This window comes from Argentina anserina, chromosome 5 (genome assembly GCF_933775445.1).
Source record: "Argentina anserina chromosome 5, drPotAnse1.1, whole genome shotgun sequence".
Classification (NCBI taxonomy): domain Eukaryota; kingdom Viridiplantae; phylum Streptophyta; class Magnoliopsida; order Rosales; family Rosaceae; genus Argentina; species Argentina anserina.
The window spans coordinates 3,020,245-3,139,355 of record NC_065876.1 but is presented as its reverse complement, the minus strand read 5'-3'; the positions used below and the strand labels follow the sequence as shown (position 1 = coordinate 3,139,355).

Here is a 119,111-nt window from a genome sequence, read left to right as displayed (position 1 = left end):
CCGTCCACCCATGGTCGTCGAACCATTGCCAACATCGACGCACCATTGTGACCGCTCCTAGGATGATTGTTGCCTCTTGCAGACCAAAATGTAGTCAATCTCATCCAAAACCACATCCCTAAATCAAAACTCGTCTGACCCAAGGCATGACTTTAGATTTGCAACCATCCGACCACCACCGCGCACACATAATCGCTCCCCTCTGACGACAAATACAGCGAGCTGAGAGACAAAACCAATTAGTGATCCAATCTCCTTGTTCTCGACACCACAACTAACCCCGATATGACCTCTAATGAGGAGACCGACACACAACCCACAACCCACAAAGGGTTGATCAGACATGTGTAATATCCTGAAAATTTATAATTATTTTCTAATTATTGTTCGGTGATATTTAAATTGGTGGTGATCTGATTATATAATACGAGGGAGAAAACGAAAGTGTTCGAGCGATTTATACTCAGAAACGTTACCGTGAGGGTCAAGAGTTGAATTTTTTATCCGTTAGGAATCTCAGAAAACTTCATTCATGAAAGTCGTAGAGTTTTTCAATACGAATTCGTGGACACGCGATAGGCCAAAATCGGAGTTCGTATGAAGAAGTTAAGAATCAAAAAGTATTTGGACATTTTTGAAAAATAGTATAAATAAGGGAATTAAAGAGAAAAAGGGGAAGAAACACGGGGAAACTGTTCACCCGAAAACCCATATTTTTTCCTCCCGAGCGGCCGACTTTGGGCCGCCGAATCTCCGACTTCCGGCCACCATAGACCACGCACTAGTCCCGTTTGAAAGGTTGTTGTGTCCCCTGTTGATTGGTGGCAGCGCCACCCACCATCTCGTCGCCATTTGGGAGTGGTGAAGCCCGGAAGTTCCCCCGAAAGTGAACAGTTTGCCGAACTTCACCTCGCCGGATATCCCTCATCTGGCCACCAATCAGTGAAATTCTTGTCTCATTTTAAAGGTCTCATTCCATACTACAAACCCTCCAGAAGATTTAACCTAAATCGTTTTGTACTAGGAGAATCGAAGAAAAGAAATCATAGGGTTTAATTTGGTGCTTTTTAGTTTTTTATTAAATTGAAGTGTTTAGGCTCGGATTTAGACTTTGTGGTGAACTAGAAAATTGTTAGGAATGTCATTTAGATTGTGGTGGTGAAATTTGGTGGTCATTGATGGCGGAAAATGGCGGCGGCGCATGAACAGTGATTTGTGACCAATGTCTCACGAACATTATTTTATGAACAATGTTCTGCTGTAATGAATCGTCACCTGAGATTTTACGTATCATTTTCTAAGAATTTTATCATGATATTAGGTGACTGACAAAATGAGTGAGGGAATCGATTTTGGTGTCGTGGAAGTTGCAGGCAAGAAATAAGGTGAGTAAACCTCACAATGATCATCATGATCAAAATAGTGTTATAATTATTGAATTTAGTTTGAGTTGTTAACATAGTCATTGCATCACTAGCTTATAAAAATTGTTCTAAATATATGTTTTGGTTTAAATTACGTGAACTTGATCATCTACAGGTCATGGGTAAGTGAAACAGTATTTTAATACATTATTTTAAAAGGTTTTAGTGATTATGGACTATGGTGAATGTGAGTAAATCTCACTATGACAAGTTTACCATTTGCGGTTACTTATATGTTTGAATTATTAAAAAGAGTGAACTGTGATATTTATATAATATAATGGACTGTGTATGTGTACGAAATGGTAAATACGATACATATATATGGGTTGTTGTATTATATAATGTTACGGTTTCTATTTAAATTATGAGATGGTAATGTTCTTGATTAATTGTGGCGATGAGACCGGAAGGGAGATAACGTACCTTCAAGTATAATGGATTATTGGGGTGACTATATAAATATTATTGTGCAAGATTCGTTTGGTTGTAGTACAATAACATGTGTGGATTGTTATATTGTACGTGGTTTAAACATTGAGTCTTGTTAAAATGTTTTCTGGTCTTCGGACGTTGTTGGCAGTAATCGGAACCACGCCTTGGCCGGGTGTCGGTTACGATTCAGTTAGAGCTCTAGTCTGTCTACCGGTATACTACATGAGGGGTAACACTGTAACATATGAGTTGCCTGAGTCTCATGAGTACCCATGTTTTTTAGTGATATTGGGTAACAAATGGGTTGCCTAGTGTATGTCGGTGTACTGCATGAGGGGTAACAGATGGGTACATGGGTCTCATGAGTACCCATATTTTAAATGATTTTGGGTAACCAGATGGGTTGCCCAGTGCTTGTCGGTGTATTGCATGAGGGGTAACATATGGGTTGCCTGAGTCTCATGAGTACCCATGTTTTTGAGTGATATTGGGTAACAGATGGGTTGCCCAGTGTCTGTCGTTGTACTGCATGATGCGTAACCGATGAGTACCTAGGTCTCATGAGTATCCATGTTTTTAAATAATTTTGGGTAACAAATGGGTTGCCTAGTGTTTCATGATTACACATTTTTAAATGATATTGGATAACATATGGGTTGCCCAGTGTCACATGAGTACATTTGTCTTTAAATGTTATCTGTCATATTTCCTTGGTATGCGATGTATGTTATACTGTTGGTTTACTCATACGGGTTGAAAAGCTTACTGGGTTTGTGTTTACAATCCCGGTGCACCAATGCGATGATGTAGAGGATAGTTTTTCAGGAGAGGATTAGCAGATTCATAGGGCTTATTCTGAAGATTTATTTCTTCTGTTTGTGGTGAGTATTGAGTGAATTTTACATTTTCATTAGTGATAATACTGAGGTATAAACTGGTTATGTATTATTCAAGTCGACTGAGTCGTGTTCTGGACTTAGTTTCAATACACTGTTATTATAAAATGATTTCAATATATTTGAGATTGTTTTAGAGTTTTCATAGCTTCGAATTTGAATTTTTATCATTTGAAATTTCGAGCCTATGACAGCCTGTCCAACGATGGCGATGGGCTCACTGTCGGCCAGGAGACGCAAACACTTTTTCCCCTCAAGCGCGTGAGGCGCGTTCTCTCTCTCTCTCTCTCTCTCTCTCTCTCTCTCTCTCTCTCTCTCTCTCTCTCTCTCTCTCTCTCTCTCTCTCTCTCTCTCTCTCTCTCTCTCTCTCTCTCTCTCTCTCTCTCTCTCTCTCTCTCTCTCTCTCTCTCTCTCTCTCTCTCTCTCTCTCTCGTAAGGAAAATGGTTCTCTTTTGTCAGCCAATTTTTGGTTTGTTTACCCGTTTTTACTTTTTTCAATAGGATTATTTTTTTTCGGGTAAATAAATAGAAGTTGTAATTTGAGGGAAATGAAAGTTAAAATCGGAAGAAAATGAAGTGATGAAAATGTCTATGAGGGAAATAAAGCCACTAATTATGTTAATTGACGGAATGAACTACAATTAAGTTAAGAGAGAGACTTGAGGTACTAATGCGATAGTTTCGAAATATGAGGTACTAAAATTTATGATGGTCAGTAATTAGGGTACTGTTTGATTAAATCTCCCACACAAAAATGTAATGGAATTTTGAGAGATGCTGCATACAAACATTTCTTATAAGAATCCCAATGGTATATGGAGACATAGTCAACAAAAAACAGCTATTATTATTTTTGATTGAAAAAAAAGTAAAATATTTATAGAACAGAAAAACAAAGAAACTCATGTGGAGAACAATTGTGTGGACTACCCTAATTGCCTCCTAGTATGCTACACACATGCACATCTGCAAATCTGTAATACACAGCAAAATCTTACCGTTCAGACTCAGATATGGGGACCTTAATTCATCCTCCCCTCCTGTCTCTATCAAGCAATCATTAAGATTATTTACAAAGTGATTAGATCATCAACTTTGTTCAATAGGTGTGAGGGTTTAGTTCACAGCTTCATATAATACAATACAACATCATTTGTATTAGTACAATACATCTTTTGGCTATTACTATCTGTTGTCTAAAAGTTGATATGTGACGAAGTTTTGTTTTATGAATTTTTCTACTTCTCGAGTCCAATACGCGCCTACGCGGATGTGTCCTTCTTAACTGGTTTGAGTTTTTATGAGCTCGACTTATACGACACATCATGGAGAAATTTACTTGCAAAACTCATTTTGGATATGATCTAACAGTAATACATGATCGCAGATCATCCTCTTCCATATTTGCAATTTTCATCATAAAGCTCCATAGATTTAGCTCGCGTCTAAAGCAGCCACAACATTAGTTTGGTATTATGGTAACTGTTAAAATTAAGGAGTACTTGTTTAATCAAGCAATCCCATGAATGAAAATAAACAAACACATGAAACTTAGTAATTAACAAAGCAAAGATTCCTTCTAATGACATATTTGAAACATTAAGTCATGTTAGTACTATAAGATTGGTCAAGCCTGATTATATGTGAATAATCAAGTCCTGTAGTTTCATGTTACCCTTCTCTAATTGCTCACTCCAAAACCTATTAAGGATGAATTAAGTGCTTTAATTAGGTCCCATGGACACCTACATTACAGAATATCATAATAGAGTCATATTGATAAGCTTCATGGCATTTTCCAATCCCAGATGAAAAAAAAGCCTTTATCTATAACATTGAAAAATCAGAAAGAAGAAAACCCATTTGGAATCACAAAGGAGGAAAATTTATGGATGTTCATAATCTAAAACCCAATCGTATAAAAAGCATATAAAACTTAAGCACTAGGTTACTACAAGGCCTACCATAATTAATATCCTAAATTTTGGAATATACAATTGTATTCTCCCACTTAGTTCTGCAAACAGAACAAAATGTTTAGTTCATAAAATTTTCATTATCCCCAAATGAAGACTATGACAATTTTGGTTTAAATCCAAAGTTGAGATCACCGGCAAATCTGTACCACTACTGATGTTTGTGCAGAAGATCTCACAAGCATGCCCAGGAAAGATGAATTTAATTCTTCAGCTTAATTATGCTTTTTCTGAAAATGAGATTTCAAATCAAAGCACTTTGAGTGTAATCCAAATTAGTTGCGATTTATATTAGTACCTAAAAATGCCCATTTCATGGTTTGTTTGTTTATTGAAGGAGGTGGAAGAGTTTAAGTGTTAGCTAGCTAGCTTACCTACCAACAGTGTGAAGATGAAACATAATTAGTTGTTGAACCATGTTAATTCTCAATATTCTGGTCAAATGAAGATTCATGACATAAACAGAACAAGAACAATTGCTCAACTCTAATTTCAAAAGATAAAATCAAACTAAGAAATTCTGCTCACTTTCTTTTCTGCTGTACGTCCTTAAATTCTTGATTGTCCATATCCTCTAGTTTAGTTTGCATGTCATTTTCTTCTCTCTTCGTTGTTTTAATAAAGTGAAATAAACCTTGGTTCCTGTTTGTGTATGGTTTTGATTTTGAAAGTGAGTTTGGAAGTACTTGCAGAGGTGGGAAATGACTAATGGGCAAATTTTTAGATCTGATATCAATATTAACCCTAATTTCCGTGGCTGATGAGCTGATATCAATATCAATATCTGTAGCTATGGTGGTCGATTCACTCTCTTGTTTCCTTATTGTCATGCTCAGTAGCAAAAGCAAAAGCTTTCAGGACCTTTGTTTTTTTTTGTTCTGTATACAGTGTTTAAGAGACCAAGTAGTGTATATATATATATATGGAGCAATGGCCATCATGAGGATTTCTTTGCATACATATATACATAATCTTCAGCTGGTCAATTTCTTATCTAACAAAATTAACTATAGCTAAGCTGAAAGGAGTATTATGGTTCATTTTCTGAGGTTTATTCTTGTTATAACATCCATGGAGGAAATTAACGGAATCCATAATAATATAGTTTTGCTCGCTTATGATGAAGGCATGAGGGCCCTTTCAAAATGGTTGAAGAACACTTGGAATCTGGAATATTTTCTTATCTTCAACAGATAAGATAATCTCCAAATCGTATACTAATTGCGTTGTATATGCAAAGAACGTACAGATGACCTAAACAAATTTATGCAAAAAGATATTGAAATTTAGATGAAACATGACAGCTTAGAAATCTTGAAGTAAACTGAGCATCTATTATGAATCATATTCCTAACCTCTTAAAACAAAGGCATTATGCGCATTATACTAAAGCTTATGATGCTTCAACTTCAAGGACACTAGGACTGAAAATAAGGGTTAATTAATTATCTACCTATTTACAACTAACAAGACTAGCTAGATAATTAGACCTAATGGGCAACCATTCTTAATACTAATATATACAGAGACGAAGAGAGGGTCAACATCTAGTCCATGTGCTTATAGGTGGTGTTCATCACATTCACTGATTCACCAGCCACAACAGTAATCAGCACCAAGCTAGTGGGAAAATAGCTAATTAGCTTTCAATGTCGGTATAAAGATCTCGATCAATTTATTTATCTGGAGGCTAATACGATCCACAGATTCGACTTCACCTAGCAACAACTTTAGTTTAGAGTGAAATCAATTGGTGTCTAGCAAGTTGCTGTTTTCTGCGTTCTGTATCATTAAACTATAAGCTTGGAGAGTGACATTCCATCTGTGAGAAAAGTAAAACGTAACAAACCCATATGATGGTTGTAAACTAGAGCCATGCGGTTGTTTTTTGGTAGAAAGGAATAATAATAGTTAATTTAGAGTTCATAATCTGGTCAAAGTAAATGGTATTTCTTCCAGAAAACTTGAAGTCCATTTTAGGCTGTGTTTAGTTTCCAAATCACTTTCACGATTTTTGCTTTCTTTCTTAAACCCTTTTGATAACAGTAGAAAACTACTTATTCTATAAGAAAACAATCATCTAATTGTATGTACATTATAGATTTCTTATTGTTAATCTAAATTCATTGATTGAGTTAGTAGTAGTATATATATAGACCGTTGTAGATAACATATATATGAAACAACTAGTTCTAGAGATACATTAGATGTCTTCAAACTAGTTATAGAAGTCAGTTGTGGAAGTTTCAATCTATATATTTAAAGAGTGTAACGTATAGCTTCAGCTGTGTTGTTCATTTCATGGACTGCAGAATAAAAAAGGATTGCAGAATATTGAAATGTATAATAAGAAAAACATTTGCTGTTATAGGAATAAACTTCAACCAAGTTATATTGTTTTCAACAAATAGTGAAGGAAAAGTGCTGCTGGTCTTTCAACCTGAGTGGTATGACACATTGGTTTTAATGAAATATCATAGGCAAAGTACGAAAATATCAAATAGTGATGAAATTTACATTAAATTTTTAAGTAAAACCTGCTAAAAGAAGTTCCAGACTTCCAGAAACATGTATCTAAACAAAAAAGTGACAGTATGAAGGAAAGATCGAGAATGTTTAGTCATTAGACAATTTAAAATTTATTTAAGCTCACAATTTTTTCTACAATTAGCCCATGATGTTTCAAACTGTTTATTACAAAATTTAGCTGCATTACAAACAGAAAATAAAAAAAACATGCTCGATGTTGAACCTAAACAGAAAGAAAATGGATGTTATGTATTATTCAGTGAAAAAAGGAAAAAATCCGTTCTCATCAAAGATCATCATGATGAGATAAAATGCACATGGTGGAAAGGGCTACATGGGCTTTGAGGACTCAATACATCGCACTTCATTTGCATACTGACATAGCCTCTTACATGCTTTTGAGAAAATGGAACATCCCAGAAATCAATGAGCTGGGTTCTAACTAGAGGAAGGGTGATGGAAAATGACTGCTTTAGTACTTTTTGGTTTGGATGTTGTTTAGGGGTTGTAAGCGGCAAAGACCACCACAGAATTGTGTCCTCCAAAGCCAAATGAGTTTGAGATAGCTGCAAGTTATCTATCTCGGTTAGTCAAGAAAAAAAATGGATATCGTAATCAATGCTAAGAGATTTTCATTTACATGTTCTTATGTAAATATATCTTGACGAGTGTTTAAAATTACTTACCAACATTAACCTCATGCTTCTTCTTCACGTTTGGGACTGTGTCGATTGTAACAGCAGGCTCCAAGTCCTGTAAATCGAAAGCATTAGAAAAAATTAAATAGAATACAATTATGAAAAAATGAAATGAACTATAGTGGTTCAATACATCTTGATTAATTGTTGGGTGAAGCCAGCCAGTGTTGATTGCTTTAATGGTTGCAATGGCTTCCAATCCACCAGCAGCCCCAAGACCATGTCCAATCATGGACTGCAACAAGTGAAAGAAGATCACTATAATGCACTAGTTTTGCATGATAAGTTTAAAGTTAAATGTAGATCAGTTTTGAAGTGTAAATTGTAACGACCCCAAAATTTCGAGCTTAAAAACTCAAAATCTTAAAATCGTTAAACACAAAATAATCTCAATGAAATCGAAATCATTTTAATGTCGCAGCGGATCACATCTGAGTTTAAAATATAACTCAGTCAAGCCGATTATTACAAACCCAAATGATAATTCAACATATAACAAATGGAATTGTATAATCCTCACAACAACCTCACAAATAAAATCACACCAAATCTCACACAAAATCCACGCTGGAACCTCACCACGACTGGATGCGATCGACTTCGAGTCTTCGGAGTCGTCACTCAATCACCACTACTCAGCACCTGCGGAAGTATCCCCTACACCATTGAAATTGGTGCACCGGGATTGCAACACAAACCCGGTAAGCTTTACAGCTCGTATGAGTAAAATATGAAAATAACTCTCGTCTCATAAAAGGCACAACTCCACATCAACACAGTATAATGAAAATCATGAGAAAACGAGCAACCCATCTGGTTACTCTAATACGTGCACAAAATGGTAACTAATGAGCGCTGGTACACATCTGTTACCCCTCACTTAGTATACCGCTGATGTTGGGTAACCACCCGCCACCCAACATCCAAAACAAGCTGAGTACCCATGATCAGATAACCACCCGTTACCTCATGCAGTACTATGGCAGACAGACTAGAGCTCTAACTGTATCGTAACTTTCGCCCGGCCAAAGGCTAGGTTCCGACTTGCCTCACATGTACAATAATCTCACATCATATTGTACCACACATCACGTCCGAAGACAAATCACAATATTTCACATTTTCCGTGATAAAATCATGTACAATAATCACTCATCATATTGTACGTTTTAAAACTTTCACAATATATCATATAAAAATCATAACAGTATATTATATAGCAAACTATATATATTTGTATTTATTTACCATTTATACAATATATACATAGTCCACTATATCATATACATGTCATATTTCATAAACACCTGAAAAATTACGTACGATAATCTCACATCATATCGTACCATTAAAATCACACATGCACCATTTTTCTGTCACCGAAATGACTATTTTTAATGAATTAATAACAGTATGTAATTTAATGAACTATATATATATATGTATTTATTACCATTATACTATATATATACGTAGTCCACTAAGTTATATACATGTTGTAATTCATTAAATAAACACACTTGCAAAAATGTTGAATCACCGCGAGGGTAGATTCGTAATTCAGTGAGATTTTACTCACCTTATTGACTTGAGCGTAAATCCTCAATTTCCGATGATACTCCCTTTCCTCGATTTAGCGATCACCTTAAAAAGATAAAAACCAGCATTTAGAATCGTTTCGTAAACCTTTAAATGCCGAAACAGTAATAATCGGTTACTGTTCAGCAATTTTGGTTTATACGAAGTTACTGTTCACTGTTCACTATTCACGGTTACTGTACAATACTCAATTAATACGTATTTCTGTACGTATAAATATTAAATACGTATTTCTGTACGTATAAATATTAAATACGTATTTCTGTACGTATAAATATTAATACGTATTTCTGTACGTATAAATATTAATACGTATTTCTGTACGTATAAATATTAATACGTATTTCTGTACGTATAAATATTAAATACGTATTACTGTACGTATAAATATTAAATACGTATTTCTGTACGTATAAATATTAATACGTATTTCTGTACGTATAAATATTAAATACGTATTTCTGTACGTATACGTACGATTTAATGTAAATACAAATTCAGTAAATAAAAATTTACTAAATTACCCTTTTTACAATTTACTTTTTACATTTACTGAAAGTAAATTATAATTACATTTACCGTAGGTAAAACTTAATTACATTTACCATACGTAAATAAAATTTACATTTACATTTACCGTTACACAGTAAATTACCAAAATACCCTTTCAGTCGAAACTATTTACACCGCCTCACACGGCGGCGCGTGTGGCACACGCGCCACCTCCGGCCGGCCGCGCGTGGGGCCCACGCGCCGAGGCTAACCACGGAGCGTGTGACGCCACCGCCGCCTCCAAAACCACCCTCTCTTCCTCCTCTACTTCCCCACGGTCTCCGACCACCCATGGCTTGCCCCCTACTCTCTCACGCGCCGCCTCTAGGCGGCGGTATCCTTCTCCTCCATCTACCTCCGATTCACAACAAAAACCTCCCAAAATCAACACAACAACATCACAACCCATTCAATTTCACAACCCTTACCTCTATCACGCCGTGGAAGCACCGGGGAATCGCCGATGAGCTTGAAACAGTCGGTCTTGGCTCGGTGACGTGCAACGCGACTCCACGACGGCGAGAGGCAGTGCGTCGACCTCGGGGTCGACTGCTGGAGGTCGTGCGACGCTTGTAGTGCCGGCGGTGTGGCTCACGGACGCGGGGTGGCGGCGATCGGGGAGAGAGATCGACGGTTTCGTGAGGGAGTATCGTGAGGGGGAGAGAGAGAGAGAGAGAAAGAGAGAGGGAGGCGGGCTGAATGGGAGAGAGAGGGTTTCCAATTATGGAAACCCTAATCTCATAAATGTTCTATTTATACTAGTTTCCAAATCGGAAACTAACTTCCGACGTTAATAACTTTCACGTACGTCGTCCGATTTGGACGCGTCACATGTCCACGCACTCGTATCGACGAGCTCTACAACTTTCGTGAAGGAAGTTTTCGCAACCGATCGACGAAATAAAAGTCGATATAAACGTTACGGAAATGTAACGTTTTTCAATTTAAACGTTCCGAGAACGTTTCCGTTTCTCGTTTACTAACGTTGCAACCAAATACGTTCATTCTAATAACATTCGAAATTTTATAGAATTCCAAATCAAACTAACATTGTTTAAAATTTAGGGTTATTACAATCTACCCCCCTTAAAGGAATTTCGTCCCGAAATTCAAACTCACTCAACAAACAACTGTGGATATCTGGTCATCATGTCTGACTCTAGCTCCCAAGATGCATCACCCTCATCATGGTGACTCCACAACACCTTGACTAGCCCAACTTCTCTCCTCCGTAGCTTCTTTGTAGATCTATCCAAAATACGAACCGGTTCGACAACAAATGTAGCATTTTCCTTCACCTCAATGGTGCTATGATCAATCACATGTGACTCATCTGGTACATACTTCCTCAACATGGAAATGTGGAAGACATTGTGAACACCCGACATACTAGTAGGCAAGGCTAGTCGATAAGCTAGTTCGCCCACCTTCTCAAGTATCTCAAAGGGCCCAACGTACCTCGGTGCCAACTTTCCTTTCTTGCCGAATCTCACTACACCTCTCATAGGTGAAACTTTCAAGAACACATGATCACCGACCTCAAATTCCACATGTCTCCTCTTCAAGTCTGCATAGCTCTTCTGTCTACTCTGAGCGGTCCGGATTCTATCTCGAATGATCGAGATCTTCTCCGTGGTTTCCTGAACCACCTCTGGACCCATCAGTGCCTCATCACCAACTTCGGCCCAACAGATCGGAGATCGACATGGCCTACCATAAAGTGCCTCATACGGTGCCATGCCAATACTAGAATGGTAGCTGTTGTTGTAGGCAAACTCAATCAATCTCAAATGATCTTCCCAGCTACCCTTGAAGTCCAACACACATGCTCTCAACATGTCTTCCATCACCTGATTCACCCTCTCTGTCTGTCCATCCGTCTGAGGGTGAAAAGCCGTACTCATATCCAAGGTAGTGCCCATCGCCTTCTGCAAACCACCCCAGAACTTCGAAGTGAAACGTGCATCTCTATCGGAAACAATAGAAACTGGAGCACCATGAAGTCTCACTACCTCATCCACATATAGTTTCCCAAGCACGTCCACTGAGTACTTCATCGACACTGGGAGAAAATGAGCCGACTTCGTCAATCGATCGACAATCACCCATATGGCATCGTGACCCTTCTTCGATCTAGGCAACCCGGTCACAAAATCCATAGATATCTGCTCCCACTTCCAAAGAGGAATAGTCAGTGGTTTTAACATGCCAGCTGGTCGTTGATGTTCTGCTTTCACTTGCTGACATGTAAGGCACTTCGATACAAACTCTGCTACATCTTTCTTCATACCGTTCCACCAGAATTGTCTGCATAGGTCCTTGTACATCTTGGTGTTCCCTGGATGGACGGTATAGCGTGAACGATGTGCCGTACGAAGAACCTCCTCCCGAAGATCATCACAATCTGGAACACACAACCTTGCCCCAAACCTCAACCCTCCATCGGGTCCAACTCTCCACTCAGAAGGACACTCATCAAGCGTATCAACTACTAGATCCGCCAACTTAGCTCGTGAGTGTCTGTCCTGCGCCTGACCCTGTATGATCCTCGTGATCAATGTGGGTTGTACTGTGACACTACCAAGAAAGACCCTTGGTTCTCCTCCCGATGGCACCAAATCAAACTCTGATGCAGCTTCTAGCATGAACCATTCCTGGACCATAAGTGAAGCTACCACGCCTCTCGGTTTTCTGCTCAAGGCATCAGCCACCACATTTGCCTTCCCCGGGTGGTACTCTAATGTGAAGTCATAGTCCTTGAGGAGTTCCATCCATCTCCTCTGCCTCATATTCAGCTCCTTCTGTGAGAACAAGTACTTCAAACTCTTATGATCTGAAAAGAGTTGAAATTTCTCACCATACAAGTAATGTCTCCAAATCTTCAGGGCAAATACCACTGCTGCAAGCTCTAGGTCGTGTGTCGGATAATTCTTCTCATGAATCTTCAACTGTCTCGAGCCATATGCAACAACTCCTCCATGCTGCATCAGCACACAACCCAAACCTTGGAGCGAAGCATCACTGTAAATGACATAACCACCACCACTAGAAGGAATCGTCAACACTGGAGCTGTGGTCAGTCTAGTCTTTAGTTTGCTGAATGCTTCCTCACATGCATCCGTCCACACGAACGGAGTATCTTTCTTGGTCAACTTGGTCAATGAAGATGCAATACTAGAAAACCCTTCAATAAACCTCCTGTAGTATCCTGCCAAACCGAGAAAACTACGTATCTCTGTAGGGTTCTTTGGACGACTCCAATTCTTTACTGCCTCCACCTTTGACGGGTCCACTAGTACTCCATCTTTTGAGACAACATGACCAAGGAATTTGACCTCTTCTTTCCAGAACTCACACTTCTCTAGCTTGGCATACAGTCTCGCCTCCTTCAAAGTCTGCAACACTGTTCTCAGGTGCACCACATGTTCTTCTCGTGTCTTGGAGTATATCAGAATATCATCCACAAACACCACTACAAACTCATCCAAGTACGGACTAAATACTTGGTTCATCAAACTCATGAAGACAGCTGGTGCATTCGTTAGACCAAATGGCATGACGACAAACTCATAATGTCCATACCGGGTCCTGAAGGCTGTCTTCGATATATCTTCTTCCTTCACTCTGAGTTGATGATAACCGGATCTCAAATCAATCTTAGAGAACACTGTAGCACCTTTGAGCTGATCGAACAAGTCATCAATCCTAGGTAAGGGATACCTATTCTTGATGGTCACCTTGTTCAGTTCTCTGTAGTCCACACATAACCGCAGAGAACCATCTTTCTTCTTCACGAACAAAACAGGTGCTCCCCAAGGTGAAACACTAGGTCTAATGAACCCTTGGTCTAATAGCTCATCGATCTGCACCTTCAGCTCCTTAAGTTCATTCTGCCCCATTCTATATGGCGCCTTGACACAGGTGCTGTACCGGGTACTACATCAATGCAGAAATCTACCACTCTTCGAGGAGGTAGCCCCGGTATCTCTTGGAATACTTCACCAAACTCAGATACTACCACAATGTCTGCAATAGATACCTTCTGATCCACTGACTCCACATGTGCCAAAACTCCTGATCTCATGGCGTTGTCGGACTTGAGGCAACGATAACGAAACACTGGCTCTCCAGGTCTATGAAAGGACACTACCATGTCGAAACAATCAATCACAGCATGCTGTGGTCTCAACCAATCAATCCCCAAGATCACATCATAAGTGTGGTCCGGAATCACAATCAACGAAACAGAGAACTCTCTACTCCCAATCAATATAGGACAAGCTTTGCAGATTGTCTCTAACTCAAGTGACACTCCAAGGGGTGAAGTGACACATAAGGCGTCCCCGAGAGGTGTAGGAATCAATCCTAGCATCTCCACTACCGAACTAGCAACGAATGAATGCGATGCTCCCGTATCAAACAACACTCTAGCAAGGTAGTCAAAAAGTGATAATGTACCTTCCACTCCCGTGTCTCGCTGACCCACTGCGAACACTCTAGCTTGGCCTGCTGGTAGCTGTCTCTGCGGCCGTTCCTGTCTACCCGGAAGTGGTCGGGTACAATCTCGAGCTATGTGCCCCACCTGCCCGCACCGGTGGCACCCTCCTCTCCTCGGTTTCGGACATGCTGAGGCGTAATGTCCCATCTCATTGCAGCCATAACACCTCACTGCTGCTAATGGTCTGACTGGTGCTGCCCTGATAGCTAGGGGTGGTGCCCTTGTCGGGGCCTGATAGTGGGGTCTTGGCCTCTTCCATGACCTATCCCTCTGCCCTGAGTGCTCGCTGCCTGTATAGACTGCCTTGCCTTTCCCCTTCGCATCTCTGTTCCCCACATCACCCGCTCGAGTCTTCTCTGCTTGCTCCAAACTCATAGCACTCTCAAATATCTGCTCCCGTGAAGTCAGGCAAAGGACTGATATCATGGTCTTGTACTCTTGCTTCAGCCCACGTAGATACTTCTGAGCTAAAGCAGTCGCACCCATAGGCCTGACATACCGATACAGTTGCGAGAATCGAGCATCATACTCTCTAATGGTCATGTCTCCCTGTACCAATGCCAGAAACTCCAACTCTAAGTCCTCCTGTACTGAGGCTGGGAAATACTTCTCCTGGAATATGGTGGTGAAATCTCCCCATGTGAATGTAGACACATCCACAATCTGTCTCATGCTCTTCCACCAATCTAGAGCCTCACCCTTGAGAAAGAATGTAGCTATCTTTCTCTTCTCAATCTCTGTGCACTCTATCATCTCAAAATACGTCTCCATACCCTCGATCCAATGGTCAGCTACCATATGATCTAGTCCCCCATGAAATGTCGGAGCTGACAGTGCACTAATATCCTTGATCAGCTTCAACACTCGGCCGTCATCTCTAACCGCAGGAGCTGGCTCATCCTGCTCCTCCTGCGGCGCAGCCTCCTCGTAGAGGTTCTCCACGTTGCGGACTCGACCTGTGGCCCTACCTCGACCTCGGCCTACCCGCTCTACCTGTGGAGCAGCCTCCTCGTAAAGGTTCTCCACGTTGCGGACTCGGCCCGCGGTCCTGCCTCGACCACGTCCTCTCGCCCGTCCTCGGCCCTGTCCTCGGCCCTTGTCACCGTTCATCACCTTCAAACAACGAAACACTTAGTCAACACTTGTGAAATCTCGAATTCAACTAAAACAGATTCAATAGGTATTAACATGAAATTTCAGGATATGATGAATCATCGAAGTATCATCACGATACATCTCGGAGGACCAAACCATTAGGTATGGCTCCTAAAACACTCTCGCGTACCCGACGACATATCAATACCGAGGAGCATGTGATGGGGGCCCGCCTGCAGTCGGATCATCGCTCCCGGATGATATTGATAATCGCCAAATACGCACTTAGGCTCTGATACCAACTGTAACGACCCCAAAATTTCGAGCTTAAAAACTCAAAATCTTAAAATCGTTAAACACAAAATAATCTCAATGAAATCGAAATCATTTTAATGTCGCAGCGGATCACATCTGAGTTTAAAATATAACTCAGTCAAGCCGATTATTACAAACCCAAATGATAATTCAACATATAACAAATGGAATTGTATAATCCTCACAACAACCTCACAAATAAAATCACACCAAATCTCACACAAAATCCACGCTGGAACCTCACCACGACTGGATGCGATCGACTTCGAGTCTTCGGAGTCGTCACTCAATCACCACTACTCAGCACCTGCGGAAGTATCCCCTACACCATTGAAATTGGTGCACCGGGATTGCAACACAAACCCGGTAAGCTTTACAGCTCGTATGAGTAAAATATGAAAATAACTCTCGTCTCATAAAAGGCACAACTCCACATCAACACAGTATAATGAAAATCATGAGAAAACGAGCAACCCATCTGGTTACTCTAATACTTTCACAAAATGGTAACTAATGAGCGCTGGTACACATCTGTTACCCCTCACTTAGTATACCGCTGATGTTGGGTAACCACCCGCCACCCAACATCCAAAACAAGCTGAGTACCCATGATCAGATAACCACCCGTTACCTCATGCAGTACTATGGCAGACAGACTAGAGCTCTAACTGTATCGTAACTTTCGCCCGGCCAAAGGCTAGGTTCCGACTTGCCTCACATGTACAATAATCTCACATCATATTGTACCACACATCACGTCCGAAGACAAATCACAATATTTCACATTTTCCGTGATAAAATCATGTACAATAATCACTCATCATATTGTACGTTTTAAAACTTTCACAATATATCATATAAAAATCATAACAGTATATTATATAGCAAACTATATATATTTGTATTTATTTACCATTTATACAATATATACATAGTCCACTATATCATATACATGTCATATTTCATAAACACCTGAAAAATTACGTACGATAATCTCACATCATATCGTACCATTAAAATCACACATGCACCATTTTTCTGTCACCGAAATGACTATTTTTAATGAATTAATAACAGTATGTAATTTAATGAACTATATATATATATGTATTTATTACCATTATACTATATATATACGTAGTCCACTAAGTTATATACATGTTGTAATTCATTAAATAAACACACTTGCAAAAATGTTGAATCACCGCGAGGGTAGATTCGTAATTCAGTGAGATTTTACTCACCTTATTGACTTGAGCGTAAATCCTCAATTTCCGATGATACTCCCTTTCCTCGATTTAGCGATCACCTTAAAAAGATAAAAACCAGCATTTAGAATCGTTTCGTAAACCTTTAAATGCCGAAACAGTAATAATCGGTTACTGTTCAGCAATTTTGGTTTATACGAAGTTACTGTTCACTGTTCACTATTCACGGTTACTGTACAATACTCAATTAATACGTATTTCTGTACGTATAAATATTAAATACGTATTTCTGTACGTATAAATATTAAATACGTATTTCTGTACGTATAAATATTAATACGTATTTCTGTACGTATAAATATTAATACGTATTTCTGTACGTATAAATATTAATACGTATTTCTGTACGTATAAATATTAAATACGTATTACTGTACGTATAAATATTAAATACGTATTTCTGTACGTATAAATATTAATACGTATTTCTGTACGTATAAATATTAAATACGTATTTCTGTACGTATACGTACGATTTAATGTAAATACAAATTCAGTAAATAAAAATTTACTAAATTACCCTTTTTACAATTTACTTTTTACATTTACTGAAAGTAAATTATAATTACATTTACCGTAGGTAAAACTTAATTACATTTACCATACGTAAATAAAATTTACATTTACATTTACCGTTACACAGTAAATTACCAAAATACCCTTTCAGTCGAAACTATTTACACCGCCTCACACGGCGGCGCGTGTGGCACACGCGCCACCTCCGGCCGGCCGCGCGTGGGGCCCACGCGCCGAGGCTAACCACGGAGCGTGTGACGCCACCGCCGCCTCCAAAACCACCCTCTCTTCCTCCTCTACTTCCCCACGGTCTCCGACCACCCATGGCTTGCCCCCTACTCTCTCACGCGCCGCCTCTAGGCGGCGGTATCCTTCTCCTCCATCTACCTCCGATTCACAACAAAAACCTCCCAAAATCAACACAACAACATCACAACCCATTCAATTTCACAACCCTTACCTCTATCACGCCGTGGAAGCACCGGGGAATCGCCGATGAGCTTGAAACAGTCGGTCTTGGCTCGGTGACGTGCAACGCGACTCCACGACGGCGAGAGGCAGTGCGTCGACCTCGGGGTCGACTGCTGGAGGTCGTGCGACGCTTGTAGTGCCGGCGGTGTGGCTCACGGACGCGGGGTGGCGGCGATCGGGGAGAGAGATCGACGGTTTCGTGAGGGAGTATCGTGAGGGGGAGAGAGAGAGAGAGAGAAAGAGAGAGGGAGGCGGGCTGAATGGGAGAGAGAGGGTTTCCAATTATGGAAACCCTAATCTCATAAATGTTCTATTTATACTAGTTTCCAAATCGGAAACTAACTTCCGACGTTAATAACTTTCACGTACGTCGTCCGATTTGGACGCGTCACATGTCCACGCACTCGTATCGACGAGCTCTACAACTTTCGTGAAGGAAGTTTTCGCAACCGATCGACGAAATAAAAGTCGATATAAACGTTACGGAAATGTAACGTTTTTCAATTTAAACGTTCCGAGAACGTTTCCGTTTCTCGTTTACTAACGTTGCAACCAAATACGTTCATTCTAATAACATTCGAAATTTTATAGAATTCCAAATCAAACTAACATTGTTTAAAATTTAGGGTTATTACATAAATATCAGCGTTCAAGTATGCTACTATGTTCAAACAGAAACAATTTCATTAAGATTATATATGTGAATGAAATTTGGGTGCCTTGCCTTGGTTCCGTTGATCTTCATCTCGGATGTGTTCTTCCCAAAGACCTTTTTGATGGCATTAAACTCAGCCAAATCTCCTGCTAGTGTGGATGTTGCATGAGCATTCACATAGTTCACCTGTGAATTATAATCACCACATTAGATCAGAATCTAGAATAGCCATAGATGACATGCTTCTTTAGCTTCACATAGATGCGGTTACCTCTTCCGGAGAAACACCAGCATCATCTAAACTCTTGGTTATGCAAGATGACACTCCAAGTCCATCTGATCTAGGATCTGTCATGTGATGAGCATCACATGTTACAGCGCCTCCCAAGTACTCAGCAATTATAGGTGCTCCTCTTTTCAATGCACTCTCCAAGCTCTCCATAACCTAGTGCAACATACGAAAGACAGCCGAGGTATAATGCATATCAGAAACAAAGATACACTCTTTCACTTTTTTAGAGTTAGGACTAAATACATTATTTTACAATTACCAGAACACCAGCGCCTTCTCCCATAACAAAACCATCACGATTTTTGTCCCATGGTCTTGAAGCTCTGTGGGGTTCATCATTTCTCTGAGACAAGGCCCGGCAAGCAATGAAACCTCCAACACCAACAGGCATGACTGCTGCCTCAGTCCCTCCAACTACCATGATATCTGCTTCACCCCTTCTAATGTGGTTTGCAGCTGCATAGAAGCAGTAATTTGCAGTGGCACAAGCTGTAGAGATGGAGTAATTTGGTCCCATCAACCCGGTATCTATTGCTAACAATGCTGATCCCATGTTGGTAATGGAGTAAGGAATGAAAAATGGACTAATCTTCTTGTAACCCTTTTGAACAAGGGACTCCACTCCGGCACTGAAAGCTGTTAAACCTCCCATACCTGTCCCAACTATGCAACCAATCCTTGTTTTGTCCATCTGTTAAGCATATATATCACAAGTCATTTAGATTAAGTGCACTATGTTACAATGTGTGAGAAGTAGAAAAGTGATATAAATGTGACTGACAGATTCAAGGGCTTCAGGTCCAAGGTTGGCATCCTCAAGGGCCCTTTTGCCGGCAACTATACCATATCTCCAGCAATCATCAAGACGTCGATCATTCTTCCCATCAATGTAGCCTTTAGAAGAGAAATCACGAATCTGTCCCGCAAATCTAACCGAGAAGCTGGAAGCATCAAATCTATCTATAAGAGTGATCCCACTCTCTCCTTCCAGAAGTCTGTTGTAGAAAGTATCAATGTCACTTCCAAAAACTGAGACTAGACCCTGCCCTGTTATTACAGTTCTTTTCTTGGGGTCAGTTTCTCTTTTGGGAGCAGAAACAGCAGGAGATACCATGGCCTTGATTGTTCTACATCTTGGTGCTGAGAATGCAAATATCAGTTAGAACTGGAGAACCATGCCCGTTGAGTCAAAATCAGTTAGACTGTAAGGCCCCAAGAAATCACAAAGATGACAAATTTGAACCCAAAGTTTTCAATGTAAAACAATCATAGAAGTAAGCATCCAACACAAATCCGATTCACATTATATGTTGTAACAGAAGGCCTATCCCTCTGTTAGGTAAAAGTCTCAACCTTCATTATATGAAGAAATGCCCCTCTGTCTAGCTACTAAGTACTAACATGTTATAGTTTAACACTGATGAAGGGTTTCTTATTTGAATATCCAGAATTCCAGATTCACAGTTGAGAACACATTATGCTTCATAGCAAAACCATAAAAGACATAGGGGTATGCATTCAAATAGTATAGCGAGTAGCATATATCACAGTTTGCTGCTTTCCTACATCAAAAACGAATTTAGGAGAATGACTTTGGTGTACTAAAAGTATCTGAATTTATAAACTGCTAGACCATATACGCCATTTTGATCAGTCTCTTTAAAGAACTAAAGGTAAATTGAATTAACAATTCTAATGGATCATCACAGTTACCTGAAGTAGAAACAAGTCCGTGAGGCTTGGTGGAAGCTAAAGGCATATGCATTTTCTCCACTTGCCTAAGGCCATCAAACTGTCCCAGAAAAGCTCCATTCTCTCTTGCTCCAAACAGAACACCAGAAGAACAAGAAGTAACAGCAGCCATGATCAACCTGTCTTGAATTCCCCTGCTTCCTCTCCCACAGTTTCTATATTTGTCTAAAATGTTAGGAGGAGGGTTAATACATATACAAGAAAAGTGAGAGAGGGTGGGGCTTGTTAGAAGAGAAGGAGGTAACAAAGAAAGGGTTTTGTTTTGATTGTTGGGTTTTGATCAAATGGGGTTGGGAAGTCCGCCATGAATCTCATTAGTCAGTTTTGGGGAACAAAGTTGTGGTTTGGGCGATGAAAGCAAAAGAGGCTGTGTTTCATTTTCTTTCTAGCCGCTTAACTACCCCAAACAACTACTTTGAATTCCGACATATCTAATGGGGCATGTTCCTTTGGATGCCCCTGCCTTTCAATGCTTACCTGTTCTTCAGTCACCTAGTTAATCACAATGCAACACTCTGTGTTTGGTGCCACAATGCTGCCTCCTAAACTTGATTATCATTACATGGAGAAAACTTTGACAGAAATTTAAACCTTCCCTAAACCATAAAACCCCTAAACTTCATCATAACATTTTCCGAGTAAAACCCTATTGGGAAATGCTGGGAGTTGGAGGAAAAATGCGCAACATTCTATAATCTTTGTTGCAAAATTCAACAATTTAGCTTCAACTAGATCCAGCAACCATTGTTGCTTGCTTGTCAATTTTCTCTTCCTTCGTTCAAGACTCTTTGTCGATTTTTTCACTCTTAAAAACCTAAAACACATAAATAAGTCAAATGAAAAAAAATAAGGGAAATAACATGCCAAAATATAAAGTAATATAAAAGAGAAAATAAAACACAAACTAATATGTAATATGTAGATGTGATCAACCAATTAATACATAAGAAGTCCTGACTGTAGTCATATTTGTCTAGCTATATATGCCAATAAACGTCACCAAATGGTTTCGTGGTGTAGTTGGTTATCACGTCAGTCTAACACACTAAAGGTCTCCGGTTCGAACCCGGGCGAAGCCAACCTTCTTTTTTTCCTTTACCTCTACTGTTCTAATGTCCTCTCAGATAAGAGGGCAAACGAAAAAAGAAAAAGAAAAAAAGAAAAAAAGAACGAGAGATTCAAGAACTTGCGATGTATTTAGAGACATCAAAACAGTGAGACTGATGTTAAGAAATGAATCAATTCTTTATTGAGATTTGAAAATTACAAGAGCTAATTCCAAATCATCACCATGCACTGTGTGATCAGTGAGTCACAACACCAACAATGATGGAGAGGACTTTGTAAGAAAACTCGAAAATCAATTTACATATGCAGCAATCTAAAGAATGTGAAGTACTCTACAAGTTTAGAAGGTTTGAAATTGGGTTCCATCCCATAATCCATGGCCTCCTATCAGATGGAAGTGCGAAATTAAGCTCAAACATCTCCTTTGGCATGTTGCCACTTTCGCCGAAACCAACCAGCTTTGCAACTATTTCAGCACTCTCCTGTATATGCTTGGCATCACGAGGATCGATCCATAGCTTATTCACAAACTGCATTCTCCTATGCTTCCCTTCAAGTGGAACATCCCATTTGATGTACAATGCATCTCTCTCCTCTGGGCTCAAACGCGAGGTTACTCTCTTGGCAAGGAACTCCCTTTCACGCTTCAGTGCTCGGATACTGGATAAATGAAAAAAAAAACAGCAATTTTATAATCTTGAACTACAGGTTAATAGATGTAAAAGAGAACAGAAAGATATCAAACCTTGATGACAAAGAGACTGCTGGCTCATCACCAACATGAGGAGGAGCAGGGCTAGCATTCCCAAGTTCTGCCAGATGCTCTTGTAACCATGTCAATCGCCTGAGCTCCACTTCCACATAGATTTGATCAGCTGGATCTCCCTTGAATAACAAATAAAACTGTGTCCTATGAATGATGGAGACATAGCATAAATCCCATAGCTCAATGATTTGCTGCCTTTGATCCTTGAAAGTTATTTGCCATGGGACCTGGGGCTCCTCTGGTTCGCATGTGATTTGATCATTCTCCACATCATACCCAGCTGCTTCATTTGCTTCCAGCTCCAATACCTAACACAATAATATGAAATATATGCATTGAGAATTCTTCAGAAGTTTACCATAAAAATATGCATGTCTGGAGGGAAGGGATATGTATTGACATACCTGGCAGACTAGAAGCTGCTTTTGGTACTGCAGTTTGGCCACCCGTTCTTTCAGTTCTGTTACATATGTTCTTATGCTTCTCACATTCTCTTCTGCTGCATTTTGGAACATCTTCTGCATTTTCTTCATGTTTACAGAGCTAGAATGCCTATATGGAGTGTTTTCCTTTGATGAAACATCTCCACAATCTTCACTCTTTGTGGGTGTCCCCCTTTCAGACTCTGGTTGAATCTCACTGAAAGAAGTACCATCATGTTCAGGAACTCTATTTTCAATTTCATCAGACTCTACAACTTGACGAGAAGCTGATAGAGGTGAGCAAGGTGATCTGATAAAATTTGGCCGGTTGGTATTGCTTGAGGCCAAAGGTGATAACTTTTTCTTCTTGGACTCCTTCTTAGACTTGGTGGTTGCTTCACTATTGCATTGTTCAAAATTGCTAGGGAGAGACATCACCAATTTGTCTATAGACTTCTGAACACTTTCAAGCTGTTCCTCAAGATTTGCAATAGTGCTGCCCTGAGAATGAAGTCTCGTGATCTCCTCTTTTAGATTAGCACTGACACTTTTGTTGGTAGCAACCGCGCTTCCAACATCAATATCTTTTGGCACTGATCTTACTGAACGCATCTCTCTTATTTCTGCTTGCAGGTTAGCAATTGTTTCGGCTGCATCTTGGTTGCCCAGTCTATGACAAGCTACCTCCTTCTGTAATACTTCAAGGGCTCGATTTGCTTCATTTCCGAGCTGCTCTTGCAGGTGCTCAAGTTTGCGGATTTCATGCACGAGTGTAAAAGGAGCAGCAGATGATTGCCTCATAGACTGCCTCAACTTCATATTTCTTGCTTTATCACCACGGCCTACGTCCTTGGCATCAAGTTTTGTTGATAGGACATCAGTGTAGGAGAGACACTTCTTCACTGAAGTCACTGAAGTATGGGGTAATGCCAATAGATTTGAAACCTGGAGTAACAAATTAAGTATCCGGAAATTTCGTTTCTAATTATATTTTGGGGGAGGAAGGGGAGTAGGATAACAAAAAAAAAGGAAGAATGGAATATAGACCTGTGGATCCTCCTTGAGCTTTTGACATAGTTCAATTACTTGAGACTGAGCGAGATCTCTCTGACGTTTCAATTCTTCAATTTCCATTTCCATCTGGCGATAACCATACATGTTATTATATACATAAAAATGAAAAGAAAAAAGAAGGAAAGAACCTTTACGGGCAGTTTATTACCTGCTGAATTTTCACATCTTTTTCACACAATGGATCTGGGGTGGCAGGGGCACGCAGCTCGGCTTCCAGCCTAGCTACTTCCTTCTGCAAATGTTTCACTAGTTGCTTGTCCGAAACAACCTAGCAGAAAATAGGTATATATTTAGCTTTTAAGTTCTCAGCTTAAAATTGAAAACCGGAAGATTTGGATGAGCAATAATAAATAATTACCATGTTCACGCGTGCATTATTCGTGACTTCCTTTGCCCTGGTAGCAAAGAAAAGAGTATTCCGAGATTGTTCAAGATGACTCATTGCTGGACTCAAGGTACATATGATAGCAGTGCGTGCGTTCCCACCAAGAGAATGCTGCAATATGCGAGTGAGCTTTGAGTCTCTGTAGGGTATATGACCACTTTTTTTTCCAACACTGCAAAACCGATACAATTAACATAGGTTAGGGAGAAACTACTATATGGTATATGTCTCAATAATTTAGCTACTTAGGATAAGCCAATGAGTGCTGCAATTTCCTGTTCAGCTTATGGAATGACAAAATAGGAAAATGTATAGAACTATGGATTCTGACCTGAGCTTTCTGATAACAGTTGTAAGTGTCATCAAGCTAAGGTTGATATGGCAACCTTCCCTTAGCCTAGCACCATCTGCATGTGTCTGTGAAGCTCGTTCACTTCCAGCCAGATCTACAAAGTTCTGCAAAACATTATTGTTCACAGTTAATAACAAAAAAAGCAATAAAGCAATAACCAAATCAACTTGGTTAGTTGCAGAAAAAGTTTTGGTTTATCTTTACCAGGCTTGCAACAAAAGATCTCACGCAATCTGAATTTTCACGGAGAGTACTTTCAATTGTCTGGGGGAGAAACCTCTTGTCAGAGCAAAAATAAATATGTAATCAAATCACAAACATCATAGATAATATGATCAATGAACTAACCAGCCTTATTATCTGATGTGAGCGTGAGCTATTATCATTTAAAGCTGTCTCACCAACTTGTCTTTGAGCTAAACAAAAACAAGGAATGCGTTAATATAGGAATGCCCTAATTCCAATATTTTGATTGGAACATGAAACAAATTGACCGAAGACAGATTTAGGAATACCTTCACAAATGCTGATTAAATGTCTCAAGTGCTGATCATCGCTTGCAGTTTCCTCCACCAGCTTCTCAACCACAGTACCTTTCTGAATTCAGGAAAATACTTGAATATAAGTGAAGGTCAAAGAAAGAAAACACTGGGTCAAAACATGAATTTGTTAAGTTGGTACCTCTGGATCATCTAGAAGCTTTAGATTACGACCAGATTCCGAATTCAACAGGTCCTTGACATTCTCATTGTATATTTCAAGTCCGGAAATTTTGATTGTAAAATCTCTCTCTGGAGTCTGCAGTAACACCATAACATCACCAGAGCAGTTTTCAAGCTAAGCTACAATCTCTTCAATAACTTCCAAAGGTTCTTAAGCACACATGTCTTTTATCAAGCATCACAGCAAAACATCCTTTTGCAAATAAATATAGTTTTGAGTAGCTTACATTCATGATATGGTTGTAGATATCAATGACAGCTTTCTCTGTAATTCCTCGCATTGTGTATGTCTTCCCACTGCTAGTTTGTCCATAAGCAAATATAGTAGCTGCATTGCCACAAAAGACATATTTCAATTCATGAACAAGAGAACACACATAATATATCTGTCAAAGGATCACTGCGACGTACCATTGATTCCCATCAAAGAAGACAAGGCTACGTTCTTCACTCCTTCCTCATATACAGTGTCGGTTATACTATTAGGACCAAAAACTTTATCTGCAGGAAAAAACAAACCAATGAAACTCATAACAAAACGAATGTGAACCATCACCAATAACGAAATCATCAACAAAAGACACAGTCAAGTGCTTTTGATGTACCAAATGTAAATGAGGCCGGTTGAGCTGAGCGGTCCTGAGGTCTGGATACAATGGTGTTATCGTCGACGCATTCCCAAGCAACTTGGTCCTTTGCCAGTTGCTCCCTTTTGCTCAGAGGCCTCAAACGCACCGTTACAACAATCTTCTCCTCCTTTGCTTTCGGCCCTCCTGGAGTCGACACTGGCGTCCTGTCGATCTTCGAAGCTGGTGTTGTCACTGGTGTCTTGTCGATTCTCGAAGCTGGTGTTCCAGGAGCACTTCTCACTGTCATCTTGTTATTCTTGATTTCCTAGATCAGCAATTGAGCATCAAAATATCGGGCCTGTCAATCCAACAAAATCTCCGTTAAAAGCACTCATAATTAACTGAATTCAGAGACATACAGAGATTTACCAGATTCCGTAATGTAGCATTTACCAATTTCAACCGAACCCCAAACACTAATTTTTTAAAACATTTGAAATGTGATAAAGAAAAGTTGAGATATGCCTAGTATCATTTGGTCTAGCGCACCAGTTCCACTCACAACAGACTCGTTGTAGTATTAGATCAAAAAGAGAAATTTCACATGGCCACTATGTATATGGAATGATTTTAACTTTCCAATTCTGTAATCCTAATCGTTAGGATTAGAACCAACAATCGAGAACTTACCGGAGTAAGAAGCTGCCGACCTAGAGGAAAGAAACAAAATTGGAACCAATATGCAGAAATGGAGAGAGAGAGAGAGAGAGAGAGGAGCGTTTTGGGTCTGGGGTTTGAATTTGAAGAGCTCGATGGAGAAGAAGGGGGGAGAGAGAGAAAGAGAGAGAGAGTTGAAGAGGATTGATGGAAAAGCTAACCCGGCCTGGATCTCTATGAAGGAAGCCTTATTATTATCGATTTTGAAATTAAGGGCTTCTTGACCCAACGGCTAGTTTTTCCTTTTATTTTTTTCTTACTGCGTTTTTGCTGAGTCGACTCGAGCGAGTTTTAGGGTCTTAACGGTTTGTTCCAGCAAGCACAAAAGGACAAAAAGTGACAAAAGACTCAATTATTGAGACAACCTGGCCACTTCAAATCTGGGTTTGGGTTCCTTTCCAGATTAACAGAGCGCCTAAATTCAAGTAAATCGGACGTTACTATGTAAATGGGAAGTTCACTAAGATGCAAAACACATGAGAACAAGTAGATGGAATATGATACTGTTTGGTCATAGGTAACAAAAGATTGATGCAATAATGCAAAATGATAAGTTCATTAAGAAATAGCACCCCATATAATAAAGTGATTTCCTTTGTTCCCTCTTTTATCATGATTTAAACATGTTGTATGTGGAAATATTAATGTCTGACAAATAAGGTATTACAAACCTTTGAGGATAATTTTTGTTGCACTGTCATACACCGCTTACATCAGATTCTCATCTATATTGGACTCTTTAAATACCTTATTCTGCTCCCTCCCAGCCTTGGATTTTTTCCACTGTTTCTTTTTCTTCTGTTCTTGTTACCCTTCTCTTTTGCTCATTTTCATCTTCTATTTCTGTAAGTTGACATTTGAAATTCCCCTCTCAAGGGAATTCCATTGTAATTTACCAGTAACTTCAGCATTGTCGTTGATGAAGGTGAGCTGAAGCTGAGATCATTGATGCCAATGAAACAACTGTTGAATTGATTTCACCTGCAGTACATGCCATGTGAAGCAAAGAACTGGAAATCAGGATGATTGACCTGAAGCAGGCTTAGCCAGTTGACCGCATCTTGCATCAGGGAATCGGCCAGTTGACACTCTGTTCCATTTTGAGCCCACAAGGATCCTTTGAGCTTATATGAAGCCAATCCAAAAGTACGCAATGAAATCTTAGGTACATCATCCATCTCACTGGGATACACCATTACTGGAGCTTGCACACTTCCGCTACCTGCACAGAAAGAAAATCTACCTTAGGAATGCCATGACAAGATAAATGACATCAATGTCTCATATGAATATGTGTCAAAACTGGCCACTAATAATATATAATGTGAGAGATGAGGCATCTACATTTAAGGAGCAATGCTTCAATTCAAATAAGTACCCCCACCCCCTATCACATATATTTGCTATGTTAGGCATCTCAGAAATGATTACTACGGCTGGAACTTTTTCAGAAGCATTACAAAACATGAATGAACATGGAAGGCTAACTCGGTCAGAGCATTCTAGAACTTTTTCCCATCCCCAGCTAGGCGGTCTCACCAACTGGCCAAGTGGTTGGTAATGCAATGCTTCAATTGTAGTACACAGAAGTACCATAACTGACAGTAAATAATACTAAACAGACATACATCCACTGGTTATTTAGCAAGCAGTTGCTGGTGTGCCAAACAAAAGCAATGCTCGTATATCTGGTAAAGGTATACCGGATGCTATATGCTTAGAATCTTAATTTCAGTTATACTCATTTTGTTGAAGTAGTAGTTTCCAAGGGTGAGATACTTAAGAAAGTTTCTATCCTGGCAAATAGCCAGTACGGAATGATGTTTGCATTAACAATGTGTTGTAGAAAAGAATATGACATAGGCATGATCTCATTAAGGAACAGTGTTTAGGAGGGTCAAGATTATCAACTGAATTGAAAGTGACTAATCCAATAAGAAAAAAAAAATTGTTGGCCAAACAACATAAATACTGACAATTGAATAAGAACAATTACCTCCTGTCATGGATGTTGAAAGAGAATGATATGTCAGAAAGCAAGCATCCAAATCTTTCAACGTTGGACCCGTAGGTATTCGATATATGGGATACCTACAAATTCAACCCGCGCGGATGAATTTCGGTCCAAATGTGGCAATAAGTATTACAGATCAAGTTTTCCTTACCAAGCTACTGACATCCAACTGCCTTGCAGTAGATCACAACTTCTTAAGGATTTCAACCTAGGGTACTTGCGTGCCAGATCTGATATCTGTCAAAATGGCAACAACAGAACAAAGTAAGGTATCTGATGCAGAGTTCAGACCAAAACAATATAATATTAAGAAAAAAAACTAGCCTTGTCAGCCAATGGTTCACGGCCATATGGAGCATCCCGCTCAAGATACTCAAAAAGCAAGCCTGGAGAATTCACAGCTTCTCCATCATCACTAGAAAAGCCTTCTTGTGATACAAGGTGTTCATCATCACATACAGACAATCTGCCTAATCTACTCGAAACCTCACTATTTAATTGGTGAAGAAAATGCTTCTGCTCCCTAGTAATCTTCATGTGTTTTTCAATTTCATAGTCACTGCTTGCATCACTACTTGAATCCAAATAGTAGTCAACATCATTGTCCTCACCAACTTGCCTTCCCAAATGACAAAATCAAAATCAAATTACATGGCAATATACCATAACACACTGGAATCTAGATTCTACAGAACTGTAGAGGCTTATGTGCGACAAAAGTTCACAGAAATGATCCGCTAAAAACAGGGATATACTCATATACATAGAAACATACAATAAAGAGAATGGGACATGCAGTTGAAGGAAGACAGGCTGAAATTCTAGACAATGAGACGCTGTAAAAATGAAGCAGACCACAATCAACATGAAGCAGCAAAGTTTTAAATGACTCTGTAGAACCATAAGTTTGTATGAATGGAAAAATGCATTTTATCTCAGACATAGTTAGTTTGTGGGTGTTGTTGGTATTGCCAAAGTAGCTACACATCACAGAATTCTGGCATTCCAATGTATAAATCTACAAAAGACAGGTTCAGGTTTTGATACCGTTGCTTTGCACTTGACTTCACTTCAGTTTCGCCATATAATTGGATACCAGATAAATAAGGAACATAATATTGCATAACAGAATCACATTTGTTGAGGACTAAAGGTACTCCTGCCCCGTAAGCACTCCATTCCCTGAACGATTCCCAAAGATCATTCAAAGCGAAAAAAGGCTGAAACTCCACATCACAAGTTCTCATGCCCCTCATTGTCTTCTGCAACCAGAAACACAATGTTTAAACAAACAGTCATTCAACGGTACCACAAGTCAGTAACCCTTCATTCAAATAGCAAAACATCCAACCAAAAAGTAGCAAAATTTTGGTCATATTCTTCCACATGACAGAACATTTATATTAGCAAGTGTATATCATCATTTTCGCAAGCCATAAGTCATCGAAACTCCAATAGTTCACTACAAAAAGAAAACTCTCACTCTACACCATAGTCATACATCTTATCATTTTGAACAAGGCTTTAGTAATTGCATCCTAATCTTTTCTCAAATTTCCAACAACCCAACAAAATCCAGTTCCCACAACATACACACACATAATTATCATCCAAACATAAAGCAATACAAATAAGCATACAGTGAAGATCGACCTCAGAGAAATACTGGGCCGGAACCGAAGGCGTGGTAGACTCCAAAAACCTGTCAAGATTACTCCTTGGAGTTAAAGTGGGATCAGAACAAGGCTTTGTCAATGCACCATGAGTCTCTTTGTTCTCAAAAACCGCAACTTTACTCTCTTTGGGGCTCTGGTTTGCATCATTCTTTGCCTTCCTGGCCTGCTTTTGCTGCTGATTGTTTCTCCTCCTTCCTTTCCCAGCAATGTAAAACCTGTCCTCTCCTCTAACATTCCCAAACTGTAATCTTGTACCCAACATTTCCCAATAAAGCTCAAAACTTTAAGCTCCAGAAACTCACAACCAACACACCCGTTTTTGTAATCACAAAAACAGAGGAAACCACAACCTCTAAACACCCTTTACTTTACTTCTCTGATTTCTCAACTGAGAGAAATGGACACAAAACCCAACTCAGAAGACAAATGAAAAGGTACTGGGAGCTCAGTGAGGTTGAGGCTTTTAAGCTTTGTCAAAGTTCTATAAAAGGAATGAAATTTACAATCCAGATATTTCTTTCCCTTTCTGGGTAGTCAAAACCAGCAGAGCAAAACCCAAACTCAATCTCCAAAACACAAATTGAATCAGGGACAAACTCCAAAGTGATCAGATCAAACAAAACCAGAGAAAAGACTGAAACTTTGGATCGGAAATTTACAAGGGTGATGAACAAAGTTACAGAGCAGAGGGGTATTAAATAAAGAGCCGAATGGAATTTGTGTGAAGGAAGAAACAAAGCGTCAATGAAATTAGGGAGCTTGAGCCAGAGTGGAGTATTATAAATGAAGAAGAAGAAGAAGAAATAAAATAATATTAATTGTGAGTGAATATGTTTTTTGTGGGTGGCAAAGGAAAATGTTAATGGATTTTTGGGTGATATGAATTGTGAAGTAGTTGCTAGCCTGGTTGGTGATTTGTGATTGGTGGATTAGCTGTGAAGGTGGATTATTTTACAAAATTAACAGTGAGGTATATATGGTAAATGTAACTAGCACATGCATGGCACGAGACACATAAGGATTGGGTGGCCAGACGTGAGACGTGCACTGGTGCACAATTCTAATCAAGGTGAAATGTATATGCCAACACATTTCTTATTCATAATTAATCAAATTTTACTACTGTAATTATGTAAACTTTGGCACAGGGGTCTAAAGCATTATAGTAATTCCAATTTTAGTTTTGAGTAGTCACTAATTAGCCCCTTTTGATTGAAGAATTTGAAGTTGGTCATGAAGTTTTCTTCTCAAGTTTGGTAAGAAGTTGAAAGAATACATAATGGTAATGACATTTTTGTTTATGACATTTTTCTACCCTCATAATGATGGATTAACTACTTGGTATATGTCAAAACTCCAATAACCTTTTTGAATGAGATTTTGAGCCGGATGAGATGTATGGACACATTTCTTATTCACTTGAAAACTGTTGCCCTACTCCATTAATCTCTTGATATCCCAGCATCTCGTCATGGCATCTAATATTTAGTGATACTATCTTTTATAGTTTATGATAGGAAACACAACATCTTTGTGTTTGTGTAACTCTCAAAAGATTGATCCTACAGTAGCCTCTGACACCACTTAAATGTTAGTACATTCCCAATTGGAATAGGAATAGAGGATATAATCTTCCTCCTTGCCCCTATGAACAAATCCGTCGTATCACAACTCACAAGTCCTCAACCCACAGGGAAAATTGATGAAGTCCTACTAAGTACAGGGAATACTACTTTCATTATGTAAAAGCTTTGATGCTTTACTTTACCAAATATCTTGCTATGAGAATATGATCAAGATATAAAGAAGCCCTTCCATTCAATCAAATACTTGGTCGGCCGGCAATCTCGACCACTCAATTTACATGGGTGTTTATTTAGACTCTGTCCACTTTGAGCAACATGAGCTTTTGGCAAAGTGAAATGGAAAAGTTCATTTTGTAGTGTGGATATAAATTGAACCATATAATTAGTAGATATACATTTGTATGATGACCTCTTTTAGACCCAGAAAAATAAAAGATTAGAGCTGGCAAAACAATACCTTATTCAATCTGGTGCAACTGCTTTTCTGGAAAATTGTTTGGTATATCAGGTATTATTAAGATATGCAACAATATACCATAGCAACATCACCAACCTCATTGTAAAACCGCGTGGACCTTACGCCTAGAAAACTACGTAAAACCCTCGCAGACCAATTTGTATTTGCTAATTCCTGCTACACACAAAACCTACCCTAGAAAAATAATTCGAAAGAAAAAGGAAATGGTTATCTAAATAATCTAATTACTTTATCAATTTCAGATTTTCCTTCTCAATCCTCAAAGTTTTTATACCATTTGCTTGTGATGAAGAGATAAAAAGTGTTTTAAACATGAGCTTTCCATTTCATTCGGTTTCATACTTGTTATAGTTTTCGGTGATACATCGCAGTTAATCATTGTTTGTCCATGTACATGAAACTAAATGGTGTTTGTGGTGTTAGTTACGTTAACTAAATTAAAATCCGAATGCAAACAACAGTCTTCGTTTTTTATTTATTTTTGATGAAACAATAACCATCTTCGTTAATCTCCTAGTTTTACTCAATCACATTCACATGAAACCAACATAAATAGAATGTCACCATTCTTTTCATTTGCTTGTTATGCCAACATTTCTCCACTACGGTTTTTGTCCTTGCCTTGTGATCTGTTTGGCCTGTTAAAAAAGAGAGAAAATAATATGTGAAATGTCCCAAATCTCAATCAATCAAGGTGGAGGGCCAAGCGATAGGATTGATGAGTCCCACAGGACAATGAAGTAGACTCATGTCCAACTCTTATCTACTTTCAAGTTTGAACACAAAATGAAGACAAGACATTAGACATGTGTAGTGTAGATATATGTAGTATTATACGTCTCATATAGTATAAGTTTCTATATTTTTGGTTGAGTCAGTGTCAACCACAAGGGGACTAAGTACTAAACCACCCCCTTCTTGGTTTGGTGTCGATGGAGTTCTGAGTCTTATCCTAATGAATACCCCATTCCAAAAGCATCCATGGATGGCATTTGCATCACCAGTGAGGCATTCAACGGATCAAAAGGGGCCAATCTAATCATAACAGTCATAGCATGAGTATTTAGCAGTGTTCTAAAAAATGGCCGCCTAACTGACACCTAGGGGTCAGGTCATCGTTATATTTTTAGGTTATTTGGTTGTTAATGGCAGTCCGGTGATTAGGCGACCACCTAGACGGGTCTAGGAGGTCCTAGGTGATTTGACTTTTTTTTAATCTCATTTTTTTTGGATTTGGGATTAGGTTATTTGTGATTTAAAAAAAATATTTACCTTTTGTTCTAAATTTATGATATTATGATATAAACTTTAGATGAGTTGAGACTATTTTGATTTTGAATATTAATATTGAGCACTTTTTTACTCATTATATATTTTTAATTATATAAATAATATTAAATACATGTATAAAAAAAATTCAAAACCGCCTAGCCATTTAGGCTGTAGGCGGTCCGTCCGGCTACCGCCTAGCGTTTTTTTTTTAACTTTAGTATTTAGATGTTCAATGGAGAATTAAACATAATTAGAAATCACCAATAACAAAATAAAATGATACATCAAGTAATGTCATTTACTACACAACTTTTTTTAATCAAATGTCATTAGTCATTACGACTTTCTAGTTAATAAGGTCATTTACTACACAACTTAATATTGAAATAGATAAAAAAATGAAAATGATAAGAAAATCGATACATATACTAGAATGAATGATTCAGGTTGCATAGAAAAACCATACATGATCCCCAAGTCATTGTTTATGTTTTCTAAGAAGTTCAGCAAAGCATTTCTTATCAATCTTACGGACTGAAATACTAATTGTCATTAGTGAATCTTATCAAAAATACCCATCTGGTCTATGCCTAATTTGGTGGGATCAGAATCTCCTTTCTTCTTCTTCTTCTTCCTAGTATGAGGAGGATCATGAAGTGCAATAAGAGCTGCAACCAAACCAGCATTGCTTGCGATTCTAGGCTCAGTGAACTCTTGTTTGTCCCTCTCATCTATAAATTTGTCAAACTCGTCTGGCCCTCCTACCATGGCTCCCAACAGCACATTCGGATTTGGATCCCTAGAGTCTCCCCATTTATATCCTTCTTTACACGAGTAATGCTGACCATCCCAAGGGATTGATGAGCTTCTATGGTGTACTTGGCCTGGGAACTTAACTCCGAACCCCACCATGTAGCTCAAATTCATTGGATTATCTCCTAGAATGTAATTCACCTGAAACAGAATAAACAAGGCAAAAATAAGCCTCATTCTCAATTCAATGTACTAAAAATTTGAAGCTGCATTATCTGCCTTTCTAAGTAATACTTGCCTGAGACAAGGAGAAACTCCGCAGCATGTCTACGGTAAATTCACCAGTGCTGCAACTCCCACCAGAACTAAGCAGAAGATCAAGGTAGTCGCTGTACAATTTACTAAGGAAAGATGCTGTTGCAGCAAACTGAAGAGGTGCCCCATAATTAGGCCTTTGAATGACCAGCCCACCTATTGCAAGTAGAAAAATTATAAGGTGTGCAAATAGTCTTGTATTGCATCAATACATGCACCAAAATCATTGATTGGTACTTGATTTGGTACAACATACCTGGTGTCATTTTGAAGATTAGATTAGAAACATAAGAACACATAAGGGAGCCAGTCATGTTGGCCGATGTCATCAAAGAACCTTCATACGGGTAGCCAAGATCATGAAAGAATTGAAGACGCGTTAGCAAGACCTACAATATGTACCAACTAGTTATTGTATCTAAATACAACTGATCAGAGTAGAATAGAACATAAATTATATATACATGAAAACTCAAAAATTATTAATTGCAATTAGTAGAGTGTACCATGTTAGCAGTAAGCTTGTTGTTCCAATCGAAAATCCATTTATCAGAACTTGTCTCACTATCAACTGCAGCCTGAAACTGGTCCGTGGCATATTGCAAATATGTAATGTCACCAGTAGCGAAAAACAACCAAGTTCCACCCCAAACTAGTTCATCTTTATAACCAGATGAGTTATAAAAGTCCCTAGATTGTCCTCCACAAGTTTCATCCCTGGTGTAAGTTCCTTGATTATCAGGGTCTTTAGTCACACTTTCAAATAGCTCCACGGCCGCTTTCACTAGTTCTCCCGAATAAATACCGTCAACACCTTTAAATACTAATGAAGCAGCAGATAATGCTGCAACAATCTCCCCTGCTAAATCGGAAGCTGAGCTATCACAAACTGAAACAGGTCTCTGATAATCCATGTCTTCAGGTCTTTCCCAGCAGTTTATATCACTAGGAGTCGTGCCATCACTGTTTGCATTTCCAATCTGACAAAAAAAAAAAAGAGAGAAAATAGTAGTGTCCCATATTATCTTTTTTACGAGAAACAATTGTGGTACAAAATTGATGGTCATGAATCATAAGGCTTGCCTGAGAATACAATATGGTATCTGAAGTTGCATTTGGAGGAACAAAGACTTTGAGCAGATAATCACTGCCCCATTTTATTATGTCCTTGACATGGTCAAGTTCACCAATATCAGCATACTTCTGGTGGTATTCAATCACAGTCCAACTCAACAAGGTCATGGTATAAGCTGTAGAAAAACTGAACTTTATGTTGTTGCCAGAATCATAGAAACCGCCCACAAGATTTGCATAGTTACTAGTCAAATTCCCATCTTGCAATCCTGAGTCACCTCGAAATTTTACTGGACTATTTTGGGGGTAAGTCCCAGCTGAAACAATGAAGAATAGAATGAGTTAATCAGGTAAAAAAGAGTTAAAGACAATTTTCTTACATGTATAATGACAGAACATTCTTACATTTTTGAGCATCATAGAAGGTTAAAGCTTGGTTTAATGCAAGTGTTAAATTCTTTGAAGGACCATGGTAATGATGCTTGGGAGGCAAAAATCGTAGCAGCAAGATTAGAGCTAGGATAAGAATAACTATTGAGACAGAAATGTAAAGGCAACGTTTGAAGAGCTTTCTATCTCTAATAAAAATATTGTGATCATAGGACTTGGAGTAACTAGAAGGCAGTGATTCATAGGCCATGCCAGATTGAGGAGCAAGATTGAAGTCGATTTCTATGGAGTTCCATCGACTTGCTGAAGGAAGCAGACGACCTGCTTCTGAAAGTGTATGGACATATGTCACGGGTTCTTGATCTGTTGCAGGTGACTGGTAACCTAGAGAAGATGTCATTATTGTGAAGATGATACTGCCCAAGTTGTTCTTCCTCAGTCTGTATAAGATTTGTGTACAAGGTCTTCTTCATCAAATGTATGGAACGTAAGAGACACATAAGGTTCCAATCACAGTATACATTTACCTTTTGTTTTTATCTACAATGGAATCATTTTCCAGGAGTAGGACAACTATAGTTAATTACCATTACTTGAGAGTTTATATCCTTGATAAAACAGAACATGCTGGCTAAGAACAAATACTTTCGATGTTATCAAGATTCAAGAGCACAAGGAAAACTTATATCATTGTTATAGTCTGACGATAATATTGCCAACTTTGAGAACCCCTCCCCTTTGTAAGTCTTAACTACATATTTTCAACTGATGGATGAAGTGGGGGAACAAGCTCCAGTCTAGTTACACCAGACATCAAACTTCTAGCTGTTTCTTTCTTCAGGTTTTTGTCACTCTATCTACCCGCAAGCCCAATACAATAGCTCTTGAGCATAGTGGAATTCAGCACACACTGTTTATTTATGTTATGTACTTATGTGAATAAAACAGCGTATTCATAAATGAAACCAAACATATATGTGTCTATTTCTTTGGGCTTACAGTGTATGAACTAATGAAAGATTAATCAGTTTCCACAAGAAATGTACAAGTCTTGTCAAGTCCTGCATTTAGTTTTCTCGGTCAATTTTTGAGCTAATAAAGTTTCCCCAAGACTGAGCAATAACAGTACAGAAGTATAGAACTCCTCCTCAGCAGAAGTATAGAAGTGTTAACTCCACCTCATCGGGGAGACTTTCCCGGCGAATTTCTCCGACTTCCGGCCACCTTCCACGGAGGACCGGAGGTGGAATACACTCCCACCATTGCCACCTCCAGGAATCGGTAGTCGGCAACCCCCAGTTCAACCACCAACGCAAGCAGCCATGCCACAAAGTGGGTTTCTCACGGCAGTCAAGCCACTGTTCACAGCCACGAACACATCGATATGTGAAAAAAAGAGGCCCACTTCCCAAGCCTATAAAAGGGTTCAAAACCTTCTAAAATAAGTAACGAACTTCTATCTAAATTCTTAACCTTTTGCTTAAGAGTTTAATACTTACTAACTTAAGTATCGGAGAGTCATATACCGGCACCGGCACTCTACCGGTCTTGATTTCTAATCCGGTTTTATCTTGTAGGCTCCGGGCGGAATCAGGATTGAGACGGAAGAACATAGTGTGACCAGACATCCATCACCCGGATCCGCCTCATAACAAGAAGTTAAGGTAGTTTCACACCTCCAAACCATGAACTGTCAGATTCAATGGGATTTGAGTCGGTCTCTACTCGGAGCTCATCAAACGCGTTGATCACGAGTTCGGCTTATTTGATACGTCTGCACATAATTCCTTTAATCAACGCTCTAACTCGTATTAAAGGGGAAATCAGGACTTCAGTAAACTAATCAAGTGAACATAATGCCACACGAATTTAATATAATTAGGCAACTTAGGCTGACAAATGTAGCCTAACCTCCAATGACATATGAGTTATGACTCAAAGTCTCCTATCCTTTCAGCTGAATTAGTCATTCATAAAAATTTCTGAGCCTTAACCTTTACTTGGAGTCAGGGTCTCATTAGTCCTAAAAATCCAAGATGACAAAACCCATAAGCATCATAGAATTCTCTTCATACACAAAATTCCAACACTCAAATCTCATCTCCAGTCAAGTCTGTGTATAAACTAAGCATACACCATAGCCAAACATAACAGCACAATATTCTAAATCATGTCATCACCTATCTCTTACCTCCTTGCAGCTCTTCTGTTACTCTTCTTCTCCAACTTCCATGGAAGCCAAGCCAAATTTTTAGCCTCACCAATTGCTCCTTAACAGGTTGCGGTAATGGCATTGAAATTCATTACCCTTTTTGGAAAATGGAAGACTCCACCGCCTATCAGTATTGTGGCTACCCTGGTTTTGGTCTAAGATGCTCACATTCTGGAGAGCCAATACTTGATCTCCCAAATAATGACTCTTGCTATGTCAGAGACATAAACTATACTCCATCCACCATCACCCTTGTTGACATCGATCTTGCCGATCAAGAATGCCCTAGAGCCAAACACAATATTAGTCTAGGCACGCTCCCATTTGATTATTCCCCATTGGATGTTAATATGAGCTTCTACTTCAACTGCATTTCCTTTCCTGATCCTCTTCGTGTGCCTCCTATACCGTGCTTGGGATCATATGATACCAATTCCAATAGGTCTTACGTTTTCAAAGAGGGAGACGAACCAAAAGGGTATGATTGGTCGGAAAATTGTGAGGAAAAAGTGGTGGTGACTGTGAAAGAAACAGAGGAGATTCCCAGAACTATTGGTGGGTGGATTGGTGCATTTGGAGTGGCCATGAAGGGAGGGTTCGTGTGAGGCTAATGATGGACGCTGTGGCTACAACAGAACTGCGAGAGAGGCTCTGTGCTTTGGCAAAGTGGTACCAATCTCAAGCAAGAAAGCTATGATTTCTTTTAGCTTGATCAATTTTTAACCATGGAGATTAGACTGATTAGCGGCTTGTTTGGGCCATAGAAAATATAGTCCAGTTTTGGTATGGGCTTGTGTTTGGTTTCTGCTTTCGTTTGGGTTAAATTATGGGCTTGCGTGTTTTAATTGGGCTCGATGCAATAGGTTTTGATTGGGTTCATCCTCTCTCTTTTTTTCTTTTTAATACAGCGAGTCTTTTTGTTTTCGGACATAGTTTTGACATTTGATTGACTTCACTTTGTTCTTTTACGCGGGTTTTAAAGCGAAGTACATTTCCAAACTCAAGAGGTTATACTCAACATTGTAGTCTTGTAGATTCTTCCTACGTTAATTTGAAGTGTGAAGTATACTTCTAAGAAATTGAATTTCATACTAGGATTTGCAGTTTATATTGTAGATTCGTTATTAATTTATCTTTTATAAATCATAAATGAACGATTCTCATTTTATGTAACATAATAACATAGTTATTATGATAAAATGTATCAAATATCATAAAAAATGTTCGAACTTGAAATGAAATTTACCATTTCTCCTCTCTTTGGAAACAACTTGTTACTATCAAGTTTGAGGTTCTTCTATAGACTGTAGCGTGCATATATTGTTTCATTTCTACTCACTTATTGACTTTGAACAAACTCAAGTACTTAAATATCTACTGTCTAGGAACTTGTTATTGTTATTTGATCCATTATCTCATAATACTTTAATAGATCACAATCTCAGTCATACAAAACTATGCTACTTTTTTATTAAAAAACTATAGTATTAGTATTTACATATACGTACCATGGCAAAGACTAAGAAGATCGAGATGGATCAACTATATTATATCATTAAAAAATAAATAAACATCAAGAGAGTTGATTGATATAATAGAAGATACTATCAGAAAAGTATTAGTTGGGTTGTCTAGGCAAGATTTTGTTCATTTGAAATGTTCTTCTTTATAATATGGCATGCCTCTTGCCTAGTTGCCTGGCACATTTGTTGAACATGATTAGCCTTAAGCAGACTCCTTTTAGAGCATCCGCACCGGCAAGTAAATATGCCGGCGTGCTCGAGCAGGAGGAGGGACCAGCCGGAGGAGCTCGAGCAGGAGAAGGGGAGGCTCGCACCGGCGAGCAGGAGGAGGCGAGCTGCTCGCCCAGTTAACCCAGCCGCGGTGCTCGTTCGATCGCTCGAGCAAATTTTGCTCTGGCGTTTGCTCGTTCGCCTGGCGGAGCCCACCGCCCGTGGGTGACGTCAGGCACGGGCGAATTTTTTTCACGCGCCAAAAAAACAGCGAGCCAATGAATGGCTGCCACGTGTCACACTGATTGGCCAACTGTCCAATTGATTTGGGCCTTCCATTTTGAATCAGAAATTTCGATCCAACGGTCAGAATTAATTGGCAACGGCTACTATTTGATCATAACGGAAATAAACCCAAAAAATTGTAAAAAAATCCCCAAAATTTCAATACTACTTCAATTTGTTATGAACTCACACCAATTTGTGCACAACAAATTTCACATCTTCCTCCATCTCCTCTCTCTTTTCGTTTAGCATTTTTTTCCAAAGCAATGGGCACCCATTGGCTTCCTTCCGAATATTTACAAATATGCATTTCTTTTGTTCGCCATAGCATTGATGAATATGACGATAACAAACAAAAGAGGGACAAATTGTGGGAGACAATTCATGGCGATTATATGCAAAACTGGGTGCTAGCACCGGGTGAGAAACCTCCGAAGGAGCCAAGGACCCGAATCGCGCTCGCTTCTCACTACAACAAGTTCAAGCTACTCTTGCAAAAATGGGGCGAATGTTTGGCGGCATCACGACAACGTATAGCTAGCGGCACTTCGCTAATGGACGAAGTAAGTACATTGTTTTATCATATATTATAATTTTTATTTGATTATATGAATTAAATTATGTAATTTATATCTAATTTGTTTAAATATGTAGCATTGTTTACATATTTAATTATTTTAATATATCTAATTTTGTTTACATTATTTGTTTTATTTAATTTGTTTAAATATGTAGCATTGTTTACATTATTTGTTTTAATAAATCTAATTTGTTACATTATTTGTTTTATCTAATTTATTTAAATTATGTAATTAAATAAATACCTAATATACGTTTTTTACATCAGGAACGACAAGCTCAATCATGTTACTATAATGCTAAGAATAAAAAGTTTACACACTTTGAATGTTGGGAAGTGGTTAAAGATCATCCATCTTTTCGTTGCGGTGCTACCTAGGGGTGAGCACGGGACGGGATGGGACGGGACGGGGCTCATCCCACGTCCCGTCCCACTCTTTTGAATCGGGACGGGATCGGGACGGGACGAGAGTTTTTAAGAATGCATCCCACTCGGGATTAATCCCGGCTGGGACGGGACAGGACGGGACAAATCCCACCTTCCTATAAAGTTAAATAAAAACCTATATTTTTACTTTTTCATTAACAAAATAACATTTAATAATGAAATTTTAATCAAAAAAATACATATTATGTTCAAAATATTATAATTTACTATTATTATTTGAATTGATATAATTTTGGAGTTATTAAGAATATAAATTAGTTTTATTTTGATATAAATATATAAGAATTTTTAAGTTTTCATTAAAGGTGGGACGAGACGGGACGAAGCGGGATAAAAATTATTCGTCCCACGTCCCATCCCACTATTATGAAACGGGACGGGATCGGGACGGGACGAACGTTTTTAGACCTCCGTCCCGTCCCGTCCCGTCCCTACGAATTTCGGGACGGGATCGGGATTTCCGTTTTTTATGCCCACCCCTAGTGCTACCTACTACTCCATCTCCATATGTAAGTAGTTACCACGGTACTCCTTCCGCAACTGAATCATCTCCAACCATCAATTTGGATGACGACCAATTGAATGAGACACCTCAAAGCAACACGGCAGCTCCATCGAGTCCACCTAGACCAATGGGAACCAAGGCGGCAAAGGAAGCTAGGCGCCAAAAGAAACAGGGTAAGACTCCTATTGAGCAACGGGTGGAGGTTTTGCATACCATTGCAAGTGACCAAACATCATGGCATACCAAGAGGCTAGCCCATAATGAAAGTGAGCTTAATTATTATGCGGAGTACATAGACATTCAAAAGCGAAAAGAAGCAAGGGCGGAAGAAGAGTTACGATTGAAGAAACAAGAGAATGACACAAGGATCATGACAATGGATTTGGAGGCTATGACCCCAATCTCGAAAAGGTATTTTACCAAGAGGAAACTAGCAATCCTTAATAAAGAAGAAGCTAGTCAAGATTAACCTACCGATGAAACATATTCGGATTGTTATCACCCAAATCGCGTGCTTTTTCCATAGTAGTTATAGTATTGTACTAAGAATAAATCTGGGCTTGGCTCGTCATTTTATGTAATTTAAATTTTTCGAGAAATAAAATGCAATTTATTTATTAAGCTGAAATTGAAATACACATTAAATTAAAACACATACTGAAATTAAACACAAGCTTAATAATTAAACACAAACATCATGAAAACACACAATAAAACATATTTAAAGCATTTCACCGGTTTCCACTCTCCAAATGTGTTTCACCAAGTCTTTCTGGAGCTCTCGATGGATGTAAGCGGATTCGAGATCGGCAACACGGTTGTGAAACCGTTGTATATTAGCTCCATCTCTACTGATTGGCTTAAAAAGAACTCGATTCCCTTGTGCATTCACCGGCCCATCATAAACCCGGAAAGCCCTCGATGAGTTTTGCAAGTCTTCTTCTTCTTCCTCATCATCATCCTCATCATCCACATACTCTTCCTCAACAATCATGTTATGCAATATAATGCAAGCTAACATGATGGTAGTCATTACCGATTTGTGGTGCAATGTACAACTATGACGTATAATTGCCCATCGAGATTGCAAGATGCCAAATGCCCTCTCCACATCTTTCCGGTATGCCTCTTGTTTCTTTGCGAAGAGCTTATCTTGCGGCGTCTGGGGATTGGAAATTGTTTTGACAAATGTAGAGTACCTTGGATATATTCCGTCAGCCAGATAATAAGCTGTGGTGTACCTCTGTCCGTGGACTTCGTAGACGACAGTTGGGCCTCTTCCGGCAAGGATCTCTGAGAACACATTCGATAGGTGGAGCACATTAATGTCATTTTTAGCTCCAGGACAGCCAAAAAAACTGTGCCATATCCACGTATCATACGAGGCCACTGCCTCTAGGATAACCGGTGGGCGACCCTTTTCGGCCCGAGTATGCCCCTTGATAGGCGGTTGGGCAGTTCTTCCACTCCCAATGCATGCAGTCGATGCTTCCAATCATACCTAGAAAACCTCGGCGTTCTGCTTTAGCTAGTAGTCGCGTGAGGTCTGCCGATGTTGGACTGCGGAGGTATCTTGGACCATAGAGATGAACAACTTGGCTGCAAAACTCTTTCATACATTTCAGGGTAGTCGATTCCCCCATCCTTATAATTTCAGTACATTGATCTGCGGCTGACCCGTACGCTAGCATTCGTAGAGCCCCGGTCATCTTTTGTTGGGGAAGTAGCCCTAGCAAACCAGTGGCGTCTTCTCTTTGATGCCAAGACATGTCGTGGTTGCAGAGGTCCGTCATGATAATGTTGAATCGGTCTCTGCTCATCCTGTACCTCCGACAAAAGTCTTGAGCGTCGAAAATTGGACGTTCGATGAAGTAATCTTCCATGAGATTGTGTCCCCTAGATAGCCTTTGACGTGGCTTATTCGGTTTTTTACCGCGACGTGAACCGCTTGGTCGTGTTGATTCATCATCGTGTTGTGCTTCCGCCATGACCACTTGATTCACGAATGATTGCTCCATATCGTCATCCTCTTCTTGTTGACGTTGTCTCCGCCTGAAAAAATTGTGGAAGCTGAAAGGATTCATCAGAGTGATGAACAAGGAAATGTTGCTAAGTGTTTAGATTGAAGGATGAGTTATAATGAGTGATATTAGATGTTTTTATAACAAATTGGTCGAAAATCTTATCAGAAATTTGGTCCAATTATTTTGCTGACAGTGACACGTGACAGTGATACCTGTCAATTATCTATTAGTCGAAAATCTTATCGGAAATTTTGGATAATATCGAGTCGATAATGACACGTGGCACATTATTATTGGTTGTAAATATATCTGGTAAAAAAATTTAATTATTTCACAACAAGACAAAATTGAATTGCTCAAGCAAATTGTAAATGGGTGTGTGAAAAAATCGATTTGCTTGAGCAACATATGAAATCGATTTGCTTGAAGCAAAATTTGCTTCTGGCCCTACCATTTGTTTGAGCAAATGCAATTTATGGGTACGGATGATCTTAAATTGCAAATGGAACCCTTGACCAGTCATAGGCTCATAGCCCTACTCCTCCATACAGAATAAGGGACTCCCATGCCTATCAATGAGGTCAGTAAAGTGTGTAGCACGCAATATGATACAAATAGCATATGCATAATTATGTGAAATTTCTGCGACAAAATGCATGTAGAAGTCAAAATTATACCTCTCCTCCCTCCTGAAAAATCCAACTACCTTTGTTGGACTTGAAACCAGACATTAGTCCCTGCCTGCATGTTTGACCTTTCGAATTACGACTATATATCACATCTCAGTTGCTCTCCATACGTCTCTTTGAACCAATATTATAGAGAGAAATCATCCAAATTAAATATCAAACAGAAGCTCGATCATCTCTATCTTAGCTAATTAAGCTACTCATGGTCTCGCCCTTTTCTTTCTTTTCTCCATGATCTCCCACACATGACCATGCCTAATAATCATCATCTCTTCCTAAGATCACCACCCATCGTCTTGTTCATCCTCTATTTCTTCTTCATCTTCTTCTTGTCTCGCTGCGAAGACGATCCCCTATACACACAGTGCAGGCAACCATTCAGCTGTGGTACCCTCAGGAACATATCCTACCCTTTCTGGGGAGGTGCGAATCGCCCCCAAGAGTGCGGACGCTCAGGCTTCGAGCTCATCAACTGCGTAGACGAATACCAACGCCCTCAAATAAAAATAAAGGAATTTTATTTCTATGTCTCCAACATCAACAGCCAAGAGCTTCTTCACACCATGAACATATCTCGTTCCGACCTTTGGGATAGTCCTTGTACTGATTACCTCTTCAACACCACTCTCGACTACAATCGTTTCTCTTATGTCCAAACTGTTCGTAACCTCACCTTGTACTACGGCTGCCCCCCGGCACTCCATCCATCCATCCCCAACAATTTCACTTGCAAAATAAACGGCACATCCAATGATCTTGCATACTACCTGGACGATTCTCTTTCAAGGATTAATGTTCCGGAAAAACCTTCATGTTTTATCGAAATCCGTGTCCCAATGTTTTGGGAGGGTTTTGATGTCATGCCTGAGAATGGAACGGCAGGAGTGGAAAGGGTTTTGAGACAAGGGTTTCAGGTTGAGTATAGCGCGCAATGGGATCTCTGTAGACTGTGCTCGAATTCCAACGGCATCTGTGTATCCAACGCAACGGATGATTTGTTTCTCTGCCTTTGTCGGGATGGAGTCTTCAAACCGATATATTGTCCAATTGATGATGGTAAGCGTATCTGTTTATTTTGGATTTTTCATTTGGTTATGTTTGATAACTTGAAAGATCACTATACATTAATTATAAAAAATTCATGTTCGTAATTAGTGAAGGAGTTGGTAGGATTTAGATTAGAAATGGTGCGTAATTGTTGAATCCACATTGTTTGATCAAGGGACCCCTGATTAATTAGTCAAAGTTAGACTTCTTCAAGTATGAAACCACATCCCTCGTTAGAAGAAATGATTATAAGAAGCCAGAGAACCGAAATATCTGAATTTCCTAAGCATATGATCGATCTTCCTCGGCTGCAACTTGGATCATTAGGTAAGTTCTAATTGCTCTTTCACTGTCTCATAAGTTGTCATTAGAAAAGCAAATAGGAGTTTTGTAGCTTTTGGCTTGTGGCTTTACTCTAGTGATTTCAGGGGGTTTTAGCTTTGCTACGGGTCTTTTAGGGTTTATACAGTTATGTTACCAAAACTATGACGTTAGTTAGCTTTGTCTTAGGATGCACAATTTAACTGTTTAAGTATAATAAATAACTTTATTTAATTAGGCTTTCTAAGATATCTAACAAGTAACAAACATGGACATTTCGTTGAACTGTTTAAGAGTACAAAGACACGAGAAAAGTGTGTGACTGGTAATCACCTTAATTTTTCTAGTCAACGGTCAACGGAGGAGAAGCTTTCAAATGGTCTCTTGAACCTTAGTGAAGAGTTCACACTTGATTGGGACCTTTAACTTGGGCCCTTGTATACAGTACATTTAACCCACCCAACCCCGGCCCAACTTGTCGTTCTGTGTTCTTGAACATTTACGATAACAATTCTAGCACAAGCATTCGATTTTGTGCCTCAATCATCCATTCTTGGATTACCAATTTTCCTCAGGGTATTCCCTTACTCCCTTTTCTACACTTTCGGTTTAACCAACCACAACTCACAACGCCAAGTCGTCCACCCAATACACATCTCACCGTCACTCGATTGTATACCTCAAAATAAGATGAACTGATTGCCATACTTTGGTCCTCTTTTGGCCTGGTTCCTTCTAATCATTATCGGCCTCGTTGCTCATCCTTTGTCATACCAAACGTCACTTAAATCTTTGCTGTTGCTTAATCCTTTGTTCTTCGTTTTCAAACTCTAAATAGACAAAAGCTAGATATATCATACCTACTACCAAGAAAATTTTGCCACTATATGCTAACTTGCTCACCTTCCCTTCCACAAATTCACTACGTGCTTTCTTTCCTCTTTGTTTTCTCTGTTTCTGGATCATGCACCCCAAAATGAATCACTTCCAGTTATGTGTTTTTTGTATCATCTTCACAACCTTGGTCAGTCGAGCCTTTTCTGTAGACTCGAGCTACTATGAAGCTTGCAAGCCTCAGACATGTGGGAATGGTCCGAATATAAGCTACCCTTTTTGGCTTTCGGATCAACAAGAATCCTACTGTGGCTATCCTAGTTTCAAGCTAGTCTGCAAGGACAAAAATCCAGTACTTACTATTTCCGACTTTGATTATATCATCAAAGAAATCTTTTACTCAAACCATTCGTTTCTCGTAGCTAACTCTGTTGTCTATGAAGATGAATGTCCTCTCCCTCTACATAACATCAGCCTTGATAGAACACCTTTCAATTATAGTTCCAATAGTCTTGATTTTTCCTTGTTCTACAACTGCTCACAAGAACCAGCTGCAGACTATTACATGCTTATATACCCTATTAGCTGTGCTAGCAGTTCCACCTCTCATTATTTTGCTACTATTCACAAAGAGGTGCTGAAGAACATGAACCGTACATTATTAGACTCCTGTGAGTCATCTGTTGATGCACCGGTGGATTATATTGAGGCTGCTGGTGTGCATACCATGTTGAAGATGAGCTATATTGATATCTTGAAGATGGGGTTCCTTTTGAATTGGACTGCAAAAAATTGCAGCAATTGTGAGAGGAGTGGTGGGCGCTGTGGATTCGATCACAATGAGTTTATCTGTTTTTGCAGCGATAGGTCTCATGACAAAACCTGTGATGATGGTATTTTGTGTAGTAATTAATTACATTTTCATTATTGAGAGATTCTTCTAATATTCAGAAAACAGTAGTAATGTGGTATATTGTTTCTAGATATTTCAGTCCTAGTTATTTAGCATACATGAGTGTATATTTCAAGCCTTATGCTAGCTGCTGTAACTTTTATTCAACTGTATAACTTATATTATAAATTCTAATAATGCTGCTTCTTTGATTGCTTTTGCAGACTCTAAATTCAACTTGAAACGGAAGATTGTCATAGGTAATATCCGGAATCCCTTCATTCTTCATCTCTTAATTGTTCTTCAAGCTTATGTCATTCTCAATTGAAAGTTTGCTACTTCTTATAGTGAGCTTATTGACATCTTCTGTTCAGGTGTTTGCTCGGTTATTGGAACTATTGCTATAATGTCCTCCATTTTCTTTATATGGCAACGCCGCAACAAAAATCTAATTGGTCCATCCTCCTATGCATCTCGAAGCATATTTTCTAAAAGCTATTCCAGAAGTGATGCTGAGAAGGGAAGTGCGTACCTTGGCGTTCATGTCTTCACCTACAAGGAACTTGCACAAGCAACAAACAATTTCGATTCATCAAAAGAACTTGGTGATGGAGGGTTTTGCACAGTGTACTATGGTAAACTAAATATCATCAACATCCTTTATCTTTGAATCAATATGTTGTGTTTTCACCATTATATACATATTAACCTCCTTGTTCATTGCGGTTGACTTAAACAGGAAAAGTCCGTGATGGGCGATCAGTTGCTGTCAAGCGTCTATATGAAACCAATGACAAAAGAGTTGAGCAGTTCATGAATGAAATTGAAATTTTAGCTCGCCTTCGCCACCAAAACCTTGTCTTACTATATGGATGCACATCTCATCACAGCCGTGAACTCCTCCTTGTATATGAATATGTTCCTAATGGAACTCTTGCTGACCATCTTCATGGTGGAAAAGCAAAACCTGGTGCACTGCCATGGCGTACTCGAATCAACATTGCTGTAGAAACTGCAACTGCATTGTCCTATCTTCATGCGTCTGAGATTATCCACCGAGATGTGAAAACCACTAACATTCTCCTTGACAACAATTTTTGTGTCAAAGTAGCAGATTTTGGACTATCTCGTCTCTTCCCAACAGATGTCACTCATATCTCTACTGCTCCCCAAGGAACTCCAGGTTATGTCGATCCGGATTATAACCAATGCTACCAGCTTACTACCAAGAGTGATGTCTATAGCTTCGGAGTAGTCTTGGTTGAACTCATATCATCCTTGCCTGCTGTTGATATCACAAGGTGTCGGCATGAGATCAATTTGTCGAATATGGCCATTAACAAGATTCAGAAACATGCATTGCATGAGCTTGTGGATCCATCCCTGGGGTATGAATCAGACTTTAGAGTACGAAAAATGATCAATGCAGTGGCAGAATTAGCATTTCAGTGCCTGCAAATTGAGACCGAGATGCGACCTTCTATGGTTGATGTGGAAAACGAACTGAAGAGGATACAGAGTGATGATTTTAGCAAAGAAAAGGCAGAGGAAATTGATATTTCAGCTGACGAAGTTCTGCTGCTAAAAAGTGGTCATCTGCTACCTTCACCAGATTCTGTAACATTAAAATTGGGTTAGCACGTTTCAACACCAAATGATACCACTGGTTAAATGTTTCCTTCTAGTTCTCTATGAAATCATTATCATTCTCCTTTCATCTATTAAACATGTGATTTGATGAATGAGATGTAAATATTTGTTTGAATTTTCGACTGGCTAATGTGTGCAAGATCTGAAGAGGTGTGCTAAGGTCAATGTATAGCGGAGTTAGGCTACATGACTAATCTGTATTGTTTGAACTTTCGACCGGCTAATATTTGTAAAATATTCGTTGCTTTATTTGTTATACAAGTTGTCCAGTAACTATTCATCTAGTGAAGAAAAGAGAACGCAAAAGGCTTTTCTAAAAAATATGCAGTAACTTATAAACCTGTCACCTGCTATCAAAAAAGAAGGCTGATAGAAAATCTTCCTTTGTTTTCAGTTAAAGAATCAGAACAGAACACACGATTAGCATAGTAGTTTAAATATTTGATAATCTGCATACATAAAAAAAAACATTGTACAATGAAAATAAAAGGGAACACCAGAACAAAAATTGCAAGACAACATATAATTTTCAATTAGTAATATCAGAGCAGACACTTGTATGTTCTATAGGGCCTTGTACAGTAGATGATTTGTGATTATGCAAGTACATTACTTCACTTCCCATATGAACCACACAAGTGCAAGCCAACATAAGAGCTCTGAAAAGAATATACAGAGAAAAGACTAGTACTCAAATGCTCTTAAGAGTAACAAGGTAGTGACTTTCAATTCGTATACATGAAGCAATTAATGTTCAAAAAGAGTCAACCTAAGGTTGATAAAGTGGAAGAGTCTGGTGGTAATGATCTTACAGGAGAATATAGGACAGGCTTTGGTGGTATTTGCAAGGCTTCAATGCTTCCTTCCAACATTTCAATCACTTTACTCATGGATGGCCTATCAGATGGCCTTGTCTGTATGCTCCATAGTCCCACTAAGACCATCCTCCTTGCCATTTCCTTTTCCTCATCGCTCACTGCATTGACCAACCCCAAATCGCTGTCCTGCTCAAGTTGCTCATGAACCCAATCTGGAAAATAAATTTCACTCGTGTGGCTCACACGAGCATCAATGTTCTTTCTTCCACCAACCATCTCCAGAATCATCATCCCATAACTATAGACATCTGACTTGGCAGACACTCTTCCAAAGTTTCTGGAGAATACTTCAGGAGCAATATACCCTATTGTCCCTCTAGCATCCAACATTGATATAATACTCTCCTTCCTTGTACAAAGTTTGGAAAGACCAAAGTCAGAAATCTTTGGGCAAAAATTTTCATCCAAAAGAATATTATGTGGTTTAATGTCAAAGTGCAAGATTCGTGTGTTGCAGCCACGGTGCAAGTACTCAAGCCCTCGAGCTATGCCGATAGCAATTTGGAAGAGCTTTTCCAATTCCAAATGTGGAGTGGTCAGTTGATTACTGTCTATGTAGACGAACTTCTCAAGTGATCCATTGGGCATGAATTCATATATGAGCGCCTTTTTCTTACCTTCAAAGCAATACCCCAAAAGAGTGACAACATTAACATGGGAAGTTCTACTAATGCTTGCAACCTCATTAACAAAGTCCTCAAATCCTTTGGATTCTTTAAGAACCTTCACTGCTACAGGAAAACCATCAAGTAGGTGACCTTTATAAACATCACCATAACCACCTTGGCCCAATTTATCTTTAAATGAGTTGGTGATTTTTATTACAGCCGAAAACTTGTATCTTTTTACTGCAAGAGGTCCAATATTTTGAATGAAGGCCTCGACATCTTCATTCTTTGATTCCTCATTCACTGAAGCACGATGAGATGACCAAAGATAGAAGACAGTAGACATTGATAAGATTGTAAATACCACAGAAAGTACACCTGGCAGCAGAACAATGAGATGATTCAGGCATTAAAATTATTTGCTTAATGTATTCCCAACTTCCTCATACCATCATGCCAGACAGAATGACAGAAGCATCAAGATATAAAGAATGACAGAAGCATATTGTTTCCTGTTGTAGACTAATGCTACAGTACAACTACCAACAGCTGTGCAAACACCTCAAGAGGAGAAGACAGATTATTAGAGGTTGCAATTAACATTAGATTTTTCGACCAAAAAAAAAATTTAGTGAATTCTCTAATTTAGGAATATTATACATCTTGAAATAATTACAGAAATTAATCATGGATTGTTGGAGAATTACCTACTATAATCTTCCACTTCATGTTAAACTTGGAGTCTGCAAAAACAAAAGAGCTTGATTCTTAGGATAGGAGAGAAACAAAGCTTTTGGGGTGAATTGAAGGTAACACAATCCAACTGATAACAACTTTTAGAGCACTTATTACTTAAATTTTGTAAACTACTGAAGAACATCAACAAGAATAAAACAGATGAATGGAAAAGGAACCCCATATTTCCAAAGGAATCAACACCAGATTTCTTTGATGTTATAGTCATCAATGGAAATAGCAAATAAATAATTTCTTTGATTGCAGCATATCCTGAAGTTATGGTAACCCAAAAGGGTGGCTCTTTACAAAAAGCCAGAAACAATGAGCTTATATTTGAACCATTTCCACGAGCCTCATACTCTGAGTTTACAAGACAGGTTTGATTGGCTGCAGTTTACATACAAGACAGATACATGCCAGTTCCCATTTCAAGTAGCTTTTGATGAGATTCAGTTGGGATGGAGAAACGGAGAACGGTGAAAATTCCGTCCTGCCATTAACAAGGGCCTGAACTTGTTGGCCAAATAAGAGATTAAAATAGAACATATAAGCCTGTCTTCGCGGAACGACTCATGTACACAATTACACATTAAGAGACTGATAAATTTCGCAAGGACTCGATCAGATTTCTGAAATTAATCAAATGACTTGAAATTGGAACTTCATAAAATGAGCATACTCTGGGAAGATAAGGAATAGACAGATACGCGTACCATGATCAATTGGACAATATTTAGGATTGAAGACTCCATCCCGACAAAGGCAGAGAAACGAATCATCCGTTGCGTTGGATACACAGCTGCCGTTGGAATTTGAGCATAGCCTACAGAGATCCCATTGCGCACTATACTCGACCTGAAACCCTTGTCTCAAAACCCTTTCCACTTTTGCCGTTCCATTCCCAGGCATTACATCAAAACCCTCCCAAAACATTGGGACACGGATTTCGATAAAACATGAAGGTTTTTCCGGAACATTAATCCTTGAAAGAGAATCGTCCAGGTAGTATGCAAGATCATTGGATGTGCCGTTTATTTTGCAAGTGAAATTGTTGGGGATGGATGGATGGAGTGCCGGGGGGCAGTCGTAGTACAAGGTGAGGTTACGAACAGTTTGGACATAAGAGAAACGATCGTAGTCGAGAGTGGTGTTGTGGAGGTAATCAGTACAAGGACTATCCCAAAGGTCGGAACGAGCTATGTTCATGGTGTGCAGAAGCTCTTGGCTGTTGATGTTGGAGACATGGAAATCTAGGTCCTCGATTTTTATGCGAGGGAGTTGAGTTTCGTCTTCGCAGTGGGTGAGCTCGAAGCCTAAGCGACCACACTCTTGGGGACGATTGGGTCCTCCCCAAAAAGGGTAGGATATGTTTGTGAGGTTACCACATTTGAAAGGTTGGTTGCACAGCTTGTATTTGGGATCATATTTGCAGTGCAGAGATGGGAGCATGAGTAAGTAAAAGATGAACAGGAAGGGTGCTCTTAGGAAGACGTGATTGGGCTTAAGCAGAGTCATTGCTAGGTGATAATGGAGAAATGATAACATCATACATGTATGAAGAGGACCAAGTAATTAGACTTGAGGTAGGAGTAGGACCAAGTAATTAGACTCAGTTCTGGGAAATTTCCTCGATCGAGGATATTTTGAAGAGCATTAATTAAGTTTTTTTTTTTTTTTGTAAAACGACCTATAGTCACAGAAAGACTTCAAAGACTTGACTGATCCAGATCAGGCCAGAGAACCACCTGAATGTCAGCTTCAGTTGCCGTATCAAAAATGAGAGAATGGTTTAATCTTTACTTTGTAAGTTAGTAGCAACTAGCAAGTATCTATATTTTCCTGAAGGTTCTTATGTTCTGACTTCTGATCGATGAATGAACAAATCGACTTCGAAACTGAATTATTATCACACCAAAACGGAAACGGAGTGCACATCCGTAGGTTTTTACAGCTCTAAGGTTGTTACTGAGTTTGCATAAGCCTAAAGTCCTTGGCACTTTCATACATGAGACAAACATATGCACATAAGCACATTACAGGTAGAGGAATGACCAGAAAATTTAATAATCGTCTGATTTAATTCATATTACTCTAATCTGTCAAATCCAAGGAAAAAAAAGGGCGTGATTTATAATTTTATATGGCGCTGCCGACTTGGGATTTGCTCTGTTTTGCTCAGTTAGGCTCTTTGTTATTTCGTTTTTTTTTTCTGGCCCTAATCTAGACTGGAATGAGAATTTTGAAAATTATGGTAGGCACATAACATAGAATTTCTACAAATGGCCCATTATATATATATATATATATAAACACACAATTTATGTTCAGAGTGAATGTTCACTTTGAAATTACAGAGTGAACTTCGTTATTTAACTCACTTTTTGGTTAAATTTGTATATCTCTACCGTATATATCTTAGAATACAATATATACATCACTCGTGCAAAGTTTCATACATTTTGATTATTATTGGACATTCCGTAATATTTATTTACACGAGTGGTTAAGTTTGAATATATTCAGTTCATTTAGTGATTTAATAATATTTTCAACGCCTTAATGATCTTCAAACCGGATGAAACTTTACGGGATTGATCTATGCATTATATTCTAAGATATATGCGGTGAAGATGTGGAAATTCGACCAAAAAGTGAGTTAAATAACGGAGTTCACTCTGTAATTTCAAAGTAAATGTAACGACCCCAAAATTTCGAGCTTAAAAACTCAAAATTCTAAAGTCGTGAAACACCAAATAATCTCAAATAAATCGAAATCATTAAAGTGTAACAGCGGATCAATTCTGAGTTCTCAATACAACTCAGTCAACCAATTATTACAACCCAAATTTATAATCCATACATAAAATGGAAATGTAATAATCCTCACAAATCAATCACAAATCTCACAAATGAAATTACACAAATCCTCACACACAAATCCATGCTAAACCTCACCACAAGTAGGATCCGAACGACTTCGAGCCTCTGTAGTCGACACTCAACCTCCACTAAACAGCACCTGCGGAATTATCCCCTACACCATCGAATTGGTGCACCGAGATTGTAAACACAAACCCGGTAAGCTTATAGCTCGTATGAGTAAAATCAAAATACAATTCGCATATCAAAATATATGAAAGATCACAAAACAACAAATATAAATGCCCTCATGAGTCAATGGTCAGCCCATCTGGTTGATCCAAAAAAATATGAAAGAAAACGCTCATGAGGAAATTAAGTAACCCTTCTGGTTACCCAATGCATTTATAATACGGGTACCAAGAACGCTGGTACACATCTGTTACCCCTCTCGTAATACACCGTTGACATTGGATAGCCACCCGCTACCCAACATCCAAAATAAACTGAGTACCCATGAGCAGATAACCACCTGTTACCTCACATGCAGTACTAAGGCAGACAGACTAGAGCTCTAACTGTATCGTAACTTTCGCCCGGCCAAAGGCTAGGTTTCGACTTGCCAAACACGTACAATAATCTCACATCATATTGTACCAAAAATCAGGTCCGAAGACAATTCACATGTTAACAATCTCAATGTTAAAAATCACGTACAATAATCTCACATCATATTGTACATTTCATTTCACACGCTCAATATAATCACAATAAAATCATAACAGTATAATATATAGCAAACTATATATATTCGTACTTATTTACCATTTATACAATATATATATATATATAGTCCACTATATCTTATACATGTCATATTTCACCGCACATGCCCAATTCACAAACTTCCGTCATCGAAATGACTATTTTTAATGAATTAATAACAGTACGTAATTTAATGAACTATATATATATATGTACTTATTACCATTATACCGTATATATGTAGTCCACTAAATTATATACATGTTGTAATTCATTTGATAAACACACTTGCAAAAATGTTGAATCACCACGAGGGTAGATTCGTAATTCAGTGAGATTTTACTCACCTTATCGACTCAAGCGTAATTCCACAATTCCCGATGATAATTCCTTTCCTTGATTTAACGATCACCTTGAAAAGATAAGAAAAGAATTTAGATTCGTTTCGTAAACCTTTAAATGCCAAAACAGTAATAATCGGTTACTGTTCAGCAAATTTTCGGTTTTACGAAGTTACTGTTCAGGGTTACTGTTCACTGTTACTGTACAAATACACCATTAATACGTATTCCTGTACGTATAAATATTAAGTACGTATTTATGTACGTATAAATATTATATACGTATTTCTGTACGTATAAATATTATATACGTATTTCTGTACGTATAAATATTATATATGTATTTCTGTACGTATAATTTTTTTATACGTATTTCTGTACGTATAAATATTATATACGTATTTCTGTACGTATAAATATTTTATACGTATTTCTGTACGTATACGTACTGTTTAAAAGTAAATACAATCTCAGTAAATAAAATTTACTAAATTACCCTTTTACAAATTACTTTTTACATTTACTGAAAGTAATTTATAATTACATTTACCGAAGGTAAAATTTAATTACATTTACCGTAGTAAATAAAAATTACATTTACATTTACCGTTACACAGTAAATTACCAAAATACCCTTCTTGTCGAAACTATTCACACCGCCGCAGGTGGCGGCGCGTGGGGCACACGCACCACCCGCCGGCAGGCGGCGCGTGGGGCTCACTCGCCGACGCCACCACGGCGCGTGTTGCGCCACCGCCGTGCCCAAACTCTCCCCCTCCTCCTCCTCTACCTTCCTACGGCCTCCGACTACCCCTAGGCCATCCCTAGCCTCCTCACGCGCCGCCTCTAGGCGGCGGTATCTCCCACCCTCCTTCACTCGATTTCTTCCCCAATCTCTCCAAATCGAATCCCTAATCTCCCAATCCATCCAAAAACACCACAAAAACATCACAACCATGAATCAAATGCCTCCTTACCTAGATCGGAGTCCAAAACCGTCGGGAACTCTTGGATCGGTGAAGAGCTTCGTGCTCCCTCTTCGTCGTGGCTCCTTGGCGGCGGACAGAGGCACGGCGTGCTTGAGGTGGTAGCAGGGGATGGCGGAGAGCACAGCTGTCGTCGGTGAGGAGAGGGAGGGTGCGAGGGAGTGCGAGGGAGAGAGAGAGAGAGAGTGAGTTCGGATCGAGAGGGAGATGGAGTGAGCTCGGGGTCGAGAGGGTGAGAGAGCTGAGGGAGGCGGGGTGAGAGAGAAATGAAAGGGTTTCCAATTATGGGAACCCTAACTGATATCATTTCCTTTTATACCCCCTCCCAAAATCGGAAACTAACTTCCGTCGTTAATAACTTTTACGTACGTCGTCCGATTAGAACGCGTCACATATCCACGAACTCGTATCGACGAGCTCTACAACTTTCGTGAAGAAAGTTTTCGCAACCGAGCGACGGAATAAAAGTCGATAAATTCGTTCGGAAACGTAACGTTTTCTTATTAAACGTTCTCGGAACGCTTCCGTTTCCGTTTCGTAACGTTTGCAAACAAATCAAATTCAATTTAAATGAATTTCAAAACTTTATAGAATTTACTTCAAATCAAATATCGTTTTGAAAAATTGGGGTTATTACAGTAAACATTCACTCTTGATAGAGACCGATACGTATACAAATTCGTTTAAGAGCGGACTTCCGTAAAACCAAAAAAGTGCCAACGGATCATTGTCTAGCTTGAAATCATCCCATGCCTTGTGGTTAATCCACTTACTCATTCTCAAATCACCTTCTCTCTCATGTTGCAAGAACGTCAAACAAAAAAAACCCAAAATTCTACTCTCTGATAACTATGAGCTGCAATGGTTGGAAAAAATGAGATTTGAAGGAATCAAAAGTCATTTTAAGATAATTTGTGATGTTAAGGTTATTCAAACTCTTCTAAAGTAAGAGAGAAGATAATTTAACAATAGATTATGGAGGTTGAAAACTTGAATCACGATGCATCTGCACTTTTCAATTTGCGGACATCCGCTTCAAAACCCGCCTATAGATATATGCATCACCATGGTGACTATATGACACTATATAAGCCGTTCCATTACTTCCTATCCATAATTCCATATATGTATTTACATATACAGCGTACAAACACTATATATATGCAGATAGGGAGGAATTTTTCCCTAATTTAGATAGTATATATATATATATATATATATATATATATTAGAGACCCGGAGATCCTAAATCCCCATCTGAAGATGATGAGGCTGCTGATGAGTTGCTACACTTGATGCCACCAGTATCCATCAATGGACTAAACGACGAGTATGGTGAACTGATCTGCCAATTATCACTGCACTCAAACGCCATCATCATGTTGTTCTGTAGATAACCAGCTCCTCCAACATTATTGATACGCTTGTGATCAGCTAGCTGCTGCTCCTGTTGCTGCTGCCCATCATTGATTACTTGATGATCCAATGTTCTTACCATCATTGCCTGAGGATATTGCTCATCCTCTACATGACCTAATATCCAACATATTCCCGATGTTAATTTACCAGAATCGAGTAACTAGGAGGTAGCGATATGAGTCATATGACTACAAACTGTAAGATACCTTGTGTAAGTAAGGGAGTCTCATTCATCACTGTATCAACAGTCTCTAAGGAACTCCAGTTTGCATGCGCTTGCCTTACCAAGTTCTCAATGTAGTTCTGCATGCATACACAGCACCACAATTAATATAGATTAAGACGTACATAACATTAATTAGAAGATAACATTAGATCGAAAAGTATAAACGTACTTGGAAACATCTAAATGATATTAGGCATATATATAATTATTAGTTTTAGATAATAAACATAATCAACGTCTCGTATGCTTAAAGTATCGGTATTCTGATATATTAATAATATAATATTCGTTGACTGTTATTAAAAATTCAAATCTAACGACTTAAATTAATGTAAATATAATCTAAGTATTATGAGCGTGAAAGAACGTTTGGATGAACGTAATATGCATGAATACGTACGTACCCTATTATTATAGTTGTTTAGGTCCCGAGCATGGAAAGTCTGACCGTTGATCACTGCCTTCATCACTTGACATATCGGAGATAAGAAAAGCTCGAAATGAGGACCCCGGAAAATGTACATTTTGTTACCCATCACGCATGTTCTTGCATGCTTCACTGATACTTCCCACATCTTTTCTGACATTACAATCCCTAATATCTGCGGTCAGAGTAATTAGGAGAAGTAGCTTTATTAACATGCATGTGAAATTGTAAAGCTAGCTATCTGGAACATGTATATATGTATACATGTATGTACCTTTTTAAGCTTCAATCGGTCGACGACAAGCATCTTCAAAAATTCTTGAACTGTATGAATGTTCTCCGCAGCTAGTTTCCTGTGAAAAGCTCCATCTTTCCCAATCTTCTCTAGCCGCCAAACTTCGTCTTCCAGCATCGGTGGATGATGCTTCTTGTACACTGCATGAGCTCAAAATATTTAAACTTTTCAAGATAATACGATTAATCTAGTATAATTAGTAGAGAATTTCTAATATAAGCATTTTCAATCATTTAAATGGAGAGTTTCAATCTTCTTCTTTTTTCTTTTTCTTTTTTTCTGATACAAGAGTTTCGATCCTATTAATCAACACGTATACCGGTATACGTAGTATTTTTATGTCATCTTACAACAAAATAATTACCAGCAACAAAGAACAACTTGAATCCATTTGAACGAAGATTTGACTTGACTAAAGGGGTACGTAATTAGAAGCAACAATATATGAGATGGGGAAAAGGCAATAGCTTCCATAGGGTTTACTAAATGAGATTTGTTCGCGTGTATATATATATATATATATATATATATATATATATATATATTCATCATGTGATTGTTCCCAATACCATTGACTCCTGAAAATCCAAGGACCCTAGTCATGATGAAATAATGTGTACAAACAAGTTTTTTTTTTGGTCGAATGTGTACAAACAAGTTACTTTAAATTAATTTGGATTTCTGGACCATATAGCTGGGCCATTACTCATGAAGAGAACATTCATAGGCTCTTTAAAATTTATTTTATTGGATTATATATTTTTGGGCAATTTATTATAGTCTAGGCTGATTCGTTGACTGGAATAGAAATGAATAATTGATTCACTTGTACGTCGTCTACCTATGAAATGAGGACAATTCTAGGTGCGATGTTGTATAACATACAATACCTATATCCACTGTAAGTGTATCAATATTTTCCCCCTCTATCTACCATCTGATCTTGTCGTATGATATACAACAGACGAACCCATAAAATGAGGCATGAAAGTTATTAAATACTTCATTTACTCTATTATGCATAATTGGGAAGTTCGATGCCCTATTGATTAGTCTACTTCACTTCTAACTTCTAAGCTAGCTAGCTTTAAGCCAGGCTGCGTACTTTGCTCATTGTGTGATCAAAATCTTTGTTTCTGGTTTCTGATTAATCTTAATCCTATATATATATATATATATGTCACCAACAAATGTGTGTGTGGTATGCATGTTGACATCAGTAAACTATAATGCAGGTAGGTTTATAATTATCAAATAAGATTTTATAAATAAGTATCGTTTTAGTTAATTAGCAGGAAACAATTAGGTTTGCGAGGAAACCTAGCCAGTAGAAATTGATCGATCGACCAGTGTCGATCACATGTAGACTGCTTACACGTTACACACGTACAATTAATTTTGATTCTTAATTGATTGAAGAAGGAAAGAATTCGATCCAGAGATTGTTAAACTTCTACGAATATGTTAATTGTTTTTTTTTCAGTAATTTATAAACAGAGATTTTGAAGAGATGCGTATATTAACTTCTAATTGAAGGGGTCAAGCCTCATGCATGTTGATTTAACACTTGAGGTCAACTAATCTGGAGGACATCTCCATGATAATTGCTCATACGTATACATATATAGCAGCTATAATATTATTGCTCTTATATATGTGTGTGTTAAGCATCTGTAGCAATGAAGTTAATAGCCTTAGATAGCCTTAATAGACATGCATGATATATCAATTCATCAAACTTAAGGCATTAAATTAAGACATGCAGTCACGAGCCCTAGTTCAAGTGAGATGACATTTTATGCACCACAATGCATGACAAAGATATGCAACACTTACACTCTCCGCGATGATCTTTGACAACGAATGAATCAGTCATGGCTTCCCGAATCCTCGGACCCTGATAGCCCGTTCCCGGAGCCACCCTTGCACCAAGCCTGAACTTTCTGCTCCGAATCCAACTCGAGTTGTCAGTAAACTCAATGTCCCCGATCGTTGCGAATCCATCTCTCACCGTTACATTCACGTCTCCAGTGAGCAACGGCCTCTTGCCGGTTCTCTCCTTCAGAACATTGCGGTTGAATTCCTGACTCGTCCAATCCTCCCGATTCTCACTGGGGAAGTCACCGTCAAGAACAACGATTTCTACTTTGACCGAATGTGGAAGAGAGATCGGAGCCATTTGGTGGCTGCCACTAATCATGTTCTTGTCCAAAATAAGGATTTGAATTTGGTTGTTGTCTTCGTCTGATATCTTGCTTGCAGTAAAAATTTGGGGGCAGGGGCTCTTGGCAAAGGTTAGACATAGGCTCGATGGATCGAGTGCTTGGATTCTCAGTGAAGGCGACCTTGTTAAATTGAGAGCGCATCGCTTCAGAACTTGATCAACCTCTTCACCCACCTGAAATAGAACGAACGTAAAGTTAGCCAAATGGCTAGGGTTTCAAGTAATTAACTATTAAGCAGATATAGTAGTTGAACATTTCTAGCTAGCATATGATTAAGTACGTACCACTCTTCTGAGCAAAGGCTCCAAGGATGAGAAAAGGTTTTGCATGGAGTTGACCATAACCACTTCTCCAATCACACTGTAATATATAGAGAAATATTTCAAAACAAATCAGAATATAAATCTAGGTTTTTGCTGGGAAATGAGTCAAAAGAGAGGATCAGAAGAACTTATGAAAGAACGTAGTTTGATTGGGGAGTAAGATTGATATATTGTTAGAGATCTAATTAAGATTTTAAGAATACTCACGAAGCGAAGGAAGGTCGTGGTCTCTTCCGGTTGTCATCATTGGGCTGATCTTGATCGGATTCTGAATCAGTTAATGACCGTTTGTCGGCCATGTTTAATCTCAGAATCAGATCTGATCGAGAGAAAAAGAGATTATCAGGGTTCTAAGCTTTATCCACACACAGGATAGGTAGAGTTCGACTCAATTTTCACAATGGAAAATAGACAGGGTAATTATACTAATAGAAGGAGAAGTTTCTTGGAATGGAAAGCGAAGCGGCTAGGTGAGAGCTAGAGAGAGACACCAACCTTAGCTACCGATGACTTAAACACGACACCGGACTTTTTTGATGTCAACTTAACTTGTATTTTCTCTTTCTTTTCGCTAAACGCTAGACCTATCAGAACGTATATACCTCTCTGGACCTAAAATACGGTCCCACTGATGGTTTTGATTAACGAAATTTAATTTGACTCTACTATGTTGTAGCCTTTTCGGTCAATAGATGCATTTCCCGGAAGGAACTTATGATTGATATGAATAGGGTCTACAGTGGGTTAAATTATGCAAAATTGTGGTTGGGAGGCTTACAATTAATTCTTGCTCCATGGTAAGTTAAGACCATGCCACAAGAAGTGATCAATTATATTAGCTCTTCTTCATGGGAAATTTACTAGCTAGAAGCCTAGAACAGTTATATTTAAAAATTTTGGTGACCATATTTTATCTCTTAAAAGCATATTAATTGATCATCTCATACTGTGGTCACTATGTTGACGAAGTTTGGTGGTATTTTCACTTGTGGAGAGTACAATCACAAAATATGGGTCACTCTCCATGCATGTCGATCTCCATAACTGCAATATAATTAGTATGAAAAAGACGATCAAGTTCGCAGAAACATCCAGGTTAATTCATTCACCTGAATATTCAATAGTTTGTTTGATATTTTTTTTTCGACAAGATAGTTTGTTTGATGTTGATGTACGTTAAATAATCAATAGGTTCCAACTCACCAATTGGTTTTGTAAATTCTTGATGAATTACAAATTGGAATAGCGAATAGTACGCCCGGACTTTCCTAGAATAAATATAAAATGGGCCTCATCAGCCCAACCCTACGCCTGAAATTAGTTGTCCCAAGGTATACGTGTGTATGTTGTTATGTGACCATGAATTTCTTCTTTGAAGAGCCCTAAGGAAAGCTCAAGTTCATTTAGGGCAATCATTTGACATCATGTGGACAAGAAGGTTATGTTTTGGGTCATGATGGTTCGCTACACAACATAATCACACACCCTATCGTGCTTCTCACGTGATGACCCCATAATCTATTGCACAATATATGAAGATGATATTATTCAATTCGAAAATCAACTTATACCTTCAAAAACAATAAATTTATACACCCTCCAATTTAGTCCAAGAGAATACTAATTAAAGAATTTCTAGGTCGACGCTTCTAATTAACTTGAACCATTTCAAATCTACAATGCTCAAGAGGCTTCCTCAAAACCAATGGTGAACCAGCCATCAACTTAAACACATCGATTGGTTTACAGAAAAATGAATAGTCACAGCCAATAGGTAAAATAATGTTTCTCCGATCCGGCCACAAAAATCAAATGAATTGCATGAGCTTGGGAGCAAACCTCAATAGCCTATCCAATGTGTTAGGCATGAACTTCCTGGCAAACATATGACAGATGTTGGTGTTCTTCCCATTGTACTCGCATGTTGTTCCAAATCTCATCTTGTTCAAGAACTCATGAGTCACATCCGTCCTTTGGTACCTCGACGGATGTGGCCCGCCTCTCGACCAATCGACCCAATGCAAAGTCCGGTTCGAGTTTTTCTTCCAAAACTTGATGCTCACGTAAGTAGGCAAATAGTGCTCGTCGGAGTAGCAGGAGGGCATGCAATACTTCTCAAACAACGGGAAGTACCTTCTGTCGGAAACCACTTCCAGTGCGAGATGGCGGTCCACCTCGAACCACTGCGAGCCCTTCCGCCACTGATCGAGCTTGATTGTTGGGTTCATTTGTCTCCTGTACCGGTCGCGGCCAACTGCACCAGGCAAGTCGTAGGCCTCCACAAATGTCTCGTTTGAGCTAATAACGTAATCATACACCGTTTGGAAGTTGAATAGTGGTATGCACGACTCCGAGAGCAGAATGAAACGTTGGTTGGTTAAGTCCAGTAGTGCATTGGCTAATAGGCGGCGCTCTGCTTGCACCATGTTTGGCTCACCCCACGTCACATTCTGCAACATCAGTTCAACACATTAAGCACAAAAGAATCTCTAACAAATCCATGTTCATATGTTTAGAGATCTAACAAGAACATGTTCATTATTCATTTCCGACTACGTACGCTAGTATGCTCATATGACAAAAAAAATTAAGGCCAGGTCAATGAACACCCGGCCCCCATCATACCTTGATGTCCAAAAAGGAAAGATTACACGTTAATGCGGATATCCGGAATATGGTTATGTATATTAAGAGAGCAGAATCGTGTAGGAATTGAAATTTGAGAGGTTTAATAGGTTTATGAGACTTGGCAGTTCCCATATTGATGTGTTAGAGATAAACTTGTGCAAAATAACAACTTGTTGTAAGTGTAACTTCCTTACTACTTCAAGAAGGAGATTAAAGGGGACTTTTGCTTCCTTTCTTGACCAACATATTTGGCACATGCCTCAGAAACAGCAGCACCAAGAAAGGAATTCGAATGTACAAATTAAGGTGATGGGTTTTTTTTGTAGGAACAAAAAGAGTAGAATCCAAGTAATGCATTGCTGAAACAAATTGTATCCACCACTCAATGCATATATATCTTCAATTTAATATAGGCTAGCTTGCACCTGAATTCTTGTTGAGTCTAATAATATTAGTTGTGAAAATGTAAAGCAAACTTCAGATAATTGAAAATCCTTATAGCTACACCGAGCATGCATGATATTAGAAAAGAAAAATGCACCAAAACACCGTTATAATCTTGCAGCAAGAGAAAGATGGGGATCTTAAAGACATGACAAGAGACTCGCGGTTTAGACTTCTACCCGAAATAACTCATGTTATGTTCTAGCCTATGTTTAATTTGGGATTGATTTTTCCACCCCAGTGATATATAATATCACTAAATTAATTAATTTTATTTAAAAATAATGAGTAGAAGTAGAATTGATACCAACCTCGATCTATACTGGGTTCCTTAATTTTTCACTCTTTCAATCTTTGTTAACACAAGCAATCAAGTTGTCTTACTTGTCTACATACATTTCGTACACGTAAAGCTCCTCACGACTGCTTCATAATTGTATAGTTGTCCTAGTTCACAACCTCAAGATTCATATAAACAGATATTTCCCATGTTCTTCTGTCCAATTTCATTTGCTGGACATGTCTAAATAATAAGTTGTGATCGAAATTAAAATAAAATCTAGGGAATATTTATTATTCTCTGAAGGATGTAACTTGGGAAGAACTAAGAATGCCAAAGTTTATAATATATTTCACTCAAAAGTAGGATGTTGCTTCATATACACAATGCTGATAAAGAAATGATGATTTGGTCTATTATATATACAATAAGGCATGCATATAATACTTATATATGAAGGATATATGAGGCGTATTATAAGGCAAAACTAACGAACTTCCCTATAAGTATAACCTCACATGAAAGCAAAATCAATTGCATCTGCATTCTGTTAAGGGTGTAGGCTATCTCATTAACCAACCAAGGTAATTGATATTTTCTTTTATATATGCAAAATATATGATTGCAAAAAATTAAAACTAGCTGGCGGATTCTGAATGAATGAATGAATGAATGAACAAAAATTATTTGCCCCTAACTAGGACAGTTGTAAATCTTAACCGAAACGGTAAAAGACACAAAGAATATCTGTTTTCAATTAAAAAGAAGTAACATAGAGAAAAACTAAATCAAAGCAATGTTTCATTTGTGAACTCAAAAGCTAATTGAGGTGCAGTAAACTAACACTAATATAATCAATTTAAAACGCATTCCTCCCGTCAGTTTTAGAGCCCATGAATCGTTCACTTTTAGAGTTGGAATATGATTTGATTGCTGAACTAATTACTATATACCAAAAATAAAAATAAAATCTCGTACCATTAAAAACAAAATTCTATTAGCATAAATATGCTTATGCAATAGCGTGAATGCTTCTAATCAGAATCCTATTGGAATGCAAATTGTAAATATAAGCAATAACTCTGACCTTACTTGGGACTCTTCTGCCGTGAAAGACAGAATCTTCCGGCATTGTCTCGCCGGAATCTCGATTGGCATGGACGTAGATTGAGAACAGCCCTTCATGTCCCTTAAAGAAACGTTCCCATAAAGGAGCCAAAGCCAAATCTCCTCTGGTTAAAAACATGAAGGCGACTTTTGGCTTGGTGTTCTTGAATGTATAAGCTCCACCTCTTTTTGGGACCATCGAAGCTCTCCACAATAACTCAGAATCTTCCATTTCATGCATGGCACTTGGTTCCCTTACGTAAAAATTCAACCCGACTGGCGGTGGTGAAGGACACGGCGGAGGAGGTGGCGGTGAAGCGAGGGGTTCGATGCTGATTTTGGATTGATTAACAGGTGAAGGTGGTGGGGGAGAATCTACAGGGACTAATTTGTATATGGTAGAATCCAAATTGGTGGCTTTCGCTAACGCGGTGTAGATTTGAAGAGGGGTGTCTTTGATGTAAAAGCCTAGGGTGATGCCAAGGGCAAGGCCAGAGACGAAGATGAAGAAAACAGCGATGATCTTGTTAATTTGCATTTGAGCATTCACAAAGTGTTTGAGAAAACAGGGTGGAGGGTTTTGGTGCTGCTTGTTCTTCATGATATATCAACTCCGGTCAGAGAAGGAAGACTACGACGACGACGACGACGAAGAAGACGAAGAAAAAAAGAGGTAAGCTGATTGGCAGTACTGGCCGGAAGCTTCACCAACTTGGGGCTCTTCTTCTCCTCCTCAAAAGAATCTTCAATTTGGTTTCATCACTCAAAGACTCAACCACAAACTAGTATTCTTTTTTCTTTTGAATTTCAGTGAAAACATGAAAGGTCATGGGGGCATTCAGATAAACCCAAATCTTAAATATTTGTGGTGTTAAGTAGAATTCCAGAAAAACATGAGTTGGGCTGTAATTAATCAACTTAATGAGTCAAATATGGATACACGGAATTATGTAAGGACATTTTGAATTATGATCCAAGTAATTAAGGAAAATCATCCAAATTGGTTTTCAAAATATTAACCACGAGATTGGTATTATTTCCGATTCGGTAGAGAAATAAAATCTTTTCTCACAATTTTTTTTCTAATTTGTAGTTCGCATTGAAGCAAACAAGGAAAATTAGAGCATGGTAAACATCTTATTTGGTGCATTTCAGAAAAGCAATTGTGGGGGGGGGGGACTCTTCATGGATTCAATGTTTTACTATCAGAAGAAAAACTCTATTTAATATAATTTCTTATATTACAAGTTTACAACGAACATTATTAAAACTCTATACACAATGGGAAATGAATAGAAATAAAATCAATCGGGCCAAACCTTAATTAGGAGGTGAGTCATGAATATCGCAACGCAGTCCAAGTTGGCAGATCAAATTTGATGGTTTCAATAGGTTGGGCTGTTACATGAAAGAAAGATTCTAACACGGTTTGGGCTGGCAACGCATGAATAAAAAACCTGGCACACGATACTAATCTGGTAGTGATTTAGTGTTTTTCATTCAAATCTAGATTTTAACTGTAATCTCATCACTTCTAGTGAGACGCGCGCAGGTACAAATGCACAAGTTATTACGCAATATTATCACTAAAGTGGTATTACCATTTGCCATTCATACACATGGTCGGCGCAACCTATCAAAGTCGAAAATTGAAGCAAATTAGAAAATTGAAGACTGCTCTAAAGGAAGAGAACCAATTAAGTAGGATCAGTTCTTTTTACCCGTTTATTTATTTATTTATTTTTAGGGGAGTTCTTTGAGTTTTGAAGAATGTTAAAATTCAAAAGGATACCGTTAAATGTACCTAATAAATTTCTAAATATACTCAACTTTTAAATATTGTGTCTGATATTCCAACTTTACCCTTGGAAAAAAATTTGAACCCACCAAATCACTCGATTGTGCCAGATTGCTGTAATTTCTTCGTTCTCCAGAAAAACTTGTTTCTCTGCCGTAGAGAGAGGTATAGATCCCAAAACCCAATTAACCTTACTTTTGCGGTATAAACTATATATTGATATCTATGGAAATAGTTATCAATTTGTTTAATCAATCTCTACCTCCACTTTGAGAGAGAGAGAGAGAGAGAGAGAGAGAGAGTTGATCAATGATTTGGACAATAAGGAAAAATGGTGGCAATCTCGGCACAACTTCCTCCATCTCAATTGGGTCTGACCTCAAAGGTTTGATCTTGAAGCACAAGTTTATTGAATCTACAACCAATATAATTGGTGAGCATCTTCTCTTTGCATTGGATCCTCGACTCACAAACCTTCAAGCTTTTTTGTTCACTTCAGTTACAGAAAAGGAGAACGGGTGTTTGGATACTGCTGGGTTTGATTTAGAAAGAGGGCATATTCGGAAGAAATCTAGGAGTTAAAATTTTGTTGGGTCTACTTAGATTTTTACTGGGTACATTTAACACCACTCAATTAAAAAATATGGGTGTTTAATGCCATCAATAGTTACAATACCATAATAGTGATGTATTAGGTGGCGTTCAGTAAGATTTGCATACCCATATCTTCATTTTTTAAAATGAAAATAGGATGAAAACACATTCATTAGAATATTTCTCAAAGCATAAAAAATAGAAATTGAAAATGTTTTCAATTTTTACAAAGGAAATATGAAAACTTCAATTTGAGGTTTTCACTTTTTCATTTTCTTATTTTCATATTTTTTAAACTGTTTTCAAAAACGTTACCATTACTATCTATTTTTCGAAAAATGTTATAATATCCAGCCATAACGTGTAACATTGCACCTTAAACAAGCTCTCACTTGATGGAAGCTCCCAACTAATTGGAGCTCTTCCATTCCTTAAAAAAAACATATCCTTCATGCAAATGTACCAAACATGAAATGAATCATACTAGTAAATATTATCATGTAATATGAATCTCATTTTCCTTTCTCACTGGGCGATCGATGTACCATGGACTTCTTCGCATAAAGTATAATTCTAACCCTTCAAGAAGCTCATTCATGTTAAATTTTACTTTCGTTTAATTAGTGAAATGTAAATTGAATGAATAATGATATAAATTGTCAAAATTAATGAAAAATAAATAAGAAAGAAGACTGTTGAGAAATGGAACCTAGCAACATGGGTGCAATTTGCAACAGAGGTTGCAGAGTGTCCGGCATGAACTTCCTAGCAAACAAGAAGCACATAGAACTGGTTGCATTACTGGTTCCATTTGTGCCAAACGTTATTCGATTCAGTAATTCAGATGAAACACCACTCCTCCCAAATCTTCCAGGGTGCGGACCACTCTTGGACCAATCAACCCAAGTAACGGTCCGGTTCGAGTTGTGACCCGGGCCGATAATGTTCACTAGGGTAGGGATGTAATGCTCATCCATATAGCAAGGAGGACTGCAGTACTCTTTGAATACGGGATAGTACTTGGTATCTGAAATGATCTCTATAGCAAGCCTGCGGTTTACCTCGAACCATTGTGACCCTTTTCGCCAGTCCGATATTGTAATCACAGGATCCATCTGGGGATTGTATCTGCCACGACCAACCTTCCTTGGATCATCATAGGAAGCTATAAAGCTCTCATTGGAATTCATAAGGTAGTTGTATATTGTAGTGAAGTTAAACAGTGGGATGCAAGTCTCGGACAACAACACGAATCGTTCATTAGAGAAGTCGAGGAGGGCACTTGCTAGTAGGCGTATCTCGGCGTCAATCATGGTTGGTTTTCCCCATTCAACTTGCTGTAATAAGGTGAAAAATTGAAGAAGATACAGAAAACAAGTTACAAAATGGAGAATTAACGCTTCTTGTAGTCAAATATATATGTTGCTAAAAAACGAACCTTGCTTGGAATTCTTGTTCGAAAGAAAATTGAATTTTCGGGCCATGAGTCTACATATTATGAATGAGAGTGAACGTATATGGTGTAAAGTCCTTGGTGGTCTTTGAAGAACATTTCCCACAATGGAGCTAGAGGTATAGGACCCTTTGTCAGGAACATGAAAGCGACTTTAGGAACACGGTTATAGGGAAACTCTGCAATCCTTGGAACAAATGATGCCCGCCAGAACAACTCAAGATCATCATCCATATTGTGCACCAGAAGTGTCTGCGCCTCAACCTTGGAAGTAACAACGTTAGCAGAATCCAGTAAAGGGAGCGGCGGCGTTGGTGAGGGTGAGGGTGGCGGGCCTGGTGGTGGAAGAAGCAACAGCGGTGCTGGCAGTGTGAAAGAAGAGACCGAATTGAAGTTATTTGCAATTTGAATATGAAGTTTTTGCATAAGAAGCTGATTATGACGCCAATCGACAAACCGATCACGAAGAAGACGAGATGAAAGGCATGAAAAGACTGTACATATGAACCCAGAAGCTTTCGAATTGGTTGAGATTTTCGAACTTCATTACCCATTGTTGTTGAGCAGTATTGGAGGAGTCGAGAGGTTATATGTTAGCTAGGCAGAATAAGACCTTAGCTAAGCTAAGATAAACTTCTTAATTAGACTACAATTAGGCACCTGGAGGAGACTAACTTGAAGCGAAAGTTAAGTTGCAATGCATGTGCATGTACGTTTTAGTCCATTCCTAGGTTTCTTGAGTGCTGTTTGGGTGTACGTTGACGAATAGGCCACCACATTTTAGGGGTCCTGGTCATAAGCTATGATCTAGGCACTATCTAATTAACCGGAACTATATGTACCTTAAAGATCAAGTTGACACTACTGGCTTGTATTCCACTAGTTTGAGAATATGGACTTGGACTTCAAGTTGGTCTTAAGAAATTGGTATAACATCACAAAGTTTTAACGTACTAGAGGGTTTCCTCGCAAATGCCATGCCAACAAGTTGGTATAAGCTAAGCTCCAAGCTAGATTTAACAATGCCGCCTCCCTACTTGTTTGCTTAGACAAACATAGATGGAAATTCTTTTAGGCGAGGAAGAAGAAGAAGAAGAAACGAAACCCAATGTGAATGTTCAATATATGTATGAAAACACATGCAATTGCCTTTAGACGACGAACTCTACAAGCCATGAGAAACCAATACGAAGCTTAACAATGGTTTCGGACCGACTTTAGGGTATTGGTTAATTATACCTTTGTGGTTGTGAACCCAACTCTTGACATTAGACTTCTTTGTAGTGCGTCCCAATATTTAAGATCGAATAGTGTGGTATTTAAGAAGCTCAAAAGTCAGAAGTGAATGGAGTCGTAGAATTTTCACACTTTTTTTTATCAAAGAATTTTCACACTCGAGGAGTCCAACTAGTTTTAGAAAACCAACTTTAAGCCCAAACGTTACATGCTTGACACGTAAGAAATCTCCCTTTGGTATTACACAATTATGCTTGTACAGAAAAACAAAAACCCTAGAATTTTCAATTATAGCGATGTCAGACTTCCTTTTTCCTGAAGAGATCATTGGCGAAATCCTGCTCTGGTTGCCGATCAAAACTTTAGTCAGATTCAGCACGGTTTGCAAGTCATGGAGCTCCATGAATCCATGATCAACCAGGGTTATTTCAATTTCCTCCCCAAGTGTTTGTATTCGTAGAGCAAAAGAAACAACCAAGATTCCAGCTTTGGCTTTATATCAACTCCAAAACGTCGGTATCAAGAAAGTACTAAATTCTGAACAGAATACATTTTTACATCAACTCCAAAACCTGTACATTGAAGTCATCTGAGCGCACAGCGAAGGTGAACCAAACAAACAGTGAAAATGACTACACAAACAGATTCTCGACTGTAACAATTGGAAATGTTGATAACCAAAAAACACTTAGCATCTCTGTGTCATGTATTGCCCGGTGTTCAGATCGCATCAGAAAAGCGCAAGGACAATTTGTAGAACATGCTACCGGCTACCAGATGGTAAGGGATAATCATCAACTCATCATCAATGTTTAAGATCACTCGGAATCAATGTCACTAGTTCATACCAAAGTGTAATCTACATATTGCAGTTCATTTCTTCTGTCTAAGCTCTGAAAAATGCAGGGGTGGCACTTGTTGATTCCCTTCACATTCCAAAAATGTAAGCACATTGACTACATGTTCCAAAATCTTCACTTTAATTTCCTTCGTTTTCTTCTGCTCATTCTGATCACTTTCTTCAAGAAGAAGATTCTAGTAAAGAAATATACAAAGACAGGTCCTTCCTTATCTGCAAATCTTCTTTCTCAACTTCCAGAAACTCTGTGAGATGCCGAGAATATGCGCAGAAGGGGCAGTAAAAGTCACCGCCAACATAAGAGATGAATTTAGAACCCATGCAGCTTTCATGATAGACAAAAGGGCAATCACTGTTACTACAAATCAACAATTGATCACCTCCATTACACATTAGGCAGTGATCTTTCTCTTTTGAATTGCCATAACGAGTAAATTTACATTTTGAGTTCAAGAAATCACGCTTCTCCATGGCGATGTAATCCAACTGTGAGTGGTCTTTGCCTCCATCAGCAATGTTCTTTTTCTGGGATACATCTGCTGATAGCCCATGCGTTCTAATATGAGAATCATGCTCATGGTTGGAAACAGATTCTTTGGCATACACCTTATGCTGGGGTATAACTGGAGGAGCAACAAGCGGTGTTGTTGGTTCAGGAAGATGCTCACTATCATCTTTGCCTTCATCAGCAATGCTCTTCTGTTTGGAACCACCAACAGGTACAGGGCCGGATACTTCAACATGAAACTCGTGCTCAATGTTACAACCGGAGTCTTTAACAGAAACCTCATGATGTGCTTCATGTGAAGGAGCAACACAAAGATCTTCTGCCAACCTCTCTTCCCTCATCTCCATCCGAAATTCTGACAACACACACCTTTCTCCCTCGGAAACTGGAACATCCCTTTCCAACAAGCATTCCAACGTTTGTTTTCCCGCTAAAGGAACTCGGTTCTCTGCTGCAGGTGGCGAAACACAAGAGGCATCCCTCTTCGTCTTCTTGGCATTTACACCAAAACCATCATCCTCACATTCCTCATCCGCAACTTTTTCAGTTTTTACTTCAATCCTAACCCTCTTGCGAGGCAACGCACTTCTATCATTCCCAATTTCTCTAATGCTGACATTTGGTTCATTTATGCCACCAATAAACCGCAAATTACCATCACTCCCATCAACCTTAACAGATGCTAATCCACTCTTTCTTCTAAACAACTCAGCATGTCGATGAGTACCATCAACAATCGACTCTTTAAGCTTTTGCAAAGCACATTTCGGCATCGAAGCTCTTTTCTGCTTAATAAACTGCTCAATATTACATTCCCACCTCCCTCCTCCTCCCATTTTCACATCACTTTCTGCTGACTAACAAAGTAAACATCTAAATTTCATTCCCAAATCTCACAAATTTCAAACCCTAAAATCACAAATCCGATTTCCACACAATAATTCATCAAAATCAAAACACAAAATTGCTTTGGAAATTGAATCCCTAACCTCATTCACGATGCGTCTGAGCACCTCCTCGCAACTCTCCGAGAAATCCAAGCTGAGATTGGACCGCCGGACCGGACGAGCACCGTGAGTGGCGAATACGTCCTCCAAGCACCGCAGAGCGACTCTTTCGGTGATGCTCCGTCGCAATTTGGCGGGTAAGTTTGGCGGGATTGTGGCGATCAAATCGTGCAGAACCGAAACGGCGACGTTTTTTGAGCTTGCGACCGCTTCGATAGTCCAACCCAAAGCAATGGCGTACACAATTGAGGTCATCTTCTCCGCGGAAAACCCTAGAACAGTTGCAGAGAAGATTAGAAGAGAAGAGAGATCATTCTACTTGGAGGCAATTTTCATCCCAATACGTAATATTCTCACCAAATTAACAAGAGTTTATTCTGTTCTTGAAGCAAATGAGCTGGCACTGGAATTATGAAACTTCTGAATTCTGATTCAAACCAAAAATAACGGGGGAATATGTATTTTGATGGGGAAAGGTGGTCCTGTTTATACTGAGAAAAATAGCACAAAGAACTATAAATGAGTATAAAGCAATGTGCTGAGAATTTGGGTCCAAGAATCATCTCCATCTTCATAACATGGAGAGAATTGCAGGGAATGTGGTATTCCAAACAAAACTGATGTGTCCTAATGAGGGCACGAGCTGGCACGTGCCTACTCAACCATTTGTGTGCCCTTAACCTTGATTAGGGTCATCATCTCATTCCCTTTCTCATCTAAATGTCTAATCCCCCCCCCCCCCAACCATTTTGAAAATGACGCATTTCTAATAACATCAAAAAATTTAACTGTGTTAAGAATCCTGAACTAACACTTCAAAAAATTTAAAAATAAAAAGAATCTTGAACCATATCCAACTGTGTGTTAGAGTGTTAGTAATCAGTTGCTCATTGTTTTACTACATTATTTAGTGTCACACACAAATTATACCAACTTCTTTAAAATTATGGATGATAAAATGAGTGAGTTAAATTCATATGAAATTTGTCGGGACAAACACACACATATTACAAAAATCAACGCACAATTAAATATGTCAAATACTCTATTTTGTTTTAATAGTAGATATTCTAAAATTTCAGTACTCCCCTGCTCGGTTTTATTTTCAAAAAAAAAAAAGACAAAGCGGCAAACCTAAGATGATATCCACAAATTCACATTGTATCATGTTACACATGAGTGACATGAGCCATCTACTTCCTTCCTCACGATCAAATTCAAAGAAAAAAAAAACTTGGGAGTGTTAGCGATTAATCTCACATGATCGGCAAGAGTGACTCATATTTACCCACCGGCCTCACGTGACTGGCCGTTATTGACCACAGCATCCACGTGGGACATCACACCACGTGGCAGGAAGCGGACTATAAAATGCTCCGTCGTCGTAGCTAGTCTTCTTCTTATCGACCTCATCACTCCACGACCGACCTCGTTCATCTCCGTTGAACAATCCCGAGCTTTATATTAGAAGAGAGAGAAAGTTCCCGGAGAGATAGGGGAGAGAGCTTTTCGGAGATGGCGACGCCGTTAACGGTGGACGGAGCCGGAGGAGTGGCGGTGCTGAACGGCTCCGTAAACAAAGTCGATTCCGCGAGTAAAGGCTGCCTGGCGAGCTCCTCGTCGGCGGCGGTGGGGGAGGAGGAGGAGGAGGAGGACGAGAGGTCGCCGATTCTGATATTCTTGTTCTTTCACAAGGCAATTCGGAAGGAGCTGGATGCGCTTCACCGATTGGCTATGGCTTTGGCCACCGGAAAGGAGGCGGATATGAGGCCGTTGCTGGAGCGCTACCATTTCCTGAGATCGATTTACAAGCACCACTCCAATGCCGAAGACGAGGTTCTGATTCTTTTCCCTTTCTTTGAGATTTCGGTATTCATTTTCGTTTAGATTTCGGAATTCTGTTGAGGCTTTTTGGAAATGAAGTTGTTGCTGGAATTAGTTGTGATTCAAGATTTGTAATTTAGAGGTATCGTCGTGATCAAATGTGGCTCTGTTGTATTTGTGAACCTGGATATTGTTTGTTTCTGGTCGAGATTGGAGCTCAATTTAGTGCTTGCGCTTTCGAAATATATTTTCTTGTTGAAGTTGTTTATCAGCTGGGCAATGTCATGCCGCGAAAAAAGTGTAGTTGTGGTGACATTGTTTTCTTTGGCATCTTATCTACGATTAAGTTTTGGACGAGGTTAGCGCCACTGAACATAAAGTAAGTAAGGTTATCCATGGAATTGCAGGTAATTTTCCCGGCGCTTGATATACGAGTGAAGAATGTAGCACAAACATACTCCCTTGAACACAAGGGTGAAAGCGATCTCTTTGATCATCTATTTCAGCTGCTAAACTCTAATGCACAAAGTGATGAAAGTTTCCCAAGGGAGTTGGCATCCTGTACTGGAGCGTTGCAAACATCGGTCAGCCAACACATGGCAAAGGAGGAGGAACAGGTGTTATTTCATTTTACTCTTTCTGCATCTCGTATTCAATTATTCATACTACCAGTTGGGAAAAATGTTACTTGTAATTGGATTTAATAATTTGAAAAATCAGAGATGGAAACTGTTATAAAAGCCTTGATTGGTGGTGTAATTGGTAGAAAGTTTTACATTTCAAGCATCTCTCGAAAGATCTCTCATCATATTCTAGCGTTTGTATTCATATGCTGAATTAAGCAAGCAACTCATAACCCAAAATTTTGTTCTTTTGGCCAGGTCTTACCATTGCTGATTGAGAAGTTTTCAGTCGAGGAGCAGGCATCTCTAGTCTGGCAGTTTCTATGCAGTATTCCTGTGAATATGTTGGCCCAATTTCTTCCATGGCTTTCATCATCGGTTTCAGCTGATGAATATCAGGACTTGCGGAAGTGCTTAAGCAAGATTGTTCCAGAGGAAAAACTTCTTCAACAAGTAAAATTTCAGATTTAATTAATGAGCGAGTACTTTATACTGCTGCTTTCTCAAGTGAGTAACTGACAGCTCTCTTTTATTTAAGGTCATTTTCAGCTGGATGGAAAGTAGAAGGACCGGCGACACGGTTAAAAGTTGTCAAGATTATCCTCTGTTCCAATGTTGCATGGAATCTGGTGCTAGCACATCAAGTCAACATACAGAGAAGATAAATTGTCCATGTGAGTGTAGGACTGGGAAAAGAAAGTATGAAGAGTCAAGTACTGATGTTTCTGATACCACTGGGGGCCATCCAATAAATGAAATACTGCTTTGGCATAATGCCATTAAAAAGGAGTTAAATGAGATAGCTGCGGAGGCTAGGAAGATACAGCAGTCTGGAGATTTTACTAATCTATCAGCTTTCAATGAGAGGTTGCAATTTGTTGCTGAAGTTTGCATTTTTCACAGGTATCCATTCATAAATATTGTGTCTCTAAGGAATACTAATTATTTTCTTTGGGAGACTTGTCATTTAGCAGCTATCTTAATTTTTTTTTCTGAGCAGTGAGAGTTATATATCCATATGTTAGTATGCCTAGAGTATAATTCTGTTGGGTAATATGATTTCAAATTTTTTTTCCCGTTTTCCAAACAAAGCCATGTATGGATCATTTACCGTATTTTCTTTTAATTTTGGAAATTACACACTGCTCCCCATGAATTCCTTTCTATTTTTTCTTTACATTTTTGTAAAAAGTTTCGTTTAGGTGAGCAATGTGGATTTAATAACAAAATGTGTTCTTTTTCTATATTACTTGGCTATGAGAGAACTGTTAACCAGAGTTATGGTAGAGTACTATATATCTTATTTCCTTTAATGTTTTATTTGGATGAAACTTTTGTGCTTATTTCAGTATTGCGGAGGACAAGGTCATATTTCCTGCAGTAGATGGAAAGATATCCTTTTTCCAAGAGCATGCGGAAGAAGAAAGTCAGTTCAATGAGTTCAGGTGTCTGATTGAAAGCATTCAAAGTGCAGGAGCTAGCTCCACTTCAGCTGATTTTTATGCAGAGCTGTGCTCACATGCTGATCAAATAATAGAAACTATACAGAAGCACTTCAGCACGGAAGAAGTGCAGGTATATTTTCCTCACTGCTGCAATAATTCTTCACGAACTTCCATTATCTAGTAGAATAAATGTAATATATACAGATACATATATATTTCAAAAGTTATTGGGTAGTATTGATGTAGGACTGCAAGAGGTCATATGTACTATAAGCCCTTTTCGGAAGGCCTTTGGGACTTGATGGTATTGGGTGAAAAACTTGATAGGAAACCAGCCTGTTACTAAGGTCAAGGAATATGAAAGTTAGACATAGTGGAAACTCAACTAGTCTATTGAGAATTCAATTAAATTCGAAATAGAAATTGATGTTAGTCCTTAAAACTGCTATGTATTTGTTTGTTTTATCTTTTTGTCTGTTAATTTTCTCTAATTTATTTTGTGAGGGAGTCGTCGACTGGTCATATAAGATGTCTAAGAGTGGGTACATAACCTCATATCCTCTGCCTTTAACGAAACCAGTTCATACTCTGTGGCCGTTAAATTCTACAACTAGAAACTGTAACCAGCTACCTATACAGCTTCTGAAACTCTTTCCCCATTCCCTCCATGTCTAGGTTCTTCCACTTGCTCGCAAGCACTTCAGCTTCAAAAGACAGCGGGAACTGTTGTATCAGAGTTTATGCATGATGCCCTTGAAATTGATCGAGCGTGTTTTGCCATGGCTAGTCAGATTGTTGACTGAAGATGAAATGAAGAATATTCTCAAAAACATGCAGTCAGCAGGTTCTGTAATTACTCTTTCTATGTTCAACTGTAAGTTCAAAATTATTAATCAACAAAATTTACTACTATCTGTTCTGACAGTATGTAGTTTGATGATTCAGCTCCAGTGCCTGATTCAGCTTTGGTAACACTTTTTTCTGGATGGGCATGCAAGGCTCGCAATCACGGTTCATGCTTGTCTTCAAGTGTGCTCGGTAGCTGTCCTGTTAAAAGTTTTACTGATATCGAAGAAGATTTTGTTCGACCTGCATGTGCTTGTGCTTCGGGATCGTCTGCTGGAGAGAGACTGGTATCAGCTCAAGTGAATAATGTGAAAAGGCTGGTCAAACGAAATGTTTCTGTTTCATGCAAAAACAGTGATACTCGTGATCAATGTTGTACTGATCAATCTTGTCGTGTCCCTGGTTTAGGAGTAAACAACACTAATCTTGGATCGAGTTCGCTTTATGTGGCTAAGTCTTTGAGGTCCTTGTCTTTCAGCTCTTCTGCCCCATCTCTTCATTCCAGTCTCTTTGCCTGGGAAACAGATAGTTCTTCCTTTGATATTGGTTGTGGAGAACGACCTATTGATACAATTTTTAAGTTTCATAAAGCCATTCGCAAAGACTTGGAGTATTTGGATATTGAATCTGGAAAGCTTGTTAATGCTGATGAAGACACACTTCGACAGTTTATAGGAAGATTCCGTTTGCTTTGGGGCTTGTACAGAGCACACAGTAATGCTGAGGATGATATAGTGTTTCCTGCATTGGAATCGAAAGAGGCACTTCATAATGTGAGCCATTCATACACATTGGACCATAAACAGGAGGAAAAATTATTTGAAGACATCTCTAAAGTTCTTTCTGAACTTTCTCTCCTTCATGAAAGCGTGGAGAAGACTCATATGGATGAGGATTTAGCGGGAACTAGCACCAGTTTTTCTGTCAACTATACTAGAAAATACAATGAGCTGGCTACTAAGCTTCAAGGAATGTGCAAATCTATAAAAGTGACACTAGATCATCACATTTTCAGGGAAGAACTGGAGTTGTGGCCATTATTTGGCAGACACTTCACTGTTGAGGAGCAAGACAAAATAGTTGGCCGGATAATTGGGACCACGGGTGCTGAGGTGCTCCAATCTATGTTACCCTGGGTGACTTCTGCACTTACGCAGGATGAACAGAATAAAATGATGGACACATGGAAGCAAGCAACTAAGAATACTATGTTTAATGAGTGGCTTAATGAATGCTGGAAAGGAACTTCAGAATCAGCTTCACGAACTGAAATGAGGGAAAGTAACATTTCTCAAAAAGGTTAGTATAATGATTTTCCAAATATTCTTCTAACATCAAATAAGAAGCACAATCTAAAGTTGTCAGTCTGGTTTATTGCCTTGCCTTTGTTCTGTTATTCAGGTAGGGGTTTCCGCATACACCCAACTTGACTTTGTGAACCCAAAGGATTATACATCTACTGCACCCCAGTTATTACCTTGAGCCCAAAGATTTAGTTGTTCGTGAAACTATTTTTAATTGATTGATTGTGGTTATATTACATCTCCGTTTTTGTTTTTTTGCTTTTAATTCAATTATTTTAGGTATCAAATTATGGTTTCTTCTCTTGAGTATTGTAGGTCTACATGTCACTATCAATTACTTGTTGGTATTATGACAGAAAATATGTGTATTGCAACAGTGCTCATTTTACTGAATTTTCTTCTAGGTGTTGAATTTCAAGAAAGCTTGGACCAGACAGATCAGATGTTCAAGCCTGGCTGGAAAGACATATTCCGTATGAATCAAAATGAACTAGAGTCGGAGATCAGAAAAGTTTATCGTGATGCAACTCTTGATCCAAGGAGAAAGGCATATCTTGTGCAGAATCTAATGACTAGGTTAATTTCTAAAGTAACATAAACTTTGAGATTCCTACTTTATCTTTCATTATGTAATATATAATGAGATCATGACATATGTATGTTTTCGTTTTAGCCGCTGGATAGCTACTCAGCAGAAATTACCTCAAGCAACAGATGGGGAATCTTCTAATGGTGAAGATGTATCTGGATGCTCACCTTCGTACCGTGATGTGGAGAAAAAAGTATTTGGGTGTGAACACTACAAAAGGAACTGTAAACTCCGAGCTGCTTGTTGTGGCAAGTTAGTTGCATGTAGATTTTGCCATGACAATGTGAGTGACCATTCAATGGATAGGTAAGATTCTACTATTAACACTTGCATTTCGAGTTGGGTTATCATGTATCTGATGTTCTTGCTGTCTTTTTTTTTCTTTCATTTTTTCTGTTAATATCTCTGATTTTTTTTTCTATAGGAAAGCAACATTGGAAATGATGTGCATGTGTTGCCTTAATATTCAGCCAGTTGGACCAATATGTTCTACATCTTCATGCAATGAACTATCTATGGCAAAGTATTACTGCAATATCTGCAAATTTTTCGATGATGAAAGGTATAGATAGGACTTATTTAATATTATGTAAGTTTTTCAATTTTAATGCCAATATTGTGTGTGTGTGTGTTTTCATTTAGATATCTTTTCATTATCCATGTTTGACTTGAACACCACAAATTTTCCAAGTGCAACTCCTTCCCTTTCTGAGGAGAAAGTGTATTCAAGCTCAGATATTCGCTACAGAAAACTCTTGAAATTTTTGAAGCTTAATTGACTTAATTCTTGTTCACTACAATTTACTGGACCCAATATGTCTTTTATTTTTATTTCTCTTGCTTTTCGTGATCCATTAAATTGGGAATCATTTAGGGGATTTGCAAACGAAAATAGTTAGGCTTAGAAGCTGACTTGATGGAAAGACGGCATATATGTAATTTAATAGGACCAAAGATGTTGCAAAATACTCAATGATGATTTTTGACATGAGATGGTATAAATTTCATAGCTAAGTAGATACGGCTTCTTTGGACATTCATATGAATTTCCCCTTTTTAGCAATATGTTTGCATGATATTCAACTGGGTTTAACTGTAAGTTGCTATATAACTATATAAGCACACACATACTGAGGCTATAGGCAGCTTTTGACTTATGGCTAATGTTTGTCTTCCAGGACTGTATATCATTGCCCATTTTGCAATTTATGCCGCCTTGGGAAGGGTCTTGGAATCGACTATTTTCATTGCATGACATGCAATTGTTGCCTGGGAATAAAGTTGGTGAACCACAAATGCCTGGAGAAAAGTTTAGAAACGAATTGCCCTATCTGCTGTGATTTCTTGTTCACATCAAGTGCAACAGTTAGGGCTCTGCCATGTGGCCATTACATGCATTCAGCTTGCTTTCAGGTCTCTTGCACTCTCTAAACCTTTTTTTTTTTAACGTAATCTTTCTCCTGAAATTTTTATCTGAAAGAGAGCAAGTCTGAACTTCCATCTTGTTGTTTTGTTAGGCCTACACTTGCAGTCACTATACTTGTCCAATTTGTAGCAAGTCCCTGGGAGACATGGCTGTAAGTGGACATCTTTGTTTTCTTTTCTCTCTCTCATCGTATTATCTGTACATCTTTAAATTTCTGAATTGTTATACCATAAATAGGTTTACTTTGGCATGCTTGATGCGTTATTGGCTGCGGAGCAGCTTCCAGAGGAATACCAGAACCGTTGTCAGGTACCATCCTTATGTAATTTATTATAGTGATTAATGCATTGCCATATCAATTTGACGTAAACATTGGTCACCTTATTTTAATGCGAATAATGGATGCTGTGATATGGATAAAGTTTATTTTGCCATTTCCCTACACATTTGCATGATTTAGCACCCGATATGTGCACATCCATCAATTTGCCCAGAATAGAGCAATGTTATAATGATTAATCTACTATAACCATAAATGTACTTTTCCAATTTAGGACATCCTATGTAATGATTGTGATCGAAAGGGCACCTCACGATTTCACTGGCTATATCACAAGTGCGGTAACTGTGGATCATACAACACCCGGGTGATCAAGGGTGAGGCAACAGATACCGACTGTCCTATGTCACACTGACAAAGAGGTTTTCTTTCTTCGGCAAATCTATACTCATTAGTTTGTAGATACTTGTTAGGCAATTCAATTTTCCAGCAAACCAGAGAACTGGTTTTCTCTCTTTCAAAAGCTGATGAAGGGCTTGTTAGCCCCGTATACATCAATTTTGTAGAATCCTGGTAGATACCATCTTGCCTTGGTTTCATGATTCATTTACACGTATTATAGACAGAGGGGATGTAATAGAGCATATTCAAGTGCCTTCTGTATAGAAATTAGTCCCTTTTTCAGACATCTGTAAATCTTAGCTCCTCTCTTCCCTCTTTTGTTTTATTTTGATTACATTGCCTTAAAATTTGTTTATGCTGTCAATTCCATATTATCTTCTTTGGTGGGTTTTGCTTTACCTTTGCTTAATGCTTTCATTGGCCAAAAAAAGTGAGCTGGCAATGTTCCTGAAAGACTTGACCTCTGTCATCATGGCAATGCACTATGTAGGTGTAGCCATTGGCTTAAAAAAAAGTCAAGCACGCTAATGAAGTTACGGACTCGTCAGAGACATAAATTCGTACCCATCAACATGGTATTGTGCTTGCGTATGAATCAAGTTATTTGTGAGATCCATCATTCATAATGAGATTGCTGTTATCATGTTTTCCAGATGATGGACTTCATGTTTTAAACCAGGTCATGACTCATGACATTACCAATAGCCCTAGTCATCTAAACATGAAGGAAAAAAAAACACAAGGAAAATTGGAATGCGAGTTTCAAGTGGAAATTGCTCTGATTTTCCGGTGCCAACCTCTACCTTGTAGCTGTTCTGGGAGCAAGAAATGCAAATGGGATACAGTAAATAGTATCATATCATCAAATTGACACTTGAAATCAGGGTAGTGCTGATCCATCACACCACCAGAAACAAGTCACCATCAGATACCTTATCAAGGCAACCTCATATCTTTGGCACATTATAGGGGAGAAGGCATCAAGCCAAGCTTGCTTGACCCCAATATAAAAGAAAAACCAGTTTCATGGCGGATTGAACACGTAGCTCCTTGATTAGACTAAAGTTAATCCAGACAAGAAATCTAAAGCTTCAGGCTTTTTTAATACTAGATTTGCTTAATTTCAAACCCACCACATGAAACTAACCAACTCTCTCCCCTTTTTCTTCAATCAAAATATTTAAGAAAATCCCAACTGACTCATAATTACAAGCAAAAGAAAAGGTCAGCTAGCTAAGCAAATGGTCTCTCTCATGAAAAAACAGAATGATGAACAGCTAGTTCAGGTATGAACCAAAAGCACCTTGAGAGTTTGTGAATAAACATAACCAATGAGGACAATCCCTGAAAAAAAGCTACCTGGTCTCCTTAGTTTAATGGAACTGCTGCAGATGTCCAATTTCTTTACAATAATACCATTTACCCCAGAGAACTCAGAAGATTTGGTTAAACATGGAGCACAAGTGAGAAAACCAAACTCATTTCTTTTGCATCTTCTCCTTTCCTTCAGGGTATAGAAAAGAACTCAAACGGAAGAGCTTTGCAGTTCCTTTAGATATGTAAGGTGATGGTACATTTAACACAGGACTAATCCGAACACCATTGCCGTAGTTAGATGTTCCTCCATGACCTTTCCTTGATGGCGGCCTTGGTAACATTCGGTGTTGACTTGAAGAAGACGACGACGATGTTGACGATGACTTTGACATAAAACCTGATGATGATGAGGACGACTGCCTTTTCTGTTGAGCTGCTTGAGCTTGAGAATCCTTGTATATTGTAGACTTCTTTGGATTTGGAGCTGACCCTGTTGAGTTGCTTCTTCTCAAGAACTCTGGTAATGAACAAAGTAGACTCTTCTTGTTCTCTTGGTTGAGGCTGCTGCTTCTCTTGAACCCCCAGAAGGACTTGGACTGAGGCTTGCTGTTGTTCTGGTCCAAATGTTCAGGACTGTTCACATCCATGAACTGTGAACTGACATTGTTGTCCTTCCTGGTGGTCTCTTTCTTTGGATTCTGACTTGAGAGAGGAGGAAGAGAATAAAGGTGCCTGGCTTCCTCAACTGATGATCTCTCTCTGGGTTGCATAGGTTTGATGATTCCATGGGAGAAAAGCTCATCTGCTGAAGAAGGCTCATCTTGCCTGAAACTTCTGCTAATGCTGAACTCAAAATCACAGTTCATGTCCAGCAGTGAAGCATCCCTTCTGGGTTTCGCATCTGCTTGGCTAAGATCATGAGAAAAAGATATTCGAGGAGGACTAAGATCCGAACACATCATCCTCTTCGAGATTTTTTTTCCAGGTCAAACCACCTTCCTAGCTTCCAATAGAATCAAAAAATGAATTAGAAACTTTGAAAGATGTAATAATTGGAATCATGAAGAGTTCTTGGAATGGTATGAAGAATGTGAGGAGAAGATGCAGTTGGAATAAGAGAAGTTTTGAGTTTCAACAATGAGGGCTTGAATATTGGGGGGCTTGGTTGGACTTTTAAGGTCAAAGAGGAGGAACCGATAAGATTTTTGAATTTATTTTGGTTCAGGAACAAAGAGGACAAAAGATTTGATGGCAGCTTTTCCTGCACAATTCAAGAACAGTGAGTAAGTCTAGGAAGATCAGAGCCTGAATGTCCTCCTCTTTCTCTGGACATGGAGCAGAGGAAATGTTATACAGTTGAGTAGAAACAAAAGAGGGAGCCAGTTATATTTGTATTTCAGGCCAGAATGTTTTCTATTTATATTTCAGATGAATAGAAAATAAGGGGTTTCTTCTGTGACAGCTTTGGATAACTTGAAGATGGCAAATTGCATATTAAATAAGACTATGAAATTCAAGAAAATTAAAATGACCCCAGAAAAAGACATACAGTATTTCCTTACCTTTGTACTGGTTAAACTGATAAAGTTTAAGCAAGAACTTGAGAGAAAGTAAGAGTAGGTGACTATCTTGTTTTGGTGAATTACTGAATTAGGGCAATAATGAGAAGTCTATATCAAAAGAGGAAGGATATGGACTAAGCATATGGGCCCTCTTACCATATGTTAAGACTTTTGGGATTGTCATCCTGACCACTGACTTAACCTTTCCTTCAGTTTCAAAAATTCTCAAATTCTTATCATTAAATTGATCAGTATGAACAATGTACAAGAACTTTTTCCGATTTGAAATTTTACTTCACATCGCATCTTGCTTTATGACACTGCATGTCTTCTGCCTGTTATAGCAGAGATCAAAATGTTACAACTTCAACCTGCAGCTTGGAATTTAAGCAAGCTAACAAATAACAGATCGAGGGGGCCGGGAAGTATTTCATCATTACATATATACAGAAGGGGTCTTTTCATAATTAGAGATATGAGATATCCCTTTTGAGTAGAAGCAAAATGGATTGCATTGTCTTCTTCATCTTACTAACTCCTGAAGCCAAGCTGATGACTTGAAGATATCGCTTGCTGCTTTCTAGCTTTGTCAGTACCCTATCTTTATGATTTTAGGATAATTAAATAACTGTTTGTCTTCTGCCTTGATAGGCATCTTAAGTATATATGCAACTATGCATTAAGAAGGTTTCTTACACCAAAGACATAGGCAACTACTGTTTACAATAATCTGTCAAACCTGAGACTAATTAGTCTCAACTAATTAACTGTAGACCTCACCCTCAAGCGTGATTAATGCTTAATCAAAATTAGTGGATGGCTTTTCAATATTATTGTAAGATGGAATGTAGCATCATAAACAAGAACATATATAAATTGCTCCAAGCTACTTAAGCACTGTGAGTACTGACAAGAGATTTCCAAAATATAAATTTTTTCATCATGATATATTGAACGCTTAATGATTGATCAAAATGTATTGTTACATCAAATGAAGAGCTGACCAGCCAACCAAATCTCATCTATGGCCAAAGAAAATTTAATAGGTGCTTCCAACTACAGGTACCAACTAGTTTGGCAATATACAATGACAGTACAAATTCGTCAATCATTTTAATCGATATTTAAGAATATTTTATGATAATACTCATCAATTAACCAACTATATATAGTATAATTCCATCTCTGGATGATAAAAATTAAAGGCTGCATCATTTTTTTCCTAAAGATGGGATTCTTTATACTATGTCATTGTATATGAACAAGACAGGTTTGAAAGTTTTGGGTGTGTGGTACAGAGGAAAGACTTGGTAAACATGACTGAGTAAACACACATAAAGACGAAGGATAAAAGAGTAGGGGTTAGTTGAAACTTGGAAAGATACTTTGAATATATAGGTGGTGATGCTATAACCTATATCATATTATCATGAAAGATCAGTTAGGATTATATCGATCTGCTTGACTGGGTGCATAGTATTACAGCAATAATATTCATGCGTTCTGTCTTTGCAGAAACATGTTATCCATCTTCTCAAAAAGAACAAATAGATTGTTTGTTGGGAAGTGTTTGGACCTGTTCGTAAAATTTCATTGATGCAAGAGTTAATTTCATTCAAAAATATCCTTTTTTTGAATGGCGAGTTGGCATTGAACAATATGCTAAAATTTATTGTCCCACACTCCCACGCCCTATGGAAGACTGTCCTCATACGTAGATCAAAACCTTCAACTGTAAAATAACAAAAGGAACAACCCTTAAAAGGTTAAGAACAAAACGGGAGCTGAATGAAGCTTATGTACTTGTTGGTTTCATGGAGTAGGATTAGGCAGGTGTGCGGAGCTTGATCACACCAACATGATGTGCAGACAACAGTGAGGCATGGAAGCAAAGCATATGGACCCAAAAGAGTGCAACTCTTCCTACCTTAGTACGAGACACATACTCCATTTTGGGGCAACTGGCCATGTGACCTGACTCCATCCTTTTGTTTTGTGGATCATTTTTGAGATACAAAGAGACTGATGACGAGTTGACGACCCCCCCTCTTTCCCCAATGGCACAAGGTTCTTTCTTAGCTTAGCTAGCTTGCAAATGCCTCTATGCTTTTAGTCGACCTTGGCAGAACATGGAAACCACTCACTCTGTATGTGATGGATCCCACAAACTGGGTATCTTCTTGGATCAGCATTTTGTGGAACTTAACATTTCTCGTCCAGTATACAATCTACAAAAGAAAAAAATCGATCTATTTCAATATTTGCTTTCAAAATCGGATGTATTTTGGATATGAATTCAGAATTTTCCTGTCTGTTGTAATTGGTGAAGTGAGGAAGGTACATATCCTGAAGTAGTCCTGATCGAACTATCTGCCGGTGTCACCAAGTCTAGCAATTGATCCTTTGCTTTGTGTACGTTTGGATGATCAATATGGTGCTTATGGTGCATGCTTTGTTTCGTGAGTTCCACTGGACCACAGTACTGTTACGAAAGATGCATAGATCTTATCCTAACTAGCTATCAAAGTCTTCATGCACATACAATTATCAAAGGGGACCGACACTCATATGGGTGGAGGGTACAGCATGAGAAGAAAGCAGAGAGGAAGACGTGACTCGTGAGGAAGAGTGAGAGAGGGTTCAATTCTCTTTTTTAGCAAAGACGTCTTCTGGAAAACATCATTCAATTGTAAGTTTCTATGGCCCTGCGACCGGTGCTTGGTAAAAGGTTCATCAAGATCGGGGTTAATCATTCATGATTACACAACACATTTGGACTAAAAACTCATTTGGTTTCGGGAGTTTATTTTGTTTTTGTTTTTTTAAGTTGAAGAACAAATATTTGAGAAAAATATATTGAGGAAAAAACAGTAGTCAAATGTAGGGAATAAATATAACTATTAGATATTTTCAAAACGAATAATAACCATTAGATTTGAATAAGATTTGATGGTGTTTCTACTTAACAATGATATTACATAAAATTGGAAAGGCAAAATTGCTAAAATACACTCTGAACTTAGCTCAAATTGTAAATTTACACCCTGAACTTGTAAATGCGAAAATTTGCCTACTCAACTTGGTAAAAACTGTCGACTTGCACCCTCATCGTTAAATTTAATATTTTTCATCCAATTTGTAGTCACATGTCATGCACATGATGAATATTTTTGTTATTTAATATATATTTCATTTTAATAACAAAAAACACAATGAATTTAATATTTGTACAATTATATTTGTTCACTCATTTACTTCATTTTTTTTTCTTAATATTTTTTTCCCGCTAGTACACTTAACATTCATCATCAGCTAATTAAGTGAGGACACAAGACAAAACTCAAACCTCTAAAACGACAAATCTTGGAAGTAAACTTGACGATTGCTAGATACTATAGACATAATTAATTACTTTTAGTTTTTCACTTATGGTCGTAATTATGTATCGTTATTTTGAAAAAAAATTATCAAGAAAGATAAATATCGTAAGGTGAATGAGTGAGCAAATATAATTGTACAAAACTTAATTTCCTTATACATTTTTATCATTAAAAATGAAATAAATATTAAATGACAAAAATGTCCATCATGTGAATGGCATTTAACCACAAATTAGATGAAAATGGTAAATTTAATGGTGAGGATGCAAACCGGCAGTTTTTGCCAAGTTGAGGAGGCAAATTTTCGCATTTACAAGTTCGAAGTGTAAATTGACAATTTGAGCCAAGTTCAGGGTGTATTTTGGCAATTTTGCCAATTAGAAATGATATAATGTGTCTATATTATTAGGCTTGACACATAAGATTAAGTCATTTAAGGCCTAAAATTTTGAGTTCAACAATCATTTTTCATTCCATTCTAGGCCTTACCCAGACGCTCAATCATATTTCTTCTCATTCGCTCTTTACTAGTTAGTCTCTCACTCTCTCAGACATGCTGCCAAGCTTGCCATGGAATTTTGCCAGGATGATTGGTTCCACTGTTACCCCTATATTTATAAATTGCAAAACAAAATGGGGTGATGACCAAAGACTCTAACCCACCCATAATTCATTTTTGATCGAGTGGGTAGTGTTAGGGGTTTCATGTTGTAATTTTTTCTTGTTAAAAAAAACCCACCCGTAATTATTTTCTTATTAATTACCTATACAATTCTCAGTGGCTCCTACTAGAAAATATACATCAAGGTATGCTAGCTAAACTTATAAAAAGAGAAGAACATATGAATTGGTTCAATCTCAAAAAGGAGGTCTTGATACTTTCTTATCAAGAAACCACAAAATATAGCGAATAAAAATGTCAATTTAGAGAAAATTTCTAATGAAGAATTAAAAAGTCTTTATATATATATATATATATATATCATGCCTTCTTGGTTGCGGAGGTCCACATACCATTTTTCGATTGAATTTTCTCATTTTCACCGTCTAGTATCTAGATAATATTGTGTAGATCATCTCTACAAAATTTCAGCCAATTTGGTAATCGTTAAAGCCCTTAAAATTGTGTTTTTTTGTTATAAAAATGAACGGATCAAGTTTGACAGAATTCAGTTCGTCTATTTGTTTTTTGAGTTTGAGGGTCTTAACGATTATCAAATTGACTGAAATTTTACATAGATGATATACACAATATTATCTAGATATTAGACGGTAGATATGAGAAAATTCAATCGAAAAGTGATGCCAAAATAAAAAATTTCACCAAAACCATTGGTGCGGAGATCCGCACCTGAAAAAAATCTTATATTTCTATATAAGCCCCATTTCAAATTTTGCACTAGGCCCTTAAATGTTTAGTGCCGGCCTGGTCATGTTCATATGTGTTTCATAAACAGTGCATAGTGGCGTGGCTGAGCTCATTCACTACGACTGTCCTGTTTGCCAGATGCTGGTGTCCGATGATGATGATATTGATGAGACGAATGTTCAGTCCGATGAGGTTATGGCCGACACGACATTTCTGTTGTCCATTTCCACTCTTCAAAGAAATTGAGGTATTGAACTATGATGTCTAAAGTGATTTGTTGAACTTCGAACTGCCAGATTGATCATGGTAGTTGGTCGATCTTACAACTCATACATCGGCCCATCGTGCTCATAATTCTTAGTACTTAGATTAGTTTGATCGTCTTTCTCCTGTGCTTTGTTTATTTCTCGGTGATGTAAAAGTTCCAACTTTGTCGACATGAATATACAGTAGTACTCAAATCTCAACACCATATGAAACACTTTAGTTACTCGAGTCTTACCCGTACGTGATCTCAGAAAATCCGGTTTAACCATTTTATCCGTCATACCATCCGGTATGCTAAATTTTTTGTAGAATGTTTGTTGCTCCAAGAGAGCATACTTGGAAAAACCTTTAATCACAATACATCCAGTAATGCATGAACGCTTTTTTGACTCACCGAAGCCATTCTAATTTTAACTGAAAGACTACAGATTGGTACATATCCAATCAAATGTACAGCCAACCAGCAAACATTTCATTCTTTACAGATACTTACACACATGAAGGCCAAGCTTGATTATAAATCCAATATTGTCACTGTTTTGTATATCAACAATTGCATCAATGAATGTTTATCCATTTGAATATCGTGTGTATCATTATCGAAGATCAATGACCTCAAATTTAAGATTAGGGCTCATATAAACATCTGTACAGGTGTTGTAAATTGGCCCTCCATCTGGTGGCTGATCATGTGAATGAAAACCACGCTGTGGGCACTTTCTAATGACTGACATGCCACCGGGGGTTGTCAATCGGAAAATGCCATGGGTTCTGAAACATAAAGATATAAAAGATGATCTACCAAAAAGAAATGAAAGGCAAGCAAAAAGGACAATTGAAGGAAATGCTATACATACCTTGAACTATCTCTTGGCGCCATGACAATAGCAACAGCTTCTGGCAACATAATCTGCATAAAGCATAGGCATAAGGAATTTTTTTTTTTAAGTTAAAGACAATGTAGGTTCAGGTCCTATGTTGCAAAATTACTGCCAATAGACATTCCAATCACAGTGAATGACTAAAACACGTTCTTGTTACAATCCTCATATTTCACTTGTAGAATAGATTATCTCCTAAACAATTTATATCAATAAAAGGCACAGACCTGATACGAATAATGTGTGTGAACATCGATCGATGACATGAAACAAGACTGTGTAGGATGAGTCTGAAAGTTACAAAACAAACTGAATGGTCAGCATCATGGATTTAAATGGAAGAATGTGTCAGTGATAAGCATAATATAATTTAGACAATAAAATGGATGATATTAGATATACTATAAATCTTAAAGGAAAGAAGCAGACAAACACGTGTTACTCTTGTAGCTATACTATACGCGTTTATCAGTAGGACACATGAAAATATAGCTCTCCATAAAGGAACACATTTTAACCACCGTATTACCAAAATGAATGACCATCTTATGTTGGTTTGCCAGCAAATCGTGGTTCATGTTTTTAAGTACAATATCTTTTGAAACCTTAACTATACGAAACTTTCATCTGGAACAACAAATATTCTGCTCAAAAGCAAAGCCTGAAATTCACACAAGGGTCTTGGGGATTGTCTTTCAGAGCAATAGAAGCATATATACCTCTTGTAAGTTAGCAAATTCCTCTTTCTGGGGGCAGTCAGAGCCGCATATGAGCAAATTACTACTATAATATCTCAGTCATGTTCTATCAATAAGCTTCCTATCTTATTGACGACATACACATAACCCTCAAAATAGACCACATCATGTAAAGTATGTACACCCCTCCCCGAAAGAAAAAAGCTTGCTTCCAATTGTATATTTAATAATAAATGCAGCAAATACGAATTGCTCACTGATTGAAACACAAGCTACTCACATGTATCCAGCCAAGAGGGAAGAGAGATCGTTTATCCTGTACTTCAAATATTTCCTCTTCATGTGTGGCTTGGCACTGATAAGAAATGTACATGCAATATGTATCATATGTAAAAGTGAGTCGTAATAGTATACACAACATAAGTGAATATGTATATCAGAAGAAAGAAATGACTAAACAAAGCTGACATACAGAATTTTCTGTTGACTCTTGCTTTGGTATGATGAGAGCTGTAACATAGAATTTTCGGTTTTTCTGGAGAATAAAAGTATTAAGCCATTAGATATTTAGATGCGCAGGGTGTAAAGTACAGAAAATAATGACCAAGTTCTGCAGACTTACAAGTGAACCAGCTAGAATCCCACAAGTTTCCAAGTTCTTTTTAGTATTTGACTTTGCCAACTTCATGAAATGGTCCATCATTGTTGTTGACTGCAAAAAACAACAAATGATTCACGTAAGAAGCTTATAGACTCCACCATCAGAGAAGTCTTGCATATTCCAATACACCAGTCCTGAAAAACAAAGCTAAATACCAAAAAAAAAAACAAGAAGAAAAGAAACAGCAATAAATTAAAAGACAATGGTCACGAATCTAACAATGTGCAATTGCAAGGGGGATTCAGCACGAAGAAATTCATCTGTAGAGAGAGTCTCCAATTCACTTCCTACTGCAGAGACTTGGGGTGAAATTGCTGGGATCAAATCTTGTACTTCAGCAAGCACAGGTGGAGGAGACGGCTGTCTGATAAGTTGCGTATGTTCAGGAGCATCTGTTGATTCGAAGGAAATCAGGGAAGGCTCCTCAGCAGGAGGCAACGGAGCATCATCACTACTCTGGGTAGGAATTGGTTCTAAACTTGGTCTTTCATGTTCCAAATTGCTTACAGCTGCAGTTTTTCCCTCTAGAGACTGTTCCAGACTGCTTGCCAAGTAAAACAATCAGATGCATAAATATAGCTATGAATTCTTCATAAACAAAGATAATATATACATATAATTGATGTAAATAGCCTGGAATGTTTTTACTTTGGAAAGCCAATTTCAAAACTAACACTTATTGAAGAATGAATCTCCCATTATTCAGATCCAAACTAACTAGGGTACAGAACAATGGAGAGAGAGAAAAAACTTTATCCAGTGAACCAGGAGACAGACCTTAGGATTTCAAGAGAAGTCAAGTCAACAATGCTTGGATATCGAACCTACAATTTAAGGGATAACTTAGCATATTTTTCTTTCATGGACCAAAACAAATATAGCCAGATACCAACATACCCCAGTATCAGTTCTAGGTGGCTGCCACTGCCCATAGAGCCCATTCGGGCCCAAAATTGAATGTTTGGAAAGAGTATCCTCCTTAGGAGGTCTAACATTTATGGACCTGTAAGAAGACAACAAGAAAGGATGGTCAGTCCATGCAAGGTAATAATAGAATGAGATAGCAAGTGCAAAACAGCAAAATTAAAGATCCAAATGCATGATATATCAGTCATACAGCATAGCATTATTTCAGATGAGTTGGATCACATTCAGACAAATCGTCCAGGTGAATACCCTTCTAATATCCTTTTAGTATACATAATTCAAGAGAAAACAGTATTATATGCACAAGGTAGACCAATCAGAGTTCAGGTATTATTCTTTGGCATATAATCACGACTTTATCTATCAGTACATCTCACAGTTATATACAACACAATAAAATTTCTAACTACATACCAAGAACATAAGTGAGATTGTTTTAACATGGACAACAAAATACTACGTCACCATATCAACAAGTTTATCAACTTACCCCAGTCAGAAATTAAACTGATTGTGAGTAAAGCCTACACGATTCTTGGTATTAGTGAAACAAATATAACTGATACACCTTTCTACCTGCGTAATAACTTACAGTTTGCGTAAATGTTCCTCCACAGGTCTGGCATATGAAAACTGTTGAGTTCCTGGATTTTGATAGACCTGTACTTTTGAACCTGGATTTGCTGCCTATCAGATTTAGAACAACGATAGTTGTGTCAGTGAGAACCACATTGCAGCAGGGGAGTATCAGTTCCCAAAAACAGTCACAAAGCACATAAACATTGGGATAAGTAGTTAGAATATGATAAAATACTAACAGTACCTTATTTACGTCATAACTAATCAAATTTTGCTTTTTTGGAGGAGCTTGAACTTGATTATTATTGCCCCACCCATTGGTTTGGTATGCAGATCTCCTGTTGAATTCATCATTCTTCTGTTTCACTGCTGGCTTTAAGTTCTCCAGCTCACAGAGAGCATTCAACAATTTCTAGAGCATGAAACAAAGCTCATAAAGTTAACAGAGACCATAAAAATAATACTTAAAACATATGGAAAGTGAGATGACAACACTACCTTCTTCAAAATATCCTTTTCTCTTTGAACAGATGCTCTATAGTCTCGATGATATGGTATCGTCTCAGTGGCCAAACTGAAAGCAGAAGAGCACAAAATGATTTCAGTGTTATATCCAATTAGCTTTTACAAGCCCATACACATAGAGACACAATTGCGACATATCTACTATGTTCCTTACCTCGAAAACCTTAGAAGCATGACATAAAGGTCTATAATATTCCTTTCTTGTCGAAATATATCAGCCTACAATGCAACATGATATTGACGAATTAAGCAAAACAAACTAATAGAGAAGCATAAGAAACTACAACGGAGCAACAACATAAAGTAACAACAAAACCTCAATATCTCAATCTAACAACAAAGCACAAAGCCGTAACCGAAACAGAAAAACACATTTCTGCTCTACATTCTAGCTCCATTAGGATTAGGAAGCCGTTTCGAGCGTAACTTACACAGTAGATCATTCACTAGGAACTAAGTTCTCATTGATTAGAAACTAATTCAGTAAAAAACTGCTACTTCCTACTGTTCCTAGCTATATTTCCTCTCTTGCATTTTCAATTTTTTTTTCTGATGATTAAAACACCGATGTTAAATTCACAATCAAGTTCATCAAGCAACATACAACAATCAAATTCCGCTAAATAACTAGAAACAAATTCACAATGATTCCGCGAAATTACTCAAATAAAAAACGCTAACAGGACTAGCACGACTGAGACGAAACCTGCTTGAGGAGAGTATTGGCGATCCGGAAGTAGATGCGGAGCGAAATCCGGTGGTCGACATCGAGCCGCTGCGCGTTGGCGGCAATGTCGATTCTATCCGAGCAAGACGGCCTCATCTTTTGCCTTTTTTTTTCTAGACGAGCGCCATTCTGCGAGATCGAGAGAGATTCAGGTACGGCGGAGAAGGAGACGGAGGTTGAGCTGAGGCCGGTGGTCCTCGACGGCGGCTTTTGTGATCAGAGAGAGGAGAGAGGAGGGGTAGGCGAAGGTGCGGTGAGAAAGAGGAGGTAATTGTGGCAATCTGACGGGGGCAAAAGTGGGAGAAAAGACAAAAATGGAGGGTCCTGAGGAGTGAACATGAATAAACTGCGGCTGTCACAATCACGTGGGCAATGAAATTAATGGGCTCCGTCATAGAACGAAGCAGCCCGTTCTCAAATTGGGCCGGGATTAGAATTTTAGAATTGCGGAAAAAAAATAACAAAATTGGCGCGGTTTGACCATTTTTTTAATTTTTAGTCAAAGGCTCGGCTTTTTGGTATTGGTCTCTCCTACTATGCAATTGTGTTTTCATTATCCAAATCAAGACGTCAGTTTATAAGAGCATTTGATTGATTTATTGATAGTACTGTCTGTCATGACTCATGACTCATGAGTTTGAAGAATGAGGTTTGAAGAGATCTTTGGAGAGACTTGCCCCTAAACATGCAATTAAGTGGGGGCAAGGTTAGATATATTTCGTTATCGAAACTTAAAAAGTATAAGACTTTTTAAGATACATATTTTTCTTGATTTTTACTATAATTATTAAGTCTGAATTAAAGAACGAAATATACATCGGATGTCAAAACGCGTGTTGAGACTTAAGAAATCTCTATGTATTTAATATATTCTTTCTTTAGTCAATTGATAAAAGTACGTGCTAATTTAGTTGGTTGTTTCCTAATTGAACTATGATAAGTTGTTTCCTAGCTGTGGTAGCAGATGATTCATTTTTTGCAGCAAGAGATTCAAATGGAAGAAATCTGGTACATGTACATGAAATTTGTGCCACTACTAACAACCATTCACCATGTTTAGAAACATAAACTTCAATACATCACGTTTGAAGCCTAACCTAGAATAAGAACATGGGGTTAGTAACGCTATTAGTTGATGGGGTAGGTGGCGTACATTGAGGGGTAAAATGGGGTTTGTACGGAATTTTATGGGGTAAGATCTTGAGCAGGTCTAATTTGTCTTCACAGCCTTTAACCTCCACATTAAAAAGAAGAACTATTAATTAATAAAATTGTAAAGAGATTAATGGTTGTTAATGATGAAAAACATTCTTATCTAGTTCATGAGCTACATTCTTCATTGGTAGATCATCGATGGACAAACTGAGGGAAGCAATTGCAGGGCTGCATGAAGATATTGAAAAAGAAAACCAAGCTCTGGCAAACTATCCAATTGATCTGTTTGTAACTCATTAGCCAAAACTTGGCAATCCGATTCCATAACCATGAGGATGCAGATCCAAGTTGACTCGTAAACTGTGCCCCTTCGATCATAGAACATAGTTCTGCATGCCTAGATGATTTTCAATTTTTCATTTCACTTCGCAAAGACATTGATCCTTGTAGCTCTAGTTGTACTTGGTTATGAACAAGGATATATGAATCTGATCAGGACTTAATTACTTAATTAGATTATGAGTCTGACTTTTACAAAGCTATGGCCACTGAGAGAAATGAGCTCGGCGGAGGACTATATCCTTATACAAAGTGCCAAACTGCGAATTAAGTCCTAGGGTAAGGTTTTTCCGTAAAATCCAATTATATCATTCATTAAGTTCATAATGGCATGCGGTTTAACGGTCGCAATAACGTCTTCTACCTGTTTTGGGTTGGGTCTGTTATTTAATATATCAGGAATTTATAGGTGTATACATGTCACTGAAACTTCATGTACTATAAATTTTGTCCGATTCAAATCATTGACCTAAGCGTACACCTAAAAGTAAGACAAACACTTTAATCACGTCATATTGTCATAATGTGTACAAGGAATTTATGGAGCAAAACAAAGCACGGAAGCTGATGTAGAAAAGTATAAAGGAACAGCACTTTATATTTAGAAGTTGACATCTCAACTTCTCAAGCCAATTAACGAGTTCACATTGCTTAATCCCAAATATGATTACATGTAGTCTGAGGGAGGATCATCTTGAATACTTCAAGGCAGCATCTCCGTCTCTCTGACTTCCAAACATCAATGACCACCTGCCAATTGAATTTCCCACAAATTTGAAATTAGAGAGCGAATTCACTTAACGAGATGTATCTACACTAATAACGTGCAAGTCACACGAATTGTTAGTTCTTCAACTCGTTATAGTCCTTAACGCGCCTAAGTGACTAAATGTCGTGACACGACTTTTCATATTGTCAAATTTGCTGATTATAGCATTTTACATTCAGCCACTTCTCGCAGTATTACTATCACGTGAATAGTTGGTTAACGTAGATTCAGGTGAAATCTTCTCAAAACGGGGTCGTTTGGGTGACAGAGAAGTACAATCCAGAAGAGGCGGCTCATGGATTGTTGTTCCGGTTTATGTGCCTATTTCGCCGGAAGAGGCGGCCGGACAGAAGACGACGACGTTTTGGAATCCTTTGATCTCTTCTTCGAGTTACAAGCTCTGCAAATTGCCACCGGTTTTTTCTCTGACATCAACAAGCTCGGCCACGGCGGCTTCGGACCGGTTTACAAGGTGCGTAATTTCCGAGTTCCATCCGGGTCAATGTCGGAATGTTATTTAGCAGTGTTTGTGGAATAAAGACGTGAGCTTTTTGTGGTTAAAAATTTCAGGGTTTGATGCCAAATGGGGTGGAAGTTGCAGTAAAGAAGCTGTCTTTAGATTCAAGGCAAGGAGTGAGGGAATTTACCAATGAGGTAAAACTGTTACTTAGAGTTCAGCACAAGAATCTGGTAATGTTAATGGGGTGTTGTGTACAAGGACCTGAGAAGATGTTGGTTTATGAGTACCTCCCAAACAAGAGTCTTGATTTCTTCATTTTTGGTATGCAGAACATGTTTGTGTGATTTTGTTTAGTTTGGTTCAAAACTGGTTCTAATGAGGATTGAGGAAGGTACTAATTATTGGTATATTATTGTTCTTAATGTTGTTTCAGATAAAACCAAATCTGCAGCTCTGGATTGGATGACAAGGTTTAGGATAATAACAGGCGTGGCTAGAGGTCTTCTATACCTCCATGAGCAGGCGCCGGTGAGGATCATTCATAGGGATATTAAAGCCAGTAATATATTGTTGGATGAGAAGCTCAATCCGAAAATTGCGGATTTTGGCTTGGCAAGGCTGTTTCCTGGGGAAGACACTCATCTAAATACATTTAGGATTTCTGGTACTCAGTGAGTAGTTTATATTTTGCAGGGCTCTTTTGCCTTTATGGTGTACATAGTTTTGAACATTTAGTCGTATTGTTCCATGAATTGTTTGGCCACTTGTTTTTGAAATTTGACTCGAAACTTTTGTTAAATGTAGTGGTTATATGGCTCCTGAATATGCAATGCATGGATATTTGTCGGTGAAGACAGACATATTCAGTTATGGAGTCTTGGTGTTAGAGATTGTTAGCGGGAGAAAGACCCATGATCGGTTGCTTGATAGAGAAAAGGCAGACCTCTTGAGCTATGTAAGTTGCCTTAATTTTGTGAAAAGCTTTTACTGTTAATGCAACTTGTGCGGAAATAGACTTAAAAGTAGCCCTATATAGTCTAAATAAGAAGCTTAAGTTGGTCCAACCTTCATTATCTTCATTAATGTGTCTGATTTTTAGGAATTGAATCTTGGATGTTAATCAATCGTCCAGAATAAGACAAATTTGCATCACAAAACTAGGCTATCTGCACCTGCATTTTATGTAACAACTTGAAATGCAGTTCATATATGTCGTTTTACCATATAAGTACTTGATGGACTTAAATCAGCGTTCCTGCTATTCAAGCCAAACTAGTTTGCTATGTTGGTTGGCAACCTACTACAAAAATTGTGTTTTTGTTTGCTTCTGTTGGACAACTAGATGAATTTTCTTCTTCTCTATCTTCTGCAGTCATGGATGTTGTATGAAGCAGGTAAAGCATTGGAATTAGTTGATCCATCCCTAGCTAGGTACAATCGTGAAGAGGCAGCAATGTGCATTCAGCTAGGGCTTTTATGTTGTCAGGCAAGTATTGCCGATAGGCCTGACATGAACTCTGTTCATCTCATGCTTTCTAGCGATTCATTTACTCTTCCCAGACCAGGTTTACCTGGTCTTCAAGGCCGAGGAGGACGGCGGACTACTACATCTACTTCGGCGCTTACCATCAATACCAATGGTAGCAGTGGATTCACTGGTGGTACCCAGCCTTCTGAGGGCAATAGTTTTGTTGAGGAGTACTCTAGAAATTCAATGTCTAATTCTTCTATTAATGTAGGTAGGTAGATCAGTGATAATTAACCTCCGTTTGTAATTAAAGTGCTGTGCTAGCTCCAATTATTTGATGTACAGTAATTCTCTCAGCTATGACTTGTGCTAACATAATATCATTGAATTTATTCTTCTAAATATGACGATTTCCTGCACTAGGAAATAGGGATGACTTAGTTGTGCTCTTTTTAGTCAAAATATTAAGAACAAAATACTATTGTGAGGTCCAGCCTCAAATTAAGGCCGTCCACATAAAACTAAAACTCAAAATGTATTGCAGGTAACAAACAGAATCATGAATCAGAATGAATTAACTCCCAGAAGCCAATTAACTGTAATAGATTAATTACTACCCTCTTTCTGGTTTTTGGGGTTACGCTTTCTGCACCTTCTGCTATTAGCTTCAATTCAGCTGCTGAATTCCAACTTGCAGGTGTCAAAACTTACTCATAAACTATCAATTGTTTAATTCCAGTTTCTTCCTCATGTACACTTTCTGTAGGCATTTGATCAGATTGACCTAGGAGAAACTCGCTGGCTTAGCAAAAAGTACCAGAAAGGTCACAAATTTCATACCTCACAATAACATATGACAAATTTACAAGTGAATAACTAAGTTTACACACTGTTCTGGCAATACATATGTCAAATTATAAAATGCAGATCCTTTTTCTCGGTTTGGAATTGAAATGAATGGAATGGAATGGAATGGCTGTAATGCTTTCAAATCTAATTACCAGAAGAAGAAAATAATTCTTGCAGTGCTTCATCATTTGTGTCTGTGGTGGAAACGTCACGCTGCAGATAGTCCCGAGTCCTGACATGAAATTTGTTCATCATGTTAGCTTCAATTTCCATTCCGTCGATGTTGTTGGTTTTCACCAATGCTATTGCTGGTAGGGGAGACATGGTGTCACTTAGGCTTCTGGGAAATGTAGTTTATTGACTGTAAAAATACTAATGTCTTATTCTTCTCTACTTCTCTTCATGAAAGCAGTGTTGTGAAGTATTTTTTTTGTAATTACAGCTAATATAATTTGTTGTTCTGTTCTGCAGTAGCAGATTAAAGAATAACAGTTGACTTTAAAAACTCATGATTTAACATCAAACTACCCTGAGTACCTAGTTTAAAACATCAATCAACCAAATCTGATTACTCTTATGTGACTTGGAAACCATCAGATTTTCTCACTTGATGCATCTGAGCATTCCAATCCTTAAATCCAATAGCTTTTTCTGAAAGGAACCACAGTTGCATACATATTGTACTTAAACTTGAGGACTCAAAAAAAAAAAACATTGAAAATGATTAAATGAACCAATCCTTAGATTATAAAATGACGAGATCTGAAAGTATTATGGGAAACCGTGTTCCCGCAAAGACAGAAGTCTTTAAAGTCACACAGGGTATGAACCAATGTCCTGATTGGTTCAACAAACAAAGTTGAAGAATTTCATTATTTATTGATCAAAGTTAAAACTTTAAAGTTCTTTCTTTTGGTTCTGACCTTCCAAGTTCAAATCTTTTCTTGATCAAAAAAAAAAAGTTCAAATCGTTTCTGGACTGAACTCCAAGTTTTGAATTCAAATTCATCAAAACTACCCAGAATTTCCTTTAGAAAAATACAGTTGTGTGTAAAGTGGGTCTCTGATGGAGCCGAATTGGGGACTGAAGAATTGCTGTAACCATGAGCAAGATGTGTTTCTCATTACTGTTTCTGTCTGCACAGTTGTTATACTTGCGGTAAATGCTTATCAATATCTCTGTTATCTCTAATAGATGTGAATGATCAATGATGTTTATGTTGGATTGATTTTGGGTAGAGATAGAGTTTATTTTGCTTTTCCTCTGATGTTTTTAAGAGCTTGGGTTGTTGGCTTGAATGCTTGATCTGGGTTCAGCTTTGTTTTTCATGAGCTTCTCAAAGTTCTGAAATTTATGTGCAGATAACCCTTTCGAATTATGGAGGCTAATTTCTAGTTCTTGGCAAATTTTGGGACTTGGGGATTTTGGCATTGCTTCTAATAAGTTGTGCATTCGTTTTGTTTAAAGCAGCATAGTTAGATGGATGCTTTGTGCTATTGCAGTAATGGAGTTGGTGTTTCTGATGATTATTGTAGCTATGGAGGACAGTACTGCTGAGACCGTTTAAGCTTGTCACTGTGTTTCTTCATGAGGCTAGCCATGCTATCGCTTGTAAACTAACATGTGGTCATGTAAGAAGCTATATTCTTTCACACTTCGATTTAGAAGTTTTTATCATTCAGCATTCACATTGAAGTTTTGCAAATGCAATCATGTAAATACTTTAGCCCTAGACCCAGAAATCATATTCATCTTGACTCGAACATCTTGATTAAGTGTACTGCTGAGCTGGTAGTGGTTTCCTAATTGGTTAAATTTAGTTAGAATAAGTTACATTTATTCAAGGCAGGTAATGTTATAGGTTAATTTGCAGGTGGAAGGGATTCAAGTTCATGCAGATGAAGGTGGAACCACACAGACCCGTGGTGGTGTATACTGGTTAATTCTTCCAGCCGGATGTAATTTAACTTTTTCCTTTCCAATATCTGTCTTTTTAGTTTATGACATGATTGGCATCGATAGTACTCCTCCACTGGATGTGTGACAATTAATTATGTGATGATGTGATCAAGCATAATGCATAACTTTTATGCAATTTAGAAATTTAGAAATTCAATCCGTCACTCAGTCTGAATCTCAATATGTCTCATCAATTTTGATCTTTCTCATCTCTTTGTTTATGTGGCATATCAGATCTAGGTTCATCCTTTTGGGGGATGCTCTTGATTCTTGCATCTACAAATCTTCTTACTGCACGGATAGCTGCTGGATGTTTTCTAGCTGCTCTATTTATTACACTCTTTATAGCGAAAAATGTAAGTACTGCTGATGACTTGATATTGAGTGTTGCGTGTTCAATCTAAACTGCACTTTTGAATCATATTGGTTCAAAACTTTTAAACTGTATTGCATGCAAATTGAATGCTTAAATATGTCATGTTAAACTGATTGACGCCATCACATAATCCCTGCATTCCTTAGGTTCCCAAGCTGTTCACATTCTTTTAAAGCTTGCTTCTATTGCTATTTAAACTCTTTGTCCTTTGTGTTAATTGTGCCTCTGCTTGATCATGTACAGTGGACACTTAGAGGACTTTGTATAGGTATGCATACCAATTTGCAATAAACATCTCTTATGACATCTAGCACTGGATGCAACATGGCATTTATAATGTTTGTGTACATATTTACCACCAGGATTCATTCTTTTCCTTGGTATAATTTGGGCTCTGCAAGAAACAACAAAAGTTCGTATACTTCGGTATATTATTCTGTTTATAGGTAATCTGCGAGAATTCTTGTTCCTATTTGCCTATAATTACTTTTCTTTCTTTTGAAATTTAATGATCACTTGATTTTTATCAATCTGATTGCAGGTGTAATGAACAGCTTATTTTCAGTTTATGGTATGAATCCATAAAGAAATGAATTAGATGATCCTCAAGTTGACTATATGCCTTATTCTTCTCATGTAATGTTACAGATATCTATGATGATTTGATATCCCGTAGAGTTCATTCTAGTGATGCTGAGAAATTTGCAGAAGAGTGTCCTTGCTGTACTGGTTGTGGATGGGGTGTCATATGGTGAGCTTCTTATTGTTAATGAGATTGCTTGATTTGCTGCATGAGGAATTCCTTTCTTCTTCTGTACTTCCTTTTAGTTGCAGTAGCAAACGGCATGGCATCTGTTATATTTTCTAATTCTGAAAGCTTGACTTATAGGGGCTTAATATCTTTCTTGTTTCTCTGTGGAGCCATGTACCTTGGTCTTGTGATTTTGGCTTGAGGTATGTTTTTTGCCATAATTCTTTCCTTCTTTCCTCCTGTGGTGATAATAATAGGATTGTCATTCTAAATGCCGAATGTACACTTCTGTTATGTGACTGTCACAACACTGAAGTTCCGAATGGGGTATTTGTAATCTCATACATTTTTGGATTTTCTATTCATCTATTGTTATTTTGTTGTTGTGAGTGATTTACATAATCATCAACCACTTAATATTGGTTTGTTATCTGTGTTTCTAGCTTTTGAATCTTAATGTGATTATACTTCTCAAGAAATTCCTACAGCTTATTAGTCAATACTCAATAATCATTGCTGTATCTGTGCAGGATACAAAATGTGGGGGACACGAATCAACTGCTGGAATGCCTTGAGCAATTTGTCTGTGGCTTCTTATTTTTATCAAGGAGATTTTCTGATCATGCTTACTACTGTAAAATCATTCTTTTCAACATTGTGGAGCTCACATATCTCATTTGTCAGCCAATTTTATTTATTGGACATGCTAGTGTATCCCATAATCTTCTGTGCCAGGTCCAAAAAATTTGTTCTTATCTTTCTTTTTCAAATTTGATCTTCAACAATCATAGTCTGCTATATAAGTAAAGACATAAGTTAGCACTGCCTAGTGATTTGGGCTCTGCTTTTGGAAAATGATATTGGCTTCGAAGTTGAAACTTCTTTATGATCATGTCTGTTAAACATTATCATAGACAAGCAAATGTAGCTCAAGTATTGATCTGTCTTTTTCGGCCTTCGGGCAATTCCTGTGTATAAATCTATTGAAAGAGAATGAAGTTAGACGAATCTCTCTAAAGTTATTGGTTTCCAGCCAGTTCTATAGTTGCTGCAAGAAATCCTAATTGAGCGTGGTAGCCAGTTTGGTGCTTGTGCCACTAAATTATGGTCATTTTTCCTTTAATCAATTAGATTGTTTTTTTGTTGTTGAGAAAATGAATTAATTTGATTTGTTTATGAGTAAAAGAAAAAATGATTGGTCTATTACCTTTGGTCGAAAGAGCAGGCGCTAAAACAACGAAGAGGTTGGTTCACACTACAGTAGTTAGTTAGTCTCGTTCTCCCTCACTGTTCCTCCAGAAAGTAAAGTGGTTTAGGGTTTCAGTTATTTTAGGTCTCTTCAATTGAAGAAAACATAAAGCAGAATACGAGATCCACTGAGATCAAGACTCAAGACTCAAGAGGGAAAAAGAAACAAACTTACCATCCAACAGGTATCCCCGTTTGTGAGTTGTCTCTTATGTTTTGACATTTGAATACATGCATTTTGTTCTGGGCAGTTATAACTGATTATATTTGAGTACTGATTAGATTCAAAGAGAAAGTCAGAAAACAATATGTAATTCGATGATAGTGGGTGAACTGACACTCGAGTCTGTTTACAACTTGAGTAGGTATCTCTTTGTAGTGAATCAATTGGATAATAGCAATCATAGTACTCGTTTTCCTGCTATATATATGCAGAAGAAATCTCCTCTGTGAAGCTTGTATTCTGCACCTTTGATAAATATCCTAAATAGTTTGTATTCTAATATACTATTCTCTTGATACTCAGAAATCCTCAGAAACCTCTACAGGCTTTCCAGAATTCCAGTATGCAGCTGACGGTAGAATTCGGGTTAAAGTTGACTTTCTCATTTATCATTTCCCAAAACTTTGTAATGCTTCATGGCTCTGAGCTTTACTGGTTTGGCTTCTTAATTTCTAAGATGAATGATATTGCAAAAGTGAAGTTGGTTTCTACAATAGATAATAAATTGCTACTCCCACCTTTTTTTTTTTTCATCACGTCAAACTCTTCTTTTTTCCTCATTATATGTGTTTGCATGACACTTAAGTGGTAATCTTTTCATGGAAGTTACCTCATACTGTAGAATTCTTTTCGTGGTTCATTGACTTTATAAATTCAAGTTCAATCATAGTTATATGGTTTCCAGGAGAACTTGGCACCCTTGATGACTCGATGCTTTCTAGTTAGCATTTACCATTAATTGAGGTATGCATGAAATTAGAGTAGTTCCTTCTCACATTTTCTTAGGCTTCCAAAGTATGGAACATGGGTGTTACTACTTGGTTTAGATCCATACAAGGATGTATATATCCAGGGACCATTTATAAGGTATCCAGAGATTGAGAGTCTTGGAACTTGTCCTTTCTGTTAAGTGTTAACTGGTTCATTGTTATTGTGTGATACTATGTTTTAACCTTGTGCCATTGTGAACCTGAGTGAAATCGAATTTGCGAGTCATAAAGTTAATGTTGAACTACAAAAGAAAGCAGAAAAGGTTACTTTTTTTTTTTTGGTTAAGTCGGATATTATTGAATTGTGAGACTGATTTGTATTTTGGGTATGTACGTCATTGGCTTTGGCCTAACTAATTTCATTCTCTTCTCAGTTAACCATGAAAGATTTACTTGCTTGGATTCGTATTAATTTGATCAAGGAGAGGCCTGAAATGTTTATGAAAGGAGATTCCGTGTGAGTATGCAATAAAAATATTTGTTATGTGTGTCAAACATAAAAGTATGCAGTAATGTAAAATTAAGCATGTTAATGATTTTGGTGGAAGAGCCAAGAGAATTTGCTCAAATCATACTGACGGCCTTTGTGTGTTACAGGAGACCTGGTGTTTTAGCCCTTGTGAATGATTGTGACTGGGAGCTTACTGGTCAACTTAATGCAACGTTAGAGGAGAAGGATGTGGTTGTTTTCATTTCAACCTTGCACGGGGGATTGCATCTATATCACTGTTGTATCTATAGCTCATGAAGGCATACCTTACTAGCCAGCCAACCATCTTCAACTTAGATGATCTGTCACTGAATGTATTCAGCTATGTGACCCCTCCCCAAATTGGAGGTGATAACAAAATCTGATCTTGAAGAATGATTATTCCTGTTATAACTATAATTAAATTGAATTGCTGTTCTTTAGCTCATTCACATAGTTAGTATCTCAATAGATGACTTTAAAGTTTCAGCAATGTGGCAGATTGATGATTATGAACTTAATTAAGCTTTATAGGTTGTGCATATTGATTATTGAGTGCGTTAAACGAGTTCAACATGAAAGTAAATCATTCAAAACGTACTACTGCTGGTAATTGTTTTGTTCACCAACTACTAGTAAGTAGTAACCATTTCTGTTCAACTGCTACTTCAGCTGTGTTCTAAGCACTGTTTCTGTATGAACTTACTAATTTTCTGTCAGTTATGCTATGTTGGTACTTGAATCTGCTTCCTTTAGGTAATATATGTTTGCTGTTCTTGTTTCGTTGTGTTTATTGGTACCAAAATAACATATCTGTGTAAACAGTTCTAATATAATAGTTCAGGATTTATAGCAGGACTTTATCATGGCACAGAACACCAGTTGCTTTCAATTGTTCCCTAACCACACTTAACCCTCACATTGATTGGGAAATATAAGAAAGTTCAAACACTAATAATCACTAGAGCAAGTATAGATCTGGAATTTTTCATGTTAATGATGGATTTGCATATGAGTCGAGTTTTCTTTATATTGGTAGGTCACGATCATCTTAGATGCTTTCAGCTAAAGCTTTCGGAAGTCATTTCCATTAATGTTTAGCTGAGAAACCATATTTCTCGTGTTAGTTCCATGCCTCGGTGCTTCACTACAGCTTGTTCCTAAAAAACTGAGCCGGGAGTGACTGGATCACACAACAAACAAAAGCAGGCAAATTATCACTAACACATTGTAAGCGATCGAATAGAAAGTGATATGTATGCTGGAACCAGGGAAGTCGGATAATTATATGAAACCGTTGTCTTATAATTAAGCAGGACCATGTCTTGTAAGAATGTAAGTAGCTAATATTTATATTACTTTGAATTGTTTGAAAGTCGCATTGAGCCAAATCTTTATCCTTGACATCAATAACTATGGAAAACCTCGTTATTTTGGCTGTCAGCAGGTGATTTCGTTGTTATTGAGGCATTTCGGATAAGTCTATATACACCTACGAGTTGAACAATACTAAACAAACGAAGCATCAATTTCGTCTGCGGGTAAAAAGAGTGAGCACTTGCTGCACAATTTGTTTTATAAATGCTGACTATGAAATTGGGGCTTACTTTGGAACATAGTGATGGAGAAACCCATAGCGAGACGTAGTGATGAGCATGATAGTATGACCCTAACAGAAGATGACAACAAGAACGCAGAAATTATTGAAGCATTGGAAAGAACCATGAGTACCAAGCGTCTGCTAAATGCTGCATCTTCAGAGTTCCCGAAGTGCTGCGGAGACATAAACCAGAGGCCTATCAACCTGATGTTGTTTCAATAGGACTTTTTCACCGAGGTGGAAAACAATTTCAGCTCATGGAAGAGGTGAAACAGTGGTATTTACATAACCTTCTCTCGCGTCTGAACTTAAGTTTGAAAACTCTGATCCGAGGCATTGATAATGTTGTAGATTTTGAGAAACGTACACGTAAATTTTATGCACAACCACTTGGTCATATTAGCGAGAATGATTTCAGAGAAATGATGATACTTGATGCATGCTTTCTCATAGAACTATTTCGTAAGGTTTGCTTTCCGGATTGTAAGCTTTCTATTACAGGAAGTGTTCAAGAAACAGATTCTGGTAATGACCCTATACTAAACATGGATTGCATGCACCAGTATTTATGTCATGTCTTCTGCTACTAGAGAATCAGCTACCTTGGTTTGTTCTTCAGTGTTTACATAATCTTACCGCACATAAAAATAACCCCTACCCTTGCCTTACCATACTAGTGCTCAACTTTTTCAGCTTAGAAGCATCTCTAGCCAGTAATTTTAAGTATTATTCCGAACAAAATCCTAGATATACAATCTTACACATACTTGATTTAATAAGAACTGCAATAGTTGTCCCAACTTAAGTCTTTTGGTCTAATAACATTACATCAGAGTCAAAGGTGCTTCCTGCGAATGTTCTCTCGGAAGCTGGCATTGAATTTAGGAGGGGTTCTGCTGAGAGCATAATGAACATAGATTTCAGAGATGGAACTTTTCTGATTCCAGAACTTGCAATTGGAGAGCTAACTGAACCATTGTTTCGGGATCTCATTGCCTTTGAACAATGTTATCATGGCCGCTCACATAAGATCACATCTTATGCCCTGTTAATGAACTACCTCATCAGCTTCAGAAAGGATATGGATTTCCTTTGTGACAAAGGAGTACTGGTTAATTGGTTGAACTCTGAAGATGCTTCCCAGTTTTTCAGCAAGCTTTACAATGACACTGTTCCCATGGTGGACTGTGTGCTCAAGTAAATAGATATTACAATGTTACCTGGAACAAGTGGCTGGCAAAATTGAAGCGTGATTATTTATGTAATCCATGGAAAATTACTTCTTTGGTAGCAGCTTTCATCCTTCTGGTTCTCACCATATTGCATACTACGTTCACTAATCTAAAGTACCGTGATCGTAGGTGACTACTAGCTACTGTAGTTGTTATACTGTGTGCCTGTGTGGGTCTGTGTTATTATTTTATGGATTGGAATGCATTATCTTGAACTTTTCTGTATACTTCAAGTTTAGTGTTTACGAGTGATCTTTGTAATTATAAATTATCTTTAAATTATGTTTTATGTAAAGTTCCTTAGAATTTCCAAGTGGTACAAAATTTATTTCCCCCACTTAAAGGGCATATCGCCATTTACTAATACATATTTCGAAATAAAACCAAAGCAAATTCGCTGGAAGATTAGAAATCACAAAGATGGTTTTCCTTATCATAATTTCATAGCATCAGATTGTTTTACAAAACTTAGCACCATCTACATCACATCATCGCCAATAGAATTGTAACGAAGTACTGCTATAAACTTGAGGGCAGAAGCCGAATTGGTGCAATGTACCCTCCACATACCAAGAGTAACATGCTCCACAAAACAAGATGGAACAGAGGGGTAGAACGAACGCAGCAAAAGCATTGATCCAAGTTTTTACACTACCTCAGACAATTCTTCTTTGTTGGTTATAATTTCTACCGTCGCAGATAAATAATAGCCGGCTAGCATGATTCATTTTCAAGGAAACATTTCAAATAAAAACGAGTAATGCGACCATAGAATTGAAACCTCAAAAGCTTAGAAGTTCCTACACTACCAACCATATTTAAAGATAAACAATCTAACAATGAAGAGAACAAAATTCATGAAAAAGCTATTCTAGACCATGCCCTCAACATCAAAAATATAAATTGTCTAGGCTGCCAAAAAGCAGTTCTTTCTTCTGGAGACAGAATATGGCCGAAAAGTATTTGGAAAGTGCCATCACACTATTTCTAGGCCTCGGTAATGGGGTATTCAAAGACAACATCCTTTCCTGAAAGCTTGCGGTAAACAGCAGAAAAGCTATCCAGCTTATACTCGGTGTTGTTTCGCTCTTTTGGGTCAAGGAAAACCTGCTCAACAAAGGAAAAAAGAGAGAAATAAGTATGAACGTCATATGAAAAATAATTCCTAAAGAGCAGTTCAAACTTCTATCCAACTAGGCAATTTTCTCAACTACTGTTACAAGATCATCTACAAAGACTAATCAAATCACGTCATGTTAGTTTACCTTCATGATCTTGGAACCATCAAGGCGATATCTGGTGCGCTTGCCAACAATTTCAGCAGGCAAAACAACATCCTCCAATATTGCCTCATGAACAGCAGTCAGTGTGCGAGTTCGTGGACGTGTAGCAGCCGAGCCTTTCTTAGGAGGCCTAACAATCCTACGTGTGGCAATCAGAATCACATCCTGCCACATGAAAACCAAAATGTCAATTAAACATTACCAAAATTTGCAAATAAAACCAATACAGCAGCTCAAAATTAGCAAGCAATAGGAAATTGAACAGATATAATATGTAACACCGACGTGACAAAAATAAAAGTTCCATATGATCCTCCATTTTAGATGATAGCCCTTAAAAATTAAAATTAGTAATCACCTTGCCGCTGAACTTCTTCTCAAGCTCCCTCACAAGTTTAACATGGATCTTGCGGTAAGCCTTCCTCAATCTGTAAGGAACATGGATAACAACAGCCTTCCTACTTCCAGCAACATCAACAACACTGCATCAAAAAGAAAAGGCATATAAATTATACAGCGGAAGGATATCTAATAAGCAAATGCATATACATCCAATAAACGAGTCTTACGATGCAGAGTTGATGTACAAGTCCTTCAAGTCACTTTTCAGGTCGGTGTTGGTGTTCTCCAAATCAAAGATTGCCTGCATGCCATACCAATTCAGGTTAATAATAAGTAAAGCTTATCACTAAAAACAAACGACTATTAAAAAGAACAACAAAGTGCAGAGCTTACCTGGGCAACATGCTCCTCAAACTCGGAAGGTTCAGCATCCTTATCCTTGTGGATCTTTTTCCTTGAAGTGAACATGTTGAAAATCTGACAATAAAAAACAAGAACATGAGCATTCATGAATCTAGAGATACCAAACGGAATTGACAAAACTCATGAAAGCAGATGAAACTTGCTCCTAAAACACCAATGTAAGCGAACCCAAAACGCCAAAACATCATACACATCTAGTGAATTTGATAAACATCAAAACAGACGAAACAAAGATGTCAATGTTAGAACTCGTTTCTATTAACTAACGGGCTTCTCAACTCAGTTAATCAACGCTTAAGTTCTCACAACTTTATGAGTAATCCATAACAAAATCTCATAGTTTATACTAAAAACACAGCAATTAGAAAAGTTGCAGCAACAATCATAAGTTTCGAATCAATAACATTAAACAATTAATCCATATAGAATATAACATGACGATTGAAGAGTTGAAGAGAAAAGCTCATAACTTTGCGGAGATTATAGAATAAGGAGGTATGAGATTGGATTGAGAAGACGAAATGGGATTAGGGTTTTACCTGGAAGAGAGATCTGCCGCTGGGAGTGAGTGAAAGCTTCAACCTTTGGCTTCGGCACACACACTGGAGACAATAGAAAAACCCTAAGTTTCTGAGTGAAGCTATTTATAGGGAGGACAGGGATGGTTTATTTGTAGATTGGACGGTTCAGATTAGCCGGGTACTTCTTAGCCTTTTATAAAGTTAAAGCCCAAAGCTAACTAAGGCCCAGTGGTCTAAAATTTACAACGCCTTTGGCCCAGTGGAAGCAACCTAAATAGATAGTGACTTGAGCCCAACTGACCTAAATTTTTTATTCTCAAGCTGTGAGATCTTAAACGTTTTTTTTTTCTTTCCTTTTTTGGTTATATGGAGAGGCACTTGTGACAAATTATGGATTTGATTGGTCCAATCACATAAATGGGTGAGCCGGACGTGTTAAATAAATACTCCAATTACTCAAAAAAAAAAAAAAAAACTCCAATTGCATGATCTTGCAGTGGGTATTTGATTTGTATGGGTTTTGCACACATGAGATGACAAACTTTGTAATGAAACGATTTAGTTTTGTAAGAGAACGTTTCTTCTCAGGCACGTTTTAATACCCACACCATTTTAAGTAATGAGAGCATTAACAACTTTCCCCAAACAACCAACCAGGCAGAAAAAACCCAGGGTGAGAATAGTCATTCCAAAGTGAAAATCTTCAATTAATCTGATGGAGAGCCATTGACCTAGTCAAGTTGAAATTCAATCAGACCTTCTTTCTTTCTAATGATCATGACATATCTCATGCCCAGCTAGCTCCAGACCCTTTTCCAATTTGCTGAAAAGTTTTACGATAACTACAAACCCTGATTCAATCTTTTAGGCTGAGGCTCTCTCGCTGAATTCCATTTACAGTACATAGTTTTTGAAATGAATATATTGACAAATGAGTCAACAGACAACCGGACATACCGGCAACTGCATAGAGTTTTGTACGAAACGATCTTCTACTATTATTTGAGGAATATATGATAAATTATTATGATTCATGAACTTATTGCACCAATGGTTATTGGGGATTTGGGGGGAGGAACATTCATAGAATCATAGGTTATTGATTTGTCTCTATCAATGTCAATAATTAACCTCTACTATCGTGCTGAAGTCTTAATAATGTAACGTATCTGCATAAGTAAAATGAAACTTCATAGTGATGTATTGTAGCTGACAACCAAGTTTGAGATCAATCCAAAATGAGTGTATTCATTTCTAAAAGATAGCGAGTTAGCAACTATTTATAGTCCATTTATAAAATCCCAATTGCAGTCATTTTAAAGTTCCTTTTCATATGGTTGGTGGAGTCCATTGATCCACAAGGGTACAGTCAGATCTTGCTTCCTGGAATTGACTAGTTTAGTCAAAAACTTCACCACCCCACTTTAATTGGGCAAGAAGAAAAATGGCTGCTGAAAATCATGAAACATCTTGCAAGGCTGAGACATATTCAAAGCATGTTTCAGAAACTTTCTTGCATTTTATGTCTCAAACGTTTCTTTGGATTATTGATCATATCACATGAAAACTTAATTTTGGAGATGAACACAGAACCAATTAAACAATAGATCGATTAGCTTCACAAAGTGGCATTGAATTTTAGTCCAAGGAAAGGATGCACATTGATATTGATGGAAAGTTTAACCCAATAACCTGCATTGTTCTGCAGTTAGCTAGGTTGTGGAAAATTAACAAGTACTGTTCACTTGATACATGATCTCACAAACTAATCTATACGACTATACCAAATAACTTATCAGTTCGGCGAGGCTTGTCCAAAATAAGTCCCTCAATCCAAAAATAGAGCATCCGATCCAAAAACTAATTGATATTGGTTGGAGAGGCCCGTGATCTTACACAATATGTATTTGCAATAGCACTCGAGCGATGTGGGACTATGCAGGCTAACACCTTTGCAACAATTCATCCATGTTCCACATGCTACATGAGAAATCAGTTTCAAGCCAGTTGCTTTCACCTTCTGGCACACAGAAATTATCAACAGCTGTAGGATTCACCAAGTTGAAGACTTCCATGTCATGTCCACTGTTGTTTACATTGTGATCATGGTGCACTATGGCTCCACACGAAGGACTAGAAGGATAATATTCTGAAAATTGGGAAGTGCGTGACATCTGATCCATTGGTACCTCTAAAGGAAAAATGCATTCTTTGTTTTGGTTTTCGATATCCAAATTGTTTACGTATCCGCTCATGTTAACAGCTCCTTGCTCAGTAAATTGTGGTTCTGGTGGTGATGCTGTTATTGAATTCTGATGAGAAGCAGATAATTGGTTTTGGTCTCCTATCTTCTGCAGCAATCTAGGCATCCAAAAGCCCCTAATAATATTCTTAAACTCTGCGCTGTTGGTATCAATCTTAAGATGCCTTGCTTGTTTCTGCACTCTAGTTCTCCAGTAGTTCTTGATTTCATTGTCTGTTCTTCCAGGTAAGTATTGTGCAATTTTCGACCACCTACAATCACAAGATTGGAATTTAAGTATATTCAACTAGATTAAGCATAAGTTGGAATTTAAGTATATCCAGACTTTTGGATGAGCGAAGCTAATTTAGCACACACCTGTTTCCCCACTTGGAGTGGAGGTCAAGAATCAAGAGCTGTTCTTCTACAGTGAGATTTCCACGCTTAACATCTGGTTTCAGATAGTTTAACCATCTCAATCTGCAACTCTTTCCAGTTCTCCTTAATCCTGCAACCCGAAAAGTGAATATAATTTAGCAAGAGGTTGAGTGCTGCTTATACTAGTCCGTACGTAGGAATAGAGATGCATTATGATGAACTATTAGATTACTAATCATAATCTGCTTGCAAAAGAGTTCTATCTAATTACCTGCACGGTTTGCTAGCAGATTCCATCGGCCTTCACCGTGACGAGCTATGTATTGAATCAGAAGAGTGTCTTCTTCAAGAGTCCATGGCCCTCTCCTAAGTTCGTTCTCATCTTCACTGGAACTGCTGCTGAAGCTTTTTGTATTGGTAGACATAGCAGCTAGCTTTCTCTTTGCTAGGAGTCTGAACAAACTATGCCAAACCAGACTTGTGTATAACTAGTTAACTAATCCAAATCTCTATTTAGAGAGCAATATATATAGAGGACTGGGAACCCTCTTTTCTTTTTAAATTACAAATGTTTAGGAAAATCCAAAAACTATATTTCAAGAAAGGTGACCTGGTTATAACTAAATTTTCTACATGTACGTAGCTTCCACTAAGCTTCCAATTTCATTAGTCCATAATTTAACCTAAATTAACCTTTGTTTGGAAGTAAACACCTAGGTCACTGGACTAACATAAATTCTTGGTCAGTGTAATCTTCATCATTCTCAAACTGTTAAATTTTGACAATTACTTTATCAAATGATGGGACTGATAATTTCAATTCAACTCAGATCTTAGAAATTAGAAAACAAAAGGATCCCATCCACTGCAATGTACTGAAAGTGAGTTGCATATCACTTTCAAGATATCGATTTATTACATCAGTGATTATTCTTTTCTCCATGATATATTTTTGCATATTAATGCTCCTATTTTATTTGTTTGACCCTTGACCCCTTGTTTTAGTTAGGGCCCTTTTAGTTATTTATAAATGGAAATGATTCATACAATGAAATTCTACTAGAGCTGTCATTTGGAAAATAAGAAATGTATAGTGCATGTATTGGACTTATTGCAAACAATAAACATTGCAGAAACGCATGTGGTACTGTAGTAGTATATAATGAAAGAATGGGACCATGAAGAATCCAACTTTTCAGAGAGAGAGAGAGAGAGAGAGAGAGAGATGTATACTTACGAAAGTCGACTTCTGTGGAAAAATATGATCTGTTTGTGGAAATTCATCATTGTTGTTAATTAGAGGGAAGCTGTTTCTTTAAGTTGACACCAGCCACCTCCAAGTCTTTGAACAGCTTTTGCTCAAACAAGTAATTACTGAGATATCATATTTTAAAATTTTTGACCCCAAGTTGAAAAATTATTATATATACTTGACACATATTTCACGTGGCGTACCTTTTTAATGTTATTAGTCAATTTTTTATTATATTTATTGTTGATTGATTACTTATATGTAAATAAACTTTTGTCATTTTCACCGCAATTATACCATGACGTAATATGATTGGTTAGGTCCACCACATGGGAGTGGCACGTGGTGTGACGGGTACATAGAATAATTACTCCCAAGTTGAATTCAGTTTATAGATGATAACCCAACTTTGTTTCTCATTCTCGGCAATAAAATTAACAGATAATCTTCGTAGAGGTCCTCAGCTTCATGGTCATCATTAAAAAGGCTCTCTTCAGTTCGATATACATTTGAGGTTGAAGCTAGAAATCTCACCTCATGGAATTTTACTCGATGCCATACTAATTTCGTAGCACTTAATAATTCACTAATTGAATGAAAATTATGATATCCTACACCTATAGGGCTCTAGAGCCTAATAGTATGCACAAAACAAGAGGTATAGAGAAATGAGTTGTCATCTTCCTTTAAAGGAAAATGGGGTCATTCTTTTCGTTCGAAGTTTCAGAGTATCTTCTTTCTTTCCAGATGATCTAAACCAAGATGCTGATAGAATATGAAACGTGCTTGACTGAACAATATATACATACGTTACTAACATACAAAACGTGGCAAACTCCAAAAGTTTGCTTCTTGCTGGTGTTTGCCTTCTTCTTCTTGATTTAAGGGGGCGGCATTTTGAGCTTTTACTTGGAATCTCAGAAGTTGATATCACCTCCCTTTTATATATTTTACTTCGTTGTCATATGATGTCTTCTTTTTAATGAAACAGTGCAATCCCCTATGTGGTTCTTGTTCTTTCAAACTCAATAAGTTTTAAGGACAGGGACATGAAAAGAGGTGTATGAACAGAGCAAGTCTGCAGATTTTGTTAACTGCAGCTAAATTTGACTTTACAAAGGTACTATAGATTCTCTTCCGTGTATATTGGAATAGACGAATAGTACTAGTTTCATATAATCATATTAGATCAATTATTATATATACCTGATACATATCTTATTATATTTTTTATGTTATTAGTTTATTTTTTATTATAATTATTTTTGATTGGTTCTTATATATAAATTTTTTTTTTTACATTTTCACCGCGTGCATATTAATTATACGATGACGTAATATGATTGGTTGTGTACACTACATGACAATGTCACGTGGTGTGGCGGGTACGCAGAATAATTACTCTTAGTGTTTCTTATTGATGCCTCCCATTTTGCCTTGGAGGTTAAGCTGAATAATATTAGAAGTTCTAATCCTAGACTCCTAATTAGGATCAATTAAAGTCGGCAAAAGGTATATATGGTAAGATATATCAGCTGTTTATATGCTACAAAAGATGGTGATCAAAAGTAGTAATGCTTCTGATACAGTAAATTACAACTAGAATTCTTGATCCTGAAGCTGAATCTAGAGGAAGGCTAAAAGAGATGAATGATGGAAGTGTTGACAATCTATGATATATCTATCACCGCGCTCAAAGTAGTATTTATTCGATGATCACTAGCCCCCCTCAATCAGGATAGCGACTAAACATATATACTTGCTAATTCAATCTTGGATAAATGGACTTTTGTAGTGTTGATAAGAAAAAACTCTATTCTTCTTCTCTCTAGCGCCGCTAGAGACCAGAAGTTGAAAAAAAAAAATTAAATCTGATTATGGTTGGATCCAAATATCCCAAATCAATGGTGTAAACCATACTCATTTTCCTTATCCTGGTGATCTGTGTGTTGGACTTAGCGCTTTTGGTGGCTGAGAGTGGTGTTCATGTTCTTTCGTTTGGTTTTGTTCCTCAAGTCGTTGAAAGGTTTATTCGGCACGAGCTGCCTAAGACTTGTCTTGGAGGCTCTCATGGTGACATATGGGAGGTTGGTGACGGCAGTAAGGTCTGGCCGGGTTTTTGTTTCAACTGAAGTGGATCCGGTTTTTGCTTCGATCACTCTAGATTTGCTCTCAAATCGGGAATGGATCTTGTTGTTCTTGATGGAGGCAGGGTATCAAATCCCCTTTGTGGTCTTCCAGATTTCTTGTGGGAAGATGGAGTTGGAGAGGATGGTAGGGGTTGCTTCCAACAGTGGTCGTTGATGGTGGCAACATGGCGGCAGCCAAGATTGGTCGAACCTCCTCTTTTTTTGGCCTGGGCTTTTTGTGCTTTGGTTTTGGGCCATTGGGCTTGCATTTGGGCTGGGCCATTGGATGGCTTGCAAATGATGGAGTTTGGATTACGCTTTCATAAGGTAGTTCATCTTGAAAAGTCAACAGAATCAGAGTATTTTCCCTCTGCCGGAAAGACATAATTTGAATCGCATCGCAGTTATATAATAGTGTTGTTGTTAAAATTTATTCAAGTTTTCTACATCATATGTATACTGTTAGTTTTATACTTTATGACTATGAAAATGTGGGTGAATCTTTTGGTTTTTTTGTTGGTTTACCTATAATAGCTAGTTGTTAGCTAGTTTTCTTAGAGATATTTAGTTTATTTGAGTCAAAAGAGATAGCTCTTTTTGTCAGCCTTTAGGTGTGTTATCTTGTTTTTGTCTGCTGAAATACAAATGAGTTCATATTTGATTCTAAATAATATATATACTTGATAATTAACTACACCCTATGAAGCAAGTTTAACTAGCTATAGTATATGAAGTTAATTATGATTCTGCTACTTCATATCGTTTTGTTGTTCTTTATGAAATATCTTGTAGACTCGCAAATAGTAGCAACTTCACTTTATTGATCATGAGCAACGACCGAATCAGGATTTAGACCGGGGGGGGGGGGGGGTCAAGTCCAATATATAAGAGTTTAAAGTATTGTTATTTAAAAAATGTAGTATGTTGAATTTATATTTTTAGATATCCTAAAGATATATAGGACAACGAACTACGAAATATTCAAAATCCAACAACATTTCAATATTTCTTATTATAAATTAGTATCATTAGGGCACATTAGTACTATAAATATCAATTATCAATTGTATATTTATTTGCTCTTTTTATTGTTGCTAATACTGAGGGGCGGCGGCAGTAGTTGCATATAGACCGAATTTCATACAATTTTACAAGGTATATAGTGATTCAGTGCAAACCCAAGGGGGTCCGGACCCTTTCATGCTATAAGGTGGTTCCGCCCCTGGATTCATGAGGTTGGCACTCGAGGATAGAACCAACTGAAAAGAGGGCTATTGGTTTGTAATCTACCTATGTACTGGTCAAACAACAGATACAGTTCTTAACAATGTGCTGGAGTGATTTAACAAGTTCATCCCCTATATTTAAACAATCCTGTAGCCTTGAGCCATTTTTAATTATCGGAGGCTACAA

At 38.0% G+C, this 119,111-nt stretch overlaps 18 protein-coding genes, 1 non-coding gene and 2 pseudogenes across 25 annotated transcripts; 8 read left to right on the top strand and 13 right to left on the bottom strand.

The window, feature by feature from the left end:
- Positions 1-7,362: 7,362 nt before the first annotated feature.
- On the bottom strand, positions 7,363-21,251 carry LOC126794333 (3-oxoacyl-[acyl-carrier-protein] synthase I, chloroplastic-like). Of its 2 annotated transcripts, XM_050521016.1 has the most exons (8): positions 20,933-21,244; positions 20,001-20,359; positions 19,479-19,910; positions 19,199-19,372; positions 18,997-19,113; positions 8,092-8,193; positions 7,947-8,013; positions 7,363-7,826 (listed from the first exon to the last, which is right to left on the bottom strand). In XM_050521016.1, the coding sequence occupies exons 1-8, from the start codon at positions 21,081-21,083 to the stop codon at positions 7,759-7,761; spliced, it is 1,470 nt and encodes a 489-aa protein (XP_050376973.1). In that variant the 5' UTR covers positions 21,084-21,244; the 3' UTR covers positions 7,363-7,758. The 2 variants fall into 2 exon arrangements, with proteins under 2 accessions (XP_050376973.1, XP_050376972.1); XM_050521015.1 differs by having other exon boundaries at positions 7,947-8,193; positions 20,933-21,251.
- A 725-nt stretch (positions 21,252-21,976) lies between these two features.
- Positions 21,977-22,050, top strand: TRNAV-AAC (transfer RNA valine (anticodon AAC)). The gene has a single exon. It is a non-coding gene; the product is annotated as a tRNA-Val (tRNA).
- Positions 22,051-22,208: 158 nt separating this feature from the next.
- On the bottom strand, positions 22,209-27,095 carry LOC126796375 (kinesin-like protein NACK1). 3 transcript variants are annotated; one of them, XM_050523188.1, is made up of 15 exons: positions 27,020-27,095; positions 26,366-26,687; positions 26,172-26,261; positions 25,988-26,088; positions 25,720-25,836; positions 25,554-25,635; positions 25,387-25,454; positions 25,243-25,302; positions 25,018-25,142; positions 24,660-24,858; positions 24,450-24,569; positions 24,275-24,367; positions 23,210-24,172; positions 22,785-23,113; positions 22,209-22,699 (listed from the first exon to the last, which is right to left on the bottom strand). In XM_050523188.1, the coding sequence occupies exons 2-15, from the start codon at positions 26,634-26,636 to the stop codon at positions 22,372-22,374; spliced, it is 2,946 nt and encodes a 981-aa protein (XP_050379145.1). In that variant the 5' UTR covers positions 26,637-26,687; positions 27,020-27,095; the 3' UTR covers positions 22,209-22,371. The 3 variants fall into 3 exon arrangements, with proteins under 3 accessions (XP_050379145.1, XP_050379146.1, XP_050379147.1); XM_050523189.1 differs by having other exon boundaries at positions 26,366-26,654; positions 27,020-27,083; XM_050523190.1 differs by lacking the exon at positions 27,020-27,095 and adding an exon at positions 26,759-26,826 and having other exon boundaries at positions 26,366-26,654.
- Positions 27,096-27,574: 479 nt separating this feature from the next.
- On the bottom strand, positions 27,575-31,529 carry LOC126794697 (uncharacterized). Of its 2 annotated transcripts, none has more exons than XM_050521464.1 (6): positions 30,714-31,529; positions 30,108-30,319; positions 29,385-29,679; positions 29,212-29,297; positions 29,043-29,137; positions 27,575-28,268 (listed from the first exon to the last, which is right to left on the bottom strand). In XM_050521464.1, exons 1-6 carry the CDS (start codon positions 30,996-30,998, stop codon positions 28,024-28,026), a joined length of 1,218 nt encoding a protein of 405 aa, XP_050377421.1. In that variant the 5' UTR covers positions 30,999-31,529; the 3' UTR covers positions 27,575-28,023. The 2 variants fall into 2 exon arrangements, with proteins under 2 accessions (XP_050377421.1, XP_050377420.1); XM_050521463.1 differs by having other exon boundaries at positions 30,108-30,322; positions 30,714-31,524.
- A 3,004-nt stretch (positions 31,530-34,533) lies between these two features.
- Positions 34,534-37,004, bottom strand: LOC126794085 (endoglucanase 25-like). The gene is made up of 6 exons (XM_050520729.1): positions 36,620-37,004; positions 36,224-36,531; positions 35,647-36,120; positions 35,397-35,529; positions 35,124-35,296; positions 34,534-35,026 (listed from the first exon to the last, which is right to left on the bottom strand). The coding sequence occupies exons 1-6, from the start codon at positions 37,002-37,004 to the stop codon at positions 34,625-34,627; spliced, it is 1,875 nt and encodes a 624-aa protein (XP_050376686.1). The 3' UTR covers positions 34,534-34,624.
- A 1,919-nt stretch (positions 37,005-38,923) lies between these two features.
- LOC126794084 (putative RING-H2 finger protein ATL21A) lies at positions 38,924-39,421 on the top strand. Its single transcript, XM_050520728.1, has one exon. It carries the CDS (start codon positions 38,924-38,926, stop codon positions 39,419-39,421), a length of 498 nt encoding a protein of 165 aa, XP_050376685.1.
- Positions 39,422-45,174: 5,753 nt separating this feature from the next.
- LOC126793769 (LEAF RUST 10 DISEASE-RESISTANCE LOCUS RECEPTOR-LIKE PROTEIN KINASE-like 1.2) lies at positions 45,175-50,086 on the top strand. Of its 2 annotated transcripts, none has more exons than XM_050520388.1 (4): positions 45,175-46,135; positions 48,398-48,433; positions 48,548-48,808; positions 48,913-50,086. In XM_050520388.1, the coding sequence occupies exons 1-4, from the start codon at positions 45,325-45,327 to the stop codon at positions 49,809-49,811; spliced, it is 2,007 nt and encodes a 668-aa protein (XP_050376345.1). In that variant the 5' UTR covers positions 45,175-45,324; the 3' UTR covers positions 49,812-50,086. The 2 variants fall into 2 exon arrangements, with proteins under 2 accessions (XP_050376345.1, XP_050376346.1); XM_050520389.1 differs by lacking the exon at positions 45,175-46,135 and adding an exon at positions 46,571-48,174.
- A 262-nt stretch (positions 50,087-50,348) lies between these two features.
- On the bottom strand, positions 50,349-53,592 carry LOC126794083 (LEAF RUST 10 DISEASE-RESISTANCE LOCUS RECEPTOR-LIKE PROTEIN KINASE-like 2.3). Its single transcript, XM_050520726.1, has 3 exons — positions 52,761-53,592; positions 52,017-52,052; positions 50,349-51,687 (listed from the first exon to the last, which is right to left on the bottom strand). The coding sequence occupies exons 1-3, from the start codon at positions 53,590-53,592 to the stop codon at positions 50,588-50,590; spliced, it is 1,968 nt and encodes a 655-aa protein (XP_050376683.1). The 3' UTR covers positions 50,349-50,587.
- A 4,357-nt stretch (positions 53,593-57,949) lies between these two features.
- LOC126794680 (protein SAR DEFICIENT 1) lies at positions 57,950-62,289 on the bottom strand. The gene is made up of 7 exons (XM_050521447.1): positions 62,121-62,289; positions 61,875-61,950; positions 61,202-61,763; positions 59,345-59,505; positions 59,048-59,245; positions 58,624-58,720; positions 57,950-58,531 (listed from the first exon to the last, which is right to left on the bottom strand). The coding sequence occupies exons 1-7, from the start codon at positions 62,210-62,212 to the stop codon at positions 58,227-58,229; spliced, it is 1,491 nt and encodes a 496-aa protein (XP_050377404.1). The 5' UTR covers positions 62,213-62,289; the 3' UTR covers positions 57,950-58,226.
- Positions 62,290-63,721: 1,432 nt separating this feature from the next.
- LOC126794082 (glycosyltransferase BC10-like) lies at positions 63,722-66,973 on the bottom strand. The gene is made up of 2 exons (XM_050520725.1): positions 66,353-66,973; positions 63,722-64,363 (listed from the first exon to the last, which is right to left on the bottom strand). The coding sequence occupies exons 1-2, from the start codon at positions 66,971-66,973 to the stop codon at positions 63,722-63,724; spliced, it is 1,263 nt and encodes a 420-aa protein (XP_050376682.1).
- Positions 66,974-69,429: 2,456 nt separating this feature from the next.
- LOC126794081 (glycosyltransferase BC10-like) lies at positions 69,430-70,771 on the bottom strand (annotated as a pseudogene).
- Positions 70,772-71,639: 868 nt separating this feature from the next.
- On the bottom strand, positions 71,640-74,378 carry LOC126794498 (uncharacterized). The gene is made up of 3 exons (XM_050521231.1): positions 74,185-74,378; positions 73,810-74,099; positions 71,640-73,677 (listed from the first exon to the last, which is right to left on the bottom strand). The coding sequence occupies exons 2-3, from the start codon at positions 74,080-74,082 to the stop codon at positions 72,475-72,477; spliced, it is 1,476 nt and encodes a 491-aa protein (XP_050377188.1). The 5' UTR covers positions 74,083-74,099; positions 74,185-74,378; the 3' UTR covers positions 71,640-72,474.
- Positions 74,379-75,248: 870 nt separating this feature from the next.
- On the top strand, positions 75,249-82,852 carry LOC126796427 (zinc finger protein BRUTUS). The gene is made up of 14 exons (XM_050523253.1): positions 75,249-75,663; positions 76,059-76,268; positions 76,533-76,727; positions 76,813-77,177; positions 77,624-77,849; positions 78,395-78,563; positions 78,665-79,864; positions 80,274-80,445; positions 80,543-80,764; positions 80,883-81,020; positions 81,637-81,871; positions 81,976-82,035; positions 82,122-82,193; positions 82,439-82,852. Exons 1-14 carry the CDS (start codon positions 75,343-75,345, stop codon positions 82,577-82,579), a joined length of 3,726 nt encoding a protein of 1,241 aa, XP_050379210.1. The 5' UTR covers positions 75,249-75,342; the 3' UTR covers positions 82,580-82,852.
- Positions 82,853-83,673: 821 nt separating this feature from the next.
- On the bottom strand, positions 83,674-85,296 carry LOC126794521 (uncharacterized). Its single transcript, XM_050521265.1, has one exon. The coding sequence runs from the start codon at positions 84,843-84,845 to the stop codon at positions 84,045-84,047; it is 801 nt and encodes a 266-aa protein (XP_050377222.1). The 5' UTR covers positions 84,846-85,296; the 3' UTR covers positions 83,674-84,044.
- Positions 85,297-90,902: 5,606 nt separating this feature from the next.
- LOC126793354 (AMSH-like ubiquitin thioesterase 1) lies at positions 90,903-95,737 on the bottom strand. The gene is made up of 14 exons (XM_050519849.1): positions 95,439-95,737; positions 94,887-94,951; positions 94,706-94,781; positions 94,452-94,619; positions 94,221-94,315; positions 93,599-93,704; positions 93,479-93,525; positions 92,921-93,242; positions 92,663-92,752; positions 92,513-92,575; positions 92,321-92,395; positions 91,570-91,632; positions 91,319-91,371; positions 90,903-91,232 (listed from the first exon to the last, which is right to left on the bottom strand). Exons 1-14 carry the CDS (start codon positions 95,553-95,555, stop codon positions 91,058-91,060), a joined length of 1,515 nt encoding a protein of 504 aa, XP_050375806.1. The 5' UTR covers positions 95,556-95,737; the 3' UTR covers positions 90,903-91,057.
- A 2,228-nt stretch (positions 95,738-97,965) lies between these two features.
- Positions 97,966-100,046, top strand: LOC126794930 (cysteine-rich receptor-like protein kinase 10). Its single transcript, XM_050521728.1, has 5 exons — positions 97,966-98,194; positions 98,293-98,503; positions 98,616-98,853; positions 98,987-99,137; positions 99,555-100,046. Exons 1-5 carry the CDS (start codon positions 98,018-98,020, stop codon positions 99,927-99,929), a joined length of 1,152 nt encoding a protein of 383 aa, XP_050377685.1. The 5' UTR covers positions 97,966-98,017; the 3' UTR covers positions 99,930-100,046.
- Positions 100,047-101,294: 1,248 nt separating this feature from the next.
- Positions 101,295-105,789, top strand: LOC126793376 (uncharacterized). Of its 2 annotated transcripts, none has more exons than XM_050519877.1 (11): positions 101,295-101,658; positions 102,036-102,131; positions 102,374-102,458; positions 102,694-102,815; positions 103,079-103,103; positions 103,198-103,281; positions 103,377-103,406; positions 103,484-103,586; positions 103,725-103,789; positions 104,117-105,019; positions 105,371-105,789. In XM_050519877.1, the coding sequence occupies exons 1-9, from the start codon at positions 101,566-101,568 to the stop codon at positions 103,786-103,788; spliced, it is 702 nt and encodes a 233-aa protein (XP_050375834.1). In that variant the 5' UTR covers positions 101,295-101,565; the 3' UTR covers position 103,789; positions 104,117-105,019; positions 105,371-105,789. The 2 variants fall into 2 exon arrangements, with proteins under 2 accessions (XP_050375834.1, XP_050375835.1); XM_050519878.1 differs by having other exon boundaries at positions 105,361-105,789.
- Positions 104,778-106,734, top strand: LOC126794079 (uncharacterized). Its single transcript, XM_050520724.1, has 5 exons — positions 104,778-104,830; positions 104,950-105,019; positions 105,361-105,423; positions 106,202-106,284; positions 106,425-106,734. Exons 1-5 carry the CDS (start codon positions 104,778-104,780, stop codon positions 106,573-106,575), a joined length of 420 nt encoding a protein of 139 aa, XP_050376681.1. The 3' UTR covers positions 106,576-106,734.
- A 977-nt stretch (positions 106,735-107,711) lies between these two features.
- LOC126794078 (UPF0481 protein At3g47200-like) lies at positions 107,712-109,261 on the top strand (annotated as a pseudogene).
- A 664-nt stretch (positions 109,262-109,925) lies between these two features.
- LOC126793853 (40S ribosomal protein S7-1-like) lies at positions 109,926-111,797 on the bottom strand. Its single transcript, XM_050520482.1, has 6 exons — positions 111,716-111,797; positions 111,147-111,230; positions 110,981-111,054; positions 110,770-110,893; positions 110,394-110,576; positions 109,926-110,235 (listed from the first exon to the last, which is right to left on the bottom strand). Exons 2-6 carry the CDS (start codon positions 111,219-111,221, stop codon positions 110,116-110,118), a joined length of 576 nt encoding a protein of 191 aa, XP_050376439.1. The 5' UTR covers positions 111,222-111,230; positions 111,716-111,797; the 3' UTR covers positions 109,926-110,115.
- Positions 111,798-113,309: 1,512 nt separating this feature from the next.
- On the bottom strand, positions 113,310-114,798 carry LOC126793705 (transcription factor MYB62-like). Its single transcript, XM_050520302.1, has 3 exons — positions 114,589-114,798; positions 114,318-114,447; positions 113,310-114,211 (listed from the first exon to the last, which is right to left on the bottom strand). Exons 1-3 carry the CDS (start codon positions 114,740-114,742, stop codon positions 113,641-113,643), a joined length of 855 nt encoding a protein of 284 aa, XP_050376259.1. The 5' UTR covers positions 114,743-114,798; the 3' UTR covers positions 113,310-113,640.
- Between the last annotated feature and the right edge of the window lie 4,313 nt (positions 114,799-119,111).

What these genes read in the sequence shown, in the direction of transcription:
- LOC126794333 (XM_050521015.1), bottom strand. Translation starts at nt 21,083, where the DNA reads ATGGCTGCTGTTACTTCTTGTTCTTCTGGTGTTCTGTTTGGAGCAAGA. An exon ending in CGGACTTGTTTCTACTTCAG is followed by an intron (nt 20,360 to 20,932) that starts GTAACTGTGATG and finishes TTGCATTCTCAG; the next exon opens with CACCAAGATGTAGAACAATC. An exon ending in TGAAGATCAACGGAACCAAG is followed by an intron (nt 8,194 to 18,996) that starts GCAAGGCACCCA and finishes CACTTGTTGCAG; the next exon opens with TCCATGATTGGACATGGTCT.
- LOC126796375 (XM_050523188.1), bottom strand. Translation starts at nt 26,636, where the DNA reads ATGACAGTGAGAAGTGCTCCTGGAACACCAGCTTCGAGAATCGACAAG. An exon ending in AGCTTCTAGATGATCCAGAG is followed by an intron (nt 25,636 to 25,719) that starts GTACCAACTTAA and finishes TCCTGAATTCAG; the next exon opens with AAAGGTACTGTGGTTGAGAA. An exon ending in TTTAATCAGCATTTGTGAAG is followed by an intron (nt 25,455 to 25,553) that starts GTATTCCTAAAT and finishes GTTTTTGTTTAG; the next exon opens with CTCAAAGACAAGTTGGTGAG.
- LOC126794697 (XM_050521463.1), bottom strand. Translation starts at nt 30,998, where the DNA reads ATGTTGGGTACAAGATTACAGTTTGGGAATGTTAGAGGAGAGGACAGG. An exon ending in CGGCCCAGTATTTCTCTGAG is followed by an intron (nt 30,323 to 30,713) that starts GTCGATCTTCAC and finishes TTCTGGTTGCAG; the next exon opens with AAGACAATGAGGGGCATGAG. An exon ending in AAGTCAAGTGCAAAGCAACG is followed by an intron (nt 29,680 to 30,107) that starts GTATCAAAACCT and finishes TCATTTGGGAAG; the next exon opens with GCAAGTTGGTGAGGACAATG.
- LOC126794085 (XM_050520729.1), bottom strand. Translation starts at nt 37,004, where the DNA reads ATGACATCTTCTCTAGGTTACCAGTCACCTGCAACAGATCAAGAACCC. An exon ending in CTTCTATGATGCTCAAAAAT is followed by an intron (nt 36,532 to 36,619) that starts GTAAGAATGTTC and finishes TCATTGTTTCAG; the next exon opens with CTGGGACTTACCCCCAAAAT. An exon ending in ACAAGCTTACTGCTAACATG is followed by an intron (nt 35,530 to 35,646) that starts GTACACTCTACT and finishes TACATATTGTAG; the next exon opens with GTCTTGCTAACGCGTCTTCA.
- LOC126794084 (XM_050520728.1), top strand. Translation starts at nt 38,924, where the DNA reads ATGGAAGACTCCACCGCCTATCAGTATTGTGGCTACCCTGGTTTTGGT.
- LOC126793769 (XM_050520388.1), top strand. Translation starts at nt 45,325, where the DNA reads ATGACCATGCCTAATAATCATCATCTCTTCCTAAGATCACCACCCATC. An exon ending in ATATTGTCCAATTGATGATG is followed by an intron (nt 46,136 to 48,397) that starts GTAAGCGTATCT and finishes TTGCTTTTGCAG; the next exon opens with ACTCTAAATTCAACTTGAAA. An exon ending in GTTTTGCACAGTGTACTATG is followed by an intron (nt 48,809 to 48,912) that starts GTAAACTAAATA and finishes TGACTTAAACAG; the next exon opens with GAAAAGTCCGTGATGGGCGA.
- LOC126794083 (XM_050520726.1), bottom strand. Translation starts at nt 53,592, where the DNA reads ATGTTATCATTTCTCCATTATCACCTAGCAATGACTCTGCTTAAGCCC. An exon ending in ATATTGTCCAATTGATCATG is followed by an intron (nt 52,053 to 52,760) that starts GTACGCGTATCT and finishes TTGTTTTTGCAG; the next exon opens with ACTCCAAGTTTAACATGAAG. An exon ending in GAAGTGGAAGATTATAGTAG is followed by an intron (nt 51,688 to 52,016) that starts GTAATTCTCCAA and finishes TTCTGCTGCCAG; the next exon opens with GTGTACTTTCTGTGGTATTT.
- LOC126794680 (XM_050521447.1), bottom strand. Translation starts at nt 62,212, where the DNA reads ATGGCCGACAAACGGTCATTAACTGATTCAGAATCCGATCAAGATCAG. An exon ending in CAAAGATCATCGCGGAGAGT is followed by an intron (nt 59,506 to 61,201) that starts GTAAGTGTTGCA and finishes GAGCTCATGCAG; the next exon opens with TGTACAAGAAGCATCATCCA. An exon ending in GACTCCCTTACTTACACAAG is followed by an intron (nt 58,532 to 58,623) that starts GTATCTTACAGT and finishes GTTGGATATTAG; the next exon opens with GTCATGTAGAGGATGAGCAA.
- LOC126794082 (XM_050520725.1), bottom strand. Translation starts at nt 66,973, where the DNA reads ATGAAGAACAAGCAGCACCAAAACCCTCCACCCTGTTTTCTCAAACAC. An exon ending in GCAGAAGAGTCCCAAGTAAG is followed by an intron (nt 64,364 to 66,352) that starts GTCAGAGTTATT and finishes CTGATGTTGCAG; the next exon opens with AATGTGACGTGGGGTGAGCC.
- LOC126794498 (XM_050521231.1), bottom strand. Translation starts at nt 74,082, where the DNA reads ATGACCTCAATTGTGTACGCCATTGCTTTGGGTTGGACTATCGAAGCG. An exon ending in TCAGACGCATCGTGAATGAG is followed by an intron (nt 73,678 to 73,809) that starts GTTAGGGATTCA and finishes TTACTTTGTTAG; the next exon opens with TCAGCAGAAAGTGATGTGAA.
- LOC126796427 (XM_050523253.1), top strand. Translation starts at nt 75,343, where the DNA reads ATGGCGACGCCGTTAACGGTGGACGGAGCCGGAGGAGTGGCGGTGCTG. An exon ending in AAATTTTTCGATGATGAAAG is followed by an intron (nt 81,021 to 81,636) that starts GTATAGATAGGA and finishes TTTGTCTTCCAG; the next exon opens with GACTGTATATCATTGCCCAT. An exon ending in AGTCCCTGGGAGACATGGCT is followed by an intron (nt 82,036 to 82,121) that starts GTAAGTGGACAT and finishes TACCATAAATAG; the next exon opens with GTTTACTTTGGCATGCTTGA.
- LOC126794521 (XM_050521265.1), bottom strand. Translation starts at nt 84,845, where the DNA reads ATGATGTGTTCGGATCTTAGTCCTCCTCGAATATCTTTTTCTCATGAT.
- LOC126793354 (XM_050519849.1), bottom strand. Translation starts at nt 95,555, where the DNA reads ATGAGGCCGTCTTGCTCGGATAGAATCGACATTGCCGCCAACGCGCAG. An exon ending in ACTTCTCTTGAAATCCTAAG is followed by an intron (nt 93,243 to 93,478) that starts GTCTGTCTCCTG and finishes CTTGGCAAGCAG; the next exon opens with TCTGGAACAGTCTCTAGAGG. An exon ending in GCGCCAAGAGATAGTTCAAG is followed by an intron (nt 91,233 to 91,318) that starts GTATGTATAGCA and finishes TTTATGTTTCAG; the next exon opens with AACCCATGGCATTTTCCGAT.
- LOC126794930 (XM_050521728.1), top strand. Translation starts at nt 98,018, where the DNA reads ATGGATTGTTGTTCCGGTTTATGTGCCTATTTCGCCGGAAGAGGCGGC. An exon ending in GCTTCGGACCGGTTTACAAG is followed by an intron (nt 98,195 to 98,292) that starts GTGCGTAATTTC and finishes TAAAAATTTCAG; the next exon opens with GGTTTGATGCCAAATGGGGT. An exon ending in AGGCAGACCTCTTGAGCTAT is followed by an intron (nt 99,138 to 99,554) that starts GTAAGTTGCCTT and finishes TATCTTCTGCAG; the next exon opens with TCATGGATGTTGTATGAAGC.
- LOC126793376 (XM_050519877.1), top strand. Translation starts at nt 101,566, where the DNA reads ATGGAGCCGAATTGGGGACTGAAGAATTGCTGTAACCATGAGCAAGAT. An exon ending in GTTAATTCTTCCAGCCGGAT is followed by an intron (nt 102,459 to 102,693) that starts GTAATTTAACTT and finishes GTGGCATATCAG; the next exon opens with ATCTAGGTTCATCCTTTTGG. An exon ending in TGTGGATGGGGTGTCATATG is followed by an intron (nt 103,587 to 103,724) that starts GTGAGCTTCTTA and finishes CTTGACTTATAG; the next exon opens with GGGCTTAATATCTTTCTTGT.
- LOC126794079 (XM_050520724.1), top strand. Translation starts at nt 104,778, where the DNA reads ATGATTGGTCTATTACCTTTGGTCGAAAGAGCAGGCGCTAAAACAACG. An exon ending in GGCGCTAAAACAACGAAGAG is followed by an intron (nt 104,831 to 104,949) that starts GTTGGTTCACAC and finishes AACATAAAGCAG; the next exon opens with AATACGAGATCCACTGAGAT. An exon ending in TTTATGAAAGGAGATTCCGT is followed by an intron (nt 106,285 to 106,424) that starts GTGAGTATGCAA and finishes TGTGTGTTACAG; the next exon opens with GAGACCTGGTGTTTTAGCCC.
- LOC126793853 (XM_050520482.1), bottom strand. Translation starts at nt 111,221, where the DNA reads ATGTTCACTTCAAGGAAAAAGATCCACAAGGATAAGGATGCTGAACCT. An exon ending in TTGTACATCAACTCTGCATC is followed by an intron (nt 110,894 to 110,980) that starts GTAAGACTCGTT and finishes TTTTTGATGCAG; the next exon opens with TGTTGTTGATGTTGCTGGAA. An exon ending in ATGGTTCCAAGATCATGAAG is followed by an intron (nt 110,236 to 110,393) that starts GTAAACTAACAT and finishes TTTGTTGAGCAG; the next exon opens with GTTTTCCTTGACCCAAAAGA.
- LOC126793705 (XM_050520302.1), bottom strand. Translation starts at nt 114,742, where the DNA reads ATGTCTACCAATACAAAAAGCTTCAGCAGCAGTTCCAGTGAAGATGAG. An exon ending in TCTGCTAGCAAACCGTGCAG is followed by an intron (nt 114,448 to 114,588) that starts GTAATTAGATAG and finishes TTCGGGTTGCAG; the next exon opens with GATTAAGGAGAACTGGAAAG. An exon ending in CACTCCAAGTGGGGAAACAG is followed by an intron (nt 114,212 to 114,317) that starts GTGTGTGCTAAA and finishes TTGTGATTGTAG; the next exon opens with GTGGTCGAAAATTGCACAAT.